At 44.2% G+C, this 144179-nt stretch overlaps 5 protein-coding genes across 7 annotated transcripts; 2 read left to right on the top strand and 3 right to left on the bottom strand.

Annotated features, from left to right (window-relative positions):
- The first annotated feature begins 8744 nt into the window (after nt 1-8744).
- On the top strand, nt 8745-16400 carry LOC129829194 (COP9 signalosome complex subunit 3-like). The gene is made up of 12 exons (XM_055890806.1): nt 8745-8920; nt 9930-10059; nt 10345-10457; nt 10678-10727; nt 13825-13917; nt 14042-14221; nt 14591-14731; nt 14861-15034; nt 15342-15428; nt 15583-15696; nt 15816-15896; nt 16074-16400. The coding sequence occupies exons 1-12, from the start codon at nt 8866-8868 to the stop codon at nt 16125-16127; spliced, it is 1272 nt and encodes a 423-aa protein (XP_055746781.1). The 5' UTR covers nt 8745-8865; the 3' UTR covers nt 16128-16400.
- Nucleotides 16401-41299: 24899 nt separating this feature from the next.
- LOC129829191 (ubiquitin carboxyl-terminal hydrolase 22-like) lies at nt 41300-83582 on the top strand. 2 transcript variants are annotated; one of them, XM_055890801.1, is made up of 13 exons: nt 41300-41806; nt 62539-62671; nt 65757-65870; nt 69529-69630; nt 72378-72544; nt 72982-73129; nt 76382-76484; nt 77647-77805; nt 78298-78424; nt 78569-78660; nt 79703-79762; nt 80447-80596; nt 82084-83582. In XM_055890801.1, exons 1-13 carry the CDS (start codon nt 41687-41689, stop codon nt 82124-82126), a joined length of 1518 nt encoding a protein of 505 aa, XP_055746776.1. In that variant the 5' UTR covers nt 41300-41686; the 3' UTR covers nt 82127-83582. The 2 variants fall into 2 exon arrangements, with proteins under 2 accessions (XP_055746776.1, XP_055746774.1); XM_055890799.1 differs by having other exon boundaries at nt 76379-76484.
- Nucleotides 83583-83934: 352 nt separating this feature from the next.
- On the bottom strand, nt 83935-103298 carry LOC129829193 (tumor necrosis factor receptor superfamily member 13B-like). The gene is made up of 4 exons (XM_055890804.1): nt 99215-103298; nt 98764-98880; nt 85577-85873; nt 83935-85347 (listed from the first exon to the last, which is right to left on the bottom strand). The coding sequence occupies exons 1-4, from the start codon at nt 99327-99329 to the stop codon at nt 85112-85114; spliced, it is 765 nt and encodes a 254-aa protein (XP_055746779.1). The 5' UTR covers nt 99330-103298; the 3' UTR covers nt 83935-85111.
- Nucleotides 103299-112534: 9236 nt separating this feature from the next.
- Nucleotides 112535-120293, bottom strand: LOC129829192 (somatostatin receptor type 2-like). 2 transcript variants are annotated; one of them, XM_055890802.1, is made up of 3 exons: nt 119780-120293; nt 117471-118266; nt 112535-117145 (listed from the first exon to the last, which is right to left on the bottom strand). In XM_055890802.1, exons 2-3 carry the CDS (start codon nt 118194-118196, stop codon nt 116729-116731), a joined length of 1143 nt encoding a protein of 380 aa, XP_055746777.1. In that variant the 5' UTR covers nt 118197-118266; nt 119780-120293; the 3' UTR covers nt 112535-116728. The 2 variants fall into 2 exon arrangements, with proteins under 2 accessions (XP_055746777.1, XP_055746778.1); XM_055890803.1 differs by having other exon boundaries at nt 120111-120293.
- A 7704-nt stretch (nt 120294-127997) lies between these two features.
- LOC129828488 (somatostatin receptor type 2-like) lies at nt 127998-130763 on the bottom strand. The gene has a single exon (XM_055889522.1). The coding sequence runs from the start codon at nt 130156-130158 to the stop codon at nt 129106-129108; it is 1053 nt and encodes a 350-aa protein (XP_055745497.1). The 5' UTR covers nt 130159-130763; the 3' UTR covers nt 127998-129105.
- Nucleotides 130764-144179: the final 13416 nt, after the last annotated feature.

The raw sequence follows: 144179 nt of genomic DNA, 5'->3' as shown, positions 1-144179 counted from the left end.
AAGACGCAGTGACATGTGAAGAGGCTTTGTGAGATGCAGGGGTTGACTGGACAGTGGACACACACATCGCTTAACCCTAACTCGCCCCATAGACAGTCACCATCAGGGCAATCATGTGTGAACAACAACACTTGTTGTCCAACAGTCTTGACAACATTATTTTCCTAATCTCCTTCCCTTCATGACAACTGTAAAGACACTTGGAAGGTTAAAAATCAATACAAGAAAAGCCTACCAGTGCTTTTACAATCTGATTAACATCAGAGATAGGAGGAGAGGGATGGAGGGGGCATTGGTACAAAGGCATTGTGTGAAACAAGATTCACATGAGTTAGCTACAACATCATGCTGATACAGTTAGACTGAAAACAGTTAGAACCAGAGCAAGAAGCTTGATAGGCCATTGACAATGTTGCCTGCGACCACATTTTAGGAAGCAGCTGACACCATTGCAACAAATAGCGCAAAATGGTTACCCGTTTAGTTGTTGCCTCGCAATCAGTGTTGTTCTTTGTTAATATAGGCAACTTGATCATAGGTTCTTCACTAGACCACTTTGTGAATATACTGCAAGGCCTGCAAAGAGATATACATGCTTTTTAATGGAAGAGCTTGACCATACTTGTTCACAGCAGAGGGTATAGGATATTTTGAGGTTACGTTTTTTGGGGTCTCAGTAACAATAAGACACGTTAAAGACTAATGCAACTAAGTTACGCTCAGATGAATGACAATGTAGAAATAAAACATTTGTGATGTTTAATGTATATTCAAAAAAATGTGGTATATTCACTTTCTTGAACTTTAATAATTGTTATATATTTAACATGCATTTTAAATCATGCCACCTAGTTATATCTGTCATTCCTTATACCTGCATGTGGATTGGTAAGGACGCATGTAATTACATAAGCTATGGGTGCAGCTTGAAAACATATTAATTTATGTAACCCTCTATATAATAGACCTAAACTAGGTTAAAAAATTATATATATGCTACCATTTGATCTACAGTATGTTGGCACAATGGTGGAAAATAACATTTACAATATGGAGTCATTCCCATACAGTACATGTAAAACAGAGCCCTTTGGTCCTCGGGCCAATGTCCTTGTCAACATACAAAATGTTTATGCGTGTGGTATATATTCCAGGTGATTGACAGTGGTGACTATTTAAACATGTTGCAATGATGTGTGCCTTTGGGTGGAGTGATAGTAAGTCTCTCTGTCAGTTGATAAGGAATGGTGCTTAATCGATGGTTAAAGTGCACACCACACTAAACCACTCTAGACCACTTTTAAAATGGATAATTTTATCCCTTTGAAATTATACATACATCAGACTTCTGTTATTTCATATTTTTGCTGTTATCTTTTTGGGGTGTTTATTTATTTCTGTTTACATTTGTTTTGGTTTTTACATGTAAAATGTTAAATATACCGTTTAAGTCTCCCAAATTGTCAAAACACAGGCTGAAAAACTTTCCAAAACCATACAGACAGACAACTGATAATAGATACCCAAACAACTATAACGAGTGTGTAAAAACTCTGAAAACAGTAAAAACAGTAAAATCATTTTCATTATTTTTTACTAGTGATGTGCCGAGTACTCGGACAAAACGAGTACCGTAATAGAGATACATTTTCCAAATACGATTATGAAAAAAATAAGTATTTTTTGTAATTATTTGTGATCAAAAACTCCCCTCCTCCAAACATTGCGTATGAATCAGAATCCATAGCTAGTTATGTCCTGTCGACTTTTCTGAGGCCATATGGTTGTTTAGTAGGCATACTTTGTCTGTCCGTATATTCCATCGCTGACGACGTCTGTCATTAAATCGTGATCCAAACCCACGCTTGCTTGCTATTATTATTTACTCTAGCCCAGACAAGTTTACCGAGCAACAGATCAGTCGAAAATAAAATGACAAATGTAGATTGTTTATTTCGATTGTACAAATGTTGTGGCATAAGTGTCGGGAGCTCCTCTCGAAAGTGAAACAATATATGGGGAAGCGAATTAGCCTAGCGTTACCTTCATCTAAACCTGTGTCTGGAATAAATGCAGGCAATAGTAGCCAGTCATGCATTAGGCTATTTATTAGCCTGTTTCGTTGATAATTGAATAGGACTAAGTAAGTAAATCATGTGCATTTGCATCTGTCTGGGTCATTTAACAATGTGTGCATGAATGAGTGAAGGGGCATAACGATGCACATTTGAGTGATAGCGCAGTAATGCGCCCTGAAGGTATAGGCTTTACCAGCATTTAAAGCGCACTTCTGTGTTTTCCGATCATGAGTAAATCCGATTACGAGTATGCTGTGTGATAAAACGGATACGATTACGAATACGAGTAGGATGAGATCGGCACACCACAAATTTCTACCTCATGCTTCAGTCTATGTGTGCCCCCTAGTGGTCAAACAGATTAATACTCACTTAACTTCAAGTTGGACAAGTTAGTGGAGGTATTCACACTAGCAGTTGAACCCCAATGTAGTGTAGGTCATCAGGGTGGAGAAGGGGAGGTTGGTGTGTGCTTAAGGGTTCAGTGCCTCTTGCTCTCCAGGATGGCCCTCCAGTCATCGGCCCAGGAGAGCAGGCGCTGGCTGGATCTGGGGGTTACGTTTTTGTTGTGGCAGGCAGTGAACAGGATGTGCTCCCAGGTTGGGCTCTACACCTGCAACAGAGGCACATCACAAAGGTCACGTAATGCTTGTCGATTAATCTAACGGTCTGGAATACTAACTACCAACAAACTAAACTGTAATATACCTAAATGTATGACAAAGTAGCATGCATATGGCACCGTCACATAAATGCAAAACACATACATTTAGACACACCCAGTTCTCCAGCTTTGCTACAAACACTCGACTCACCTAGGATGTCTGGCGTGTCATCTATGAGGATGTCCCCAGTCACCATGGTCTTGTCTCAGGTCAGGATGATCTGCTCCAAGAAGTCATAGCTCAGGTGTTTCTCTATCCAGGCACGCTGAACACGCATGCGCAAGGGAGAGCGCAAAGACCATTATTGTTAGAAAGAGGTAACACAATCACCACTCTGCCTCCAGCCCACAGGATTTCTGTCTTGACTCCGAGCTTACCTTCTCATCAGGCTAGTGTATATAATGTTTTATAGGGCTGGTGCAAATAAAAACACCTGTGCTGGAAAACAGAGAAGAAAACAACTGGGTTAGTTTGTTTTCAATGTAAATTTTCAACAACATTTCAGTTTTTGAAAGGTGAGCAAAGAAGATGTCCTAACATGAGAGTGTAGGCTAATGTTGGAACAGGGAGACCTGTGAATTTGTTAAATGAGGGCAATTACCCTTGAAGTTAACTGCTATATGGTTGTTCACATCAGCTTGGCCAAAGTGAAACACTAACGAAGGGTAAAGCAAAGGTTCCAGCTATAAAGATAGTGCCTACAGTATTTCTGGGAAAACTAAGCATGGTGACATTTTAGCTATGCAAACAACGCATAGCAAAGACATACAGCAGAGCACACTATGTCATGAGTGCTCCCGAGTGGCGCAGCGGTCTAAGGCACTGCATCTCAGTGCAAGAGGTGTCACTACAGTCCCTGGTTCGATTCCAGGCTGTACCACATCTGGCCGTGATTGGGAGTCCCATAGGTCAGCGCACAATTGGCCCAGCATCGTCCGGCTTTGGCCAGGCCGTCATTGTAAATAAGAATTTGTTCTGACTTGCCTAGTTAAATAAAGGTTCAATAAAAAAAGAAAATACAAATAATTTAAAAAAGATTCTGTGGTCTGATGAGACAAAAATGTAATGCAAAGTGCTATGTTTGGAGAAAACCAAGCACAACTCATCACCCGTCTAACACGCATGGTGAAGCATGGTGGTGGCAGCATCATTCTATGGGGATGCTTTTCAGGGACTGGGAGACTGGTAAGGATAGAGGGAACAATGAATGGAGCCAAAAATGGACAGTTCAGAATTACTTACACACAGATCACTCCTTAAGTTCCCATACTGAGATGACACCCAGAATCCTTGTCTGTCCTCCAGGGTGATGTACAGTTCGTTGGGGTACCTGGCCCAATGTTTTTTCAGGAATCCCCTTTCCAAGTCTGGAATGACCCCATCCATGTCCAAAAGAGGAAGAAGACATCTTCGCGGATATACACTTGAATTGGTCATGAAGAAAAGTTATCTCTCTGCCAAATAGGCGTAAAGTTATCTTAGGCAGTAATGACATTATTTACTTGCCTCCCTAATTTCTGTCCGTGATCGAACAATGGCTTCACGAAGCGTGAGACATGTTCGAAAGTCCAGAACGTCAATGTGTTATTCTTAATAGGGTGCCATTTAAATAAAAACTATTTTGGAATGTTGATTCGTTACTAATGCAACTAACTAATTGACACTGTCAAATATACTTTTTCTGGTTTTAACCTTTATTGCAATTGGTCAGACTTTGGCATTTGTGCTGCATAGCATCAGCCAGCAAGCTAGCTAAACTAAGCACTATGTTGATTATGCCTTTCAGCACTGTATTTGGACGTGTTTACGACTATCAGTATGGACTGGTGTCGCAACCCTCGGCTATTAGTGCCGCAACCCGTCAGCCACACAGCAGCTGTAAAATTCGGTGCAAATGCTCCCAGAAATGTTGCCTACTGTACAAAATCCCCCAAGATGTAAAGCCTGCCTACATCTTCCAGTCAAAGACAATGTCCTGAAACAAGATGACGCACATGTCCTCAGTATGTGCCTACAGTTGACCAACTACACTTCCTCCCCAGTTACGCTTACACACAGGTGTTCCGAGCACGCTAGATAGCTAATTAGCACAAGTGGCTGGCCACCTATGTCTTCAGTCTGTCTTCCAAGTGATGTAATATGGAGATATGGCTGTGTGGGAACACTTACGCTAACCCTATAAAGGTGTGTAGTAATTTAACCTTTTTTTAAATTATTATTTGTTGCTGATATGAAAGATATATTCCTTATGTTTCCAAAACCATGCCACAATAAACTGTGATAAACTGCAGGCAACACTACTTGCCTAGAGAGTTCTCAGCTATACTTTTCGTGGCTGTTTATTTACCAACACAGACAGATGCTGGCACTAAGACCGCACTCAGTCAGCTGTATAAGGAAATAAGCAAACAGGAAACACTTCACGCAGAGGCGGCGCTCCTAGTGGCCGAAGACTTTAATGCAGGGAAACTTAAATCAGTTCTACCAAATCTCTATCAACATGTTAAATGTGCAACCAGAGGGAAAAAAATTCTAGATCACCTGTACTCCACACACAGAGACACGTACAAAGCTCTTCCTCACCCTCCATTTGGTAAATCCGACCACAACTCTATCCTCCCGATTCTTGCTTACAAGAAAAAATTAAAGCAGGAAGCACCAGTGACTCGGTCTATAAAAAAATGGTCAGATGAAGCAGATGCTAAACTACAGGACTGCTTTGCAATCACAGACTGGAACATGTTCCGGGATTCTTCCGATGACATTGAGGAATACACCACATCAGTCACTGGCTTTATCAATAAGTTCATTGAGGACGTCGTCCCCACAGTGACTGTACGTACATACCCCAACCAGAAGCCATGGATTACAGGCAACATTCACACTGAGCTAAAGGGTAGAGCTGCCCCTTTCAAGGTGCGGGACTCTAACCCGGAAGCTTACAAGAAATCCCGCTATGCCCTGCGACGAACCATCAAACAGGCAAGCGTCAATACAGGGCTAAGATTGAATCATACTACACTGGCTCCGACGCTCGTCGGATGTGGCAGGGCTTGCAAACTATTACAGACTACAAAGGGAAGCACAGCCGCGAGCTGCCCAGTGACACGAGCCTACCAGACGAGCTAAATCACTTCTATGCTCGCTTCGAGGCAAGCAACATTGAGGCATGCATGAGAGCATCAGCTGTTCCGGACAACTGTGTGTTCACGCTCTCCGTAGCCAACGTGAGTAAGACCTTTAAACAGGTCAACATACACAAGGCTGCGGGGCCAGATGGATTACCAGGACGTGTGCTCCGGGCATGTGCTGACCAACTGGCAGGTGTCTTCACTGACATTTTCAACATGTCGCTGATTGAGTCTGTAATACCAACATGCTTCAAGCAGACCACCATAGTCCCTGTGCCCAAGAACACAAAGGCAACCTACCTAAATGACTACAGACCCGTAGCACTCAAGTCCGTAGCCATGAAGTGCTTTGAAAAGCTGGTAATGGCTCATATCAACACCATCATCCAAGTAAACCTAGACCCACTCCAATTTGCATACCGCCCAAACAGATCCACAGATGATGCAATCTCTATTGCACTCCACACTGCCCTTTCCCACCTGGACAAAAGGAACACCTATGTGAGAATGCTGTTCATTGACTACAGCTCAGCGTTCAACACCATAGTACCCTCAAAGCTCATCACCAAGCTAAGGATCCTGGGACTAAACATCTCCCTCTGCAACTGGATCCTAGACTTCCTGACAGGCCGCCCCCAGGTGGTGAGGGTAGGTAGCAACACATCTGCCATGCTAATCCTCAACACTGGAGCTCCCCAGGGGTGGGTGCTCAGTCCCCTCCTGTACTCCCTGTTCACCCACGACTGCATGGCCAGGCATGGACTACAGGAAAATGGAGCACCGAGCACGTCCCCATTCTCCTCGACGGGGCTGTAGTGGAGCAGGTTGAGAGCGTCAAATTCCTTGGTGTCCACATCAACAACGAACTATCATGGTACAAACACACCAAGACAGTCGTGAAGAGGGCACGACAAAGCCTATTCCCCCTCAGGAGACTGAAAAGATTTGGCATGGGTCCTGAGATCCTCAAAAGGTTCTACAGCTGCAACATCGAGAGCATCCTGACCGGGTGCATCACTGCCTGGTACGGCAATTGCTCAGCCTCCGACCGCAAGGCACTTCAGAGGGTAGTGCGTACGGCCCAGTACATCACTGGGGCAAAGCTGCCTGCCATCCAGGACGTCTACACCAGGCGGTGTCAGAGGAAGGCCCTAAAAATGGTCAAAGACCCAAGCCACCCCAGTCATCGACTGTTCTCTCTACTACCGCATGGCAAGCGGTACCGGAGTGCCAAGTCTAGCACAAAAAGGCTTCTCAACAGTTTTTACCTCCAAGCCATAAGACTCCTGAACAGGTAACCAAATGGTTACCCAGACTATTTGCATTGTGTACCCCCCCCACCCCTCTTTCACGCTGCTGCTACTCTCTGTTTATCTTATATGCATTAACTATACTACTATTAACTTTAACTATACATTCATGTACATACTACCTAAATGGCCCGACCAACAAGTGCTCCCGCACATTGGCTAACCGGGCTATCTGCATTGTGTCCCACCACCCGCCAACCCCTCTTTTTACGCTTCTGCTACTCTGTTCATCATATATGCATAGTCACTTTAACCATACCTACATGTACATACTACCTCAATAAGCCTGACTAACAGGTGTCTGTATATAGCCTTGCTACTCTTTTTTTTAAATGTATTTTTACTGTTGTTTTATTTCTTTACTTACCTACACACACACACATACCTTTTTTCCCGCACCATTGGTTAGAGCCTCTAAGTAAGCATTTCACTGTACTACACCTGTTGTATTCGGCGCACGTGACAAATAAACTTCGATTTGATTTGATTTGACAAGCGATGCATTTTAACGTTCAGAAAGAGTGTCGGGGATCTTAACAAAACGCCCCCAACCAGAAGATACTATCGTTAATAGGCGCTAAAGCAGTTAGCATCGATTAATGGCAAACAATGAGTCTATTAGTGCCAACCATGAGTCTGGCAAGCAAGACTAAGCAGCTGTAGTCAATCGCAAGACCGATCCAATGAGGCACCAGAACAATGAAGACGTCCTAAGAAGCAGTATCAAGCAGCTACAGGTAGGAGAGTGGAGTGTGCTGGCCTACTGTATGGTTTGATAACTGTCTGTGGTACTGGGTAGGAAGCAGGGGTGGCCTCTGGTTCATTGGTAAGCTTCAGGGAGGTGTTGAGTGTCCACTTGTAGGGGCCCCCAATAATCTTGTTTTGCCAAATCACACCTGGAAAAAGGATAAAGGTCTGTACATTATAATCCATTTATTATTTATTCTGACTTTTAACTTTCTCCTATTCTTATGTCGCATTGTTGAGCGTGGATCTTGCATGTACGCATTTCATTGTACTGTGTACCATGTGTATCCATATGACAAATAAACTTAATTTGACTTGACTCCTTGCACACACGCACATTTTAAAATGCAGGTGCAGAGCTATTCAATTCAGCTTGTGTTACAGGTGTCCCCATCCAGATCTGAATCAGTCCAATTAGAAGGAAACAATGACAAATAGTACTGCACTCTGGCCCTCCATGGCTGTAGTTGAGTGGGAAATCTCCAACTTTATAATACCTTTGCCTGCAACCAGGTAGCATCTGCACTGCCCTTCCTGTGTTTACTTGGCTGTGAGGGGAAAAAATGTGAGACACCTTTTTTAAGGAAGCCAAATTCCCAATTATAACAATTATTGATAGCAAAGAACAACAATCACATTATGTTTTCAGAGGATTTTATGTTTAGAGAAAAGTGGCAAATAAATGGTAGCAAACCGCAATAACAAGGTTTCTGAAATTAATATTTAGCTTTTAGCAAAACTCTGTGCCTGTCCCTTTAAGAGCCTAAAGTTCCAACCGTAAATCTCGTTGGATCCCGTCTGTTCTTACGAAGGTCTCGCGATACCTTTCTCTCAGTGGCGGCTGTGTGGCCCCCTGTATCAGTCCGGACGGAGTTGTTTCTGACATCTGAATGAAAAACAGTCTGAATTGCTACCACTTTGGACATATATCATAATGGCTTCAGCCTTGGAGCAGTTCGTGAACAATGTGCGGCAGCTCTCCGCTCAAGGTATGGACATTAAACATGTTTTAGTTCTCAGACGAGCTGGAACTATTAGCCAATGCTAAGCAATGCTTTGCTGTGCTGATAGCATAGCTAGCTAGCCAAAATGGATAGATCCTCCTCCTAGATCCTCCTTTTTGCTTTATCATGTAAACACAGCCCTAAATGTATTGTTTTTGGGAATGAGGCATTAAAAAAGTAGTTCAGAAAGATGTGTTTTTACCCCTGGACACTAAAGCGTACAAATAACAACACAGTAAACGAATACGTGTTTTAAAATCTAACTTTGTTTTTGTTCGAGAAAAATATTTCAGTGGAATGCTTACCGGTAGTTCCGCCCTATGTAGGCGCGATTGGTTTTAGAGCGCCATTGTCAAATGTTATTGGTCGACAGTCCCATCTGTAACGCAATATGTTACTCCATAGCTAATGTACCCAGTGCAGGCCTTGACAGGACACTTGACCGGCCGATATATTTTACAGTAACTGCAAAGAATGTGAACTATGCAGCTGGACCGCGTTTCATTATAAAAACATGCGCAATGTTATTCGTGGCACCCAATATTGGAAAAATATGTTTTATTACTTAATTATTATTTACATATGCAAGTGTATTCAGTTGACATTCTGGTTAGTTTGTTGGTACAGAGTTTTTATATCCTGCATTACAATATCGTTAGAAATAAGCATTAAATAAACATAATTAAATATTTAGTTATGACTGACATACACTTTCATCTCTGGGTTAGATGGTTGTGAACTGGGTCTACACTTTCATCTCTGGGTTAGATGGTTGTGAACTGGGTCTGGACATTAATGTTAGGGTTAGGGAGGTCTCATCTAAAAATGAGATAAACACTTGTGTAAATTAAACTATTTAGGTTATATACTCAACAACATAACACATTAACTGTTTCTTGATTTGGACCTGTACTTCTCTTCAACCAGCTCTAATAGCTTGACTATCAAGGGCTGCATTGTTTGTTTACCAATTATCTTTACGGTTGCATCTCAGGTCAGATGACACAGCTGTGTGAACTGATCAACAAGAGCGGGGAGCTGTTGGCCAAGAACCTGTCCCACCTGGACACCGTACTGGGAGCCTTGGACATCCAGGAGCACTCCCTGGGCGTCCTGGCTGTGCTGTGAGTAGCCTGCTCTCCTCTGCAGTCCTTTAATCAATGATTATAAGTAAATCACTGATCTAGGCTATGACTTCGAGTCATTTTCTGCTTAGTGTACCTGTGCATTCAGGGCTCATGACTCAGAAGTATATCACACAGATCAAGGTTTCTACCCCTGGTGTTCAAATTACATTTTGTGCCCGTTGAAACTGTGTAATACAGCCTACAATCTTTTTTGTTTTCATGTACCGTGTCAATTTCTTTCCTTGTGTACTCACTGCCAGTTTTCACTTTCCCTTCATACAGGTTTGTGAAGTTCTCCATGCCAAACATCCCTGACTTTGAGACGCTCTTTTCCCAAGTCCAGCTCTTCATCAGTACCTGCAATGGGGAGCACATCCGATATGCAACAGACACTTGTAAGTCTTAACTTAAATAACTTTTGGTTTTTAGAAGCCTTGGATTCAACTGAGTTTCAGAGGAATGGTTTACTCCATGAGGTGCTAACATCTTGTAATTGTTAGAGTCAAATCCTAAGGAATGTGGAGAATGTTCAAGGTCAAATGTTCAGGGCAAAATTAATTTCACTTGATTGGACCTGTTAAACCTACTTACTACTTTTATTATTTCTCTTCACAGTTGCCGGCCTCTGCCATCAGTTGACAAATGCCCTTGTAGAACGGAAACAGGTAAGACTTGCCAAACGGGGGCAAAACATTTAAACCAGAAGAGCTAATGCATGAACTTACTTGTCTATTAACACATGTACATGCTCTATTTAAAGAAATGACTCATGTTTTTACAAGATCAGACCCAGATTAGGGTATTACTATTCTACACCATTTCAAAAACAAAAAGCCAACCCATGAGAATGCATATTGATTAGCGCGGGGAATTTCCTCACGATACGATATTATCACAATACTTAGGTGACAGTGCAATATGTATTCTGATTTGATGTTCCAAACATATTGCTCACTTATATGTCTGCTGCAGAGAGGTATGAGAAAGTTAGTTTTGATCGGTCATGGAAATAACAGTGCTAAAAACATGTTGGTTCACTATTTAAAAAGATGGCGAACATGCCATAGGATGAAAAATACCGGAGTTTTGGCATAGGTACAGTTGACTAGTGCACGCTACCAAACCTGTTTTGTATTTTTTTTGTATTTTTTTTTTTACAAATCGATACTTGGAGTCAAAGTATCAATATACAGTGCCCTCTGCTAATTTTGTGGCACCCTTGGTAAATATGAGCAAAACGGGCTGTGGAAAACATTTGGTTGGTAATGTGGACACCTGGGAATTTGATACTCTAGACCTGCTCCACTACAGCCCCGTCAATGTTAATGGGGGCCTGTTCGGCCCGCCTTTTCCTGTAGTCCACTATCAGCTCCTTTGTCTTGCTCACATTGAGGGAGAGGTTGTTGTCCTGGCACCACACTGCCAGTTCTCTGACCACCTCCCTATAGGCCGTCTCATTGTTGTTGGTGATCAGGCCTACCTACGACTGTTGTGTCGTCAGCAAACTTAATGATGGTGTTGGAGTTGTTTGGCCACGCAGTCGTGGGTGAACAGGGAATACAGGAGGGGACTAAGTACACAACCCTGAGGGGCCCCAGTATTAAGGATCAGCGTGGCAGATGTATTGTTGCCTACTCTTACCACCTGGGGGCGGCCCGTCAGGAAGTCCAGGATCCAGTTTCAGAGGTAGGTGTTTAGTCCCAGAGTCCTTAGCTTAGTGATGAGCTTTGTGGGCACTATGGTGTTGAACGCTGAGCTGTAGTCGATTGAACAGCATTCTCACATAGGTGTTCCTTTTGTCCAGGTGGGAAAGGGCAGTGTGGAGTGCAATAGCGATTGCATCATCTGTGGATCTGTTGGGGCGGTATGTGAATTGGAGTGGGTCTAGGTTGTCCGAGAGGATGCTGTTGTGAGCCATGACCAGCCTTTCAAAGCACTTCATGGCTACAGACGTGAGTGCCACGAGGCGGTAATCATTTAGGCAGGTTACCTTCGCTTCCTTGGGCACAGGGACTATGGTGGTCTGCTTGAAACATGTACGTATTACAGACTCGGTCAGGGAGAGGTTGAAAATGTCAGTGAAGACACTTGATAGTTGGTCTGCGCATGCTTTGAGTACACGTCCTGATAATCAGTCTTGCCCAGCGGCTTTGTAAATGTTGACCTGTTTTAAAGGTTTTGTTCACATCAGCTACCGAGAGCGTTATCACACAGTCATCCAGAACAGCTGGTGCTCTCGTGCATGCTTCAGTGTTGCTTGCCTCGAAGCTAGCATAAAAGGCATTTAGCTCGTCTGGTAGGCTCGCGTCACTGGGCAGCTCGCATCTGGGTTTCCCTTTGTAGTCTGTAATTGTTTTCAAGCCCTGCCACATTGGTGGATCTTTGATGTTGTGGGGCTGTTTTTCTTCCAAATGCCCTGGACAACTTGTTCGGATACATGCTATCATGGACTCTATAGATATTATATCAATACCAGACTGCCTCTGCTAGGAAGCTTAAACTGGGCCATGGTTGGTTCTTCCAGCAGGACAATGATCCAAAGCACACCTCAAGATCAACACAAAAATGTTTCACTGACTACAGAATCAAGGTTTTGCCATCCCAGTCCCCTGACATAAACCCAATAGAAAACCTGTGGGATGATCTGAAGAGGACCTCGGAATCTGAAGAATCTGGAGAGATTCTGTATGGAGGAATGGTCTCAGGTCCCTTGCCATGTGTTCTCCAACCTCATTACGCATTATAGGAGAAGACTCAGAGTTGTTTTCTTGGCAAAGGGAGGTTGCACGAAGTATTGAATGAAGAGGTGCCAATAATTGTGGCACACATATTTGTGAAAAATATTTGTTTTATGATAAGAATGTATTTTTCTTGCAAATTATTTTACTTCAATTAAAGGGTAGATTTTTGTGAATATTTTTGAATGAAAGACCAAGAGGATAAACAAGACATTTTTTTCATGGCCCGTTTTGCTCATATTTACCAAATGGTGCCAATATTAGTGGAGGGCACTATAATATCGTCCAAAATATTATTGTGATATGTAACTATCGATCCCCCATCACTAATATCGGTTCATTCTACATGATGTAAGTGTAATGCAGGTGTTTTTCAAAGAAGGATATGTGAAACTAGGGCTGGGCGATATATCGTGAATCCACATACCAGTATGGGTTTTTACAATACTGTCAATAATGATATTTTGATTTAGTGCTAAATTAAATGAAAGGTTCTGCACATTGGACTACTTCACTGTCAGTTTTGTCTGAGTTTGGTTGAGTATAAAACCATCAGAATGGAGAATGGCCCAAAAAAAACAATTTAGAATTTAACTGTACCCTGCAAGTACATCTGCAACCCTGTGCATGTGACTAATAAAATCATATATCATTAAACATATTTAAAACTTGTGTTATTCAGAAGCATAAAATACCGCCATACTGTCAAATTTTTTACAATACAGTGATATATTTTGCCCATATCGCCCAGCCCAATGTGCTAGCTTAGCAGGATTAGCTTCCTTCCTCTCTGACTACAACTCAGGGCAAACTGACCGTACCACGCCTCAAACCTGGGGCCCTCTGCCTTGTCAATCAGGGCGATCACCTGATTTGGCAACGTTGTACTATCCAGTTGTGCCACTGAAAAGGAGCGCTTTCGATGGCATTATTGGCGACATTTCAAGCTAGCTGTGTGGAGTGGGCTTATGACACATCCTTATCTCTGTTACGTATGCTTTTAATGCATCTCTTTCTTTCACAGCCATTGAGGGGTGTCGGCATTCTAAAACAGGCAATAGACAAAATGCAAATCAACACAAACCAACTTACCTCAGTGCATGCAGACCTGTGTCAGGTGAGTAAACTGATTCGTATCAACAGGATCTTTGACTTTATATGATTATTGGAATGTATTGACGCTTGGCTGCGAGACTAAGAATGAATGACCTCCTCAACAATTTTTGTGTGTACATCCCCAGCTGTGCTTGTTAGCAAAGTGCTTCAAGCCTGTCCTCCCGTTTCTTGAGCTTGACATGATGGACATCTGTAAGGAGAATGGCGCCTACGACGCAAAGCACTTTCTATGTTACTACTATTACGGAGGCATGATCTACACGGGTCTGAAGAACTTTGAAAGAGCACTGTATTTTTATGAACAGGTACTGGCTTATTTGAGCACCTAAAATGTGTGTGCTAAAGCTGTTTTAGAAGTGACCTAGTGTTCCTGTTATCAAAGTGAATTGATTTAGCATACTACTAGTAAAACTTTTGCTCATTGTAATACCATTTGAAATGACCTTCAAATTACTATTTTGATGCACACAGTAGTCAAGTACACTACACACCGAGTCGACATTTAATCTGTAACGGCAATGTGAAATCAGAGTTTTTTTTGTCACATGAACAGGATACAACGGGTGTAATCAGTACAGTGAAATGTTTATTGCAAACTCTTTCCCAACAATGCAGTATTTTGTTTACATCTCTAGTTCCCTTCTGTGATATTCTGGTGATCTCTTCTCCCCCAGGCAATAACCACTCCAGCCATGGCTGTCAGTCACATCATGTTGGAGGCCTATAAGAAGTACATCCTGGTCTCTCTGATTCTCCACGGCAAAGTGCAGCAGCTCCCCAAGTACACGTCACAGATAGTTGGCAGGTTCATAAAGGTGAGAATGAAGATCCAAGAAGGGCCCTATTTCACATCCTGAAGGCTTAAACGTGCCATTATATATTGAACTGTCTGTTGTGCTACATTCTATACATATGACATGTTCTCCTGCTTTTTGTTTCTGCAGCCTCTCAGCAACGCGTACCATGAGCTTGCTCAGGTGTACGCCACCAATAACCCAGCAGAACTGCGCTCCCAGGTGAATAAACACAGTGAGACCTTCACACGCGACAACAACACAGGGCTGGTTAAGCAGTGCCTGTCCTCTCTCTACAAGAAAAACATCCAGAGGCTAACAAAGGTATAACTTCCTTCCCCTTCAGTTCGTGTCTTCTTCACCTCAAATACAACCCCTCACCTCACATATACCTCCTAATATGTCTATCAATAGTCCTCGCTCACCTCGTTGACCCCCCCAATACAGCATTCTCATTCTTAATATATCTCCATCTGCACTTACCTCAACTATATTCAAAATATACCTCCTGTCCTTCACCTCATCTTAACTTCTTCGTCCCTATCTTCACCCTGTTACCAGGGTGTAAACAAAGTATTTAAAGCAAATGGTCAGAAAAGCAATGTATCTGACCACCCTTCTTTCTTTGCAGACTTTCCTGACGCTGTCCTTGCAAGACATGGCGAGTCGAGTGCAGCTGTCAGGGCCCCAGGAGGCGGAGAAGTACGTCTTGCACATGGTAAGCCAACGTGAACGCAGGACGATAGACACACTTTATCTCAGTACTCTTAAGAACACTCAATTTTGAATGCATCAAAGAAAATGGCATTCACTTCAAAGAAGACAAGATCTAACATTGATTCGTCCATTAATGACCTTTCTGTTCCTTACAGATTGAAGATGGTGAGATATATGCCAGTATCAACCAAAAGGATGGCATGGTCTGTTTCCATGACAACCCGGAGAAATACAACAACCCCGCAATGCTTCACAAAATTGACCAAGAGGTATGGCAGTATTGATTATCTACCCTTATATGGAAATTACTATTGAGATGCAATAAAGTGACAACAATTATTTGGTACTGTTTTAGTGAAGTAAATGCCTTGCTTTGTGTCCTTCACAGATGCTGAAGTGTATAGAGCTGGATGAGAAACTAAAGTCCATGGATCAAGAAATCACAGTAAACCCGCAGTTTGTTCAGAAGGTAGGAAGCAACAATTAAATTCTTTAGGCTCCTCTAGTGGTTTTCCAAGAGGAGTATTTTCACAGTTTAGTTGGTTGAATATTTGTTGGTAGCTTTTTTCAATTGAACCGAAACCCCTGGTCTTTTAGTTAGTATTAAAGTGATTGCTAATGGTTTGTATCACACTGTATGTTTCAGAGTATGGGAACGCAGGAGGACGATGTCGGCAGCAAAACATCAAGTTACTCTTGAGGGGCATGGACAGGGGAGAACGCTGCCACCCTTCAGGTTCTTGTTGGATTACTTTTTTTAAAGAGGAAAAACATTCTATTGAGTATGGACATTGGTCAAGGAAAATATAAATGTGTGGAATGATAATTTGGTTATTTCTTTCACAGTGTCTTGAGGAAACCTTAACAAAAACATTTTTTGTCGGTGTTTTATTTATCAATGTTCAGATGGAAGAGCCACTGCTGCATTAACAACCATAATAATAAAAACTGGACTTATTTGTTCAAAAAATAATCTGTTGCATGTTCATTTCTTTGGTATTTCCTTCTAGGCAAACTTGAAATTTGAGGAATGCTTAAGTCTGCGGTTTCCAAGATCCGTAATTTCCCTCGACGAGCTAGCATATTTTTTGGGGGGTCAAATCAAATGTAGATTTGACAACAAAAGCAAGACTGTACTTCTGCCCTTGACCAAATGTACAGAGGAGAGTACAGCTTAAAAAAAATGCACAGTTTTTTTCCATCCCCTAGAGGTCTCTCGTGTACTTTTGTACTGTAGTTTGCATTTACTGCAGGTGGGGTGAGCACTGGGCTGAATAAATATTAATCTGTTATGTGGAAGGACTCAAGATTAGCGATTTTGAATGTTGGAATAAATTGATTCAGTAAATTGACACACTTTTGCATTAAATGGATCACGTCACATTACTATTTTGTCAGCATTGTTTACCCTAGTTTTCTGACATTGTGTGCTACTTATAGCTCAGGTATTTGTGCAGTGTGTTATGTAGTTAACACAGCCATCAAGTCATAATTATGGCTAAACCCTGCCTATTTCTAAAAATGTTCTTCTTAAAATCTGATTTAATACCTAACCTTAACAACACTGCTAACCTTATGCTTAACCTTAAATTAAGACCAAAAAGCGTTGTTTTTGTAGCCAATAGATGTGGTAAATGGGCACATTTAATGAATCTGATCTAACAAAGTGGATATTCTTCAAATCCGTAATAATGTATGTCTTGTAACAGGCTCACAATGTGGTTACTAAAGTTTGATTTGGATACAGACCTTTTCAACTGTCAAAACAACAACACGTTCTATATGCACGCACAACCAATAGGTTCCCCAGTAAAACAACACGTTCTATATGCACGCACAACCAATAGGTTCCCCAGTAAAACAACACGTTCTATATGCACGCACAACCAATAGGTTCCCCAGTAAAACAACACGTTCTATATGCACGCACAACCAATAGGTCCCCCAGTAAAACAACACGTTCTATATGCACGCACAACCAATAGGTTCCCCAGTAAAACAACACGTTCTATATGCACGCACAACCAATAGGTCCCCCAGTAAAACAACACGTTCTATATGCACGCACAACCAATAGGTTCCCCAGTAAAACAACACGTTCTATATGCACGCACAACCAATAGGTTCCCCAGTAAAACAACACGTTCTATATGCACGCACAACCAATAGGTTCCCCAGTAAAACAACACGTTCTATATGCACGCACAACCAATAGGTTCCCCAGTAAAACAACACGTTCTATATGCACGCACAACCAATAGGTTCCCCAGTAAAACAACACGTTCTATATGCACGCACAACCAATAGGTCCCCCAGTAAAACAACACGTTCTATATGCACGCACAACCAATAGGTTCCCCAGTAAAACAACACGTTCTATATGCACGCACAACCAATAGGTTCCCCAGTAAAACAACACGTTCTATATGCACGCACAACCAATAGGTTCCCCAGTAAAACAACACGTTCTATATGCACGCACAACCAATAGGTCCCCCAGTAAAACAACACGTTCTATATGCACGCACAACCAATAGTTCCCCCAGTAAAACAACACGTTCTATATGCACGCACAACCAATAGGTTCCCCAGTAAAACAACACGTTCTATATGCACGCACAACCAATAGGTTCCCCAGTAAAACAACACGTTCTATATGCACGCACAACCAATAGGTCCCCCAGTAAAACAACACGTTCTATATGCACGCACAACCAATAGGTTCCCCAGTAAAACAACACGTTCTATATGCACGCACAACCAATAGGTCCCCCAGTAAAACAACACGTTCTATATGCACGCACAACCAATAGGTTCCCCAGTAAAACAACACGTTCTATATGCACGCACAACCAATAGGTTCCCCAGTAAAACAACACGTTCTATATGCACGCACAACCAATAGGTTCCCCAGTAAAACAACATGTTCTATATGCACGCACGACCAATAGGTCCCCCAGTAAAACAACACGTTCTATATGCACGCACGACCAATAGGTTCCCCAGTAAAACAACACGTTCTATATGCACGCACAACCAATAGGTTCCCCAGTAAAACAACACGTTCTATATGCACGCACAACCAATAGGTCCCCCAGTAAAACAACACGTTCTATATGCACGCACAACCAATAGGTTCCCCAGTAAAACAACACGTTCTATATGCACGCACAACCAATAAGTCCCCCAGTAAAACAGCACGTTCTATATGCACGCACAACCAATAGGTTCCCCAGTAAAACACGTTCTATATGCACGCACAACCAATAGGTTCCCCAGTAACGCCTCAATCACACCTACAGCGTCATTGCGCAAAATGGTACGCAGCATCATCTGTATGTTTGCAAAAATTCAACATTCACCTTCTGCTACCATTTTCTATCAAGCCGTCTATGCATACGGTTTGACGCATACTTTCAATAAATCCAACGTATGCACCACACAGAACGTGTTGTAACTGCCTCGGCAACGCCGCAAGGCAAACGCAGCCTTCCATTGGAAATGAATGTACTGCGCTCTGTGTGGTGCATATGTAGGATTTATTGAACGTATGCGTCAAACTACATGCGTAGACTGCTTGACAGAAATGGTAGCAGAAGGTGAATGTTGAACTTTTGTTGCACACCTATCTAGATGATGCTGTGCAGTTGTGAGTTTGGCATGTAGATCTTGGTGGGGCAACCCCCCCCCCCCCCCCACACACAATTTTTTTATATGCATGCCAGCAAATCCACAACACTAAAAAATACATGAACTGCACTATAACGGTGACAAACAGTGCCCACAAACTGTTAGGGCCGACATAAAGCTGTCCCAACTGCAGTGTCCTAACAGCAGTCCCAACAACTTACTACTGCTAGCCCTGGCTATCAACGGAACCTTTTCTGGCAGTGAACCAGTTCATTCAGCCTCATTTACTGCCTTTAATTTTTTTTCTTTCTGCTATGGCTGACTTGTTTAAACAAATGTGGTTTCTACTGACAATTGAGATGTGCAAACTTTGGCATAAGTTAAGGGGACGAGAAGCAGATATTTATTTTATTTAACTAGGCAAGTCACTTAAGAACAAATTCTTATTTACAATGATGGCCTAGGAACAGTGGGTTAACTGCCTTGTTCAGGGGCAGAACAACAGATTTTTAAGACTCAATCTGTAATTTAGATTAGGACATTAGTGAGTGAGCTAGGACGGAAATAGTCAATATAACTATTTGTTCAGCACTTTTGAAATATAAAGCAACAGAATTCCGAACATGGGCCGTTCTTACAGTATTCTTGCTGTACACCAAGTCAGAACCTTTAGGATAATTAAAGGGGACATATAAGCAGACAATGAAAGCACTTACAATATTCTATGACATTTTATGAAAACAGGCTATATGCTACATGTGCACCACCAAGTCAGAACAGTAGGCTAAATTATGAGGGGAAAAGGGACCAAATTATTAGGATGAGGCACATGGGCTAATAACAGCTTGCTACACAACATCCACTTAGTATTACTTTCTTAGCTACAGTATACATATCTCCCTGGCATATTACATCATTTTTTGCAGCAGCATACAAGACATTATTGGACTCACCTTGTTGTGCTGTGCTCACTTGAACAGGAAGGTGGTGAGGCGGTCCTTCGTGGGTAAATGTTGTCAAAGTCTGTAATTATCTGGATTTATGGTGATTTCAAGACAACTGGGAACTCTGAAAAAAAGGTTGAATCACGACATCAGTGATCTTCAGGTCAGAGCTCTAGAAAGAGGCCCGAGTTCCTGACTTGGAATTCCGAGTTGGATGACCGTTCAAAATGTATTTTCCCAGTCGGAGTTCCCAGTTGTCTTGAACTCACTGAAGTCTGAGGTTTCCCAGTTCTGAATTTCCAGTTGTTTGAACACGGCAGAAGTCATGCTGGATTGACAGCATGGCCAATGTTGAATGTTTATTCTTTTAAGCTTGGAAAACAGACCCTTAAACCCAGACTTGGATCACATACCCACTCCACTGAATATCAGGCTAGTGATTGCTTTGCAATGCTTGCAGTTCCTTCCAAACCACTCATTGTTGAATTTGCAATTACCAACTTGTGTAATGTTTATGTCCAATGGCCAATGAGCACCGATACGATTTATCTAGAATTAGTCTTCATATGACAAGGATTGAAAAGGATTTGCCAGTCGACTGTTGACATGATTCATGATAATGACTGCTTGCTTGCTAAGATTTTCAAAGTATGATGTTGACATGATCAGTCCAATCAAACTATGGTTGATATAACGTGATTTGATGTAATTTTATCTGTGGCCAATGATCTTGAGCCTTCTTGGATGGGCGCTTCTAATGCAACTCTATGGCAGCCCCCAAGGGGCTTGAATTTTCGAGCTCTCCCTGTAGATTTTGCTGCGATGTAGTGTCCCCATGAGTGACAGATCAGTGAGCCAATCACGGCGCAATTAAGAGAACATTACCAACCCCTACGCTACATATGTTCCGCTGGCTTCCCCACCACCAGATAAAGCACTGAGTTGGCGGAAACACCTGCGTTTTGGAGCTGACTTACTCAAGGAAGCTAAAAAGAGACATGTTTGTATGCGACTTTATTAACTTAATTATTATATATATTTTTTTTTAAATATTGTTTGCAAACTGATATGTGACTCGTACTAATGCCAAAATAACATGCAAAACAGGCACACACAAAAAAAGCTCAACAGGCGGGGGCTCAAAACAGCCCTGAATGACGGGTTGCCACTGATGTTGTGTATCATTTTGCGCAATGACACAGTAGATGTGATCTAGGTGTAAACATCTGGCGCTGCAGCGCGCCATAATTAGCAAACTAGGAAATTACTAGTACTTGGCTAACGTTACTTAGCTAGCACAAAATGTTAAGTTCGTATTAATTGATCCAACCAACAAATTAATTATTTATACACATTGAATTGTTGCCACCAGATCCACAAAAAATCACTGGGCAATGTTTATTTCCCGTTAATTATCCATTTGTTCTGGTGGTGTTACATTTGGCTAGCAATAACCACAGAGCCAGCGTGATGTAAAGGTAGAGAAAGATCAGTTTACCTTGTTAGCAGCTAACGTGAACTCACCCCATTCCCTACAAATGTGCGCAACCGCGACATTCAAACGGGGCTACAAAGAAAACTAATGAGACTGTAGCGACTGTGTTGACTTCAAAATCGGGGGTGTGTACTAGGTTTCTATTCAAGCGTTGATCGACATGGTAATGGCTCTATAGTATTGGAGAAAAGTTGAAAACACTGACCCTCCGTTACATCGTGACGTGTCATGCCGTAACGTACAGCACGCATAAAGCAACTATTTCTGTCTTACAATCTCTCTCCACCAGGTGTACCACTTCTCTCATCCTTTAAAAACAAGAAATGGACAGTGACGGGGTTAAGGGGGGGATACCTAGTCATTTTTTGCATGCGATCATCATTCTCAAAGCCGCTGTTTACTTCTAAGATCACTTTAGCACCGCCCTAAAAACCCGAGTCAAATCCGACACAAACCTTCAAATAGGTATGTAATGACACATTATATAAACTCTTTATAGTGTTTTACTTAAATTTTTTAGAGGCGATAAGGTGATAAATTGGACAGATCGAGTGAAAAAAAGCAATTTTCCCACACAACATCTCTCCTTCTCACTATTACGCATTAGTTTTGCTTCCACACCCGCCATTTTTAAAATGACCCGACGGGGCTCATTGCCTTCTTGAATCATGCAGAAACGGGCAGCGTGGGGGTCATGTAATTGATTCTGTTGGAAAGGGGAGAAATTGTGCTTTACAATGGTATTGACATTACAGTTGACCTGGAAGTATTACGTTTTTGGGGCGCTAAAATAAGGTAAATTGTACGGACCAAGGCGATGTACAAAAGTGAGTGAGTTTACGTTAGATTAATTTATCTCATGACAGCCAACAATATAACTCAACTAAATGTGGCTAGCATACGAGTCCAACGTGCGATGGCCACATTGTTTACATCTAAGTTAGCTAGCAGCAGTAATTAACACTATCACCTCTCTCTCCCCCCTCACCAATCTGTCTCTCCTAGCTCTTCGTCTGGTTCCTCCAAAACGCAACTATATTTTACCCGGGTGTATTGCCCACTTAGTTTCAATTAAGAAACATACTGTAGTATTATTGACCTCACGTTACGAGACCAAGCCAGTGGTTTGTTTACATGTAGTAAAACAATTGCTAACGCTGACACCTTGTGGTTATAATGTTGAACTGCATATGAATTACACCAGGATGATACGTTACATGAAGTTCAAATTGCAACTTTATTTCAAGCAACATATATTTTGAAATTAAATCAAATTAACCTTGAAATATTCATTTCTGCACCCCCTTTTGAAAGTGATATTTGCTAATAATGTCTCTTCTGAGCATGTCATCCTTAATGCCTATCTTCGTTGCAATAATCAATATCATGGTGAAATGTACAGTAGGTGTAGAAGTCAAATCTGGTATCCTTCAACATGGTTAGCCTCAATGTCGAATGAAAAAGAGAAACCCACACACTGATCTTGCCAGTTTCAATCAAATTATTCCCACACACAAGTTCAAAGACGTGTGAGTGCTTAGCATGCCAACCACTGGAGAAGGAGGACAGTGAGTGTCGCAGAGTGAAGCTGTCACGTTCTGACCATAGTTCTTTTGTATTTTGTGTGTTTTAGTGTGGTCAGGGCGTGATTTGGGTGGGTTATCTATGTGTTGGGTTTCTATGTTGGGTTTGTTGTTTGGCCTGATATGGTTCTCAATCAGAGGCAGGTGTTTGTCATTGTCTCTGATTGGGAACCACATTTAGGTAGCCTGTTTTGTGGGTGGTTGTCTTCTGTCTTTGTGTCTATGCACCAGATAGGACTGTTTCGGTTTTGACACATTTGTTATTTTGTATTTTGTAGTGTTCACGGTTTTGTCGTTATTAAACATGATGAACACTAACTACGCTGCGTCTTGGTCCGATCCCTGCTACACCTCCTCTTCAGACGAAGAGGAGGAAATCTGCCGTTACAGAACCACCCACCAAAACCGGACCAAGCAGCGTGGTAAAGGACAGCAGCAGCAGCGGCCAAGTAGACAGGACTCCTGGACATGGGAGAAAATTCTGGACGGTAAGGGACCCTGGGTTCAAGCTGGAGAATATCGCCGTCCTCGTGAAGAGCTGGAGGCAGCTAAAGCCGAGAGGCGGTGGTATGAGGAGGCAGCACGGAAGCGTGGCTGGAGGCCAGAGAGGCAGCCCCAAAAATGTCTTGGGGGGGCACACGGGGAGTGTGGCGAAGTCAGGTCGGAGATCTGCGCCAACTTCCCGTGCTTACCGTGGAGAGCGAGAGTACGGGCAGACACCGTGTTATGCGGAAGAGCGCACGGTGTCTCCTGTACGTGTGCATAGCCCGGTGCGGTACATCCCAGCTCCTCGTATCGGCCGGGCTAGAGTAGGCATCGAGCCAGGTGCCATGAAGCCGGCTCAACGCATCTGGTCTCCAGTGCGTCTCCTTGGGCCGGTGTACATGGCACCAGCCTTACGCATGGTGTCCCCCATTCGCCAGCACAGCCCAGTGCAGGTTATTTCACCTCGCCGCACTGGCTGGGCTAAGGGGAGTATTCAACCAGGTAAGGTTGGGCAGGCTCGGTGCTCAAGAGCTCCAGTACGCCTTCACGGTCCGGTATATCGGGTGCCACCTCCTCGCACCAGCCCAGTACCACCAGTGCCAACACCACGCACCAGGCTTCCTGTGCGTCTCCAGAGCCCTGTTCCTCCTCCACGCACTCGCCCTGTGGTGCAAGTCTCCAGCCCGGTACCACCAGTTCCGGCACCACGCACCAAGCCTCCTGTGCGTCTCCAGATCCCTGTACGCCCTGTTGCTGCTCCCCACACTAGCCTTGAGGTGGGTGTCCTTAGCCCAGTACCACCAGTTCCGGCACCACGCACCAGGCCTACTGTGCGCCTCAGCAGGTCAGAGCCTGCCGTCTGCCCAGCCCCGCCTGCGCTGCCCGTCTGCCCAGCGCCGCCTGCGCTGCCCATCTGCCCAGCGCCATTTGAGCTTCCCGTCTGCCCAGCGCCATCTGAGCCGCCCGTCTGCCCAGCGCCATCTGAGCCGCCCGTCTGCCCAGCGCCATCTGAGCCGCCCGTCTGTCCAGCTCCATCTGAGCCGCCCGTCAGTCAGGAGCCGCCAAAGTCGTCCGCCAGTCAGGAGCCGTCCGCCAGTCAGGAGTCCCCCGCCAGTCAGGAGCCGCCAGAGCCGCCTGCCAGTCAGGAGCCGCCAGAGCCGCCTGCCAGTCAGGAGCCGCCAGAGCCGCCCGCCAGTCAGGAGCCGCCAGAGCCGCCCGCCAGTCAGGAGTTGCCAGAGCCGCCCGCCAGTCAGGATCCGCAAGAGCCGCCCGCCAGTCAGGAGCTGCCAGAGCCGCCCGCCAGTCAGGAGCTGCCAGAGCCGCCCGCCAGTCAGGAGCTGCCGTGCAGTCATGAGCTGTCCTCCAGTCATGAGCTGTCCTCCAGTCATGAGCTGCCCTCCAGTCATGAGCTGCCCTTCAGTCATGAGCTGCCCTTCAGTCATGAGCTGCCCTTCTGTCCGGAGCTGCCCTTCAGTCCGGAGCTGCCATTCAGTCCGGAGCTGCCATTCAGTCCGGAGCTACCTCTCAGTCCTGAGTTACCTCTCAGCCCTGAGCTACCTCTCGGTCATGAGCTACCTCTCAGTCATGAGCTACCTCTCAGTCATGAGCTGCCCCTCAGTCCGGAGCTGTCCCTCAGTCCGGAGGAGTTTCCTCAGTCCTGAGGCGCTCCTCAGTCCAGTGGGGCCCTTTGTTAGGGTTCCCAGGCCAAGGTCGGCGGCGAGGGTCGCCACTCAAGGGACGCTAAGGAGGTGGACAAAGACAATGGTGGAGTGGGGTCCACGTCCAGCGCCAGAGCCGCCACCGCGGACAGATGCCCACCCAGACCCTCCCCTATAGGTTCAGGTTTTGCGGCCGGAGTCCGCACCTTGGGGGGTGGGGGGGGGGGGGGGGGGTACTGTTACGGACTTGGGACGATGTATTGGACGGGAAAGGTTGCTACACATGGGAGGAGATCCTGGCTGGTAGGGATCGCCTCCCATGGGAACAGCTGGAGGCACTGAGGAGAGCAGAGGCAACCGGAGAAGGGAACCGGAGTTATGAGGGGACGCGTCTTGCACGGAAGCCCAAAAAGCCCGTGAGTAACACCCAAAAATTTCTTGGCGGGGGGCCAAGAGGTAGTGGGCCAAGGGCAGGTAGGAGACCTGCGCCCACTTCCCAGGCTTACCGTGGAGAGCGGGAGTACGGGCAGGCGCCGTGTTACGCAGTAGAGCGCACGGTGTCTCCTGTACGAGTGCATAGCCCAGTGCGGGTTATTCCTCCTCCCCGCACTGGTAGGGCTAGATTGGGCATTGAGCCAGGTGTCATGAGGCCGGCTCAACGCGTCTGGTCTCCAGTGCGTCTCCTCGGGCCGGCATACATGGCACCTGCCTTACGCATGGTTTCCCCGGTTCGCCTACATAGCCCGGTGCGGGTTATTCCACCTCCCCGCACTGGTCGGGCGACCGGGAGCATTCAACCAGGTGAGGTTGGGCAGGCTCAATGCTCAAGAGAGCCAGTACGCCTGCACGGTCCGGTATTTCCGGCGCTACCTTCCCGCCCCAGCCTAGTACCTACAGTGCCTACACTACGCACTAGGCTACCAGTGCGTTTCCAGAGCCCTGTTCCTCCTCCACGCACTCTCCCTGTAGTGCGTGTATCCAGTTCGGTGCCTCCAGTTCCGGCACCACGCACTAAGCCTCCTGTGCGTCTCCAGAGCCCTGTACACACTGTTTCTTCTCCCCCTACTAATCCTGATGTGCTTGCCCTCAGCCCGGTGTCACCAGTGCCGGTACCACGCACCAGGTATAGAGTGGGCTTTGAGAGTCCAGTGTGCCCTGTCCCTGCTCCCCGCACTAGTATGATGGTGCGTGTCCTTAGGCCGGTGCCTCCAGTTCCGGCACTACGCACCAGGTCTACAGTGCGCCTTATCCGGCCAGAGCCATCCGTCTCCCCAGCGCCATCTGAGCCATCCGTCTCCCCAGCGCCATCTGAGCCATCCGTCTCCCCAGCGCCATCTGAGCCATCCGTCTCCCCAGCGCCGTCTGAGCCATCCGTCTGCAATGAGCCTGCAAAGCCGGCCGTCTGCCATGAGCCTGCAAAGCCGCCCGTCTGCCATGAGCCTACAGAGCCGTCCGCCAGACAGGAGCCGCTAGAGCCGTCCGTCAGACAGGATCTGCCAGAGCCGCCAACCAGACAGGATCTGCCAGAGCCGCCAACCAGACAGGATCTGCCAGAGCCGCCAACCAGACAGGATCTGCCAGAGCCGCCAACCAGACAGGATCTGCCAGAGCCGCCAACCAGACATGAGCGGCCAGAGCCGTCAGAGAGCCATGAGCGTCCAGAGCCGTCAGCCTGCCATGAGCGTCGAGAGCCGTCAGCCAGCCATGAGCGTCGAGAGCCGTCAGCCAGCCATGAGCGTCGAGAGCCGTCAGCCAGCCATGAGCGTCGAGAGCCGTCAGCCAGCCATGAGCGTCGAGAGCCGTCAGCCAGCCATGAGCGTCGAGAGCCGTCAGCCAGCCATGAGCGTCGAGAGCCGTCAGCCAGCCATGAGCGTCGAGAGCCGTCAGCCAGCCATGAGCGTCGAGAGCCGTCAGCCAGCCATGAGCGTCGAGAGCCGTCAGCCTGCCATGAGCGTCCAGATTCGTCAGTCAGCCATGAGCTGCCCTTCAGCCAGAAACGGCTATATACCCAGAACTGCCCCTCAGTCCAGAGCTGTCTCTCTGTCCGGAGCTGCCTTTCAGTCCGGAGTTGCCCCTCTATCATGATCTCCCTCTCTATCTTGATCTACCTCTTTATTCTGATCTATCCCTCTGTCTTGTGCTATCCCTCTTTCTTGATCTATCTCTCTGTCCCGGTGCTGTCCCTGTCATTGATGTTACTAAGGGGATTTTGTGGGGGTAAAATGAGGGTGGACATTCTTAGGGGGAGATGGAGGCTAGGATGGATTATGGTGGGGTGGGGACCTCGCCCGGAGCCTGAGCCACCACCGTGGTCAGATGCTAACCCAGACCCTTCCCTAGACTTTGTGCTGGTGCGCCCGGAGTTCGCACCTTATGGGGGGGGTTATGTCACGTTCCTGACCTATTTCTGTTAGTTTGTTATGTGTGTTAGTTGGTCAGGACGTGAGGTTGGGTGGGCATTCTATGTTTTCTGTTTCTGTGTTGGTTTTGGGTTGCCTGGTATGGCTCTTAATTAGAGGCAGGTGTTTGGCGTTCCTCTAATTAAGAGTCATATTTAGGTAGGCGTTGTCACAGTGTTCGTTGTGGGTGATTGTCTTCCGTGTCTGTGTCTGTACACCACGCGGGACTGTTTACGGTTTGTTCGGTGTGTGTAGCCTATGTTCCTATTCGTGCGTTTTTTCTGGTTTTATGTAAGTACGTCGTCTAGGTCTGTCTACACCGTTTGTTGTTTTTGTTAGTTTAATCAAGTTCGTGTTTCGTTAATAAAATATGTCTTTTCACTACGCTGCGCCTTGGTTCCTTCAATACTCCTCCTCTTCAGATGAAGAGGAGGAGGACTGCCGTTACAATGTGTTATATTATGTGTTATATACTGTAGTTAAGACCTCAACAAAACCTGGTAATGACCACCTGACTACAGCTTATTACTGTAAAAAGTATTACAGAAGATAAAGTTGGATATTGAAAACATGGTTCATTACATTTCTATGTGTTTCCATAGTCACCAATAAAAGTTGAAATCTGCAGCACATTGTTACATTTAAAATAGACAGCAAGTGCAAAACAAATCAAAGAATTTTGCACATCTGCATACAGTAATTGTTTCATAATTCACCAACAGACATTACATACATATAAAGCCTGGGACACAGAGTATATATTTGCAGATTGTTTTATTTTATTAATGATTAATATGAGTAGTGTGATTGGACAGATCTGCAATGAAGAGAATCAACGCATTACAACTTGATCAATTTGAGATTTAAAAGAAAACTAGAAAAGGACATTCCTCAAGAAAATGTAGTTTATCTATTTCTATGATGGATCACACCAATATGTAGCTATACCCAGGGGTGTTATTTGGGTTCTTGCATTGTCATTATATTGAATCTCGCTGCGCTCTATCAGCACCATGGACAGTGCCCTACACACTAAAGCAAGATTCTTTATAAAAACCAACCAACTGGATTGTTTCAATCTTAACTTTTCAAAAGTTGCAGCTTCCTTGATGCTCTGTGGAACTTCCTGAGTAATCGATCATTCCATTCTCCCCGAAATCTTCTTTCAAGATTTCCCCCTCAAATACCGGTTTGATTAGTTGAATTTTCATTGGGTGTAGCATGCTTCTGTGCTGACTGAAAACGTTTGTCAAAGTGGAAAGTGGGTTTTCTCGTGTAGCTGTGGGCGCCCTAAAAGTCAGTCCATGTTTCAGTGCAGTAAGCACGGTCGGCATAGCGCAGAGAAGCCCAGATAATTGGAGCCAGAGCAGGCAATTTCTGTCTTGGCAAGAAACACTAAATTCAGCTTCCACCCAATCGGTTTTCTCAACGTCACAAGTCTCAACACCAGTCTCAACGTCATGTGGTATCCCAGGAGGTCTACCCCGGGGGATGGCAGTTGACTGCAGTTAAAACTTCATCAAAGGTGATGAAGTTTTGACTGCAGTCAACTGCAACTTTCTGCAGACTTGTTTACGTGCTGCTGTGCATTTTGTTGCCAACCTTACTTTGCTACCTGACAACTTTACGGTTTTTACTTTTTAATTACCGTTTATATTTTTAGTTTTTCCCTCACTCAACTTTTTTTCATTCAACTTTTTCCCTCCGGACGTTTTATCTGGACATGGTTCGTCAGGACTTAGCCGAAGCTAAGTAGTAACATTAACATGATGCCTTCTAATTGCAGTCGCTGTACTCATAATATACAGGAGAACGATCGCCTTACGGCGAGGATAGCTGTGCTGCAAGCCCAGCTTCAGACGCAATCGTTAGGCAAGGGTATTTTCAGTGTAGGAAAGGATGAAACAGCGTCTGTGCCACCAGTAAATACAGATAGTAACGTTAGTATAAATCCCCTCGCACGGTCCCCGCAGCCGGACAACTTTCTCATGGCTTCTGGAGGGAAATGCTGAAGGAATGCTCAACCGGTGTCGCTCATTCAGCCGACAGAAACTTTCAACCGGTTCTCCCCATTAAGCAGCGAGTCGGAGTCAGAGGCCGAGCCTTCTCTGGTCTCTACTCCTCCCGTTACAGGGTCTGAGAAGCCGAAGCTTCCCACCATTAGCTCTGACAAATTGAAAACCCTAGTCATTGGCGACTCCATTACCCGCAGTATTAGACTTAAAACTAATCATCCAGCGATCATACACTGTTTACCAGGGGGCAGGGCTACCGATGTAAAGGCTCACCTGAAGATGGTGCTGGCTAAGGCTAAAACTGGCGCGTATAGAGATATTGTTATCCACGTCGGCACCAACGATGTTAGGATGAAACAGTCAGAGGTCACCAAGCGCGACATAGCTTCAGCGTGTAAATCAGCTAGAAAGATGTCGACATCGAGTAATTGTCTCTGGCCCCCTCCCAGTTACGGGGAGTGATGAGCTCGACAGCAGAGTTTCACAACTCAATCGCTGGTTGAAAACTGTTTTCTGCCCCTCCCAAAAGATATAATTTGTAGATAATTGGCCCTCTTTCTGGGACTCACCCACAAACAGGACCAAGCCTGGCCTGTTGAGGAGTGACGGACTCCATCCTAGCTGGAGGGGTTGTCGTGGCAATTTCCTGTATTACCAAATGACGAGAGAGCAAACCACACACCAGTCAGAGTTATACTTAAACTTCACCTTTAATAATCATTAAGCTTTTGCAATAGCATTTGACTTTCAACATTTCAGTATCTCTAATGAAATAGTTGAGAGTCCCCAACATAATGGCAACTGAGATCTTTTATAGCAAAGATCCACCCCCTAGTCGACATGACAAACCACAGATAATAGGAACTGCTTCACAAAGAAAGACTTTTACTTGAGAGAGGAGTATCCCATAGCTAGACAGCATTCGCTATAAATTATCGTTCAGTTTGGTCTCCTAAACAAGGTTCTAATCTCATCCTTGGTACTTCACTGTCTACCAAAACATTACCTCATCCAATGGCATATATCAATTGTCAATCCTAGATACTCCCAAACCTGGACAAACTCAAAATCAGACAGTGAGCCTCTTAGGTCAAATACTAGGTCAAGATAAGGGCAACCTCAGAGGGGACATACAATGGTTCCATTCTGTCCTCCTCCCCTTCTGATATTCTACATAGCACCACATGGTTTAACAGATACATTGACATATGAAGACAAGCCTGACCTCTCCCCTCTCTGGGCCCCGAGTGACTAAGCCCTAGCTGAGAAGTGATAACTGCAACTGCCAACCCTATAGACAAAGGGAAAGATTTTAATGACAAGTATCTCACAAGCATATGATGAAAATAAATATGCTTATCTATGTTACCCAACTCATTCTGATTCATCCCCAACAGGGTGCTCTCATCTTATCTACCAACATAGACAGGGCTCTAACTCCCCTGGCTCCACAATGAAATAGGGTGCAGGCCAGGCAGCAGGCTGTTAGCCAGCCTGCCAGCTTAGTGGAGTCTGCCACTAGCATAGTCAGTGTAGTCAGCTCAGCTATCCCCATTGAGACCGTGTCTGTGCCTCAACCTAGGTTGGGCAAAACTAAACATGGCGGTGTTCGCCTTAGCAATCTCACTAGAACAAAGACCTCCTCCATTCCTGCCATTATTGAAAGAGATCGTGATACCTCACATCTCAAAATAGGGCTACTTAATGTTAGATCCCTCACTTCAAAGGCAGTTATAGTCAATGAACTAATCACTGATCATAATCTAAATGTGATTGGCCTGACTGAAACATGGCTTAAGCCTGATGAATTTACTGTGTTAAATGAGGCCTCACCTCCTGGTTACACTAGTGACCATATCCCCCATGCATCCCGCAAAGGTGAAGGTGTTGCTAACATTTACGATAGCAAATTTCAATTTACAAAAAAAACCTTACGTGTTCGTCTTTTAAGCTTCTAGTCATGAAATCTATGCAGCCTACTCAATCACTTTTTATAGCTACTGTTTACAGGCCTCCTGGGCCATATACAGTGTTCCTCACTGAGTTCCCTGAATTCCTATCAGACCTTGTAGTCATAGTAGATAATATTCAAATCTTTGGTGATTTTAATATTCACATGGAGAAGTCCACAGACCCACTCCAAAAGGCTTTCGGAGCCATCATCGACTCAGTGGGTTTTGTCCAACATGTCTCTGGACCTACTTACTGTCACAGTCATACTCTGGACCTAGTTTTGTCCTGTGGAATAAATGTTGTTTTTCCTCATAATCCTGGACTATCGGACCACCATTTTATTATGTTTGTAATCGCAACAAATAATCTGCTCAGACCCCAACCAAGGAGCATCAAAAGTCGTGCTATTAATTCTCAGACAACCCAATGATTCCTTGATGCCCTTCCAGACTCCCTCTACCTACCCAAGGACGTCAGAGGACAAAAATCAGTTAACCGCCTAACTGAGGAACTCAATTTAACCTTGCGCAATACCCTAGATGCAGTTGCACCCCTAAAAACATTTGTCATGAGAAACTAGCTCCCTGGTATACAGAAAATACCTGAGCTCTGAAGCAAACTTCCAGAAAATTGGAACGGAAATGGCGCCACACCAACCTGGAAGTCTTCCGACTAGCTTGGAAAGACAGTACCGTGCAGTATCGAAGAGCCCTCACTCCTGCTTGATCATCCTATTTTTCCAACTTAATTGAGGAAAATAAGAACAATCCGAAATAAATTTTTGATACTGTCGCAAAGCTAACTAAAAAGCAGCATTCTCCAAGAGAGGATGGCTTTCACTTCAGCAGTAATAAATTCATGAACTTCGTTGAGGAAAAGATCATGATCATTAGAAAGCAAATTACGGACTCCTCTTTAAATCGGCGTATTCCTCCAAAGCTCAGTTGTCCTGAGTCTGCACAACTCTGCCAGGACCTAGGATCAAGAGAGACACTCAAGTGTTTTAGTACTATATCTCTTGACACAATGATGAAAATAATCATGGCCTCTAAACCTTCAAGCTGCATACTGGATCCTATGCCAACTAAACTACTGAAAGAGCTGCTTCCTGTGCTTGGCCCTCCTATGTTGAACATAATAAACGGCTCTCTATCCACCGGATGTGTACCAAACTCACTAAAAGTGGCAGTAATAAAGCCTCTCTTGAAAAAGCCAAACCTTGACCCAGAAAATATAAAAAACTATCGGCCTATATCGAATCTTCCATTCCTCTCAAAAATTTAAAAAAAGCTGTTTGGCAGCAACTCACTGCCTTCCTGAAGACAAACAATTCCTCTTGGGGATGTCATTCGAAAACATAATGTTAACTTTCATTGCTATGCGGATGACACACAGCTGTACATTTCAATGAAACATGGTGAAGCCCCAAAATTGCCCTCGCTAGAAGCCTGTGTTTCAGACATAAGGAAGTGGATGGCTGCAAACTTTTTACTTTTAAACTCGGACAAAACAGAGATGCTTGTTCTAGGTCCCAAGAAACAAAGAGATCTTCTGTTGAATCTGACAATTAATCTTAATGGTTGCACAGTTGTCTCAAATAAAACTGTGAAGGACCTCGGCGTTACTCTGGACCCTGATCTCTCGTTTGACGAACATATCAAGACTGTTTCACAGACAGCTTTTTTCCATCTACGTAACATTGCAAAAATCAGAAACTTTCTGCCCAAAAATTATGCAGAAAAATGAATCCATGCTTTTGTTACTTCTAGGTTAGACTACTGCAATGCTCTACTTTCCGGCTACCCGGATAAAGCACTAAATAAACTTCAGTTAGTGCTAAATACGGCTGCTAGAATCCTGACTAGAACCAAAACAGTGTATCATATTACTCCAGTGCTAGCCTCCCTACACTGGCTTCCTGTTAAGGCAAGGGCTGATTTCAAGGTTTTAATGCTAACCTACAAAGCATTACATGGGCTTGCTCCTACCTATCTTTCCGATTTGGTCCTGCCGTACATACCCACACGTACGCTACGGTCACAAGACGCAGGCCTCCTAATTGTCCCTAGAATTTCTAAGCAAACAGCTGGAGGCAGGGCTTTCTCCTATAGAGCTCCATTTTTATGGAATTTGTCTGCCTACCCATGTGAGAGACGCATACTCGGTCTCAACCTTTAAGTCTTTACTGAAGACTCATCTCTTCAGTAGGTCATATGATTGAGTGTAGTCTGGTCCAGGAGTGTGAAGGTGAACGGAAATTCTCTGGATCACCGAACCGCCCTTGCTGTCTCTGCCTGGCTGGTTCCCCTCTCTCCACTGGGATTCTCTGCCTCTAACCATATTACAGGGGCTGAGTCACTGGCTTACTGGTGCTCTTCCATGCCGTCCCTAGGAGGGGTGCGTCACTTGAGTACGTTGAGTCCCTGACGTGGTCTTCGTGTCTGGGTTGTGCCGTGGCGGAGATCTTCGTGGGCTATACTCGGCCTTGTCTCAGGATGGTAAGTTGGTGGTTGAAGATATCCCTCTAGTGGTGTGGGGGCTGTGCTTTGGCAAAGTGGGTGGGGTTATATCCTGTCTGTTTGGCCCTGTCCGGGGGTATCATCGGATGGGGCCACAGTGTCTCCTGACCCCTCCTGTCTCAGCCTCCAGTATTTATGCTGCAGTAGTTTATGTGTCGGGGGGCTAGTGTCAGTCTGTCATATCTGGAGTACTTCTCCTGTCTTATCCGGTGTCCTGTGTGAATTAAAGTATGCTCTCTCTAATTCTCTCTTTCTTTCTTTCTCTCTCTCGGAGGACCTGAGCCCTAGGACCATGCCTCAGGACTACCTGGCATGATGACTCCTTGCTGTCCCCAGTCCACCTGGCCGTGCTGCTGCCCCAGTTTCAACTGTTCTGCCTGCGGCTATGGAACCCTGACCTGTTCACCGGACGTGCTACCTGTCCCAGACCTGCTGTTTTCAACTCTCTAGAAGAGACAGCAGGAGCGGTAGAGATACTCTCAATGATCGGCTATGAAAAGCCAACTGACATTTACTCCTGAGGTGCTGACTTGTTGCACCCTCGACAACTACTGTGATTATTATTATTTGACCATGCAGGTCATTTATGAACATTTGAACATCTTGGCCATGTTCTGTTATAATTTCCACCTGGCACAGCCAGAAGAGGAATGGCCAACCGTCATAGCCTGGTTCCTCTCTAGGTTTCTTCCTAGGTTTTGGCCTTTCTAGAGTTTTTCCCTATCACCGTGCTTCTACACCTGCATTGCTTGCTGTTTGGGGTTATAAGCTGGGTTTCTGTACAGCACTGATATATCAGCTGATGTAAGAAGGGCTATATAAATACATTTGATTTGATTTGATTTAGAAGGGAGGTACGTGATGCGACGTTGGCTCTCTCTGCTGGGAGTACATGAGCTGGGCACCCCAACACGGATAGCTCCAATTTGAGGTAATTAGGGGAAAGTGCCAGCCAGCTGTGGAGGTCAAATAAAAGGAGCACTGTGGCACACCGCCAGGCAGGACGGGGAGGGACCAACACAGAGCCAAAGCTGAGAAGAAGGACCGAGCCAAATCTACGTGATTTTCTTTGTTATGTTTATTTTATGCCCTAGTAAAGTTGTTTGCGGACTAAAACTTCCCTGTCTCTGTGTTAATCTCTGCACGCTCAACCCAACACCCCACGGTTTACTACAGTCAACAGTGAAGAGGCGACTCCGGGATGCTGGCCTTCTAGGCAGAGTTGCAAAGAAAAATACATATTTCAGACTGGCCAATAAAAATGGGCAAAAGAACACAGACACTGGACAAAGGAACTCTGCCTAAAAGGCCAGCATCCCGGAGTTGCCTCTTCACTGTTGACCTTGAGACTGATGTTTTGCAGGTACTATTTAATGAAGCTGCCAGTTGAGGACTTGTGAGGCATCTGTTTCTCAAACTAGACACTCTAATGTTCTTGTCCTCTTGCTCAGTTGTGCACCGGGGCCTCCCACTCCACTTTCTATTCTGGTTAGAGGCAGTTTGCGCTGTTCTGTGAAGGGAGTAGTACACAGCCTTGTACGAGATCTTCAGTTTCTTGGCAATTTCTCGCATGGAATAGCCTTAATTTCTCAGAACAAGAATAGACTGACAAGTTTCAGAAGAAAGTTATTTGTTTCTAGCCATTTTGAGCCTGTAATCGAACCCACAAATGCTGATGCTCCAGATAGTCAACTAGTCTAAAGAAGGACAGTTTTATTGCTTCTTTATTCAGGACGACAGTTTTCAGCTGTGCTAACATAATTGCAAAAGGGTTTTCTAATGATCAATTAGCCTTTTAAAATTATGAACTTGGATTAGCTTACACAATGTGCCATTGGAACACAAGAGTGATGGTTGCTGATAATGGTCCTCTACACCTATGTAGATATTCCATTAAAAATCAGCCATTTAGTAATAGTACAATAGTAATTTACAACATTAACAATATCTACACTGTATTTCTGATCAATTTTATGTTATTTTAAAGGACAAAAATATGGCTGTTCTTTCAAAAACAAGAACATTTCTAAGTGACTTTTGAACAGTAGTGTACATACATACAGTACATATACCAGTGCATTCGGAAAGTATACAGACCCCTTCCCCTTTTCCACATTTTGTTACGTTACAGCCTTATTCTGAAATTGATTAAATCTACAAACTATACCCCATAATGACAAAATGAAAACAGGTCTTTAGACATTTTAGCAAACTTATAAAATATAAAAAACTGATACCTTATTTACATACTGTAAGTATTCAGACCCTTTGCTATGAGACTCGAAATTGAGATCAGGTGCATCCTGTTTCCATTGATCATCCTTGAGATGTTTCTACAACTTGATTTACCACATGTGGTAAATTCAATTGACTGGACATGATTTGGAAATGTACACACCTGTCTATATAAGGTTCCACAGTTGACAGTGCATGTCAGAGTAAAAACCAAGCCATGAGGTCGAAGGAATTGTCCGTAGAGCACAGAGACAGGATTGTGTCGAGAAACAGATCTGGAGAAGGGTACCAAACAAATTCTGCAGCATTGAATGTCCCCAAGAACACCGTGGCCTCCATAATTCTTAACTGGAATAAGTTAGGAACCACCAAGACTCTTCCTAGAGCTGGCCGCCCGGCCAAACTGAGCAATTGGGGGAGAAGGGCCTTCGTAAGGGAGGTGACCAAGAACCCGATGGTCACTCTGACAGAGCTCCATAGTTCCTCTGTGGAGATGGGAGAACCTTTCAGAAGGACAACCATCTTTGCAGCACTGCACCAATCAGGCCTTTCTGGTAGAGTGGCCAGATGGCAGCCACTCCTCAGTAAAAGGCACATGACAGCCCACTTGAAGTTTGCCTAAAGGACTCTCAGACCATGAGAAACAACATTCTCTGGTCTGAGGAAACAAAGATTTAACTCTTTGGCCTGAATGCCAATCTGAATCTGGAGGAAACATGGCACCATCCCTACGGTGAAGCATGATGGTGGCAGCATCATCCTGTGGGGATGTTTTTCAGCGGCAGGAACTGGGAGACTAGTCAGGATCGAGGAAAAGGTCAACAACCCTAAGCACACAGCCAAGACAACGCAGGAGTGGCTTCGGGACAAGTCTCTGAATGTCCTTGAATGGCCCAGCCAGATCCCGGACATGAACCCCATCTAACATCTCTGGAGAGCCCTGAAAATAGCTGTGCAGCAACGCTCCCCATCCAACCTGACAGTGCTTGAGAGGATCTGCAGAGATACAGGTGTGCCAAGCTTGCAGCGCCATACCCAAGAAGACTCAAGGCTGTAATCGCTACCAAAGCTGCTTCAACAAAGTACTGAGTAACGGGTCTGAAAACTTACGGAAACTTGATATAATTTTTTTCTATTTTACAAATTTGCTAACATTTTCAAAAACAAGTTTTTGCTTTGTCATTATTGGGTTTTGTGTGCAGATTGATGAGAGGGAAAAAAACGATTTAATTAATTTTAGAATAAGGCTGTGAAGTAACAAAATGTGGTAAAAGTCGAGGGGTCTGAATACTTTCCGAATGCACTGTATTTATAGTTTACTATTTAATCTGAATTATTTTAATGTTCCGACATTTTAAATGTACTGTAACTTTGCCTGTTCCTGATAATTACAGGCATCCACTAGGTGCTTCTATCATGCATTCTTACATCTATTTAAAATACATTTTCTTCAACACCAAAATGTCTCTAACAGACCAAAAGGGAAGACAACTGTTTATCAAGTGCCACACTGTTTTTTACATTTTTGCCCTTGAAAACCAAACCCAGAATCAAACTGAAAAGACATTTGAAACCCTTAGACGTGCCTCCTCGTCCTTCCTTTCAGAATGTTAAGTATCAAAGAAAATGTCAACAAAGTGGAATTTCATAGTGTTTTATTTAACACCATTATTTGCTAAGTACAAGATGTGTTATGGTATGCTTAGATGAGTTCATTAAGTGCCATATGAAAATAAAGAGCTATACAAGGTACAATTCAAATAATAATAAATCACAAGGAGTTATCTTGAGCCATTAGATAAACATGTATGAAGAGAGCAGTACAAGACAAAAAAAAAAAAAAAACATAAATCAAGAGTTTTGCTTAGATAATAAGGTAGAGCTGACAGAGAGAGCTTTACAAGGCACAAAATATAAGACCTATTTAAAAACACAAAGTATTAGGCCCCGAGCCTAGATACCACATAGATTACCATATTTGGACCACATAGTTAGTCTGAATGACTGGAACTCATCTACTATCCTTGGCAGTGTGACTAGGGGGGTGTTCTAGTTTTCATATTTCTATGTTGGTGTGCCTGGTATGGTTCCCAATTAGAGGCAGCTGGTAATCGTTGTTTCTTTATTTGTTTTGTTCAAAGTTTCACTTAATAAAATATGTGGAACTCAGAGCACGCTGCGCCTTGGTCCGTCTCTCCACACGTCCGTGACAGAATATCCCACCAAACCAGGACCAAGCAGCGTGTTCAACAGGTGGAGTTGTGGACATGGGAAGAAGTCATGGGAGGATGCGAAACCCTTCCTTGGCGGCAGACGGAAATTACGGAAGGACAGCGACGACGCCGGGGTTCGCGGCCACAGAAAGCCCAAGGAGGGGAACCGGTCGAGCCGAGGAGAGTGCCAGAGCCCGAATGCCAAACTCTGGAGGAGCGTGTTGTCAGACCACGGCCACAGAAACCCCAAGATTTTTTTTTGGGGGGGGGGCAGATGAAGCTGGTGGCTGAGCCGCGGGAAGAGCCAGAGACTGTTAAGGAGGCTATGGAGAAGTTGGGAGAGAAAGAGATGAGAGAGATGTTGTGCAAGTGTGTTCTGCTCAACATCCGACCAGAGGATCCGGTTAGCAGGCTGGTGCAACCTGTACCGGCTCCACGCTTCTGGCCTCCAGTGTGCCTCCCCAGTTCGGTGCGTCCTGTGCCTTCTCCCCACAGTCGCCCTGAAGTGCGTGTCACCAGTCTGGTGCCACCTGTACCAGCCCCACGCATCTGGCCTCCAGTGCGCCTCCCCAGTCCGGTACGTCCTGTGCCTTCTCCCCGCACTCGCCCTGAAGTGCGTGTCACTAGTCTGGTGCCACCTGTACCGGCCCCACGCACTAGGCCTCCAGTGTGCCTTTACAGTCCAGAGCTTCCGGGGACGGTTCCCAGTCCGGAGCTTCCGGCGACGGTCCCCGGTCCGGAGCTTCCGGCGACGGTTCCCGGTCCGGAACCTCCTGAGACGGTCCACGGTCCGGAACCTCCTGAGACAGTCCACGGTCCGGAACATCCTGAGACATTAAACGGTCAGGAACTTCGAGCAACAGTCAACGGTCCAGAACCTCCAGCGACGGTCAACGGTCCGGAGCTTCCAGGCAAGGCGTCCAGTTCTGCTCCAGGGCAGGAGCCTTCCTCTGCACTGGTGGCCAGTCCAGGCACGGCGTCCAGTCCAGGCACGGCGTCCAGTCCTGCTCCATGGCCGGAGCCTTCTTCTGCGATGGTGCCCAGTCCAGGCACGGCGTCCAGTCCCGCTCCATGGCGGGAGACTTGGCTACGACCCACACCGGAGCCGCCACCGACACTAGTCACCCACCCTACCCTCCCCATCTGATTTCAGGTTTTGTGGCCGGAGTCCGCACCTTGGGGGGGGGGGGGGGGGGGGGGGGGGGGTACTGTCACACCCTGACCATAGAGAGCCCTTGGTTCTCTATGGTGTTGAGGTCAGAGTGTGACTAGGGGGGTGTTCTAGTTTTCATATTTCTATGTTGGTGTGCCTGGTATGGTTCCCAATTAGAGGCAGCTGGTAATCGTTGCCTCTAATTGGGGATCATATTTAGGTAGCCTTTTTCCCACCTGTGTTTTGTGGGATATTGTGTGTGTGTGTGCTAGTTGCACCACTTATGTTACGTTTCGTTGTTTCTTTATTTGTTTTGTTTAAAGTTTCACTTAATAAAATATGTGGAACTCAGAGCACGCTGCGCCTTGGTCCGTCTCTCCACACGTCCGTGACAGGCAGCATATGTGTGAAATAGAATGCCTTCAGTTTAGGAATAACATCAGCACAGGACTTCACATCAAATGGCACATCAATAACAACTTGTTTGGATGGAGCCCAGAAAAGTAGTTTGCATCGCTCCAGTCCTGTGTAGAACATGCCCATTTGCAACTGCAAGTAGTACCCATGGGCTCCAGTAGGTTGCAGCTGAGGAACCCCATCCACCAGTTTCACATCAGTGAGTTTGCCAGAGAACAGTTCAGTCAGAGACTCACACTTCTTACTCAGAACAGGACATTTGATTTCTAGAAGTGTGTAAGCCACCTGCTCGTTCTCCTTGCCAAATGTGGTTGCCGAGTTCCCATGGGACATGGAGAAGAGATGCTCCCACACAAAGATCTTACGACATTTTGAGCTAGCTAATGTTCGCAAAAACGGCAAGAATACCACAACGGGTGTCCTCCACAAAACAGACAGTTCAGACATTGTTTTGTTTTCCAGGTTCTTAAATAAGGTGAATAGATGAGGCCAACTTTACCATATTATCCTGGGGGCATACTTACACATCCTGTCTCATTACTTTGTGTGAATGATATCTCTGAACTTTAAACAAATTCTAATACAAAATCTTTGTTTAGCTTCTTTCTATTCTGTGGCTGCATGAAATAGCAAACATAATGTGAATTCAACAATGACATTACTTTATCATTGTTACTCCCTGGTAAAACAGTAACATCCATACTGTAGTTAGGCAGTGGGTTAAATAGATTACACGATCCGGATTAGATCCGGATTTAAGCAAGTGCTTGGTTCAGTTCTCGCCCTGTGTCCACCCATATGCGTGCAGAACTGTACGCCCACCTTGATGTATAGCGCCGCCCACTGTGCGAAATGTCGTGAAAAGAGTGTGTCCACCAAGGAAAGAGGACCACGGGAGAGGAAGCATGGTGGTCTTTCGCCCAAACGACAAAACCTCTGTATATGTTTCGAACAGTGTGACACAGATAGAAAAATGTGGTTAGTTATAACAATATTTGAGTCTAATGTACAGTACCAGCGCTTCATGTAGCCAATGGGATTCGTTTTACGAGCGGATAACGCTCGTAAAAAATAATTGAGCCAATCACAATATCAGGTTACAAATAGGGGCGGGACATAATACGGAAACGATACACGCCAATCAAAACCAGGCACTCCTTTCCATTGGCCGATCGAGAAATGAATGAGGTGGGGCTTGCAGCAACGCTCGCGGTGTTCTGTTGAAATTCCATTGCCGAACATTAGCTAGCTAAAATAACTGGAACTAAGGATATAGCTTCCGAAGTGTGGCCAACGACCAATACCACCCAAATGTGGATTTAATTGGTGAAAAATATGTCAAAATTCTGGAATGGGATTACTCAAGGATTGCTTTGATGTGTACTGCATTTACCTCCGATTTAGCTGTGGCTACCTCTCAAGCTAGCCGAATCGGAACAATCGGCGGATAACTGGCTAACTAACGTTAAACGTAACTAGCTAGCTAATTCTTTAACGTCAGTACTAGGACGGAGCACGTTTCATCGCTAAAAATACACAAAACGAATGTTGTTACTGTCATGAGTCCAGCCGGGTGCCCCCATGTGAACGGGTTCAAAGTGGATAACTGGAAACAGAATCTACGGGTCATTTACCAATGCTTTGTGTGGAGTGGGTCTGCCGAAACCAGGAAACGCAAGGTAAACATTTTCAACGTTAGTTAGCTAACGTTAGCTACTACTAACTAGCTCAGAACATGTATGCAGACCGCTTCTCGAGAGAACAGTGGCCACAACGTCTCTCTGGCTAGCTGTCGTACATCGTCATTGTTACCAAGCCACACACGAAGAGGCAACTCGTACAGAGTGTAAAAGACCCTGTTTTGTTTCTTCCGATTAACTGGTGATATATGCTACTGTTTCCCTTGCACGGATAGACCTTGTTCAACGTTAGCTAGGCACATTTTCATGCATGTCTTTTTCTCGGCTTGGGCACTTGTAAGTTTAAAACTGCAGCAGTCCGCGTAAGCAGACAGAATTGACACTGACTGAGGGGTGTGTGTGAGAGACTGTTAGTTAGCTCAGCTCACTACCTAAACCCCCTGCGTCTCTTGCATCACAACATCTGAGTGTCAACTCTGCCCATGTGTGCGCGATCCTGTTTAAGCAGTCCCAGTTCAAAACTTAAATGTAATGGCAAAATGTAGATTTCCGTCTAAATAGACATACCCAAAAGTAACTGATATTCATGTGTAACTACATGATTCTGACATGTAATAACTTGGTATATTTGGAAAGAGAACATCTGGGAGATAGGAGTTACATAGTTCAGAATACACAAAATCAAGCACATAATTTTTATTTTGAGTCATTGACAAGCTATACGTGAGTTATTGATGACTAGACCTGGAAATTCATCGGATGGCTTCCACAGCATGTGAACAATAGCAGAAAAAATGGGATTGATAGAGCAAACAACTAGAAATGTATTTTTTATTTTTAGCGTTTATTTAACTAGGCAAGTCAGTTAAGAACAAATTCTTATTTTCAATGACGGCCTAGGATCAGTGGGTTAACTGCCTTGTTCAGGGGCAGAATGACAGATTTTGTACCTTGTCCGCTCGGGGATTCGATATAGCAACCTTTCGTTTACTAGTCCAACGCTCTAACCACTAGGCTAAGCTGCCGCCCCAAATGGTGGTATCCAGGGTACATTCAAGTGTCCTTTTAAACGCCCCAAAGGGTCCAAATGTGCTAATTGCACAGGATGTGCCTAAAGGTTATTGTTCACTATAAAAACAACATTTCTACCACATCAACCTCTCACAAACACTGTGGTGGTGTCAGGGAACATACAGGGGATATTTATTTTTTCTTTTTTTTCTTTTTCTCCAACCTAGTCACTCATTGGACATTTTGATTATGCCATTAAGTCATACATCATGGAAATAGGCTAGATTTGTTCCTACCAACTTAAAGATTAACTTCATACCCACCACGTATCTATAGCTCAAACACAGACCAAATCTAAGTGTACCTTGTAAGATGTTTGATGAAAATGTTGTGTAAAATAAATATTTTAACTCTCCGGGCTGGTAAACAATAACGGTAGATCACAGGCAGACACATAAGATATTCTCATGGTCTGTGGAGTCCCTGCAATCATTGTGTATCAACGTATTGCGTGTTTATTTTGTTTATGCTTCGCAACGCTCACCGGAATGAAGGTAGCAGGTATAAATTTGTATGCCCATATATGGTAGTAAGTCACACCAAAGATTTGAAGGCACCGATCAATAGCCAAGATACTCAGCTTTCCGCAGACTCACCGCTTTTGCACGTAGGGGCTACCGTTCTAAAACCAGAATGAATTGAATTAAAAAATGGGGTTTACATTTTTAAGAGTAACGTCATTGCATTCCCAGCTAGCTACATTGCTTGTCTCTCTGGAAAGTATCTTGTGGTTACATTGAAAATAAGTAAATCACGCCATGCTTCCTGAAGAACATGAACACAGTACTTTGGTTGTCTCATCAAAATGTGCAATAACTCTATCTACTTTTGTGGTACGCCGTCAGCGCTCATCAAATAAAATTGTATTTGTCACATGTTTTGTAAACAGGTGTAAACTAACTATGAAATGCTTACTTACTGGCCTTTTTTGACAAATGCCGAGAAACATAGAAAAATTGTAACACGAGGAATAAATATATAATGAGTAATGATAACTTGGGTATATACACTGAGTGTACAAAATGCTAGGAACACCGTCCTAATATCGAGTTGCACTCCATTTTGCCCTTAGAACAGCCTCAATTCATTGGTGCATCAACTCTACAAGGTGTCGAAAGCGATCCCCATGGATGCTGGCCCATGTTGACTCCAATGCTTCCCACAGTTGTCAAGTTGCCTGGATGTCCTTTGGGTGTCGGACTATTCTTGATACACACAGGAAACTATTGAGCGTTAAAAACCCAGCTGCATTGCAGTTCCACGTTGCAGTGCACACTCAAACCAGCGTGCCTGGCAACTACTACCATACCCTGTTCAAAGGCACTTTTGTCTTCCCCATTCACCATCTGAATAGCACACATACACAATCCATGTCTCAAGGCTTAAACATCCTTCTTTAACCTCCTTCTTTAACCTGTCTCCTCTCCTTCATCTACACTGATTTTAAGTGGATTTAACAAGGGACATCCAATAAGGGATCATAGCTTTCACCTGGATTCGCCTAGTCGGTTTGTCATGGAAAGAGCAGGTGTAGGAAATGTTTTGTACACGGGGTACCAGTACCGAGTTAATGTGCAGGGGTACAAATTCATTTGGGTAGATATGAACATATAGGTAGGGGTGAAGTGACTAGGCAATAGCATAGATAATAAGCAGAAGCAGCAGCGTATGTGATGAGTCAAAAGAGTTGGTGCAAAAGGGGATCAATGTAGATAGTCCGGGTAGCTATTTGGTTAATTATTTAGCATTCTTATGGCTTGTGGGTAGGGTCCTTTTGGTGCATAAGTACCGCAATGGTACAGACAGACACCACATACGACTGATAATCTTATGTCCGTTTTGACACGAGTACAGTCTCGGGATATTACTAACTAGCTGTTGTTACATTACTAATGACGGTGGCACGTTGAACGTCACTGAGCTCTTAGTAAGACAATTCTACTGCCAATGTTTGTCTATGGAGATTACGTGGCTGTGTGCTCGATTTTTATACACCTGTCAGCAACGGGTGTGGCTAAATTACCCGAATCCACTAATTTGAATGGGAGTCCACATACTTTAAAAAATATATTGTGTAACTGCTGTAAATTTAGCTAGATTAGAGACTATGCCTGTTGGAGTTAGCGTGGGTGGGCAGTGAAATTTCCATTCGCATATATTTTCAAAGGTTAGGCCGACTTCAACCAACTTATCCCACCCTTGCGTTTTTTCTGAATTCATCTGTCAAGTTACACTGAGAGGCTGCAGTGAATGTTTCAATGTACAGTTTAGCGTCCTTCTTAATGGTTTCAACATTGAAGAAATGTAACAGTTTCTTCTCAGGGGGCTCAGCTTTCTTAACAGGAACACACGCACAGTGTATCCAGTAATGGTAAGGTAAAAGGTAACCACCTCACTATCTAAAAACATTATGAGCAGTACTGACTGAGTCCCCATAAGACTGCTGGTTTGTATCAGTAAGGCCACATCGAAATCTGCCATGGCTCTTGAAAAGGGGCCCATGGATCATAAAGTCATTGACGCTGCATGAAACAGACAGTTCATAAGACAATTCATAACCCCACCCCCACCCACCAGCTCTCCATTTCTGCTGGAGCCTCTATATTTGTTTGACTCCACGCCACCCAATCATATAAGACGTTGAAAGTACTGTCGTCGTGCGTTAGGCCCGGCAATCTTAGATGTATTGCATGGATTGGTAATGTAAACCTACCTATTCAACTGGCTAGTGGTGAGTTATGGGGAGGGACGGTGACACCAGTGTTCAGAGCTGTCACAGACCAGGCTTGTATTTAATCAGGGCTGGCGGACTGTCTGGGGGGGGGACTACACAAAGATTTATCAGCAGTTCAAACACTAGCGTCTTTTGCTCCTTTCTTCGCCCCCTCTTTCTGTCAATTTCTTTCTCGCCCTCTTTCTCTTTATGCCTTCCTTTCTTGCTCTGACTCTTTTCTCACCCCCCCCCCCCCCCCCCCCCCCCCACCCCCACCCCCACATGCAGTTGCCCCCGCTCCCTGGATACCTCAATTAGGATAAATGGAGTGAATGTTGCATGGATGGAGGAGGAGAACTAACAGGTCAATCATCTGGGGAGGACCTCCTAATGAGCAGTTGAATTGCTCATCGGTCTGCTTTATAAACACCTTGTTTCTGCCCTAAGATGAACAGACCCAGAGAGATGAGGTGACACACCGTTGGCAACCATCCAGGTTGTGCTGTACAGTACAGCACACTGGAGCAAAACGTTTTGAAACACAACATAAAAAGGAGAGTTTCTAATCATGAAAATGCAGGTATTACCTCCCCGTATCGTTCTATTTCAAACCTGTTCCATGTCTCAACCTAGTCTGTTTTCTCTTTTGATACTGTGCCTACCTCTTAAACTCCATTTGAAGAAGAAGCAGTTGTTTCGAGCACACCGTGTGAAGTGCCCTCACCACCTTGGACCAGCCACTCCTCTTTGCAGATGGGTCTTTGAGTTATCTGATTGTTGAGGAAATCGTAGCGCCTAACAAGCTGTATAGCAGCAGTACATCAATAATTCATGCACATTGTAACCAGCAGCCATTTTTCATGCTCATATATAGGCTACAGCGAGTGCGTTCAGAATACATATGATCTCCAGGCTGCTGGTTGAGATGAGGGGCTCAAGGTTATTTTCTAATTTATGTTACCTCTTGAGAGAGACTAGTTCTGGAGACTGCAGGTCATTGTCCACATGCCCAGTCCCTGCTGGGTTTTAGAGTGTGTGTGTCCTAGCGCAATGGTAGGAGGAGTGGCTTGCACACACAGCCTCACACACACACACTGTTGCATATTTATGCTTCTTCATAATTCATGGACACAATGAGGAAGTGGATAGATCTCGTTTCTCATGATTATCAGTAAAATTAACATTTATAAAATGGATTACTAGCTTTTTAAGACTATAAATGATCAACCACCCAGCTTTGAAGTAGTTAGGTCTATTTCCTTACTTTTGAAAGGCTGCTGGCTACTGTACTGGGAGACTTTCAGCAATTGTGCTAAGCTCACGATATGCTAACTTAAATAATCTCAAAATTGCACCCAGAGACATAAAAATTGTATCCATGAGTTTCTCTGACTCTGGGTAATTAAACTTTCTGAATCTCAAAATATCACAGTATCCCTTTTAAACATACTGCAGCGTTCTGACTGGAATAAAAATGTAATGTTTATATCAAAGGGCGTCTGTCATTTGATATACTAGCTCTGAAATATAGCCTAAGGATAACGTTTTTGTTAATGGCTCCATTTCCCAACCAGAAGCCATAGATTACAGGCAACAGCCACACTGAGTTAAAGGCTAGAGCTGCCGCTTTCAAGGAGCTGGACACACATCCGGACTCTAATAAGAAATCACGCTACGCCCTCAGACGAACCATCAAACAGGCAAAGCGTCAATACAGGACCAAGATCCAATCCTACTACACCAGCTCTGACTCTCGTCGCATGTGGGAGGGCTTGCATACTATCTCCGATTTATAAAGGGAAACCCAGCTGCGAGCTGTCCAGTGAAGCAAGCCTATCAGATGAGCTAAATACCTTCTATGCTCGCTTCGAGTCTATCAACACTGTACCATGCATGAGAGCATCAGCTGTTCTGGAAGACTGTGATCACACTCTTCGTAGCCGATGTTAGTAAAACCTTTTAAACAGATTAATATACACAGATTACCAGGACGGGTACACAGAAATGTGCTGACCAGCTGGAAAGTGTCTTCACTGACATATTCAACCCCTCCCTGACCGTCTGTAATACCTACATGTTTCAAGCAGACCACCATAGTCCCTGTGTTCAAGAACGCCCAGGTAACCAGACTATCGTCCCGTAGCACTCACACATGTAGCCATGAAATGCTTTGAAAGGCTGGTCATGGCTCATATCAACACCATCATCCCAGACACCCTAGAACCACTCCAATCCGCATACCACCTCAACAGATCTACAGATGACGCAATCTCTATTGCACTCCACACTGCCCTTTCCCATCTGCACAAAAGGAACATTGACTATAGCTGACGAGGAAGAGCAAGGCCCAACTTGGCGGAAAATCTGTCAACTTTGAGAAAAGAACTCTTTATATTGGAGTTGTCTCGATGGTTATGCATATTCGTGGCATGAGATTAGTAGCATAGCATCTCTTTCCATTGAATATTGACGGTTGACGTCAACAATCCTCATTGAATATTCAAAAAGGATTACAAAAAGGATTATAATAATGAGTTGTATACACCAATCCAAAGAAAGGATAGGCGAGAGCTAGTTGTGTCTTTTTGTGGACAATGACTCCCATTGTTAGGGCAGAGACACCTGTATCTTGTCAGTATATCCATAATATTTTCTACAGCTCAGCATTCAAAACCATAGTGCCCCCCAAGCTCATCACTAAGCTAAGGCCTCTGGAATTAAGCATTGCTCTCTGCAACTGGCTTCTGCACTTCCTGGCGGGCCACCCCCAGGTGGTGATGGTAGGCAACAACCCATCTGCCATGCTGACCCTCAACACAGGGCCCCTCTGGGGTGCATGCTTACTCCCCACCCTTACTTCCTGTTCACCCATGACTGCGTGGCCGTGCACGATTCCAATACCATCGTTAAGTTTGCCTATGGTGGTAGGCCTGATCACCAACGACGATGAGACCGCCTACAGGGAGGAGGTCAGAGACCTGGCAGTGTGGTGCCAGGACAACAACCTCTCTCAATGTAAGTAGGAGAAAATAGCTGATCGTGGACTACAGGAAACAGAGGGCCGAGAACACCCCATTCACATCGACGAGGCTGTAGTGGAGCAGGTCGAGAGCTTCAAGTTCCTCGGTGTCCACATCACTAAGGAATTATCATGGTCCACACACAAACACAGTCATGAAGAGGGCATGACAAAGCCTCTTCCCACTCAGGAGGCTGAAAAGATTGGGCCCTCAGATTCGCAAAAGGTTCCACAGCGTCACCATTGAGAGCATCTTGGCTGGCTGCATCACCTCTTGGTATGGTAACTGCTTGGCTTCCGACCAGCAAGACGCTACAGAGGGTAGTGCGTACGGCCCAGTACATAACTGGGGCTATGCTCGCTACCATGCAGCACCTCTATACCAGGTAGTGTCAGAGGAAGGCCCTAAAAATTGTAACGTACTCAAGCCACCAAGTCAGACTGTTCTCTCTGCTACCGCACGGCAAGCGGTACCGATGCAAGAAGTTTGGAACCAACAGGACACTGAACAGCTTTTGCACTAACTCTATTGACTCATCACATGCGCTCCTGTTACTGTTTATTATCTACCCTGTTGCCTAGTCACTTTATCCCTACTTATATTTACATATCTACCTAAATTACCTTGTACCCCTGCACATGACTAGGTAGGTACTGGTACCTTGTGTGTGTGTGTGTGTGTGTGTGTGTGTGTGTGTGTGTGTGTATATAGCCAAGTTTCTCATTGTGTATTTATTCTTTGTGTTGTTTTTCTATTATATATCCTTTTTTCTCTGCACTGTCGTGAAGGGCCTGTAAAGTAAGCATTTCACTCTTAGTCTACACATGTTTATGAAGCATAAGATCAAATGTCAATCTGGCACTTCTGAGCTCATTTGCTTTCTATCCCATCATGTCTTGCATTTCACAGTCACGCCCTCCATCTCTCTCTGTTTTTCAGTCCGAGCATTACAGTGAGTCTTGTTGGTCAGTTCACAGGGGATCTTTCCACCAGCCTGCTGGTCGCCACTCCTTTTGACGTTTGTCTGATTTAGTCGCCACTGTTGCACTTCTGCTGCCTTGCCCCCTTTCACCCTCACTGCACCATGCCCCCTCGCCAACAAAGAGCAGCCCTTCTCTCACTCTGGCCCAGCCAAGCACTGATGTCATCCCGGAAGAAGACCAATCAACATGCTTAGGCCTCGCTCACTCTTGTCCAATTCCACTTCCACATTGAACTCTAGTGTGTGAGCTAAAACGCATCAGCATGAATGGGTTTGTGCTTGTCATTTGTGCGTGTGTGTCAGGGTTTCCATTAAGAAAATGGAGCCAGACAACGTGACGGGAAGATTTTAATTTACCGGCCATTTGTGAAATTTACCGTACCCATATGCATTTGGTGCATAACCCATTAGGTTGTCCACCCACGGTGCTCACAATGACAGAGATCACATTTTAGATTAGGGTAATAAATCACATTTAGATTGTGGTAATGCGTCAAGTAAAAAAAAAAATACAGATTTAAGTTGTCCGAATAGATAAGTAAACAAAAATCACTTACAAAAATTAGGCTACTCCGATCAGAATTGATCAGTGTCCTCCGGATGCAATGTTTTGCACACTGTCCTGCCAGTCTCTGCAGAGCGCATCAGAGTGTAATCTAATCAAATCACATCATGTTTTATTGGTCACATACACATATATTTAGCAGATGTTATTGCGCGTGTAGCGAAATGCTTGTGTTCCTAGCTCCAACAGTGCAGTAGTGTCTACGAATTCACAACAATACACATCTAAAAGTAAAAGAATGAAATTAAGAAATATAAATATTAGGACGAGCAATGTCCGATTGGCATTGACTAAAATACAGTAGAATAGAATACAGTATATACATGAGATGAGTAAAGCAGTATGTAAACATTATTTAAAGTTGCTAGTGTTCCATTTATTAAAGTGACCAGTGAATCCATGCCTATGTATTAGAGGTTGACCGATTTTAATTATAGCCGATTTCAAGTTTTCATATCAATCGGTGGGCGCCGATTTACATTGCAATCCACAAGGAGACTGCGTGGCAGGCTGACCACCTGTTACGCGAGTGCAGCAATCTAAAGGACCTTGTGGCTGCAAGGAGCCACAGTAAGTTGCTAACTAGCATTAAACTTTGCTTATAAAAAACAATCAATCTTCACATAAGCACTAGTTAACTACACATGGTTCAAATCAAATGTATTTATATAGCCCTTCTTACATCAGCTGATATCTCAAAGTGCTGTACAGAAACCCAGCCTAAAACCCCAACCAGCAAGCAATGCAGGTGTAGAAGCACGGTTAGTAATGGCTGATGATATTACTAGGTTAACTAGCTTGTCCTGCGTTGCATATAATCAAAGCGGTGCCTGTTAATTTACCATCAAATCACAGCCTACTTCAACTTTGAAAAGCATATTCGTGAAAAAAGCACAATCGCTGCACAAATGTACCTAACCATGAACATCAATGCCTTTCTTAAAATCAATACAGAAGTATATATTTTTAAACCTGCACATTTAGTTCAAATAAATGCATGTTAGTAGGCAATATTAACTAGCGGAATTGTGTAACTTCTCTTGCGTTCAGTGCAAGCAGAGTCAGGGTATATGCAGCAGTTTGGGCCACCTGGCTCATTGCGAACTGTTGTGAAGACCATTTCTTCCTAACAAAGACCGTAATTAATTTTCTAGAATAACATTGAAGGTAGTGCAATGTAAGAGCAATATTTAGACTTAGGATTGCCACCTGTTTGATAAAATACGGAACGGTTTTTGTTTTCGAAATGATAGTTTCTGGATATGCCATATTAATGGGGCGGCAGATAGCCTTGTGGTTAGAGCGTTGGACTAGTAACCAAAAGGTTGCAAGATTGAATCGCCGAGCTGACAAGGTAAAAATCTGTCGTTTTGCCCCCGAACAGGGTAGTTATTAACCCACTGTTCCTAGGCTGTCATTGAAAACATGAATTTGATCTTAACTCACAGACTTCATTCAAACAGTTTTAGAAACTTCAGAGTGTTTTCTATCCAAATCTACTAATAATATGCATATCTTAGCTTCTGGGCCTAAGTAGCAGGCAGTTTACTCTGGGCACCTTATTCATCCAAGCTACTCAATACTGCCCTTCATCCATAAGAAGTTAAGTGAGAATACCCCCCCCCCCAAAAAATTGTGATGTCTCAATCTCCCATTCGATAATCACCAATCCTCAGTGTGAAAGCCCAATGGAAGTTATTGTCCTACTGCTACATTGGCCTATAGGCTATGAGTTCCACGCGCTAATTTCTTTAGCGTGTGGAATGCTGCCCTACCAAGCAAAAATTCAGTAACTGCTCATAGTGTGGAACTGAGAAATAGTTTTTATTTACCTTGGTTTCACAGTAAATTTATGCAGTTACTGCTAACATGACCCCCATTTTCTACAAAACACAATACAATAGAGGCAGGATACTTGTCAACATGATTATGCATGTATTTAATCTAGCAAAAATGGCTAACTAATTTTCAATCAAATTAGCAGTTACTGCCTTTTTGCCTGATCACATGGTGATCTTGCATTAGTTCACTTTAAACTTTTAGATTTTTTTCATTCAGATTTGTATGATTAACCACATGACACGAAAACAACATTATTGAAATGAAACGGGTTCCACAAAAATGCACATATGGAAATCATAACTCGCACGCAGAACAGTAGAAATGTTTCAAGCTTCCCTAAACTTGAAACTCACGCGCCGCCTATGAAACCTAAATAAAATAATTGTCTCCACGTTTCCATGGTCGGATTTTGCCTGTAGGCTACTTTGAAATAAGGTAAGACATGCCTCATAATATGAATTAAAACAATCAGGATTCAAAACAATTGGTAGGTTTTCAAAATACACACTGCCTCCAGCTCACGTTGTAAAGTGGTGGATGACGTGCTTATATAGCCTGTTGCCTGCACTTGAATGGTGAATGGGAGGCACACTTTAATTACCAGTTGAAAAATAAAAACATTTGGTAGCTGCTAGCTATACTTGTATAACTTTTTATAAGATTGATTTGCCTGTTTTTGCAATTCGTTTAGGTTAGTTTTAGCGTTAACATTTAGCTACGTGATTTCGCTATTCGTTTGTGCTAATTTTGTAGTCTGGTTAGAGGCCCAATGGGCTTTTCTTGCATTTTAGCGCCCGCTTGTGTGCTATGCCGTAAATCCCAGTATGAAAGTAGGATGGTATGACAATAATGCAAATCTGGATACCGCCCAAGCCTAGGTCCTACAAAGGTTGTAAAGATGAACTTAGCCTTAAGATGGGCCTTGATCTTTATCAGATGGTCTGGTCACGAGCGAGGCTGTGATTGATGCACCCCTTAATAGCACATCAACACCAACTGGAAAGACTGCTGACAACATTGCCTTGCCTGCCTGCTACAGAGGAGGGAAGGAGGGAAAGGATGGGGGACTGTGGAAAAAAGAGAATGGGAGAGAGGATAGAGAATGCATCCATCCTGGTTAAAATACAGATGGAGAAAGTGAAGAGAACGATGAGAGGAATAGATGGAAACGAAGAAAGTGGAGGAGAGATGTATGACGACGGGGGTGTGAGAGGGCAGGCTGTGAGTCTGGGACAGACCGAGGAGAGAGGGAGGCTGAGAGCAGCTGTACTGCAGTGCAGAATCCTGTTGTCACGATACCCACATTTTCTGCCGTATTTGCCAGTCACAGAATGGCACTTGATCCAGACAGCTCTATTGAGTTCAAGAGATAGCCATGCATTAATGAATCAATTATATAGTGATACAATCGATTTGACTTCGTTTTTACCAATCTAACTCCATAACAACATAATAGTAATAATTGATTTGAATGATGAATCTCTATTAATAAACTGGTTTAATCAAGATGTAGCCTAGGTCTATTCACAATACAGGTGAATCACAGGTGTCTGGTGGCACCTTAATTGGGGAGGATGGGTTTATACTTATGGCTGGAATGAAATCAAACACCACACACATGGTTTGCATGTGTTCGATACCATTCCATTCCAGCCATTGTTATGGAACCGTCCTCCCCTCACCAGCCTCCTGTGAGGTAAATTCATATTCAATAGGAGTGTGTGCTTGTTTTGTCTGATTTATTGGGGCTGCAGATGAAAAACAATGTTTTCTTTCCATTTGGGACATATTGTACTGATCAACAACATTTACATAGAAGAAGCGATATCTTTTATAAAGGTGGGCGCTGTCTCGACCTAATGACGTCATTCACACACAGTGAGAAAGACTAGAGAGATGTGACAGACTGAGGCGAGGGAGACAAGGTGAATGAGTAAAGTTTTTGTCAATGACTGATGTTTGGTGACAATCTGTTTTTTTCGTTACGGTTTGCATATTATCACAAACGAAGTGCTAGGGTAGAGAACTGATTGTTAGCTCTCGCTGTAAGCTAGCAAGGAAGGTTCGCCTATAAAGTGGGAAGCTACCGGCATCTTGCAGTGTAAAGTGTTCAAGAATGTAATGGACGTTGTTTTGGAAACAGCAATTAAAGGGATATTTCACAATTTTTTTTCAACTTCTAATTCAGTACCACCACCCCAACATGTGAAAATGGTGCATTTCACATGTTGATGTTGGGGTGGAGATGCTGAATATGAAGTTGTACATTTTTTCCCCCCTTTTAACAATTTGCAGCAGTTCTACATTCCGTGTTGCATTATTCAAGTGTGTTAACTTCTGTGCAGCATGAGTGGGGGAGCTAACATGATGCAGCCCAGACTCTCAGTGAGTGCAGTGGTTCAGGACAGGCTACAGCTGGCATTGAGTAAGTGGAGCAGGCACGGTGCGCTCGTGCTATAAGGGGACATTGGCTGTGCTGATTGGCCAATTTCATCCTCTTTCAATCAGTAGACTACTACGGGAGACACATTTGATAGAAGTAACACAAATTCTAGTATCGAAAAAGTACAGAAGTTTCGGCAACATGAGTGCAGAACATCCAGCAGTGTGTGTTAGGGATGTGACAAATGGAAATGTTTTCTTAGCGTTTAAACAGGATTTTTCTGAACATTAAGGGTCCCAACTTTGTTTTAAGGTTTAAACGTTCACACACCTAGAGTGTGTGTCAGACTCAGGGTGGCCATACTTGTGAACGTGAAGAGGTTTTTAAGCATCAGCCAATGAAAATCGTAGACGTTGTTGCACATGATCAAAGACTACATGTTGGCTGTTCCCATTATATAACATGGCACATTCAGCGCTATTCTAACCTCACCAGGTGGATGTAATTATGTCCTGTAACAAATTCTGCATCAGCCTATCAAAGATCTCAAACTTTTTCTCCACAAACCAATAGTATTTCTAAAAATAGGTCAACTTGGCCACGAGAGGGATATATTTTAAACCTCCAAATTCAAGGTTTACTTTTGTTCCCCTTCACTTGGTCTGTCAAGTGTAGAGTGCCAATATTGCATGATCATCGCATCCTTGACTACGCTAACATTACCTTAGACAAAGTTCATGAGGCTTATTTCGCATATGACTAAATCCCACGTTTTGGCTTATCCAGTTCACATACACCATGTGCTTTTACGGAGAAATGATGGAGGTCTATACAGGGGTTCTTCCTTTAAAAATTGCGTCGTACTGCAGAACAGCTTGCGGGCTCCCGCCAAATTCTATGGCACGTTATTTAAGTGTCAGCCATTGTTGCTATTACTGGTAGTTAGTGCTAGTTTTCCCACCAGAGGGCATTTTTGAGAAGCTACGCTTTTGAAATGACATGGAGCTGTAGGCCTAAGAGTCTAAGGGAGCCTTGAATAGAACAGACTATATGGGATTGATTTTTAGAAATGTAGCTTAATTAATTTGATGAATATTATGGTTTTTCTATTACAAGAAAAACGAAAATGCATTTCTTATTGTAGCCAATGTACTGTAGGCCTAAGGGTTTCCTTTGGGATAATATGGCACGGTACAACGTGTTTCTATTCCAAGAAAACAAATGAATTTGTTACTGTAGCTGTTTATGGCTAACTTACTTAGTGGCATAAATGCCTACTTAAATATACAGTACATCAATCAATCACTTATTCATTTGTACATGTCATCACACAGCATACAAGTCATCCATTTCTTTAAATACAGTCAATAATTTTAGTTATAAAACAATGATTCTTTTTTATTTTTTTACTATGCAAGTCAGTTAAGAACAAATTCTTATTTTCAATGACGGCCTAGGAACAGTGGGTTAACTGCCTTGTTCAGGGGCAGAACTGTCAGCTCGGGGATTCGATCTTGCAACCTTTTGGTTACTAGTCCAACGCTCATTAATTTTACAATCATGGTTAAAGCGATTTTAGTTAAGGGTTTCAGTTAGGAAAATATGGCGCTGTACAACATGACCAGTCGGGAGTAGGCCTAGTGATTGCGAGTGAAGAGAAAAATAATCCTTACATTTCCACATAAAAATCTGATTGATTTATAGAGACCAATCCCCATGCTCTATCGTTCTGTGATATTTATTCCCGTAGTAATTCGTTATGGATCCATCCAGATGTGGCTAGAAAACAGTGCATTTGGTGGGCTATGTAAAAGATGTATGGGAGAAGTGACATGTCTCGCAAACATCCATTAATACTGTATATTTAAAGTCCCTAAACTCGGGCAAGAGTCTATTGTACTGCTGATAGCCCACCGTGGATGGCTTCTAGCCCATCAAGGACACGTTGTTTGCAGAGTTCACAAACAGGAGGTGGCGTTCCAAAGCTCACAGGTGTGTCTGGCATGGATTGTGACTCCATCTCGACTCTCCGCCAATGCTGCGTGTCTCTCCTCCAATGCATCAGTTGACTTAACTCCAGGCCACCGACAGTTATTTTTGTTGTTGCCTGATGCAGGACTCTAGTTCCAGAGGAGACTCTCGGACTGAGCACACCTCCCTTAATTTACGAAAGATAGTCAATTTGTGCCACCGATAGATCAGCGTTCTAACTCCCCCTTGTGATAGTGTGGTGCAATGACAGAATGCAACAATCTACCACTAACAGTCGCGGCAAAGCTCAAAACTTTTAAAGGAAGAACCACTGTACATAAAGGAGGTCTATACAACATTAAAGTTTATTGTACTGTTTATTTTCTTTGTCGAAGAGCCGTATGGACTTGTCAAATAGCTGTCATGGACAGTAACCATCATTGCTTTCCTGGAGGCACACACTGCTAAAACGGTTGACTCGAAAACGACAATGCTTATTTATCTTCGGTTCAAGCCCCCTTCGCTTTTTATTTCTCAACTCATAATTAAAGTGCGCCTCCCATTCGCCATTCGAATGGCGTAGGCTATAGACAACGGTAGGCAGGCATCAGCGCGTCACCCACCACTTTACAATCTGAACTTGAGGCAGTATAATTCTTTGAAACCTGAACGTTTTATTTGACTTCAAATAATGAGGCACGTCTTACCTTGCTTCAAAGTAGCCTAGCCAAAACCCAACCATAGAAATGTGGAGCCAATTATTTTATAAAGCCTTTCCTCATGCCATTAACCAGCATTTCTTTCCTGTTCTATTGGTTTTCATATAAACTTTATTTCGTTGTCCAGAAGTCAAAGGCACAATCCTAGTCATATTAGCAACCCATCCTAGTTTTTGCTATTAGATTCCCCCTCTAAGTTTCTAACTAAGATTTTCATCTGTCACATATGGACCCAAATTGCATTTTGGCAAATGTTTGAAAATGACATTTTAAGCAGTTGGTATTTAGCTGTTGCAAAAGCAGCAGCTACTCTTCCTGGGGTCCACATGAAACATAATACAGAACATCATTGGACAAGAACAGCTCAAGGACAGAACTACATCAATTAAAAAAGGCACACGTAGCCAAACATATTGGCACCCTTGCAGTTTTTTCAAGTAACTCACAATTTTCCCCCAAATAAGTTGAAATTCAATATTTGGTCCCCACAATTTTTTATTTCACTTTTAATATTACAGAACCTTTGTTTTTGATTCAGAACTTAATATATCCATTTAAATCAGAAAATAAACAGAAATGGCATTGACAAAATTGACACCCTAGACTTAATATTTGGTAGCACAGCCTTCGGTCAAAATAACTGCAATTAAGCGCTTCTTATAACCATCAATAAGCTTCCTGCACCTCTGTACTGGCAGTTTTGTCCCACTCCTCTTGTGCAAACTGCTCTAGTTCTCCTAGATTTGAAGGGTGCCTTCTCCTCACTGTTGTTTTCAGATCTCTCCACAGGTTTTCAATGGGATTTAGATCTGGACTCCTTGCTGGCCACTTCAGAACAGTCCAGCGTTTTGTCTTGGACCATTCCTGGGTGCTTTTTGAAGTGTGCTTGGGGGTCATTGTCCTGCTGGAAGACCCATGACCTTCGACAGAGACCCAGCTTTCCGACACTGGGTCTGACATTGCACTCCAAAATACCTTGGTATTCACCGGATTTCATGATGCCATGCACACGTTCAAGGCACCCAGTGCCAGAGGCAGAAAAGCAGCTTGCTTTGTCTGTAGGGAAGGTGTTATTTTCTTTGAAAGCTTCATTTTGTTTTCTGCAAACATAGGGATGGTGTGCTTTACCAACAAACTGTCATTTGGTCTCATCTGAACACAGGAGATTCTCCCAGAATGATTTTGGCATGTTCAGGTGTGTTTTGGCATATTGCAGTCTGGGTTTCTCATGTCTTTCACTCAGCAGTGGGGTCCTTCCGGGTCTCCTACCATATAACCCCCTTTCTTTGAATTGGCGACAGATGGTGCAAGTTGAAACTGTCATACTTTGTGTCTGAAGGTCAGCTTGAATCTGTGTGGCAGTTGACGGAGGTGCTTTCTCCACCATTCTAACAATCCTCCATCAAGTTCTCTTGCTACCAATTCCAGTGAGGTTGGCTACAGTGGCATGGGCCTTACACTTCTTGGTAACATTACGTACAGTGGAAACAGGAACATCAATGTCTCTGGAGATAGACTTGTAGCCTTGATTGTCCATGCTTGGCTACAATCTTGTCTGACCTCCCTTGGATATTTCTCTGGTTTTCTTTTGTCCATGCTCATTCCGGAACACACAGTGACACAAAACAGGAGAATGAGTCCTTCTCTATTCAAATTGATTGAATACGGGATTGTTATACTGCAGGCACCTTCAACTCACAACAGGTGAGTTCAATTCCAAAGTAAATGAGAATCACCTGCTTGAAATCAAATTATTTCTAACTACTTCTAGAAAGTGCCAATAATATTGTCCGGGTCATTTTTAGGATTTCTTTGTGGAATTAGCTAAGATTTTAGTAAATAATTCCCTAAATGTTTTGGGGTTTTGTTTCGTTCAACTGCACACCGAAGACCATACATATGTGGATACCAAACTATTTTTTAATTTCAACAGTTTTCTGGAAGAAATGGTGCATTATTTGAAAAAAGCCAATATTTTTGTCCACAACTGTACATACACACAAACTAACTAGGTCAAATTGGGGAGAGGTGTTGTGCTGTGAGGTGTTGCTTTATCTGTTTTAAAAAAAAAACAGGATTGCTGTTCACTTGAGCAATATGAGATGGAACGGAGTTCCATGCAATAATGTCTCCATAATACTGTACGCTTGAATTTGTTCTGGATTTGGGTACTGTGAAAAGACCCCTGGTGGCATGTCTGGTGGGTTAAGTGTGTGTCAGCTGTGTAAGTTGACTGCAACCAATTTGGGATTTTCAACACATTGATGTCACTTATAAAAAGAATGTGATGCAGTCAGTCTCTCCTCAACTCTTAGCCAAGGGAGACTTTGCCATGCCTTAGTATTTATATCAACCCTCTGATTACAATGAAGAACAAGACGTGCCTCTCTGTTCTTGTTCAGCTGCAGCTTAACTAGGTATTTCCTTGCAGCACTCGACCACACGACTGGACAATAATCGAGATTAGACAACTAGAGCCTGCGGTTTTTCCAATGTGGTGTCAAAAAAGCAGAGCATCTCTTTATTACGGACAGACGTCAGCCCCATCTTTACACCCGTTGAATCTACAGCACCAGTCAAGTTTGGACACCTACTCCATTTTAAGGGTTTTTCTTTATTTTTACTATTTTCTACATTGTAAAATAATAGTGAAGACATCAACAGTATGAAATAACACATGCAATCATGTAGTAACCAAAAACGTGTTAAATTCCCAACCAGCTTAATCTGGAATGCTTCTCCAACAGTCTTGAAGGTGTTCCCACATATGCTGAGCACTTGTTGGCTGCTTTTCCTTCACTTTGCGGTCCTACTCATACCAAACCATCTCAATTTGGTTGAGGTTGGGTGATTCTGGAGGCCAGGTCATCTGATGCAGCACTCCCATCACTCTCCTTCTTGGTAAAATAGCCCTTAAACAGCTTGGAGGTGTGTTGAGTCATCGTCCTGTTGAAAAACAAATGATAGTCCCACTAAGTGCAAACCAGATGGGATGGCGTTTCGCTGCAGAATGTTGTGGTAGCCATGCTGGATAAGTGTGCCTTGAATTATAAATAAATCACCAACAGTGTCACCAGCAAAGCACAATGACAGAGATTATCCATTCACTTACTCTGCGTCTCACAAAGACATGGCGGATGGAACCAAAAATCTCACATTTGGACTCCTCTGACCAAAGAACAGATTTCCACTGGTCTAATGTCCATTGCTCGTGTTTCTTGGCCCAAGCAAGTCTGTTCTTCTTATTGGTGTCCTTCAGTTGTGATTTCTTTGCAGAAATTCAACCAAAAATGTCTGATTTTCATGCAGTCTCCTCTGAACAGTGGATGTTGAGATGTGTCTGTTACTTGAACTCTGTGAAGCATTTATTTGGGATGCAATCTGAGGCTGGTAACTCTAATGAACTTATCCTCTGCAGCAGAGGTAACTCTGGGTCTTCCTTTCCTGTGGCGGTCCTCGTGAGAGCTAGTTTCATCATAGCGCTTGATGGTTTTTGCGACTGCACTTCAAGAAACGTTCTTGAAATTTTCCAGATTGACTGACCTTCATGTCTTAAAGTAAAGGACTGTCGTTTCTCTTTGCTTATTTGAGCTGCACTTGTCATAATATGGACTTGGTGTTTTACCAAATAGAGCTATCTTCTGTATACCACCCTACCTTGTCACAACACGACTGATTGGCTTGAACGCAATTAGAAGGAAAGAAATTCCACAAATTAACTTTGAACAAGGCACACCTGTTCATTGAAATGCATTCCAGGTGACTACCTCATGAAGCTGGTTGAGAGAATGCTAAGAGTGTGCAAAGCTGTCATCAAGGCAAAGGGTGGCTACTTTGATGTTGCATGTTCGATAATGGGCTATACTTTTGACTGCAAGACGATAGGCTTGCTATTGTTCTTAACGAAAAATGTCCGTTCCTTGTATGCATTTTCTGTTAGTCACATTTTACTGTTTAGGGAAAAACTTACTGTTTGTTGACCAGTTAATCAGGGTCGGTTAGTTGGCAGCAAAAGGTACTGAAATTTGCATCCCAAGTACATGTAAGTGTAGGCCTGAACATCTATATGATATCGCTTATAGCAGCAGCAATTATTTATGTATCATTTCCAGTAGCATATGTGTCGGTCTGCAAGAGGGATTCCAAGAAGCTCTTCTTTAAATGTATTCAATCTTCATTTGAAAGGTTTTGGCTGGCCTTCTCTTCACAACATGCTAGCACAATAAATGTAATTCTACATTATAAAATAAATAAAAAAACTCAGCTGGGATTTGAACCTGCCCGCAAATTGATAAAATAACCAGGTGCCTGGCTCGCACTGCGAGCTAGCCTAATCGTCCAATTTTGAAAATTGGTGCGTATTTTCGCTAACTTTGATTAGCAGACCGTGCCGTTTGATTGCTGTTAAAGAGGCTCTCACGGAGAAGTGTTCTATCGCGTCCAACTACATCGACAGTTTTAATTGGCTGATACGGAATTAGAACCAGATGTAATCACGGCCACCTGGTGAGGATGGCATGGGGCTAAATGGGCCAGGTTATGTAATGGGAAAGGCTAACATGTAGCCTTTGATCACGTACTACTACGTCAATGATTTTAATTGGCTGATGCTTTTAACTTTTTCTCATATTCGCAAGTATGGCCCCAGGGTTTTATGGAGTTTTTGTCTTGTCTGTGTTTTCTTTCTCATGCGTGCACTCTCTCTCTCTCCTCTCCATTTCTGTCTCTGTGTGTGTGATTTGTGCTTCCACCTCACCATTGGATTTTGGCCGAGGCAAAAGTCATGGTGTGAACATGTGTCACTATGATCTCTCAGCTCACTCCGGTGGCATGTCACCAGGGACACTGTGGCAGGACAGCTTGCCACGCCGAAATGGGCTCGGTGCAAAATGTTTCAGCAAGGAAACTGTAACAGGAAGGCTACCCCAAAGGCAGCCTAAAGAAAAGGGAACCAAAAATCTAGGTCTATTTCAAGATCTGGTTGTATTATCGATATGATGCCAAATGGGTTCTCTTTATTGAGAATACATTGTGTGTAGTGGACTTGTGATCGCCAGGCTGATGACGTCAGGGGAGGGGTTTGGCAGGTGTGGAAGCTAGCGATCTTTTTCACCTTGCCAAAAGTGCAGAGATGAGGCAAGGACAGTGTAAGCAAACACCCACACGCCAGCTGTAAATGACCCACTGGCTTTCTCTCTCCATGACAAAGTGGATGTTGTGTTTTATCATGTGCCTTCCATCCCTTTGTTTCCCAGAGATGCCAGGTGTTCTCTTCAGCCTGTTTGTCTTTTGTGAAAGTAAAGTACAACCATGTAAATTTGCTCCTCTTTTCGTTGCAGACTTTCTCTCCATTAAGCTCGAACACGGCTGCCGACTTTCACTATAAACCGGATAAATCCGGTCTGATTGACCGACCTGAGTCTTTGTGAGTTTAGGATGGTGATGAGGACGCTGTTGGTTTCTATCGGTGATCCTCAACCTGTGGCCCTCTCTCGTCTCCCGCAGGCCAAGTCGTGTGTCTGTCACATGTGCGGCGCCCACCTGAACCGGCTCCACTCCTGCCTCTACTGCGTCTTCTTCGGCTGCTTCACCAAGAAACACATCCACGAGCACGCCAAAAACAAACGACACAACCTAGGTAAGACAGGCGCGCGCGCGCGCACACACACACACACACACAAGCGCAACAAACGCTTGAGAACATCACAGCAAACTGCTCACTGTCCTATCAGGTTGGGTGGTGCTGTAGTATAGCTCTCCTCCTCTCCTATGGACCACAGCTTGAGTCCACACCAGCTCTACACTGCCCTCAGAGAGGGGAAGCCATCGGGATAGTGTTGTGCCGACATGGCCGTACTGGTCATCCTATACTCAAATCGACAGTTGATAGTCGGATCGGATGATACTCGTGATTGGAGAAAAAACGGAAGTGTTTTTTTTAATATGACTAAGTAGATATTGGCAAGATACTTCACTGCACATTCTCACTGTAAAAAAGCTGCAGATTAGAAGCAGCGCACAGAGGGGTGTCTGAACTTGCAGCGGGAAGCCAAGTTTGCTGTCAACCAGTTAGAGTGCAGATCAGTGTGTTGTCTTTCTTCCCCCCCTTGCCCCGCTTGTTTGATATTATTCACATTGACAGCTTCATAGCAAACGTCCTCGCCGTGTAAATTATCATAGTAGCAGGCAACAGCGATCTAAACCGGAAAGCTTGCGAGGAAAAGTGATTGGGTGAAATTATGACTCGAGTGGACGGAGAAATACAGTTTCACTTTATCCAATCAGAGCTGCAGGATCAACGTACAGGCCACCCTTCTCTTTACAGACAGCCAGTTGAGTTATTTAGACCACGTAGAACCTCGCACATGACTGCTTGACATGAGAAAGAAGTGTGCTAGCACCCGATTAAAAAAATAAATATATATAAAAAATTATCACGGATAATTACAAAATATTCTCGGATCATAATTGTATCCACAAAATTGTTACGATACTCGTTTTGTCCGGCTACTCGGGACACACCTCAAACATAGAACATGTGCTCTGCTCCTCTGTCTTACTTCATTCGTATTTGACACGTCAGACCTGTACAGCACCACCACAACACTCCGCCACCCTGCCAGGTCCCTCACCCACACCCCTGAAACATTAAAGACACCTAATTACCCCCTTCCCTTAACTAGGCAGGCCTCGGCCGCCCCTCCTCCGCCCCCATTCAGCCACCAATCGCACACGGGGCCCAAACAAAGGCTGCTAAGTAGCTAATTATACTGTTGAGGAGGGTAATAAGCACCCAGTAAATAAAAATGTGTGTCCTTTTGTTCTGCTCTAGGGCTTTTATGATGTCGAGATGAACGCGTCAACAAACCTTGTTGGGTTATCGGCCGCTCTACCACATCAGAGATGGAGCTGACGGCGACGTAAATCACCAACTCGTTATGCAACCTCACGCAACATAATTGCAACACAATGCAACACGCCAGGTTTGATGCCCCAGGGGCTATTGTACATCGCCTGTGTAGTTGGCCACATAGGCACTAGGTACCAGTGGGACTGCTGATTTCTCTGTTGCACAAATGTGCCTGAGCAGCTCAGTGCATCGCAGCCCGGGTCTGTTAGCCTATAGGCCATAGATAGATTTACGCTACAGCGGGAGGAGAAGAAAGGAACGGCCGATCTCACTAGATGAGTGCTCAGAGTAATTAACATGTCTTAATAAAACCCAACACAATTCAATTAAACCACTTCCTTAATTTTGCAGTATATATTTTTTTGGTTTCTTTCTTCCTTTCAGATATTTGGTCTGTTCTTCCTCTATTTTGGCTCTTCATGTTACGTTTCTCCCTGTAACGGGTTATTTCTCGTTCGCTCCCTGCTTTTTCTCGGTTCCCATGGTTACATGAAGGTCTGTGGGTTTATTTTCATTTTGTCTTCTCTCAGCAAGTCTCACCTTGTTACGCAACTTTGTTCTCACTCTCTCTCTCTCTCCAGCTCTTATTGTGCCATTAACAGTGTGGCTGTTATTCAATCTGAGTCCTAAGGCTAGTGTTTTACTTTTTCAGTCTCTCTATCCTAATTTTTGTGCCCCGATTCTTCGGTAAATTGCCTCCCTCTTCGATGTGGCAATCTGCAAGGAAAGTTATATTTCCACTGCAATGACAGCATTATACACTTATGTCCAATATAATATAATATATTGTGTATAATATATATATAATATATATAATATACACATTACAGCTGTAAAACTGGTTGTATTTGGTTTGGCGTGTGAATTGAATCCACAGGCAGACAAAGTTGTTCCACTCTTTGCTCTTAGCTGCAGCTTGGTACTCCTCAACACCTGCAGGGCCCATTCTGACATTTCAATACGTTCAGTCACAGCTGGGACACCAGTCAACACCACATCTATCCACATTTTAATACCGTAATGAATCATTCGGGGCGATCATTTAGACACACACACAACCTGCATGTCCCGTGCTTTCTCCACGTACACCTAATGAGCGTTATGTCTGCCTCGAGCAGCCAATTGCATAGGCAGGTTGTCATGGGAACTGCAAACAGGTATTGGAGCTGCAGTTGCTGAGAAGGTGAGGAGGATATGGGAGAGGGAGGGAGAGAGAGAGAGGGATGGGGAGAGGTGAAGCTTTTACCTGGCTCTATCTTCTTTCTATCCCTCTGTCTGTGTGGGTACCTGCATGCACGGTAGCTGACTAGTTGACTGTGAAAAGTCGGATTTTCAGATGAAGTGGTGTTAAACATATCAACTATGGCTGACGAATGGTATTAGAAAACGGGCACTTTACACTGCATTCATAAATAGACATTTATCAAAACATTATCAAGTGCGGATGTGTTCACATTGACGATAATCCCTCCCGCTCACCCCGGATCTTTTCCTACGCCAAGGATGTTATCAGAAAGTCAAGTTGTCAGCGCGTAAGCTGGCCTTGCGGAGGTAGAGAGCTAGCTAGCTGCTTACTCCTTTCTCCAGGACTAATCTTGGGTATGTGACCCAAATGGCACCCTTTTAGTGCACTGGGCCCTGGTCAGAAGTAGTGCACTATATAGGGAGTGGAGTGCCATTTAGGATGCACCCTAGAGCTACAACTGAACGGAATGTTCCGACAGTAGCCTTGAGCTGTTTCATACCTCCTCCTCCTCCCCATTTATCATTTGTCACTTCATCATTCTCTTTCTGTCTCTTGTTTTTCTTCCAGCTATAGATCTATTGTACGGAGGTATATATTGCTTTGTGTGCCAAGACTACATATACGACAAAGATATGGAACAGATTGCCAAAGAGGAACAAAGGAAAGCGTGGAAATTGCAAGGTAAGTTCTTTCCCCGATTCAATCCCCCCCAGTATTGCCCTCTGACTTATACAGTGACACCTCGGTTATAATCACAGCTTTTTGTTTTTTCAACTTTTGATTTATTGCTCGAGTTTAGCGTTCTCTCTCGCTCTCTCTCTTGTTCCCAATCCCATTCACCAAGCCCTGCCCCATTACTCAAGCAGGCAGTTTCTCATGCTCAAGATTCACTCTGCAATGCATGCATTGACCAAACAACATCATGCAGTCAACAGGTTTTTCCTAAAAACAACGACACACCTTTTCATTTAGTTACTTAATATACACTGCTCAAAAAAATAAAGGGAACACTTAAACAACACAATGTAACTCCAAGTCAATCACACTTCTGTGAAATCAAACTGTCCACTTAGGAAGCAACACTGATTGACAATAAATTTCACATGCTGTTGTGCAAATGGAATAGACAAAAGTTGGAAATTATAGGCAATTAACAAGACACCCCCAAAAAAGGAGTGATTCTGCAGGTGGTGACCACAGACCACTTCTCATTCCTATGCTTCCTGGCTGATGTTTTGGTCACTTTTGAATGCTGGCGGTGCTCTCACTCTAGTGGTAGCATGAGACGGAATCTACAACCCACACAAGTGGCTCAGGTAGTGCAGTTCATCCAGGATGGCTCATCAATGCGAGCTGTGGCAAAAAGGTTTGCTGTGTCTGTCAGTGTAGTGTCCAGAGCATGGAGGCGCTACCAGGAGACAGGCCAGTCCATCAGGAGACGTGGAGGAGGCCGTAGGAGGGCAACAACCCAGCAGCAAGACCGCTACCTCCGCCTTTGTGCAAGGAGGTGCACTGCCAGCGCCCTGCAAAATGAGCTCCAGCAGGCCACAAATGTGCATGTGTCAGCATATGGTCTCACAAGGGGTCTGAGGATCTCATCTCGGTACCTATTGGCAGTCAGGCTACCTCTGGCGAGCACATGGAGGGCTGTGCGGCCCCACAAAGAAATGCCACCCCACACCATGACTGACCCATCGCCAAACCGGTCATGCTGGAGGATGTTGCAGGCAGCAGAACGTTCTCCACGGCGTCTCCAGACTCTGTCACGTCTGTCTCATGTGCTCAGTGTGAACCTGCTTTCATCTGTGAAGAGCACAGGGCGCCAGTGACGAATTTGCCAATCTTGGTGTTCTCTGGCAAATGCCAAACGTCCTGCACGGTGTTGGGCTGTAAGCACAACCCCCACCTGTGGACGTCGGGCCCTCATACCACCCTCATGGAGTCTGTTTCTGACCGTTTGAGCAGACACATGCACATTTGTGGCCTGCTGGAGGTCATTTTGCAGGGCGCTGGCAGTGCACCTCCTTGCACAAAGGCGGAGGTAGCGGTCCTGCTGCTGGGTTGTTGCCCTCCTACGGCCTCCTCCACGTCTCCTGATGTACTGGCCTGTCTCCTGGTAGCGCATGCATGCTCTGGACACTACGCTGACAGACACAGCAAACCTTTTTGCCACAGCTCGCATTGATGTGCCATCCTGGATAAACTGCACTACCTGAGCCACTTGTGTGGGTTGTAGACTCCGTCTCATGCTACCACTAGAGTGAGAGCACCGCCAGCATTCAAAAGTGACCAAAACATCAACCAGGAAGCATAGGAACTGAGAAGTAGTCTGTGGTCACCACCTGCAGAATCACTCCTTTTTTGGGGGTGTCTTGCTAATTGCCTATAATTTCCACCTTTTGTCTATTCCATTTGCACAACAGCATGTGAAATTTATTGTCAATCAGTGTTGCTTCCTAAGTGGACAGTTTGATTTCACATAAGTGTGATTGACTTGGAGTTACATTGTGTTGTTTAAGTGTTCCCTTTATTTTTTTGAGCAGTGTATATCCACATGCCTTCTGTAGTATACTAATCTTTTGTGTAATTTGCTAGTAAGTTGGTTTTTAGCAAGCTACAAAATTGCCCCTAATGCTAATCGCTTGCTAGCTAAATCTGGGAAACACTCTTTTCACACCTTCGATAGCAGGTTAGGAGATTGACGTTAAGGTTAGGAAAAGGGTTAGCGAAACTGCACTCCTAACCTGCTACGAAAATCCCTTTTTCTCTAAGTGGTGTGAAGTGTCTCAGCTTTTTTAAAAGGTGTATTTTTCCATATAGACACACCCTATATGCATCGAGCTTGTCTGATGCTTTAAGCGTACTGTTTGAAATAAGACACAAACAAGAGGAGCCAGATATCAAGATAACTAGATGAAGACAAATTGACCCGACCATCCCCATACCGCTTCTACTGGCTTTGGCAGATGCTGCTGTTACTCTCCTGAAGTTGCCGGTAATTGGCTACACGAGGAGTCGGCAACCTTTTCTGATGTGGAATTTCAATTTATCTGACCACTTCTACCTGATCTCCGTGGCAGTTATGGTTTTCATATGCACATTTTTGTGCAACAGTTTAATTTCATTTATAATAATGTCTTCGTATATCAAAATTATTGTCATGTGGTTAATCAGAATTCTATCTAAATGAAACTGATACAAACCTAAAAGGTAACTTCTATTGTCATTGCCAATTATGTCAATAAAGACAAATAAAAACATTGCAGCCTGCAGGTAGAAAATATCCATAAAAAATGTATATCCAAAAAAATCACATTGGCTATGCATGGCTGGGTCTGGCCTAAAGCTCATGCTAGCAAAATTGCAACATTGTATAAGATATTCTGGGCCTTCAGTTTCCTAAGCCAGTAAACTCAGGAAAGACACAGATTTATAGGCTAGTTTGGCAAGGAAAAATAAGGAATCAATAGGCCTATTTCATTAACTTTTTCTCTTTCATGCTGAGTGGTTATCGAAAGGGAGAGAGCTGGAACTATTTTTCAAATACATCGAGACGACAGGATTGTGTCATGGCACAGATCTGGCGAAAGGAACCCAAAAATGATTGCAGCATTGAAGGTCCCCAAGAACACAGTGGCCTCCATCATTATAAATGGAAGAAGTTTGGAACCACCAAGACTCTTCCTAGAGCTGTCCTACCGGCCAAACTAAGCAATCGGGGGAGAAGGGCCTTGGTCGCAAGCACCCGATGGCCACTCTGACAGAGCGCCAGAGTTCCTCTGTGGAGTTGGGAGAACCTTCCAGAAAGACCACCATTTCTGCAGCACTCCACCAATCAGGACTTTATGGTAGAGTGGCCAGGCGGAAGCCACTCCTCAGTAAAGGCACATAGCCCGCTACAGCGTACAATGACATTGTAGACAATTTATCTGCTTCCAACTTAGTGGCAACAGTTTGGGGAAGGCCCTTTCCTGTTTCAGCATGACAATGCCCCAGTGTATAAAGCGAGGTCCATACAGAAATGGTCGGTGTGGAAGAACTTGACTATCGCAAGTAAAATCACAATATTTGGGACCAAAAAAAAAATGTTGCCCTTATTGTGCAGCCCTAGTGCAGTATATTACTGCACCTCTGGTATATGTAAAATGCATTTTCTCTAGAGATTCCACTGCATTGGCCATGTAGGTTTCCCTATTTCCTAATCCCCTCCCTTCAGGTTTAAGGTAAAGCTACCCATCTAGTTAAATCTAAGTCCTCACATCCTCTCTCTAGCTCTCCGCCTTGCACTTGTTTTTTTTAACCGATTTTCTTTCCTGTTGTTTGTGTGTGTGTGTGTCAGGTGTAGGGGAGAAGTATTCGACGTGGGAGCCCACCAAACGAGAGCTGGAGCTGCTGCGGCACAATCCAAAGCGTCGGAAGATGACGACAAACTGCACCATCGGTAAGGGCTCCTCCTCCCAGTGCTGCACTGTCTGGCTACAGCAAGAGTTGTCTTGTGCCTGCTCTGAAAACAAACCATACTCCTTGGTCCCCTTATCCTAGCTTCTTACCCCTGCCTAGCCCACACCCTCTCCCCTTTCTGTGTTTCCCGAATCTGAAGAATCACAGTAATGGGATAAGCAATATGGCCGAAGGAAATTATAAGGTTTGGTGGAGCCATTGCCATATTGAACCCGTCATATTGGTCCATTCGGACCTGCCAACACAGGAGGGTTAGTGGAAGGGACTAGGGCAAACAGCTCTAGTCTGCTTCTGTCTATATGGGCGTAGTTCATTTCCTAATGAGGTTCAGTGTGATGACAGCATCTGCAGTACAGACTGTGATGTCTGTGGGCGGATAGAACCCCCAGTCTCTCCTTAATCTCATTGCAGAGACTTCTGTTTGGCTGTGTCTGAAAAATGTGTTTATCTGGGAAAGTGTGTGTGCGAGAGAGAGAGAGAGAGAGAGAAATACACACAGTGGCTATTGATCAGGGATTTAGGAAGTGCTGTCCGGTGGAGAAAGAAGACGTTCCTCTCCTTCTCTCTCTCATCCCTCTTTAATTCTCCCCCCTCCTCCACACAGCTATGGAGCAGCTCAAACAGAGTTGGAGATGAGTGGCGTTAAACAGCATGGCATAGTGCTACTGCTAGGTGCTAAACGTTCACGCTCGCTCGCGCTCTCCCTCTCGGCGCTTGCTAATCTCAAGTCTTTTTGTCAAGATGCCCTGTACTGTGTGTAATGGTGCCCTGTAGGGGGGGGGGGGGGGGACATGCTACTCACCCCAGGGGTCTAGGGTGAGCAGCTGGTCAGGGGCAACATGTTTTTTTAACACACAAACGTTTGGGGTCACTTAGAAATGTCCTTGTTTTTGAAATACATTTTTTTATTTTTTATGAAATGATCTACATAGGTGTTTTCTTTCAAAAACCGGGACATTTCTGACTGGCTCCAAACTTTTGAACGGTAGTGTATGTCATTATGTCTTTGTCGTAAATGTTTTCGTGGCATTTGTTTAAAAACTTTGGAAGGGCTAATTGAAAATAATGCCATTGTTGATTTAGATGCTTTTTTTCATTAATTAGACTATTTTTCTCTTGAACCATATGGTCTGTCGACTAGAAACTCATGGACAATATGGACAGAGATATAACACATCTATACTGTATATATGATTAATTTTATAAAAAGTGATTAAAATTAAAATTCTATTTGTCACATGCTTTGTAAACAACAGGTGTAGGCTATTAGTGAAATGCTTACTTACAGGTCCTTTCCAACAACGCAGAGTTAAAGATAAAACATTCAATGACGTAGAGACACGAGGAATAAACGCACAGTGAATAAAGAATAACAGTAATGAGTCTAAAAATAACATGGCTATATACAGGAAGTACCAGTACCAAGTCGATGTGCAGCGGTACCAGGTAATTGAGGTAGCTACAGTACCAGTCCAACGTTTGGAAACACCTACTCATTCCAGGGTTTTTCATTGTTTACTATTTTCTGCATAATCGTGAAGACATCAAAACTATGAAATAACACATATGGAATCATGTAGTAACCAAAAAAAGTATTAAACAAATCAAAATATACGCTGTATTTGAGCTTCTTCAAAGTAGCCACCCATTGCCTTGATGACAGCTTTGCACATTCTCGCCCCTCTGTTTCCTGTAGTTTCCTGTAGTCCACGATCAGCTCCTTTGTCTTGCTGATGTTGAGGGTGAGGTTGTCCTGGCACCACACTGCCAGGTCTCTGACAACATCCCTATAGACTGCATCATTGTCGTGTGTGTGATCAGTCCTACCACCGTCGTGTCGTCAGCAAACTTGACGGTGTTGGCGTCTTACATGCAGTTGCGTGTGAACAGGGTGTACAGGAGGGGACTGAGCACACACCCCTGAGGGGCTCCCGTGTTGATGGTCTGCGTGGCGGATGTGTTGTTGCCTACCCTCACCGCCTGGGGGCGGCCGGTCAGGTCGTCCAGAATCCAGCTGCAGAGGGAGGTGTTCAGTCACTGTCTTGAGCTTGGAGTGGACTATGGCGTTGAATGATAAGCTGTAGTCAATGAACAGCATTCTTACCTTGTGTATTGCTTTTGTCCAGGTGGGCAGTGTAGAGTGCAATGGAGATTGGTCATGGCTCACATCAAAACCATGATGCAGTCTTTCAAAGCTTTTCATGGCTATAGATGTGAGCGCTATGGGGCGATAGTTCTTTAGGCAAGTTACCTTGGCTTTCTTGGGCACTGGGGACTATTATTCAAGTATACATTACCAAAGTTACCATAGATTGCTGTAGATGACCTGTTATTTACCCAAATGACTGAAAATGCCAGTAACTTCGGTAAATTACCGGTAGCTTTGCATGCAACCCTTCCTATCAGGGTATCCCAGCTCAGTGGGTCTTACCCTGTTGTCCTCCTGCCAGTGTGAGGCTGCTGTGTTCGCTCCAGCCTCCGTCTAGGGACCACTGTGGCCATCTGTTACAGCCATGTCTCCACTGGTTCTCATTTACTGTAGTGGTTTTGGCACTGGAATTGATATTCCAAGATTGGTATTATGTCTGTTTCTGCATGTCTCTCTCTCAAGCGCCCCCCCCCCCCCCCCCATTTACCTGTCTGTTCCTTTCTCTCTCCATCTTCCTCTGCCTCCTGCTTCTCTCTCTCTCTCTTGCTCGACCTCTAACCCTCCCCTCTCTGCCTCAGGTCTTCGAGGTCTGATCAACCTGGGCAACACGTGTTTTATGAACTGTATCGTCCAGGCCCTCACCCATACACCCCTGCTGCGGGACTTCTTCCTGTCCGACAGACACAAGTGTGAAATGCAGTCCAACTCCTGTCTGGTGTGTGAGATGTCCCAGCTCTTTCAGGAGGTAAAGGGGTTTCAAAATATCTCTCTCTTTCAGGCTCGCACACCTCCTCCAGTCTCCTCCCTCTTTCTTTCCCAGCCCACCTCTACTGCTGTCTAACGCTCTTGTTCTAAATCTCTCTCAACCCAAAACTGTCTTCTCTTTTTAATTTTCTCTCCCCCCTCTAAAACCATTGTAGTGGAAGTACTTAGCTAGCGAAGTCGTTGTCACATTGAGTCAGTACGTGGTGGGATTTGCATGGTTTAAGTTCCCGTTTCATCCCGCCCCTTCTCCAACCCTTATTCTCTCTTATACCTCTTTTTATTTTCCCTCGCCTCACTTTCTCTTTCTCTCTCTCTCTCTCTCTCCATTCCCCCTCTCCTTCTCCCCTCACATTTAACGTTTCCGTTCTTTCTTCCTCCTCTTTTTCTCATCCCTCCCTCTCTCTCTCTCTCTGTCAGTTCTATTCGGGCCACCGTTCGCCCCACATTCCCTTCCGACTGCTGCACCTGGTGTGGACTCACGCGCGCCACCTAGCGGGCTACGAGCAGCAGGATGCCCACGAGTTCCTCATCGCTGCCCTGGACGTGTTGCACCGCCACTGCAAAGGTTTGCATCATAGTACAGGGGCGTACGCGTAGAATCGCGCAGGAACACACACACACATTACATTGTAAGACCTACCTTTTTATATATACAGTGGCAAACACGAATGCATTACACAGCCTTACACCCACATACAGTGCCTTCGGAAAGTATTCAGACCCCTTGACTTATTCCACATTGTTACGTTTCACCTTTCTGGCGCAGGCGTTCCACTAGCGACCCACCTCGACAACATCTGGTGAAATTGCAGAGCGCGAAATTCAAATGACAGAAATAGAAATATTTAACATTCATGACAATACAAGTGTGTGGCTCAGTTGGTAGAGCATGGCGCTTGCAACGCCAGGGTTGTGGGTTCGATTCCCATGGGGGGCCAGTACAAAAAAAGTATGAATGTATGTACTTGTAAGTCGCTCTGGATAAGAGCGTCTGCTAAATGACTTAAATGTAAATGTAAGTGTCATACATCAAAATAAAGCTTAACTTCTTGTTAATCCAGCCGCTGTGTCAGATTTCAAAAAGGCTTTAAGGCGAAGCACACCATGCGATTATCTGAGGACAGCGCCCCGCATACAAAAGCATGAAAAAAATAATAATTCAACCAGGCGGGTGCGCCACGAAAGTCAGAAATAGCGATATAATAAATGCCTTGCCTTTGAAGATCTTCTTCTGTTGGCACTCCAAAAGGTCCCAGCTACATCACAAATTGTCCTTTTGTTCGATAAAGTCCTTTTTAACCCCAAAAAAACTCAGTTTAGCTGGCACGCTTCATTCAATAATCCACCGGTTTCCCTCCTTCAAAATGCATACAAAATGAATCCCAAAAGTTACCAATAAACTTCTCCAAACAAGTCAAACAACGTTTATAATCAAACCTCAGGTACTCTAATACGTAAATAAACGCAAAAATTTAAGACGGAGAAACGTTATTGTCTTTACCGGAGATAAAGAACAAAGAACGCACTCTCATCCACGCGCATGAAAACACTAAAGCCAAAATAGGAGCCAAATTAGCTATTTTTTTCAAAAACAAGCCTGAAACTCTTTCTAAAGACTGTTGACATCTAGTGGAAGCCCTAGGAACTGCAATCTGGGAGGATTTCGCCTCATAATAAATGTCAGCCATTGGAAACAGTGGTAGGCTGAAAATGTTTATTTTTTGAATGGTTTGTCCTCAGGGTTTTGCCTGCCATATCAGTTCTGTTTTACTCACAGACATAATTTTAACAGTTTTAGAAACTTTAGAGTGTTTTCTATCCAATTATACCAATTATATGCATATCCTAGCTTCTGGGCCTTAGTAACAGGCAGTTTACTTTGGGCAAGCTTTTCATCTGGACGTGAAAATACTGCCCCCTAGCCCAAAGAGGTTATTAAGTCTTATTCTAAAATGTATTAAATCGTTTTTTTCCCCTCAATCTACACACAATACCCCATAATGACAAAGCAAAAACAGGATTTTAGGAATGTTGCTAATTTATAATAAAACAAAACACTGAAATATCATATTTACATAAGTATTCAGACCCGTTACTCGTTACTTTGTTTAATTACCATTGGTCGTGACTACAGCCTCATGTCTTCTTGGGTATGACGCTATAACCTTGGCACACCTCTATTTGGGGAGTTTCTCCCATTCTTTTCTGCAGATCCTCTCAAGCTCTGTCAAGTTGGATGGGGAGCGTTGCTGCATTTCTGGAGAGACCTGACTTATTGCCAGAAATGTTAGATCAGGTTCAAGTCCAGGTTCTGGCTGGGCCACACAAGGACATTCAGAGACGTGTCTTGAAGCCACTCCTGTGTTGTCTTGGTAGTGTGCTTAGGGTCGTTGTCTTGTTGGAAGGTGAACCTAAGCCCCAGTCTGAAGTCCTGAACACTCTGGGCCAGGTTTTCATCAAGGATCTCTGTTCTTTTCTCCGTTCATCTTTCGCTCAATCCTGACTAGTCTCGCAGTCCCTGCCGCTGAAAAACATCCCCACAGCATGATGCAGCCACCACCATGCTTCACCGTGGGGATGTTGTCAAGTTTCCTCCAGACGTGATGCTTGGCATTCAATCTTTGTTTCAAACTCGAAGTGGGCTGTCATGTGCCTTTTACTGAAGAGTGACTTCCGTCTGGCCACTCTACCATAAAGTCCTGATTTGGTGGAGTGCTTCAGAGATGGTTGTCCTTCTGGAAGGTTCTCCCATCTCCACAGAGGAACTCTGTCAGAGTGACCATCGGGTTCTTGGTTACCTCCCTGAGCAAGGCCTTTCTTCTCCCCGAGAGCTGGGTGGCCAGCTCTTTGTGGTTCCAAACTTCCATTTAAGAATATTGGAGGGCACTGTGTTCTTGGGGATCTTCAATGCTGCAGAGTTTTTTTTGGGTACCCTTCCCCAGATCTGTGCCTCGACACAATCCTGTCTCGGAGCTCTACGGACATTTCCTTCGACCTCATGGCTTGGATTTTGCTGCGACGTGCACTGTCAACTGTGTGACCTTATAGACAGTGTGCCTGTCCAGATCATGTCCACTCAATTTAATTTACCGAAGGGGGGCTCCAGGTTGTAGGAACTTCTCAAGGATGATCAATGGAAACAGGATGCACCAGGACTCCATTTCGAGTCTCATAGCAAAGGGTCTGAATACTTATGTAAATAAGGTATTTCTCGTTTTAATACATTTTGTAAAATTTCGAAAAACCTGTTTTCGCTTTGTCATTATGGGGTATTGTGTGTAGATTGCTGAGATTAAAAAAAAAAAAAATACATTTTAGAATTAGGCTCAATCGGGAAAAACTCAAAGGGTCTGAATACTTTCCGAAGGCACTGTACATGTACACATACAAACTTGTACAGACAATCAGATTGTAGAAAGCAGACTGCTCTACTCAAATGGCACCCACGCTCTCTACTTCTGCCACAGTCAAATGGTGGGAGGAAAAGCAGGAATACGGGAAAGGAAGGGAGCAGCGATTGGGGGAGAATGAACTAGAGAGGAGGAGAGTGAAGAAAATGGCTGGTCTGCTATCTGACTGCCTGGATGAGCTGAGCTGAGGGGCTGCTAATTGACACCGACTAAGAGCCTCTTTACATAAGTGCTGATTGTGTTTGCTTAGCTCTGTGTCCTCCTTCAACATCCCTCATTCTCTCACTCTTTCTCTCTCGATTTGTCTTTCTCTGATACTGAGGGGGGGGGCAGCAGCAGTCGACAAGCTTTAATTCTCAATCGTGTGTGTGTGTTTTGTCCCTGGCCTCTCGATGTTCACCAAGGAGATGATAACGGGAAGAAGGCCAACAACCCCAATAACTGCAACTGCATCATCGACCAAATCTTCACCGGGGGTCTGCAGTCTGACGTCACCTGTCAAGTCTGCCAGTATGCTCCTCCATCTTTCTCTGTGTGTGTGTGTCAGCAGTGTGAAAGTTATTTCCTCTGCGTCTTTGTGCTTCACCCTTACTGTTTGTTTGTGTGGGCGTGTGTACTATTGATGCATTATGTTGACCAGGTTTCAAACTAGCACTCAGTCACTCTCAGCCCTGGTCAGACCCCCTCTCTGCAGTGAGTCAAGGAGAGTGGGACAGATTTTTTTTTTTAACACACGCCTCACCCGTTGCTCCACTCCCACTGTTTTAGCAGCCAGGCACCCTACTGGGCAGTGTAGACTGACATAGTGTTCTACCTACATCTGGTGGACACAGAGTATTGCACAATATTTAGTTATTCACAAAGAATCAGTGATTTCGTGTTGAGTTTGCAAGACTGATTGAGAAGCATTTGTGCAACATTTTGTAAATGTGAATGGACGTGTTGGTTGTTTAGCAACAAAACCGACGTGGGCGCAACTATGGGGCAAAACAGACGGGGTTGGCTTAGATTTTTGACAACATGTAATAAAAACATTTTTTGTCTCCAATGTTTAATGAAAACATAAGTTAGTTTGCACAATGAGCACTTGTTGTCTCTCAAATTCATCGTTACAGATGTTTGTTGGTTGGTTAGCTAGCTAGCGAACTTGAGCCATATTAGGATTGACATGAAATCAGTCGAAATACCTCAAAACAAGACCTCATATCAAGAACAAGATGAAACCAGCTGAAACGAGCCACTTACGATTCCCCACGTCACAGTTTCTTGTCATTGTTGGTAGCCATTCCGAATCACAACTACTCTGACTTCTACCCCATTGAAGCGTGCGTGTCGTTTTCGTGACTTTGTCAGCTAACTCGTCTATATATACACTTGCATGCAAACTAACATTGTTTAAGTGTTGTAACTGGCTACTTAGGTATTCTAGCGGTTAAAAGCGTGGGGCCAGTAACTGAAAGGTTGCTGGTTCGAATCCCTGAACCAACTAGGTGAAAACTCTCATGTGCCCTTGGCCAAGGCACTTAACCCTAATTGCTACTGTAAGTCGCTCTGGATAAGAGCATCTGCTAAATGACTCAAATGTAGGGGTCATAAGATGGATTCATAGGCTTTGGGTCAGTCAAAGCCCAAAAGCCATTCCCTAACAGACCCCTCCCCTCTCGTCCTGTAGTGGTGTTTCCACGACGATAGACCCGTTCTGGGACATCAGTCTGGACCTGCCGGGGTCGTCCACGCCCTTCTGGCCCCTCAGCCCCGGGGGAGACGGCAGCACACTCAACGGAGAGAGCCACCTCTCAGGGGCCACCACACTCACAGACTGTCTACGCAGGTATCTCGTCACTCTCCCCCTCTCTCAGGGGCCACCACACTCACTGACTGTCTACGCAGGTATCTCGTCACTCTCCCCCTCTCTCAGGGGCCACCACACTCACTGACTGTCTACACAGGTATCTCGTCACTCTCCCCCTCTCTCAGGGGCCACCACACTCACAGACTGTCTACGCAGGTATCTCATCACTCTCCCCCTCTCTCAGGGGCCACCACACCCACTGATTGTCTAGGCAGGTTCTACTCATCCCTTTATCACCATCCCCTTTCTCTATCGCTCGCTTTCTCTCGTTCTCTCTTCTTCTATCAGGGGCCACCACTCCCACTTTCTGTCTACGCAGGTAATCATCCCTCTGGCTAATTCCTTCCACATCATCGCTTTAACCTTCTCTGTATCTCTCTGTTCTGCTGTCCATCTTTCTATCTTGCGCACGCACACATACTCGCAGACACACACACGGTGTGGGTTCTGACCCTGGTCCGTCTTCTGCAGGTTTACCCGACCAGAGCACTTAGGGAGCGGCGCCAAGATTAAGTGTAGCGGTTGCCACAGTTACCAGGAGTCCACCAAACAGCTGACTATGAAGAAGCTCCCCATTGTGGCGTGTTTCCACCTCAAAGTGAGCTCGCGCATTTTTTTGTTTTTGTCTTTATTTGCGTAAAAGAAATGAAAGTGTGAGAGCTCAACTTTAGTTCGTCCTTCTCACTGTAATATCTCTAACCTCTCTCTTTGTCTTGATCTCTCTCTCGCTCTCTCCCCCCAGAGGTTTGAACACTCTGCGAAGCTGCGGAGGAAGATCATTACGTACGTCTCGTTCCCCTTAGAGCTGGACATGACTCCCTTCATGGCCTCCAGGTCAGTCTGAACAATGAGCCAGTCGCACAGTGGCGGAGACCAGGGCTGCATCTCAATACTCTGAACACTCTTCCTTTATTCATATTCCTCTTCCTCTGCGCTGATCACAGAGATGTGAAAGTCAGTCCACTGATGGTCTCGTTGCTATGTAGCCGTCACCTGCTGATTCTTAAACCAGTGCTAGTGAAGTGAAGGAGCCCGGGAAAGGAAGCCCCTTGAGTCAATTGAGAGGCATAGACTTCTACAGGTGTGCGCGTATTCGTGTGTGTATGGTGCTGTCCGACCAGCCACGTTCATTTGCCGTGTGTGTAATTGGTGTTTTTAACTTAATTAGCCAAACACAGGTGTGCGCTCACACACACACACACACATACACCCGGGACTCCCCATGCGTATCCCCTGATGTGCAGCATGTCAACACAGCACCTGCTGCTGAAGGGGACTCAAATGGACTCAGATCTCTCTCCTCCAGAGAGAAAGAGGGGGATGACTGGAACTGCATGAGTTGAATGAACGAGTGTACGTATGAAAGGGATGCGCCGTATTGGTGCGGAGGTGGGAATTGTGATCTAGGATTAGTGTCAGACGAAGCAGTCAGTCAGGGGCCTCATGAGAAACAGTGCCAGACAGGGCCAGACAGGGCCAGACAGGGTCAGACAGGGTCAGACAGGGTGAGGTGTTAAGGAGTTATTTTTTATTTAACCTTCATTTAACCTTTTATTTAACTAGGCAAGTCAGTTAAGAGCAAATTCTTATTTACAATGACCAAACCCTCCCCTAACCTGGCCGCCGCTGGGCCAATTGTGCGTCGCCTTATGGGTCCCCCGATCACGGCCGGTTGTGATACGGCCCGGGATCAAACCAGGGTCTGTGGGGACTCCTCTAGCACTGAGATGCAGGGCCTCAGACCGCTGCGCCACTCAGGAGGCCTGCTCTGAGGAATGATTGTAATGTATACGTGTGGTATCACGCTAGAGGATGGCTTAGTGTGATGGTCTTTGTTCATCGTTGCTGACATATTGTCTGATCGTGTGTCTTTCAGTAAAGAGAACAGGATGAACGGACAGTACCAGCAGTCCGTAGACGTTTTCAACGACAATAAGTAAGTGGACTGTCCCTCTAACACTGGTACTACACTGAGTATACAAAACGTTACGAAAACATGCTCTTTCCATGACATAGACTAACCAGGTGATTCCAGGTTAAAGCTATGAACCCTTATTGATGTCACTTGTTAAATCCACTTCAATCAGTCTTGAGACAATTGAGACATGGATTGTGTATGTGTGCCATTAAGTGGGTGAATGGGCAAGACAACATTTTTAAGTGCCCTTTAAAACGAGCTATGTTAGTAGGTGCCAGGCGTACTGGTTTCCGTCAAAACCCAGCAGCGTTGCAGTTCTTTTCACGCTCAACAGTTTCCCGTGTGTATCAAGAATGGTCCACCACTCAAATGACATCTGGGAAGCATTGGAGTCAACATGGGCCAGCGTCCTTGTGGAGTCCTTGCCTTGACGAATTGAGGCTGTTTTGAGGGCGAACGGAAGGGTTGCAACTACATTTGAGGAAGTGTTCCTAATGTTTGGTGTACTCAGTGTATGCTGCATGTAAAGAACAATATATAATGACAGTGAATTTTCTCTGTTCTCTTCTGCTTTGATTTGAACCAATTCTCACCCATTTTCTGCCTCCCTTCCTCGCTCTCTCTCTCTTCCCCCCCCTCCCCTTCTCTCTTTCCCTCCCTCCACTCTCTCTCCATGCCTTCCCCTCTCGTCCCTCCCTCCAGGTATTCTCTGTTCGCGGTGGTCAACCACCAGGGCACTCTGGAGAGCGGCCACTACACCACGTTCATCCGACAGCACATGGACCAGTGGTTCAAGTGTGACGACGCCGTCATCACCAAGGCCAGCAACAAGGACGTGTTGGACAGTGAAGGGTGAGCTCCGGCCGCTGCAACCTCCACCTTTCTACTGTGCTAACCCCCTGCGGAGAATTCAATGAGCGTTGGATGCGTCTCAATCCACCGTATCCGCCGATGTCGCACTTCCGCGTCTGCGGGGATTGTTTAGACCACGAGACGTGGTGAAAATTGGGTCTTCTCACAAAATCGTCTGTAGCGTCCGAATGGGTTGCAAAGTAGTTTGACCCCTCTATGGAAAGATGAGAGTCTTAACGAACACGGTGGTGTTCTCTGCTTTGCTCTTTGAACCCCACAAGCGTCTTGGGACTGGTCTGAAGTCGGTACAGCTGATCTGCCAACTTCTGTCAGTAGCGTCCAAACAGTTCTGGCTACACACTAATATGACCCCTCTGTAGAAAGGCGAGACACTCATGAACACGTAATGTTGTACTGCTCTAGGATGCCCACAGGCCTCGCAAGACTCGTCTGAAGGTTCCCTGGTACCAGGAGAAAACATGATTGCAAGTAGATATGGGCACTGTTTAGTGCCAAAAATAAGGGGTTAGATACAGAAAAAAGAATACAAATGTGTCCTGATCTTTCTTATCTCTCATATGTCAGCCACTTCAGAACAAACTTCCTTTTGATTGTTTTAGGGGGACGATCTGTTGGTCCATGTAGTGAATCTGTTAGTCAATGCGTTTTGTATGGGCTAATAATTTTTTTCATCAAATTATATTTTTTTGGGGTGTACTTCAAGGGGTCCTAACATTCAAAATCAAATAGCTAAATTATCCTCGGTATGACTTTCTTAAAACAATTCCATTTAGCTTAGTAGAACTGGGCTGCAGGTAGCCTAGCGGTTAAGAGCGCTGGGCCAGTAACCGAAAGGTTGCTGGTTTGAATCCCTGAGCCGACTAGTTGAAAAGGCTAGTCTGTGCCCATGAGCAAGGCACTTAACCCTAATTGCTCCGCTCTGGATCACAGCATCTGCTAAATGACTCAAATGTAGAACCCCCCCCCCCCGGCTTAGAGAGGGCTTAGACTCTTATGGGTTAAAAGCTCATACAATCCTTACCTTTACGGGGTTAAACATATAGCAGGTCTGGTGTCAGGGGTTAGGGGCAACTTCTACCTCCTCTGTCTTTTGGGGGAGGTTTCCCAGATGTCGATTTTAGCCTAGTCCAGGACTAAAAAGCACTTGGAGATTCTCCATTGAACTTGCTTTTGTAGTCCAGTTTATATTTTATGGTCAATCAGTAGACTTCAAAGCTACATTATTTTTCATTTTTAACGAACTTCGCAGCCACATTATGAACCCCTGCTCTTAGGAAGGTGTGTTAATGTTTTGTACATTCGGTGTATATGATTTCATCCAGAACTCCATCTCCCCTATTCTTTCGATTTTATCATTATGCAGTAGCCTCTCCCTCGTGTTTTTCATAAGTAATTCCTCATGATAATGAGAAAAATATCTTTTGAGTGTGAAATCTTATCAGTGATTCTTTTTTTTCTGTTGTCAGGTACCTTTTGTTCTACCATAAACAGTTTCTGGAGTATGAATAGTCAGCTTCCTTCAGCACTGATGTCAACAGACGCCAAGAGTTGCGCCACAACAAAATGGCAACGTAACACAAGCCTACCTGAAACTACATCAGTGAAGATTGAAGCTGTGGGAATGGAGGCAAAGGACAACGAATCCCGCATCGTTTCTAACTAAAGGATACTCCAAAACCAATCTGCATGGAAGCTACTACGTAGGATCTACTTGATAGGACGGAAAGTAGGAAGAGGAGGGGGAAGATTGCAGAATGGAGAGAGAAACGAGAAGCCTTTGTTGGAAGATGATGTGCTTCACTCTCTCGCTCTCCTCTCCTATCGTTTCGGGCAGATGAAGGAACAGTCCGACTGTGGCCACATCTCATAAAAAACAGTCAACTTCACGTTGTATTATTTTTCTGAAATCCATAATTCCACTCCCCCCAAACACACACACACACACACACACACACACACACACACACACACACACACACACACACACACACACACATCTCCCAAGTGACCAAACATTTCTGAGGGAAGACATTTGGTTGTTTAAGTTCATTATATGCATTGTTATTGCTCTGAAGGCAAAACAAGCTGACAAATTATATTTAAGAACATTGCAAACACCAGAAGAGATGACTAATCGTTGGTTGAACTTTTTAATTTTGAAAATACTGTATGATGAATCTAGCGCACATTTCTTTCTTCTTCTTTTTTTACTGAAAAAAAGATGGAGGTAGAGAAAGGGAGGTTGTTGTTCTGTGAAAATCCCCCCCCCTCTTTTTTCCCTTTTTTTCTTTTCTTTGAGGGCAGGGAAAATATAGAAGTATATTTTTATAAGTCATTTGAGTCCTTGTTCACGGTGTCCAATGTTTCCCCCCCCCCTCCCCCGAACCCCTGTGCTTGTTATGTTGTGCAGTCAATCGTGTATTTTTGAAAAATGTATGCTTCTTCTCATGAGACTGCTGTTGTGGAGCCCTTTTTCACGTTTGTTGGTTGGTTTGTCTGGTTCTTGTGATGGGATAATTATTGTGTTGCTGACATGGTTGTGAAGATGTTTCAGGTGATGCGTTGTTGTGAATAAGAAACAGACGAGCATTATTCTGACACGGGTGTGTGTCCTGCCGCGGCTCGATCCAACAGTGTTAAACTTTGGCCACATGTTGCTCTAATTGTGTGTGTGTGTGTGTGTGTGTGTGTGTGTGTGTGTGTGTGTGTGTGCGTGTGTGCGCGTGTTGTGCGCATGTTTGTGTACTGAATCAGTACTTCTTTTTCACATGATAATTATGTATGTTAAAGTATGTATGTATGTTTAAAAAAGAAAACAACCAAGGTAGAAACTGAGTTCCTTTATCCATGTTGCTGGAAAAGGTCAAGGGTTATTATGCTAGTCAAAATACATCCCCCACACTTTATCTGCTGCAAGAACTGGACACCGATGGTGAGACACACACAATAAAAATCTATATCTATACTCTCGTGTGCTTCAGGGTTTTATTAACTTGTACAAGATTTACTGGAGGTCTTTGCTGAATCGTGGCACAGGGAGTGTCACCCACATGTGAATGTCTCCTGAGAGATGCAGCGGGTGTCATTTTGTCTGGGGTGAGTACATACAGGCAAAAATCATGTTCTCTGTTATGTGTCACTCCCTCAATACCGTTTCTTGTGTATCCTTTTTCCTTCACCACCTATTCATTTCTGCTCTCCAGACTTCTCACGTCACAGTGAGGGTTGTTTCTGGTCTGCGTGGTGTAGGCCAGGTGAAGTTACCCATAGATGTGGCTGATCTTGGGACAGTTTAGAGTTCTCCCCACCCCCCCCTCCCCTCGTAATGGTTCAGGTTAGGATTGTGGAGGGCAAGCTGATCCTAGATCTGTACCTAGGGGAAACTACCCTGGAGTGGATGGTGTCAAATCTGTCTAGGGTTGTTCATTGCGATAATTAGGAATTATAATACTAGAATGGCCATGAACCTCATGATGGTCAGGGAGTTGGTCATCCTTGGTTTGCCAGTGCTGTGTTAAGATAGTGTAAAACAATGAATGTGAAGGATCGATCTGCTCTGTGTGTATCAAGGCACAAGGTGAGACCCAAATGCAGACACAGGAGGCAGATGGTTGGAGTCTAACAAAGTTAATTAATCCAAAGGGACAGGCAAAAAGGTCAAAGTCCAGGAGGTACAGAGTGGCAGACAGGCTCGTGGTCAGACAGGCGGGTACAAAGAGTAGAAACAGGCAAGGGTCAAAACCGTGAGGACTAGAAAAAGGGGAATGCAGGAGAACGGGGAAACCGCTGGTTGACTTGGAAACATACAAGGCGAACTGGCACAGAGAGACAGGAAACACAGGGATAAATACACTGGGGAAAATAAGCGACACCTGGAGGGGGTGGAAACAATCACAGGAACAGGTGAAACAGATCAGGGCATGACAGTATGGGTGTTTGCTAGCTAGCTGGCCAACCAGTTTTTGAGGAATGACACCATGAATGTTTCTAATTAACTGCCAACAAGCAAACATTCCGTTCAAACAAGGCAGTCAATACACAGCCATACACTGGCGCAAATCAGTTGATGATATGACTTCGAGACCTAAATGCAACAAGTAATGATATTGTATCATAGAGTAGCACACCGTTTTCCAAGAAAACGAAGTCAGACATATTCTGTTTACATGTATTTGTACAGAAAATTGGTGTAAAACCAGTATCAAAAGTTTTTATAATTACAATACTATTTTAGGTTGACTATAATTACATTACACATTTAATACATCACCTGCCTTACTTTTATTTTCCTGCATAGGTAAAAGCAGGAAATGTGTCACCTATGCCTCTGCCATTCATTCCAATTACACTGGTTTTTGGATTTCTCCCTGACCAAGATTGCTGCCATTTTCACCCCATTATGGAACTTTGAGGGTTTGTGACATAGCCCCTCCAGTAATTCAATAGGATCTCTATGATTGTTGTAGTGTCCAGTCGGTTTCAGTTCTGCTCCTGTCAGAAGCTAGGCTGAGAGGGGGAGCAGATGATTTTCTGTGATGATCCACAAGTGTGAACGTCCTGGGGGACAGCCTGCTGGTAGAGGGTCAGAGGGGGTCTCTGCTGCTTCTCTCCTCTGCCAGGCACTCTGAGGTCAGGGAAGCAGTGGACACACACACAGGTCTCTATGGGGCTGGACGAACGGCCCGCTGTCACACTGTTCAGCTTGGGCAGGGATGGATCCATCAGGTTGTCTAAAGATGGTACGAATGCATACACACACAGAGAGAGATTAACAAGCTAAAAGAAGCCATGCTGAGTTAATTGATTGTGTTCTAGGATCATTTTTGCCTTTTTAGATCTTAATGAATAGGAATAAATGGACGGGGGGGACCTGATCCCCGATCAGCACTCCTACTCTGAGTGGCTTTATGAAGACATGCCCTGAGCTATGTTTTAGACTAGATTTGTGCCCAAACTGACCTTTGGAGGACTTGCTGTGCTGGTTAGGCTCTTGGGCCTCCTGGCTTCCACGGCCCTGGGTGGGACTGCTCTGTGTGGCCCCTGGTCGGGGACCTCTGGCGCTGGCCCTCCTCAGCAGCACAAGCAGGGCCAAAGACACGGTCAACAGCAGCAGAGCCAGACACAAGCCCAGCAGAGAGTACACCAGGATGACTGAGTTAGGCAGACCACTGAGTAGGGAGCCCCCCTTGGTGGTAGGGTTCTGGAAGACTGTCCCGTCCACAGGCCTTAAGGTTGCGTTCAAGTCAGGCTGTTGGGCTTAAGGTGAATTAAATTACTTAATTTAAATCCTTATTTACCTTGCAATAACATCCATGTAATGCAAAGCGAGTCTAAAACATAATTATGCACCATTTCCAAATGTCAAAGCTCTACTTCTAGGAGGTTCTCATTTCAAAAGATCAAAACCAAATGCATTTAATCCCGAGGTTATCCTATTTAAATGTGACTGGATTAGAGAAGACGTGAAATGGCACCCTATTCCCTAAATAGTGCACTACTTTTGGCCAGTGCCTTTTGACAGGGCGCCGTTTGGGACGTAGACAATACGTTTCAGCTGAACGGCGCTGGGATGTATGGCAGCAGTTTTACGGGCTCCTCACCAATTATGCTATTTTGTGTTTTTTTTTGTTTTGTTGCCCTGATCTTTTTGTACATAATGTTTGCACCATTGTCTCTTATGACCCGAAAAGAGCTTCTGGACATCAGAACAGTGATCACTAACCTCGATTTGGATGAAGAACCCTACTTCCCTGACTCCGGCAGGACATAATGCTTACATGCGACCAGGCCCTAATCCCCAACAGACTGCGATATAGAGTCCGACGTGGGGGCACCCTAATGCATAGGCGGAAATCCCAGGGGGGACGGGGGGGACACGACCCCCCCATCCTGGGGAAAATATGATTTGTCCCCCCCAATATATCACTGTAAACATAACTATGTAATTTCAATAATATTAATAATACGCAATGAAAGCACTTGTACTGATTATAGACACTTAATAGCGCGTTTTTAAATTTCACAAGATTGCGACCCCCCCCGCCCTTTTCCTCACAATGGTTTGATCCACTGCCAGTTCTTTAGCTGGCAAGGTAATAGAGGGCTCGTATCTACTGTCCGAAAGGCACTCAATGTACGTAACTGACGTGAGGTAATCCAGTCAATCGCGCCTTAGCAATGTATATATTTTTTTCATGTTGCAGGGTTCACACACTAGCTGAATTTGCAGAGCTAGCGCGCAAACTAAAGCAAACATTAACTATCAAGCTAGCTAGTACCTATTCCATTTATGTGGCGTCGTCAAAGATGGAATATTTGCTATCGTCAGTTTATTCCAAGATTAGCATGCAGCTGTAGTGCTTCAAAGTCCCTGTGATAAGGTTAGCGATAAACTGAAGTCCAAACTGAACAAAACTACACTCTCTTATACCATTGTCTTAAATATATTTAATGGTCTCGTTGCAAAAGCTAAATTGTCGCTTGTGAATTTATTTTTTTCACCTTTAACCAGGTAGCAAAGATTATAGCAAACACCACAGAAACGGAATTGGTGCTCGCTAGCTTTGCAAATTCAGCTATTGTTGGAAGCCTGCCAATATGAAACAAACTATGTTAAAATTTCAAAACGTTGCAGCATGTGTTGTGTAAATGTGTGTGTGCAGCTAGACCGGTCAGCCAGCCAGCCAGGTAGAAAAATGTCAGAAAAAAGTAAAAAGACGGACATCAGAGTATTTTTCAGTGCACCAAAACGCAAAGTAAGAACTCTAGTAGCCTAATATCTCAAAGACCAGTTGATAAAATGTTCATAAGAAAGAAGTGAAATGCTAATGGAAATATTTCACAATGATGTCATTAGGCAGAGCAGGCAACAGATGGCACACAGACAGCAGAGCTGGGGACAGATATGCAGGGACAGACTGGCAGAGACAGGGAGTCTCAGGTAAGTTTGCTGAGTCTTTGTTTGGCAACATTATGAAAGGTTCTCAATTTTTTTGATTTGTAAAATAGGGACATAATTGGAAAATGCCATGAATACCCCCACTCTCAATTTAAACTGGTGACTGAACCAAGATTTGTTTAAGGCAATGGTATTGCTGTTGTGATTAATTGTGTAGTTTTGGGTACCGGTAGTTAGGAGTACAGCAAACACCTTATTTCTTTTCTAGGAGACAGACTGTGAGTCAGTGAGGGTGGTGAAAGGGAAAGAGCCAAGGAGAGAGACTTGAGGACAGTGTCACAGCCACGGCAGGACCAGGTGTCACCCTTGTTGCCAGCAGCACCAGTATAGGGGACAGTGGCACAGCATCGTCCAGTTACCTCAGTGATGACACAAAACCATATCAGCCACACCCACAATTTATAGAACCGCAAACTCTTGCAAACGTTTCAAGAGAGAGGAACACTGCACTGATAAGGAACATTGCTATAACTATTATTATTAGTAGTATTATAATGATTTAAACAAGTTGGGACAACCCTTCAGTTAACTACTGTACCTAACAATTATCCAGTAGTAGTGATTATGGTCCCTCAATATACATTTAACATATTACAACATAGTCTATGTGTTACAGCACTACTTTTGGTGTCCCCCTCAGGAATTGCTCCTGAGAAAATTTCATGTAATTGTCCCCTCCAAGGTTGATATCAGATTTTCGCCCCTGCCCTAATGAAACTACGTCAGTGAGTAAATAAACCGCCTATACCCTCTGTTCTATTGGCGAATGTACAATCACTGATTTCAATGCAGGAAAACTGAAATCCGTTTTGACCTCATTTCCACTAGCAATTCACCTCTGCAGCTAAAGGGAACAAATACTCTAGATTACCTTACCTCCAGAAGCAGAGCTGCATAGAAAGCTGTCCCTCGCCCTCAATTCTGCAAATCTGACCATAACTCTATCCTCCTGATTCCTGCTTACAAGCAAAAACTCAAACAGGAAGTACCAGTGACAAGCTCAATCGAAAACTAAGCTACAGGACTGTTTCGCTAGCACAGACTGGAATATGTTCCCGGGATTCATCAGATGCCATTGAGGAGTTTACCACATCAGTCACCAGCTTCATGAAAAAGTGCATAGATGACGTTGTCCCCAAAGTGACAGTGCATACATATCCCAACCCAACCCAAAGCCATGGATTACAGGCAACATCCACACTGAGTTAAAGGCTAGAGCTCCCGCTTTCATGGAGCGGGACACAAACCCGGACTCTTGTAAATAATCAGATGAACCATCAAACAGTCAAAGCCTCAATACAGGACAGATCAAATTCTACTACACCGGCTCTACACGGATTACAAAGGGAAACCCAGCCATGTGCTGCCCAGTGACACAAGCCTACCAGATTAGCTAAATGCCTTCTATGCGCTAACAAGTTGGTAAGTGTTTTCACTTACATTTTCAACCTCTCCCTGACCGAGTCTGTAATACATACATGTTTCAAGCAGACCACCATAGTCTCTGTGTCCAAGAACGCCAAGGTAAACTGACTATCGCCCCGTAGCACTCACACCTGTAGCCATGAAATGCTTTGAAAGGCTGGTCATGGCTCAAAGCAACACCATCATCCCAGACACTCTGGACCCACTCCAATTTGCATGCATCTCCAACAGATCCACAGATGACGCAATCTCTATTGCACTCCACACCCCCCTTTCCCACTTGTACAAAAGGAACACCTACGTGAGAATGCTGTTCATTGACTACAGCTCAGCGTTCAACACCATAATGCCCTCGAAGCTCATCCCAAGCTAAGGTTCCTGGGACTGAACACCTTCTACAACTGACTTCCTGACTTCCCCAGGTGGTGAGGGCAGGCAAGAAAACATCCCCCACGCTGACCCTCAACACGGGGGCCCCTCAGAGGAGCGTGCTTAGTCCCCTCTAGGGATTAACATGGGTAACCGGGAACCTGGGACTGTCCTGGGACCACTCTTCACATTTCCCCCAAAAAAGGTTATGACAAGACCCAGGAAATGTCAATATTTTCTACCAATGTCGCAATTCGACAAAATACACAGCAACAGATAAGCAAAAAATGAAATATCACATTATCCTAACAGGTTGTTACGTGGAAGCCTTTAGCCTAGTGTATTTATTTCACAAAAAGTTGCCATAATTTCAAAGCACAGGCATAATTGACACTCGTGTATTCAGAAAAAAACATATACAATTATTTTGATGTTGTCTCTATGATTCATTATTTTCCTTCAATTCGCAAGAGGCTGGATGTATCCGACCGGAGAAATCATCCGAGCAAGTGAAACAGCGTTCCTTTGTCTCTGTATGTGTAGGCCATCTATCTGATGCTGTGTGGTTAAAAAGAGTTTGACATTGTTGCCACCCGTAGCATTGAATGTAAGGGAAGCCAGCGAGCATTTGGCCTCCCTTGAATTAATAAAATTACAGCCGACTGGCATTAAACTACACAGAGTGAGCTCAACTGTGAATGGTCCTGGCACACCCAAAAAGATATTTGGATTTGCCTTCACTCCAATCACATCGAGAGCAATATGTCATTGACAGAAACAACTTGAAATGTTGCATCTTGTTGTGTTGTTGTCCCTCGGTGGCCAGCTAGCAAAAATTGTCCCTTTCCTAAATTAGCCATGGATGGAGATAGGGATTTGGACTCATGGTTTTACTTAATTATCCATACTCGCCAGTGATTATAAATGCATACATTGTGCCCCTGGCCTGAGTGGATGGAAGTTCAATATGTAGCTACAGTAGATGTACAAGGCTAATGTTAACTAACTAACGTTGCCCATGAAAGGAAGTTAGGCTGGAGAGGTAGCCTAGGACAACAAAAAATAAAAGTGTGTACTGTATGACAGAGTCACAGACCGTTTAGTCTACATGAAAGAGAGGAGGATGGCATTGACACTTCTCTACAAGTAGGTTGAAACGCTGGCGCTGCCGACGTCTATATCATTCCGCTAATACAGGACTATTAAAGCTCCAGCTTAATACTTTGTGAAAAAAGCCTACATCAAGTGTATTATTTATCATTAGAATGACCAACGTAGAAGCCTTATATAGACTTAAATAGATTCCATGATATTTTCCTATCGTCCCAATCCCACTGAAACCCAGAATTCAGACTCTTGTCTCACATGGAAATTCCTAACTTTATTCTGTAATCCATAGGTGGCATTATCAAAGCACGTCTCGCCTATGCATGTCAAAATATTGCTATAACATTGTTAGAACATTTCCCCTGCTTCTCTGCACTGTCTCGTATTGCTGTCCATATGAGAGCGTTGGTAGAGAATATGGGATCGTTCAATTGTTTGAGAGTAGATATGGATTTTTTTAACAGAGTTGGTCCCCGTTATACCTTGATATTTAAGCGTTTTCCTCTCTTCATCTCCCAATTATTCAAGCTGATCTGCTACCTGTATAATCATCAATTCGATTTGACCAAATAGGACATATGTCATTCGTTGGAGGTTATCTAGCAAGCTTAGCAACTTTGGGCATTTAACTTTTGATTTGACTGCCTTTACAACATATGTATGATTTGACAACGCTATGGCCAACTCTGGGACCGGTCTGTGTTGAGGTATCCTACAGCTGATATGCGTAGAATTAATTGTGGAACATGATAAACCTCAAAACCGGTCTGTTTAGCAATTCACAACAATGCCATTGTCGATCAAAGTTACTCTATTGTAACGATTGTCGTACTCTTCCTCCTCCTCGGAGAGGAGAGGAGAGAGGGATCGGAAGACCAATGCACAGCAAGGTATGTAGACATTATTTATTTATTTACAGACGAACACGAAAAACACTTGGAAAATTACGAAACAACAAAACGACGTAGACTGACCTAAAACATGAGAACTTACAAATACACGAAGAACGCACGAAACAGGTACAGACTACAAACCAACGCTACAGTCCCGTGTGGTACTAACATACATACAGACACGGAAGACAATCACCCACAAACAAACAGTGAGAACAACCTACCTTAATATGACTCTCAATCAGAGGAAATGCCAAACACCTGCCTCTAATTGAGAGCCATACCAGGCAACCCTTTAACCCAACATAGAAACACAACACATAGAAATGCCCACCCAGCTCACGTCCTGACCAACAAAACAAAAGATTAACACAATAACTAGGGTCAGAACGTGACATCTATAGTTTCTTTATATCAGTTTCACTTGCTGTAAAATTTTTACAAAGTGTCACAGCAACAATCTTATTTTGGAAGATACCCGAGTAAAGATATCTTGGTTTTAAAAGCTTTAAATTCGCACTTCTGATTTTTGAGGTATTTCCCGAGACAAATATGAATTATTGAAACTTGGTAGATTTTCGAGAAACTTTAAGGGGCAATTTGAGATTGAAGTTTTAAGAAATTATAAAATATTAACATTTATTCAAAACAAAGGTGTCTGAAGTTGAACACTGTTGTTTCTTTTTGTATAGAAATAACCATTTTAGTAAATTATCCCAAGTATATTGAGGTAACTATTTGCATCAGCTTTTTAAGTATAGTTGTGAGTAAATATTTGAGTAGCAGGAACCCAATTTAAATACATTTTACTAACCTGAGTACCATAAGTAACTGAGCAAAAAACATTTGTAGATAAAACATACAATATCAATTACGATACTGAGTAGATTCAGCAAATTAAACTTACAATATTAGTTCTGTAGCTGATTTCATGTATATCAAATGTACATGTATATCAAACTTGTAACATTAGTTCTGGGATTTTAAGGACTTAAGCAGGTCAACAACAAAAAAAAACTGTTCTGAACCTGATAAAATGAAGTTGAATGAAATTCATTTTTGATATCCAATTAGTTGTTTGCACTTAATATATTTGTTATACACTAAAAGCAATGTATGTTACACTTTAAAGATCCCTTGTTGGATTTACTTAAAAAGCTGATGCAAATACACTGCTCAAAAAAATAAAGGGAACACTTAAACAACACAATGTAACTCCAAGTCAATCACACTTCTGTGAAATCAAACTGTCCACTTAGGAAGCAACACTGATTGACAATAAATTTCACATGCTGTTGTGCAAATGGAATAGACAAAAGCTGGAAATTATAGGCAATTAGCAAGACACCCCCCAAAACAGGAGTGATTCTGCAGGTGGTGACCACAGACCACTGCTCAGTTCCTATGCTTCCTGGCTGATGTTTTGGTCACTTTTGAATGCTGGCGGTGCTCTCACTCTAGTGGTAGCATGAGACGGAGTCTACAACCCACACAAGTGGCTCAGGTAGTGCAGTTCATCCAGGATGGCACATCAATGCGAGCTGTGGCAAGAAGGTTTGCTGTGTCTGTCAGCGTAGTGTCCAGAGCATGCAGGTGCTACCAGGAGACAGGCCAGTACATCAGGAGACGTGGAGGAGGCCGTAGGAGGGCAACAACCCAGCAGCAGGACCGCTACCTCCGCCTTTGTGCAAGGAGGTGCACTGCCAGCGCCCTGCAAAATGACCTCCAGCAGGCCACATGGTAATCCAAGATGGCGTAGCAGTGTAGACGTCTTTGTCCTGTCGTGTCCCGTGTCCCTTGTATATATCTTTTTACATCTTTTTCTTCGCATATCTTTTAAAAATACTTTCTTATAAACCTCAACTTCTAAATACTCTCCTGCAACCCGCCTCACCCAATGTGGCGTGGATCTGCTTTTTTCTAAAGTATTTCTATTTACTTCTGATCTGGAATCCATCTACTGAAGATAGCCAGCTAACTGCCTACCAGCTATCAGTTAGCAAACCATTGCTAGCGGTCATCAGCTAACCTTTAGCTCGGAAAGCTCTCGCTAGTTCGAACAACGTGACTAAAACCAGAGCATAACGGACCTATTTCTCTCCATATCCCTGGATTCCTATCGCAAACTCTGAACATTTTCATCTGGATCTTCGCAACTAGCTAACCACAATCCCGGGTGACCACTCCTGGCTAGCGTTTACATCCCGGAGCAAGCACCAATTAGCCTGAAGCTAGCCCGGCTAGGGCTCCTGTGCTACCACTGAAGCCCACTCCTGGGCTACAATATCCGGACCCCTTTACTGCCGGTACGGAGCACGGAACCCCGCCGATCCTCTACGACTGGAATACCGACATAATCTGCCCGAGGACTCCAACAGGCCCCTCAGGCGTGACGCCCGCTGAAGGCCCATCCTGCTAACCTACTAGGCCTGTTAGCTACCTAGAGCTACCTGGAACCCTGCTAATTCCACGACTGGTCTATCGACGTCACCGCACGAAGAGGCAAAAACAGACCCCCCCCCCCCATCGCGACATCCCCCAAAGGCTAACTTGCCTGCCCCGGTCTGCTAACTGCTAGCTTATCTTGCAGCTAGCGCAGCCAGGAAGCTAGCACCAGTTAGCAAACACAATTCTACAATTCACAACCTCTCTTTCGCCATCGCTTTCCGGCTTGGATTCTCTGTCGACACGACCACGTCTGGTCTGCAGACGTGCCCTCAACCGGTGCCCTCAACCGGCCTCCGTCTGAGCAGACCCCCTCCGTCTGAGCAGACCACCCGCCGGGCTACTAACTTTAAACGCGTGCTAGCTTAGTGGAGGCCTCACTGCTCCATCTACGGCTGCCCCCTGGACACTATGATCACTTGGCTACATAGCTGATGCCTGCTTGACTGTCCATTAATTCATGGTACTCCATTCTGTTTATTTGTGTTTTATCTGTCGGCTCTGTGCCTTAACTCAGGATCTGTGTGTAGTTAATCCGACCCTCTCTGCCCAGTCGTCGCCATTTTTACCTTCTGTTGCTGTGTTAGCTGACTAGCTGCTGCTATCTCACCTGTTGTTTTAGCTAGCTCTCCCAATCATGACCTGCAATCACTTTATGCCTTATTGTATGTCTCTCTCAAATATCAATATGCCTTGCATACTGTTGTTCAGGCTAGTTATCATTGTTTTGGTTTGCAATGGACCCCGTAGTTCCACTCTCCGTACCTCTGATACCTCCTTTGTCCCACCCCCCACACATGCGGTGACCTCACCCATTGAGACAGCATGTCCAGAGATACAACCTCTCTTATCATCACCCAGTGCCTGGGCTTGCCTCCGCTGTACCCGTGCCCCACCATACCCTGGTCTGCACATTATGCCCAGAATCTATTCTACCACGCCCATAAATCTGCTCCTTTTATTCCTTGTCCCCAACGCTCTAGGCGACCAGTTTTGATAGCCTTTAGCCGCACCCTCATCCTACTACTCCTCTGTTCCTCGGGTGATGTGGAGGTAAACCCAGGCCCTGCATGTCCCCAGTCACCCTCATTTGTTGACTTCTGTGATCGAAAAAGCCTTGGCCTCATGCATGTCAACATCAGAAGCCTCCTCCCTAAGTTTGCCTTACTCACCGCTTTAGCACACTCTGCCAACCCTGATGTCCTTGCCGTGTCTGAATCCTGGCTTAGGAAGGCCACCAAAAACTCTGAGATTTCCATACCCAACTATAACACTTTCCGTCAAGATAGAACTGCCAAAGGGGGAGGAGTTGCAATCTACTGCAGAGATAGCCTGCAAAGTTCTGTCATACTTTCCAAGTCTATGCCCAAACAGTTCGAACTTCTAATTTAAAAAATGAATCTCTCCAGAAATAAGTCTCTCACTGTTGTCGCCTGTCTCACCCCCCTCAGCTCCCAACTGTGCCCTGGACACCATCTGTGAATTGATCGCTCCCCATCTAGCTTCAGAGTTTGTTCTGTTAGGTGACCTAAACTGGGATATGCTTAACATCCCGGCAGTCCTACAATCTAAGCTTGATGCCCTCAATCTCACACAAATCATCAAGGAACCCACCAGGTACAACCCTAAATCCGTAAACATGGGCACCCTAATAGACATTATCCTGACCAACTTGCCCTCCAAATACACCTCTGCTGTCTTCAATCAAGATCTCAGCGATCACTGCCTCATTGCCTGTATCCGCCACGGGTCCACGGTCAAACGACCACCCCTCATCACTGTCAAACGCTCCCTAAAACACTTCTGCGAGCAGGCCTTTCTAATCGACCTGGCCCGGGTACCCTGGAAGGATATTGACCTCATCCCGTCAGTTGAGGATGCCTGGTCATTCTTTAAAAGTTACTTCCTCACCATATTAGACAAGCATGCTCCGTTCAAAAAATGCAGAACCAAGAACAGATATAGCCCTTGGTTCACTCCAGACCTGACTGCCCTCGACCAGCACAAAAACATCCTGTGGCGAACTGCAATAGCATCGAAGAGCCCCCGCGATATGCAACTGTTCAGGGAAGTCAGGAGCCAATACACGCAGTCAGTCAGGAAAGCAAAGGCCAGCTTTTTCAAGCAGAAATTTGCATCCTGTAGCTCTAACTCCAAAAAGTTCTGGGATACTGTAAAGTCCATGGAAAACAAGAGCACCTCCTCCCAGCTGCCCACTGCACTGAGGCTAGATAACACGGTCACCACTGATAAGTCCGTGATAATCGAAAACTTCAACAAACATTTCTCAATGGCTGGCCATGCCTTCCACCTGGCGACTCCAACCTTGGCCAACAGCCCCGCCCCCCCCGCTGCTACTCGCCCAAGCCTCCCCAGCTTCTCCTTTACCCATATCCAGATAGCAGATGTTCTGAAAGAGCTGGAAAAACTGGACCCATACAAATCAGCTGGGCTTGACAATCTGGACCCCCTATTTCTGAAACTGTCCGCCGCCATTGTCGCACCCCCTATTACCAGCCTGTTCAACCTCTCCTTCGTATCATCTGAGATCCCCAAGGATTGGAAAGCTGCCGCTGTCATCCCCTCTTCAAAGGGGGAGACACCCTGGACCCAAACTGTTACAGACCTATATCCATCCTGCCCTGCCTAGCTAAGGTCTTCGAAAGCCAAGTCAACAAACAGATCACTGACCATCTCGAATCCCACCGTACCTTCTCCGCTGTGCAATCCGGTTTCCGAGCCGGTCACGGGTGCACCTCAGCCACGCTCAAGGTACTAAACGATATCATAACCGCCATCGATAAAAGACATTACTGTGCAGCCGTCTTCATCGACCTGGCCAAGGCTTTCGACTCTGTCAATCACCATATTCTTATCGGCAGACTCAATAGCCTCGGTTTTTCTAATGACTGCCTTGCCTGGTTCACCAACTACTTTGCAGACAGAGTTCAGTGTGTCAAATCGGAGGGCATGTTGTCCGGTCCTCTGGCAGTCTCTATGGGGGTACCACAGGGTTCAATTCTCGGGCCGACTCTTTTCTCTGTATACATCAATGATGTTGCTCTTGCTGTGGGCGATTCCCTGATCCACCTCTACGCAGACGACACCATTCTGTATACTTCCGGCCCTTCCTTCAATGCCATACAACACTCCTTCCGTGGCCTCCAACTGCTCTTAAACGCTAGTAAAACCAAATGCATGCTTTTCAACCGTTCGCTGCCTGCACCCGCACGCCCGACTAGCATCACCACCCTGGACGGTTCCGACCTAGAATATGTGGACATCTATAAGTACCTAGGTGTCTGGCTAGACTGCAAACTCTCCTTCCAGACTCATATCAAACATCTCCAATCCAAAATCAAATCTAGAGTCGGCTTTCTATTCCGGAACAAAGCCTCCTTCACTCACGCCGCCAAACTTACCCTAGTAAAACTGACTATCCTACCGAACCTCGACTTCGGCGATGTCATCTACAAAATAGCTTCCAAAACTCTACTCAGCAAACTGGATGCAGTTTATCACAGTGCCATCCGTTTTGTTACTAAAGCACCTTATACGACCCACCACTGCGACCTGTATGCCCTAGTCGGCTGGCCCTCGCTACATGTTCGTCGTCAGACCCACTGGCTCCAGGCCATCTACAAGGCTATGCTAGGTAAAGTGCCGCCTTATCTCAGTTCACTGGTCACGATGGCTACACCCACCCGTAGCACGCGCTCCAGCAGGTGTATCTCACTGATCATCCCTAAAGCCAAAACCTCATTTGGACGCATTTTCCACATTGTAGAATAATAGTGATGACATCAAAACGATGAAATAACACGTACGGAATCATGTAGTAACCAAAGAAGTGTTAAACAAATAAAAATATATTTTATATTTGAGATTCTTCAAATAGCCAGCCTTTGCCTTGATGACAGCTTTGCATACTGTATCGAGAGGGATTTGTATTTAGCTGAGCCTGCTAGCTAGTTACATTTCGGTTAGCGAGAAATTGCTGTGAAGTCATTGAAATAACTTAAATTAACGATTAAGGTTATTTTAATCTAACTAACTAATTCATCTAACTCAACACTTAACTACTACAAACTAATTTAAATTACAATAAATAAAGGTTCACTTTGTTGTTTTTCACTGTCCGGTGATACCACAAGTGGGGCATTTGATTTGCGAACTCATCACATGATCAGCGTGTGTAACGGTGTTCCTCCTCCTCTTCATCCGAAGAAGAGGAGCATGGATTGAACCAAGGCGCAGCGTTTTGAAATGACATAATTTTAATTAAACAAGACGGGAAAAACACGGAACCACTTGAAATAATTAACAAAATAACAAAACGAATGTAGACAAACCTGAACATACAAACTTACATAAAACACGAAGAACGCACAACAGGAAAAATGACTACATAAAACGAAGAACGCACGAAACAGTCCCGTATGGTGCAACAAACACTAACACAGGAGACAACCACCCACAACGAACACTGTGAAACAACCTACCTAAATATGACTCTCAATTAGAGGAAACGCCAAACACCTGCCTCTAATTGAGAGCCATACCAGTCAACCCTAAACCAACATAGAAACAGAAAACATAGAATGCCCACCCAAACTCACGTCCTGACCAACTAACACATACAACAAACTAACAGAAATAGGTCAGGAACGTGACAGCGTGTCATCAGCAACACTAAGAAAGTACTTCTGGGTCAAGGATTTTTGGACCAATTTTCAAAAAAAAAAAAGTCTAAATATTGGATCATCAGCCAGAAACTATTTTAGGGATGGCTGTAGGCTCAATTCATTATTTAGTAGTGTACAACTCTTATGACTGTTTGTGAGAGCTGTGTGTGTGTACCTGCCTGTGTGTGTGTGAGTGTTTTACAGAGAAAGAGAGAGAGAGAGAGAGAACATATGTGATACAAAAATAATACTGTTCACACTCACTCTGACATTGGTGGGAACACTCTGAGGGATGGTTGCCACACACCACAGCACAAGTCAGACACTTCTTCAACAGCCTGTCGTAGTACTGCCCTGGGACTGCCTTACACCCTAGAGACACTTGCATAAACATACACACAATGGCACAGGGATGGTATACGTATTACAACATGCCTGTGTTTTGACACAAAATGGCTACTATGTATCAATCACAATTGCACTAGACTATACTTGTTACTTAACCGCACAAAAAGGATCTTGAGATTCATTGATCTTTCTATGAGCCTTTTTCCACTGATATAACACCATAGAAGGAAATATAACATGTATGTATCTCTGTGTATAACTTTGAGGACTGAGTCATATGGACAATCGTGTGGTGCAATGGCCTCTCATTGACTTCTTAAGTGTATGTGTTATTTCCTCCGGTGAGCGTTTGTGTGTGTGAACTTACCACAGAACTCGATGCATCTGAGGTGGTGGTGAGGCTGCTGGCAGACCATCTGACAGGTCATACACTTCCTGACCAGGCCATCCCAGAAGTGACCCTCAGGACAGCCTAACCCCATGGCTCAGCTCGGGTGTCAACTCACACTCTGACTCACTGAATGACAGGCAGAGGGAAATCAGTGTCAGTTCATGGAATCCTTGCGTAATCAGCTTTGTATCACTTGGTTGGGATTGTTTCAAACCTGACACTAATCAAGTTGATTTTGGGGGGTGTTAGGCTTCCAGATTTGACATTACTTTATGATGGACTTCCTTAGATTTTGTGTTCTATTTTTCTTCTTTACTTTTAGATGGTGTGGGTTCGTCTACAGGCAGACAAGCAGGCTCAAACAAACTGGATACAAAAAATGATGATTTACTCATGTCCAATATATTATTCTGTCCAAGAAACTCTAGAAGGTATCAGAAGAGAGGACAAGCCTCTATACAAAACTTCAACGATTTAAATGCACGTTTCTTGACAGAGGCATACTGCGCTGTGCTCTACTGGGCACAAAATCACTGAGCTGGAGAAATGACACGCTCGACAAATAAAGCTACGCCTCGCCTTGGTCTTCAACTTCATAAAATTGACTTATACATTTGTTCTTATCTGTGAATTTGCCTAAATCATTCTCCAACAATACCATTTAACGCCTTTACTGATTATTCATTCCTTTTACCACACATGGTGGTGTCTTTGTTGGTGTAACACTCTATAGCATAAGCAATGGCTCATTGCTTAAGTCATGTATTCAAGGCATGATGTTGATCTTTAATTCTGGATATCCGATAAGTAAACATTATTTATGTTTTCCCTCAATACCATTCCCAGGTGGTCTATGAATAATCAAAGACAACATCCATCCATCTTTGAAAAAGTTATAAACCATCAAGTGCTTACTCATTAATAACCAGCTCACTTGTAACTAAAAATACATCTCGTAATGGAATAGAATAACAATGCCCAATGTAATAAAACACAATATCGTATGACTTACCTACAGAGAGAAGAAAGACATCTAAGGATCTCAGCTTGAAATGTGCCCCTCTTGCAGTGACCTTGGGCTACATGTATTTGAGTTAGGGGCTGATTTGGGTGCAACCACAATGCATTGTCTGGGACTTCCCCCTTGCACTGAAGGTAAGCTCTTCTCCAGTTATGATGAGTCAGGCTTGATAGGTGTGAATTGTGACTAAAATGTGGAGTTTTGTCATATCTATGTATATACTATTACTAAGAAACATGAATTTGCCTACCTTCCCCAAATGTTGAATGAGACCGTAAGTCATTTTCAGTGGTGTGTCATTTACACATGGTACAATTGGTACAATGTCAGTTTCATGTCAAGTTCATGGAGAATGCAGACTTGGAGAGCAATATACCGGAGAGGTTCTTATATTGCAATTGACTTCCATGACCATCTTACCATGCTGTTTGAATGAGCATGCACTCATCTGATGAGCATAACCATATTCAGTTCATTTGCGCAGGTGTTTTGCAGAATAACAATTGTCTGTTTTTAATAACACTGACAGAGAGGTTACATACGGTATGCATGCATATCTGTTTCATAAGCTACTGCTCATAAATATTGCTCGACTTACACACAGCAGATTCACTTCAAATCAATGTTTATGTTTTCACATGCATGCAAGTAGTTTGTAGATTAACCTGTAATAACAGCATCAACTCAGTGGCCTTGTGGTTAGAGTGTCCGCCCTGAGATCGGAAGGTTGAGAGTTTGATCCCAGGCAGACTCATACCAAAGACTGTGAAAATGGGACCTGATGTGTCTCTGAAAGGCAGGTAGCATTAAGGAGATATGATTGGGGGGTAAGGCTCTGCTATAGACTAGCCACATACTTTCCAGGGGCTGTACTTGTACATCAAGCTGCCTCACGCTACAGACACAGGAGATAGGCTCCTGCTCCTATGAGCTGTTCCGGCTCGCTCATGCAAGGCTACTTAGGGGAGACCACGGTTGATTGTATCATGGGGTTGGTTGTCCCGGTGCTTATTACTACCAATCCAGAGGGCACTGTGTAATAATTCTAAACTTAAAATGTGTGAATTTTTGGAAAGAACTCATCCACCTGGTCAATTAATATCGGCATGGCAAAACATTTAGGTGACGGGAATGTACTGTATGTGTTTTTATATGTGTTGCTATTTTCTTGAACTATGGAAGTATCAAATTATATTCATCACTTGGGCCGAATACAACAGGTGTGGTCTTGCAAGCCCTTTCCCAACAATGCAGAGTTAAATAGTAAGAACATTTGCAAAAATAAATAGGAAATGGTAACACAATAAAATAACAACAATGAGGTCATATACAAGGACTACCAGTACCGAGTCAATGTGCTGGGGTACGAAGTAGTTGAGGTGATTGAGGTCATATGTAATGTAGAGGTAGGTAGGGGTAAAAGTGACTAGGCAATCAGGATAGATAAACGGATAACAAACAGAGTAGCAGCAGCGGATGTTTAGAGTGTGAAAGTGTGTCTATGTGTGAGTGTGTGTGTGCGTCGTTAATATGCATGTGTGTGTATGTTTTGTGTGTGTGAGCATGTATTTTTTTTTAAGGGGTGGATCAGCTTAATATTGCGGAAAGATTGTTGCTTCCATCAATGTAATTGTCTGCATCAGTTCCTATCCCCCATATCTTTTTTTGGTAATAAAATACTGTATATCCATATACATACACGTATGCATACATATGCAAATATACAGTGGGGAGAACAAGTATTTGAGACACTGCTGATTTTGCAGGTTTTCCTACTTACAAAGCATGTAGAGGTCTGTCATTTGTATCATAGGTACACTTCAACTGTGAGAGACGGAATCTAAAACAAAAAATCCAGAAAATCACATTGTATGATTTTTAAGTAATTCATTTGCATTTTATTGCAATGAGAAATGGAGTGGGTCCAGGGTGTCTGGGATGATGGTGTTAATGTGAGCCAGGACCAACCTTTCAAAGCATTTCATGGCTACAGATGTGAGCAATGTGGTAACTAGCATTATAGTTAGCATTTTTGCTAGGTTTGGGGATTGTTGTCACATGGAATCGGGGATTGTTACTATCAACTCCGTTATGAAAAAAAAATGGGGATTGGTTGTCGCAATCTAACTCATTTTAACCATATTGTTCTGGGTACACTGCCCCTGCCAGCATACAGTAAATCCCAAGCTCTTTTGTGCTTGTGCTATAAAGAGCTCCCTTTGTTGCTTCTCTCTCACACACATATTTCTTTCTGTCACATACCCACGCACATGCATGTGCATACACACACACACACAAATATGCTGTTCTCAAGGCATAAAACACTGCATTTTCTCAGGAATATCGTTTCATCAATGAAAAGCTATTTTTAAGACTGTGTGCCATATTGCTTTATTTCCTGTTACAAAAGGAATAAGCTCCTAGCAAACATTGTGACAAGTTGACTGGCTAATAACTACATGTTGGAGGTCGCAGTTGCAAATGAGAACTTGTTCTCAACTAGCCTACCTGGTTAAATAAAGGTGAAAAAAAATAAAAAAAATAATATGAGGATTAAAAAGGATCCCCATTTTACCCCAAGACTTTGGTCTTTCTATACATTTTTAAATGAGTCATACAAACTGGTGGTTTGGAATTCCCATTGTCAGAGCCTAGCCCATGATGCATAGATGACTTACACTGAGCATACCAACAGTAGGAACACCATCCTAATATTGAGTCGCACCCCCCCATCCCCCTTTTTTGCCCATAGACTCTACAAGATGTCGAAAGCGTTCGACAGGGATGCTGGGCAATGTTGACTCCAATGCTACCCACAGTTGTGTCAAGTTGGCTGGATGACCTGTGGGTGGTGGACCGTTCTTGATACACACAGGAAACTGTTGAGCGTGAAAAACCCAGCAGCGCTGCAGTTCTTGACCCACTTAAACTGTTGCACCTGGCAGTGGCTCCCGAGTGGCGCAGCGGTCTAAGGCACTGCATCTCAGTGCAAGTGCCGCCGCCTTATGGGACTCCCAATCACAGCCGGATGTGATGCAGCCTGGATTTGAACCAGGGGCAGTGCAGTCCCTGGTTCAAATCCAGGCTGCATCACATCCGGCTGTGATTGGGAGTCCCATAAGGCGGCGCACAATTGGCCCAGCGTCGTCCAGGTTTAGGCCGTCATTGTAAATAAGAATTTCTTCTTAACTGACTTGCCTAGTTAAATAAAGGGTAAATAAAACCTACTACCATACCCTGTTCAAAGGCACTTAAATATTTTGTCTTGCCCATTCACCCTTTGAATGGCTGTCACAGATCCCTCTGGAACTGTGTCATTACGCACACCTGGACCCTATTCCCACTGATTATAATTGTTTAAACGTGCACTTTGGTTTCCATTGTGGTTTCGATTATTGTTCCAATGTCCGTTGGTCGTGTGAGTACCTGTGCTGTGTGTTTTGGCTTTCGTGCCGCTTGTATTGCGCAGATGATTACGGGTCTCGTCCCGTGTGGTGTCATTGTGCGCTTGTGTATTTATTTGAGGTATTCCTCGCTCTTTTGTTTGGGTCTCAACCCTGTGTTTTGTATACGTGTTTGTTTGGTCTTCGTCCCCGTGACTTTACATGGCACACTGAAATTTGTGTAAATAAAAAACCCTATTACGCATTCCTGCGCCTGTCTCACTGTCACGTTTGTCATGAGGAATGGACCAAGGCGCAGCGTGCGTAGAGTTCCAGATATTTTAATAAATAGCAACTCACCAAACAAAACAAACAAACCAGAACAAAACGTGACGTTCTGGACTACTCACAGGCAGCTACACAAACACAAGATCCCACAAATCACAAAGGGGAAATGGCTGCCTAAATATGATCCCCAATCAGAGACAACGATAAACAGCTGCCTCTGATTAGGAACCATAACAGGCCACCATCGACATATAAACACCTAGATGACCCACCCTAAATCACACCCCGACCTAATCAACATAGAGAATAAAAGCTCTCTATGGTCAGGGCGTGACACTCCGATCCCTTTATACAAACGTGACACACATACACATTCCGTGTCTCAATTGTCCAAAAATCTTTCTTTAACCTGTCTCCTCATCCTTCATTTACACTGAAGTGGGTTTAACAAGTGACATCAACAAGGGATCATAGCTGTCATCTGGATTCCACTGGTCAGTCTGTCATGGAAAGAGCAGGTGTCCTTAATATTTTGTATACTCAGTGTATGTACAGTATGCTTTTGCTGGGAACCAACCCTGGTCTCCCCTACTTACTTTAAAAACAACACAACTGCAAAGGAAGGGAATTTGCAATGACTTCACAGCTATACAGATCTGTGTGTTGAGTCACTGTGAAACTATAACCGGCGACACATAGTTGTACCCTCCTCTGCACCTGGTGTACTAGTTCTCTGTGAACTAGTAGACATCGTGTAGAAACAGGCAACCTGTTTTTGAACAGTTCACCTACAGAAACCTACTAACCCTCAGAATAGACCTACAAACAGATGTTCAGTCAAATAGGAGGAAGAACAAATTTGTCAACCCAAACGAGTGAAGCCAGCCATTTTTAAATGGAACTGTTTTAATTGCAAGTAGTAGTAGTAATAGTAATAGTAGTAGTAATAGTAGTAGTAGTAGTTGTAGTAGTAGTAACAATAACAGTAGCAACAATATGACATATTTACAAAAAACAGACATTTGATATGAAACCAACATAAATGTTACGGTGGACTTTGAACACAATGAGAAATCGAACAAATGATCTCCACCCAGGTATTCTCAGATAAAACATTTTGGATCTCACAATGTCTGTTTGTTTGGCTGTATGGACAGAGAGCCTTCTTCAAGCCTAACAGAGTAAGTACAGTCAGGTCCATAATTATGGGCACCTGATAAAGATGAGCCCAAAAATACTGTGTAAAATCAATTATACAAATACTGAGCTATATTTGTATGCTCCAAAAAAATGGGAAACAACATAATGTTATGCTATTACAGTTGTTCAGATAAAGAGATGTTGTTGAACAAGTAATACAACAACAAATCAACTAAAAACATAGGGGTCAAAAATGATTGGCACCCCTGTATTCAATGGTCTGGCACTCTACCCTTGCGGGGATAACGTCACTGAGCCACCACTGGTGTGCGTGTCCACGGAGCTCTGTTTTGATGTCATCTGAACATAGCACTGGTTCCAATCCAAGTGCCAGTGCCATTTATCAAACTTTAGCCAGTGCTATGGGCAGATAACATGAAATATGCAGTGCCTTCGGAAAGTATTCAGACCCCTCGACTTTTCCACATTTTGTTACGTCACAGATTTATTCTAATCGTTTCCCCCCCCACATCAATCTACACACAATATCCCATAATGACAAAGCGAAAACGTTAAAAAAAAAGTTTTTTGCTAATTTATTACAAATAAAAATGAGATTTACAAAAGTATTCAGACCCTTTAATCAGCATTACTTTGTGAAGCACCATTGGCAGCGATCACAGCCTCGAGTCTTCTTGGGTATGACGCTAAAGGCTTGCCATAACCGCATTTGGGGAGTTTCTCCCATTCCTTCTCTGCAGATCCTCTCAAGCTCTGTCAGGTTGGATGGGGAGGGTTGCTGCACAGCTATTTTCAGGTTTCTCCAGAGATGTTCGATCAGGTTTGCCTGGTTAAATAAAGGTTAAATAAAAAATAAAAAATAATAATAATAATTCCGGACTCTGACTGGGCCACTCAAGGACATGTCCTGGCTGTGTGCTCAGGGTTGTTGTCCTGTTGGAAGGTGAACCTTCGCCCCAGTCTGAGGTCCTGAGAGCTCTGGAGCAGGTTTTCATCAAGGATCTCTCTGTATTTTGCTCCATTCATCTTTGCCTCGATCCTGACTAGTCTCCCAGTCCCTGCCGCTGAACCCCCCCCCCCCCCCCCCCACACACAGCATGACTTTGCCACCACCATTCTTCACCGTAGGGATGGTACCAAGTTTCCTCCAGACGTGACGCTTGGCATTCAGGCCAAAGAGTTCAATCTTGGTTTCATCAGACGAGAATCTTGGCTCTCATGGTTCTGAGAGTCTTTAGGTGCCTTTTGGCAAACTCCAAGCAGGTTGTGATGTACCTTTTATTGAGGAGTGGCTCAGAAGTTTGTCCTTCTGGAAGGTTCTCCCATCTCCACAGATGAAATCTAGAGCTCTGTCAGAGTGACCATCGGGTTCTTGGTCACCTCCCTGACCAAGGCCCTTCTCCCCCGATTGCTCAGTTTGGCCAGGCGGCCAGCTCTAGGAAGACTCTTGGTGGTCTCGGCACTCTATGGACAATTCCTTTGACCTGAGGGTCATGGTGCCTTTCCAAATCATGTCCAATCAATTGAATTTACCACAGGTGGACTCCAATCAAGTTGTAGAAACATCTCAAGGATGATCAATGGAAACAGGATGAGGCTGAGCTCAGTTTCGAGTGCCATAGCATAGGGTCTGAATAAATGTTCATAAATTAGCAAAAATAAATAAAACCTGTTTTCACTGTCATTATGGGGTATTGTGTGTAGATTTTAAAATCCATTTTAGAGTAAGGCTGTGACAAATCAAAATATGGAAAAAGTCAAGGGGTCTGAATACTTTCCGAAGGCACTGTAGCTCTTTGGCCTCACTCACCAGTAGTGGGTTTGGCATTGAATAACAGAAGCATATGCAGAAAAGTAACTCATACTTACGGTAAAATATGGTGTTATGACGCTAGTCCTGGGGTCAACAGCATCATTAACTTTACCAAGTACCAAGACATTTTTGCCAAAAACCTGGTTGCCTCTGCCAGGATTCTGACGTTTAGCCTCAAGTGGATCTTCCAGCAACACAATAACCCCAAGCACTAATCAAAATCCACAAAGGAATGTTTCATTTACCACAAAATCAACATTTTGCTCAGTCTCCGGACTTGAACCCAATTGAAAACCTGTGGTTTGAATTGAAGAGAGCAGGCGAGGGATATCATGGATCTGGAAAGATTCTGTAAGATCCTTCCTAACATGTTCTCCAATCTATTTTTCATATAAAAAAATATAAAAAAAGGCTCAGCCTTGTTATCCTCACAAGGGGAGGGTGCAAGAGTATTATAAAAAAAACATGGGTGCTAAAAATGTAGAACCGTATATTTTTTAAATAATTTTTTATTACTAAACAAAATCCACTTTCTCTGAGGAATTGTATTATCAAGGGTTCCCATAATTATGGACCTGACTGTATATCCAGTGTATCCACAGTGGTTTGTCTGACCATCGCAAAATAGTTTGTATATCTATATTTACCCTTGGGGCAATCACATTACATCATTTCAAAAACTAACCATGTGAGGGAGACATTTAGTAACATTTTTGGTGATATCTCAACCAGATTTGACGTGTTACATTAACCACCCACTGGGCAATACTGGTTAAATCAACATTGTTTCCACATCATTTCAACCCCCAAAAATCTATGTTGAATCGACAGGGAAATCTGATTGGATTTGCAAAAAGTTTTTTTTTCCCACCAAACTTTTCATCTAAATCCAATGAAATGGAGACATTTTTTGTTCATTTCATGTTGAATTCACATTAGATGACAACTCAACCAAATGTAAATCAAAACTAGGTGTTGAACTGATGTCTGTGCCCAGTGGGCAGGTTTCCGTCCAAACTTTTTATGCAAGTAAAGTACATGTCGGATAAAACTTTTCATGAGGGACCTGATGGAAAATGCTAATTTGTCGGTAAACTTTCCAAATAATAACTAAACAAAATACGCTAGACAAGATGGAATCTTTGATGTCGGTAAAATGTATTGTGTGAGAAATGGTGGTGGAAATGCTTATATGAGCAAATATTGATATAATAACAAATATTTCAAAGTAAATTGAAGACACGCAATGATATTGTGTGGTCCTCCCACTACGACTCGGGAAGGTATGCAGTTTATTAGGCTATAAATTCAATCAATTATTATGAACTTCACAGAGTGGTGAAAGTGCACGGTGATGAGTTTAATGCTCATTTCCAATAAATATTGAGGGTTTTATTCTGGTGAGATGATGAACAATGCTTGGTTGCTGTTTAACAAATAAAAATAATCTTGTTATTTTGTTTCATAATAATCACATTATGTATAGTAGGTAGCCTACCCGTACTGTATCTACGAGTGCGAGGGGTTGGCTAGAGCTCATGTGCCAAGGCCAGAGTGGACTCATTTGTTATATAACGCAACAACAAAAACATCAGTAAATACCATGGAAACCCATTTAACTTGTATTTTTTATTCGGTACATGGGAATTTAACCGCAAAAGTTATTTTTATGTGCATTACGTCATCATGCAGCCTTTTACGCACAAGTCAATTTGATGGAAACATATCTGTTGGAATTTTTTTATGGAGATTTTTGAATATTCACATGAAAATCTGTCGCTAATTGGATGAAAAGCTAGTTAGTATTAGCCATTCAACATGACCTCAACACATTCAGATACATATTCCTCCATTTCTATGGCCATTGTCAGTAAAACAGAACCTCTAAACATCTTTCTAATAATAGGCTAACTGTGTGCCACTGCTGCTAACTCAACCTCTCAAATAAAACTAACCAACCATTTCACAGGTACAGGGTTTCAAAGACAACAACCTGTAAAAGTGACAGAGGAGATGCAGGTAACTGCCAAAATAACGGAAACACCAAGATAAGATGTATAAATAGGGCATTGGGCCACCACGAGCCAATGGGGCGGCGCACAATTGGCCCAGCGTCATCCGGGTTAGGGGAGGGTTTGGCCGGCAGGGATCTCCTTGTCTCATCGCGCTCTACCGACTCCTGTGGCGGGCCGGGCGCATGCAAGCTGACACAGTCACCAGGTGTACGGTGTTTTCTCCGACACATTGGTGTGGCTGGAATGCTGTTCATTGACTACAGCTCAGCGATCAACACTATAGTGCCCACAAAGCTCATCACTAAGCTAAGGACCCTGGCACTAAACACCTCCCTCTGCAACTGGATCCTGGACTTCCTGACGGGCCGCCCCCAGGTGGTAAGGGTAGGCAACAACACATAAGCCACGCGGATTCTCATCACGGGGTCCCTCAGGGGTGGGTGCTTAGTCCCCTCCTGTACTCACTGTTCACCCACGACTGCGTGGCTAAGCACGACTCCAACACCATCATTAAGTTTGCTGTAGACACAACAGATCACCGACAACAATGAGACAGCCTATAAGGAGGAGGTCAGAGACCTGGCAGTGTGGTGCCAGGACAACAACCTCTTCCTCAACATGAGCAAGACAAAGGAGCTGATCGTGGACTACAGGAAAAGATGGGCCGAACATGCCCCCATTCACATCGACGGGGCTGTAGTGGAGCGGGTCGAGAGTTTCAAGTTCCTTGGTGTCCACATCACCAACAAACAATCATGGTCCAAACACACCAAGACAGTCGTGAAGGGGGCATAACAACACATTTTCCCTCTCAGAAGACTGCAAAGATTTGGCATGGGTCACCAGATCCTCAAAAAGTTCTACATCTGCTACATCGAGAGCATCCTGACGGGCTGCATCACCCAAGTGGTATGGCAACTGCTCGGCAGCCAACCGTAAGGCGCTACAGAGGGTAGTGCGTACGGCCCAGTACATCACTGGGGCCAAGCTCCCTGCCATCCAGGACCTATATACTAGGCTGTGTCAGAGGAAGGCCCAAAAAATTGTCAAAGACTCCAGTCACCCAAGTCATGAACTGTTCTCTCTGCTACCGCACGGCAAGTGGTACCGGAGCACCAAGTCTCCGTCCAAAAGGTTCCTTAACAGCTTCAACCCCCAAGCCACTGCTGAACAATTAATCAAATGGCCACCCGGACTAATTACACTGCTGCTACTCACTGTTTATTATCTTTGCATAGCCACTTTACACCTACCTACAGGTAAAAATTACCTCGACTAACTTGTACCCTCGCACATTGACTCGGTACCGGTACCCCCTTATATAGTCTTGTTATTGTTATTTTATTGTGTTCATTTTTACTACATTTTTTACTTTAGTTTATTTAGTAAATATTTTCTTGATTAAGGGCTTGTAAGTAAGCGTTTCACGGTAAGATCTACACCTGTTGTGTTCGGCACATGTGACAAATAAAATGTGATTTGATTTGATTTGCTCCTTTGAGACCCCTCTTTCAAAGTCACTGAGATTTCTAGACCACTGAGATCTCTAAAATGCAACTGGGCATTTTTATACATGACACTAAGCATTGATTTGAATGGCTTAATGAACTCAGGAACCACACCTGTGTGGAAGCACTTGCTTTCAATATCATTTGTATCCCTCATTTAGTCAAGTGTTTCCTTTATTTTGGCAGTTACCTGTACATTGTAGTGTTCTGTACATTGTACCTGATAACTGTCTTTGGTCAGTAAATTACGATCCCAGTAAATTACGACCCCATACCCCAACTATTTCCAGCCCCAGTAGACTACCTCATATAACATTTTAGCACTTTGAGGGTGTTTTTCAATAAGCGCATTATAAATTAAATGTATTATTATTATTTATTATAACTACATAAAAAAAGACTTTATCACAACAATCACAATGCCTATATATAATCATTTCACTTGCTGAGCAGGGATATGCTCTGTATTCAACTGCATATGTTAGCCTGAGTGCCAGTCTGTTTATGCTATCATGCCAACTCCTTGTCACTCGTTGCCAGGCCAGACGTGTCTTGTTTGACAATGACAGCGGTGGTTGGCAAGAGCACAAACAGATCTTGGACCGGGCTACTGCATTGCACCTCGGAGCGCAAGAAGAGCAGCTGATATGGAGAAAAACATTGTGAGAAAAATACTGTCGGTCTGATGATGAGTACTGTGCTCCTTCATTTCACGGACATTCAATAGTATATTACCCCTGTATCGTTTCGAGTTCAACCACTTGTGACACTTGAACCTGAGAGACAGACACTTGACATGATGGAGGGGATGGCATGGTTTGACCTCTGCATTTTGTGGTTTCTTTTAAACATTAACATCCTGTTTACTTAATGGAAAGACTGTGTTTGAGTACAGTGTATGACCGTGTTCGACCCCTTCCTCGCTGTGGCTAGTTTGTTCAGTTAGCGATCATTACATATACAAATGTACTGTATACATGTCATCTCTCCAGATGACCATCTATAATGTAAGGATTGTTTAAGGTTCAAGAGCGTTCACTGGGCGCTTCGTTCACTAATTAAGTGGATTTTAATGGAACACTAGCACAACTGATACGTAGTAATGAATAGACTAGATAGATAAATATGTGCACATTGACACAGTGTTTTGTACATACCATAATCATGAGTTATGGCAACAGAAAGGATGAGTGACATCAAGCGGCAGTCCCACACACACACACACACACACACACACACACATAAACACACACACACATAAACACACACACACACACAAACACACACACACACACACACACACACATAAACACACACACACACACACACACACACACACACACACACACACACACACACACACACACACACACACACACACACACACACACACACACACACACACACACACGCAAATTGCTCTGTACTACGAAAGTGCAGTATAATTACTGTCCAATAAACCATTATCCATCTGAGAACTCACACGTGACAATAAACACATTATGACACATCATTAACAACATTTTACACGGCGCTTACTGTTTGCAAGCTGAAGGAAAGCAAGCGACCAAGAGAGAAAGATTGCTCCCACATAGAGGACAATAGTGCTTACTGTAGACGAATATATGACCTCATATCTTATATCTGCTCTCCTTGTTCTCATTTAAGACCCCCTGCTCCTCTGTAACAGGAGCAAGCATTGGTGACGGAGAATCCTAATGGTTGTGTACTTATCACTTGTTCTCCTCAATGTGTCTGGAACTCTGTCTGTGTGTCTGTGTGTGTGTGTGTGTGTGTGTGTGTGTGTGTGTGTGTGTGTGTGTGTGTGTGTGTGTGTGTGTGTGTGTGTGTGTGTGTGTGTGTGTGTGTGTACAGGGACAAGGTAGGGATTCAGCGATATATAGACAGTTCATTTTGAACGGTGCACCCAAAGGTTAGCACGTTCTAGCCCTTCACAAATGAACAACACATAGAGAGAAGGCTTAGGTTCCATCCTCCCGTGCGCTATACTAAACCCACCTCCTCTTGGGTTAAATCTATCTACAGGCCTACATAACCTACGAGAGCGTTCTCGCGCCTCTGGCATAATGATGCTAATTACAACGCCTGATTTCACCACTTTAATGGGGCTGTGAAATTTGTGGCTCACACACATGCTAACACGTTAAGGCCTTCCAGAGAAAATTACATGAGATACACACTTAAACACACACACACACACTTAAACACACACACAGGAAGGCAGGCAAGTACACGGGCACACACAAACACATAACCATGGATTCCCCATCCGTACACATTGGAGAGATAACAACGTTGCCCTTGGACTGTGGTATTGAAGCCCACCCATCTCTCTACCAACCAAAACACGGCAGCTATAGCTCCCCTGCTCCTTTGGCTAGGTATCATCACTCCATGATGCAACGCTGTCCATTCAGAAAACATCAGCGTCACTCTGAAAGCATTGAATTGACGCTGACACACAACTCATTCTGCTGAGTATCAACAAGATTGGCCCCATGACAGTTTGGTTATGCTAGGAGCATATATCGCCTTTAAGCCACCTTGTGCTGACAGCAGAAGGGAAAATGTTATACCAGATTATGAACTGTATACAGTAGCTATATGAACCGCCCATGTCGGAGACAGTGCGTGTGTGTGTGTGTGTGTGTGTGTGTGTGTGTGTGTGTGTGTGTGTGTGTGTGTGTGTGTGTGTGTGTGTGTGTGTGTGTGTGTGTGTGTGTGTGTGTGTGTGTGTGTGTGTGTGTGTGTGTGTGTGAGGTGAAAGGATCACTAACAGAAGGGATCAGTCCCGTCTGCCTTATTCCAACACTATCATATTGACATTGATAGGTTGTGATGCAATCTGACACTGTTTGGGGATAAGTAAAATCCACAAATGAGAGAGATATATCTAGAGAGACCTAAACCTGCAGGCGGGCTGGGCCTTTCCAATTTTTTACACTACCACTGGTCAGCAAATATATCCAAATGTGTTTATTTGGTTTCGACATTTGAAAACAAGGATGGTCCAATTTGGGCTTTCATGGAGATACAGTCAAGACTTCCAACTTCTCCTGTCTCGTTCCCGTGCTCCCCACTGCCCATGAACCTTGGCACCCATGTTTTGAATCCCATTGTCAAGAACTTAAAAAATCTGGTCCCAATTCCCGAAAATTGCCTTAAACAACCAAAGTGCTTCTTTCTCCCCTTTAACATCTAATCATGTCTTCCCGGCATCGCAGATTGACACATCGGCTCATTCAAAACTCTGAGGGTTAACCAATAATGTTCCCAACACCCACTTTTTTAGGTACCTGCAAACTCACAGTTTGCTAAAAAACATGTCCCTTCATTTCCAGTCGACCACGCTAAGTGTCCAGTCGAGAAGTGCTTAGATCTTAACCCCTATCTGAAGGGCACAATCTCCAGATTGTCCTCTTTCACTGGAAGTCTGCAAAGCCGCCTTCCTTACGCAGTGGGTTAAGGAGTTAATGTCATCTCTGCCTCTGGAAAAGGTTAGGTACACTGTGCATGGGTCCCAACAAAAGTTAGACTTAACCTGGTCCCCATTCATACAATACGTGGAGAGCCTGTCTTTCACACAGTGTAACTTGTATATTTTAGTAAGCAGTCATGTCTGTTCTAGTGGCCATATATTGTGCTGATAAGATTCAACTATAAATTATGAATTTTATGTAACTTTTTCCATTGTTTTTGTTTCTATTACTGTTAACGTTTTGGTCCTGTTTAATTGACTTTTCTGTGATAACCTTGTATGATACCTTGGTGGGTGGGATGGATAGGAGGTAGGGATGGGTGGGTGGGTGTATGGGTGGATAGGGGTTGGGGATGTTGTACTGTTTTTCTGTTCTCTTATTCTGAAATTCTATAAATAAAGGAAGAAGCAAAGGGACAAAAAGAGCAATAAACTGATAATAAGCAATTATTTCCATTGCTGCTACCACTCCTCTCTCTCATTCGCATGCATCCTCTCTTATTCTGCCCGTTATTGGCTGTGCTAGCATCTAAGGTCTGAGCCAAATATAAATCAGAGAGTAATGACTTCCCACAGATGAATGGTTACTACCATTCAACAAGGGGCAGTAAACATAGTGTGTGATCAAAACTAAACTGGGTTTTACAAGGAGAACAAACACACATCACAGAAAACCATGTCTACAGTGCCTTCAGAAAGTATTCATACCCTTTGACTTATTCCACATTTTGTTGTGTTACAACCTGTGCTACAATTCAAGATGTATTAAATATATGTTTTTCTCACCCATCTACACACAAAACGGAGTAATAACAAAGTTATATTTTTTGTTGTTGAAATGTTTGCAAATGGATTGAAAGTTAAATACAGAAATATCCAATTTACATAAGTATTCACACCCCTGAGTCAATACGTGTTAGAATCACCTTTGGCAGGGATTACAGCTCTGAGTCTTTTTGAGTAAGTCTCTAAGAGCTTTGCACACCTGGATTGTAAAATATTCTTTTAAAAATTATTCAAGCTCTGTCAAGTTGGTTCTTGATCATTGCTAGACAGCCATTTTCAAGTCTTGCCATAGATTTTCAAGCCAATTTAAGTCAAAACCGTAATCAGGAACATACAATGTCATCTTGGTAAGCAACTCCAGTGTGTATTTGGTCTTGTATTTTAGGTTATTGTCCTTCTGAAAGGTGAATTTGTCTCCCAGTGTCGGTTGGAAAGCAGACTGAACCAAGTGTTCCTCTAGGATTTTCCACGTGCTTAGCTCTAGCTTGTTTCTTTTTATCCTAAAAAACTCCCTAGTCCTTGCTGATGACAAGCATACCCATAACATGATGCAGCCACCACCATGCATGAAAATATGAAGAGTGGTACTCAGTGATGTGTAGTATTGGATTTGCCCCAAACATAACGCTTTGTATTCAAGACATTAAGTTAATTCTTTGCCACATTTTTTTGCAGTTTTACATTAGTGCCTTTTTGCAAACAGGATGCATGTTTTGGAATATTTTTATTCTGTACAAGCTTCCTTCTTTTCAGTCTGTCAATTAGTTTAGTATTGTGGAGTAACTACAGTACAATGTTGTTGATCCTCAGTTTTCTCCTATCACATGCATTAAACTCCGTAACTGTTTTAATGTTACCATTGGCCTTATGGTGAAATCTCTGAGGGGTTTCCTTCCTCTCTGGCAACTGAGTTAGGCAGGGCGCCTGTATCTTTGTAGTGACTTGGTTTATTGATACACCGTCCAAAGTGTAATTAATAACTTCAACATGCTCAAAGGGATATTAAATGTCTGCTTTGCTTTTATTTTAACCATTCAATAGGTGCCCTTCTTTGGGAGGCATTGGAAAACCTCACTGGTCAATGTGGTTGAATCTGTGTTTGGAATTCACTGCTCGACTGAGGGACCTTACTGATAATTGTATGCGTGGGGTACAGAGATGAGGTAGTCGTTCAAAAATAACGTTAAACACTATTATTGCACACAGAGTGAGTCCACGCAACGTATTACTGTATGTGACTTGTTAAGCACATTTTTATGCTTGCCATAACAAAGGGGTTGAATACTTGTTTAACTTTGACATGATGGGGTGTTATGTGTAGGCCGGTGACACACACTCAATTGAACCCATTTTAAATTCAGGCGGGAACACAACAAAATGTGGATAAGTAAAGGGGTGTGAATACTTTCTGAAGGCACTGTACATACATCAAGACGAGATTGTCTTGTCTGAAGCCAGAGAAGCTTCACGGAGGCAGTCAGATAGGATTTCCAACCTTCCTGGATGCAAAATTCTAGTCTCCAGCTTCAGTCAAAGGGGATCTGACTTGGTGAGTAACATCTTCCTTATCAATAAATAAGATGCTTTATCAAAGGTGTTCTTTCTCTTATATCCTGCCCTCAAGACAGTAGGAATCAATCCATGTCAATGAAACATGATAGATCTTTTTCGTCTTCTTCAAATCAATCTTTTTCTCTGTTTTCCAAGACGGATCTTGACAGTTATGTTGTAAAAGACAGTATGGACCCACTTGGTGCCTGGGCCACTGCCCAGCTGTTTATAGAAGAGTGATGTTAATATGACTAGTCCATCTAACTCGTCCACATACACTCTGGTAGTGGGCAGAGGACCATCCATCTGTTCAGGGTGACGATACTTACAAACAGCCTCATGGCCACCTCAGATGAACCGAGTACTATGCGGATTTCATACCTGCACACACGCACGTACACATGCAAGCAAGCACGCACAAAAACACTGTCTCACACACTCCCTTTACACACTCTGGCAAACAGGTCATATACTGGTCTGCAGCTCGCCGTTGAGCAGCGCTGCGTTGTGCGTTTCTGCGGTGGCGTCTTTGACCATGCGCGTCCGCTCCATTCGGCTGTCGCTGCGCTCCGCCTCATCCAGGCCCGCCACCTTCTTCAAGCACAGAACGTTCTGAAAGCTCTTCTTGAAGTTGTCCGACAGGAAGGCGTACAGGATGGGGTTGGCACAGCTGTTGGCGTAGCCCAGCACCACCACAAACTCAAAGGTGCTCTTGAGGACGGGCGTGGTGTTGATGGTGCCCGTCACCGAGGTGACGTTGAACACGTAGAAGGGCAGCCAGCAGAGCACGAACATGGCAACTACGATTGACACCATTCTGGTCACCTTCCTCTCCGAGCGCTTACGCTTAGTTGAGCCCACGCGCACGCCTGACGACTTCACCTAGTGGCCCGGGGAGAGAAGGGGACATATCCTTTGTTATTGGTACTACCTTCATCGATGCCGCAACTGTACCTGCAGTGCCTTCAGAGAGTATTCACACCCCTTGACTTTTTGCACATTTTGTTGCGTTACAGACGGAATTCAAAATGTGAATAAGTCATAAGTCAAGGGTGGTGTGAATACGTTCTGAAGACACCGTATCTCTATAATGCTAGATTACAGGGCAATAAATACTATATCAGAATAGGTGGGAGAACTTCACCATGGAAGTAAAAGACGAATGAACTTGAGAATAAAACACCATTAATAGGGAGGAGGAGCTCACCTTGACGATGATGAGCAGGTAACAGAGGCAGATGACGGTGAGCGGCAGGAAGAAGCCCAGGAAGAAGGTGTAGAACATGAAGGCCGTCTGATAGTTCTCCTGAGGCTCTGGCCACACAATGGTACACACCCACGCCTGGTTCTTATTGGGCATCAGACCGCTGAAGATCATGATTGGCAGGTTGACCAGCAGGGACACTCCCCACACGGTCAGGTTGATGATCTTAGCCACGCGTGGCTTCCGCCACTTGGTGGACTTTATGGGGTGGACCACGGCCAGGTAGCGGTCGATGCTCATGACCGTGAGGCAGAAGATGCTGGTGAACTGGTTGAGGCAGTCCACGGTCATCACCAGGCGGCAGAGCACGGCGCCAAAGGGCCAGTGGACCAGGGCTAGCTGCATGGCGATAAAGGGTAGACTCAGCATACAGAGGACGTCAGCCACGGCCAGGTTCAGGATGTAAATGTTAGTGACTGTTTTCATCTTGGCGTAGCGCAGGATGACATAGATCACCAAGGTGTTGCCCGTCAGGCCCACGGCGCAGACCATGAAGTAGATGAAGGTAATGACCACGGAGCTGGTCTTGTCGAAGACCTGTTGGGTCTCGTCAGGAGTGTCATTCCGGGACCCCAGGTCGGACTCGTTCCCTGGGAAGTAGCTGTCGTAGTACAGGGGCTCGGGGAGGGAGAGATTGGGGGATGATGGGAGGAGAGGCCAGAGATCCATACTGACAGGGAAGAGGCTGGGTTGAGTCTGTCTCAGGGTTGAGATAGGGGACACTAGTGTCACATCCCACCTGAGTGCACAGTACATAGAGAGATAGAGAATGGAGAGAGAGAGAGAGAGAGAGAATGGAGAGAGAGAGATGACAACAGAGCGGGTGACAACCGAGCAACACCATGATGAAGGAGCATACATTCCTTCCAAGCACCATGGCAACTGTTAGCCTATACACAGTTTAGTGCAAAACAAATGGATAATTTGCAACAGAGAGTAGTTTCGTTACAACACCCAGAGGAATCCCGTCCTCTGGGAGTAGCATTGGAAAATGCACCATAGCCTAAAACTATAGCATAGCGCTGATCCTATCCATCATTTAATTCTGCTAAGGAATCAATGGCTGTTTTTCCAAAGGGTCTAACATCAACTTGACGTTGTTTGTCCAATCCAGATCAATGAAATCAACATTTGTCATCAGTATGTACAGCACACATAGCTGCTGCTAGACACAGTGGAAGAGACACAGGGGTGTGAAGTCCCAACCGTTCAACACATTAACGTTTTAAAAAACTAGCCTATAAGTGATGGGCAGGCTTTATTAAGTAACTTCATGTTGCTTGAAAGACAGTCATAAACCCTTATATAGTTTATTTATTGATAGGGACCAGACAATGGCAAACTAATGTTGAACTTTTTCATCGCCCATGTGTTTGTGGTTGCTGAGAGATGATTCACTTAGAAAAACAAAACCGTTGGAAATGTTTCATTTTGGGATACAATATATTTGCAGGGCACGGGTCAGGATGTTGTTATTGTTTGGCATCTGTGGATCCGGGTTTATTGCGCAAGTGCAGGCCCTCTATTGGATTGTTCTGGAGGTGAGGAGCCGGGTGCACTACATCGGAAACCTTTGCGGTCTAATCACAGACAGTCGTAGTCATTTTCTTAAGAGTTCAGGTTTTGTTTTTATATTTATAGATCGTTTTAAAACGTAACCACTAGGCAATTGTGAGAACAATTATTAGATTATTTGTTTGTTGCAGAAATTAGATTACACTTGTTCAGTATTGATTCTATTTATTTTATGCCGAAATATTGGTCTCATAAATGCAAGGTGGTTATGATTAGTCTGTCTTCTATCATTCTAAAATGTTTCTCACGCCAAAACAGACTTCACATTGTAATGTTTTTTGTTCAATATTGCTGGAGAGTTTATTTTATATTACTTTATTGTTTGATCTGTTTGGCTACCAAAGGTGGACACTAACATTCAATTAATTGTATATGTCAAGTAAAAATGATGGTATATTGCAGGCATTAAAATTCAACAGCACGCACAATGGCACACAAACACGAACGAGAAATAACCTTGAGTAGACTTTAAAATTACAGATGCGCTTGTAGAACATTGAACAGAAGGTGTCAATTAAACTAAAGAAGTTTCCGATAAAAAAATATATACACATTAGTTATTCATATGGTAGACTATTACTATTATTGAGCATGCATTTTGCCAAAACCAAGATCACAGTTAATTGGCTTATTATTTGTTAATAGCACATGTACAATTGTGCAGGTTAAAAACTTACCTTTATTTGTAAACTTTAACGTCACATTAGATCCATTTTGGAATGGTTTAATTTCAGCCAAGAGTATTCTGACCATCACTGAAAATCCAACGGAAGGCAGCATTCTGCCCTGTGGCTTCCACTTAATAATACACCTGTTCTCCCATTGCGCACAGTGGTATCTTGTGCGCCAAAGTGGTGACGGCTATTGCCACATAACAGGTATGTCTAATATGTCAAATAGGCAATATAGTATATATTACATTTTTCTTTTAAATACCTCAGCAATACAAAATTGTGTAAATCATTTGTAGATAGTTTTGAGTAACTGATGTATCCAAAAGTAGCTTACTGGCGCTGAATCCGTGGCCAAAGCTAATGCGAAATCTGTTCTAGTAGGAGGACTGATGCACAAAGAAGAGCGCAGGCGGTTCAGCGGCCAGATGAGCGGTGCATTCACTTCTGCGATCAGTGGAATTGGATGATGGATGAGTGCGCGTTTTCTTCAGGTTTCTCTCTGCATGCAGATGGAGCTGCGGATCCACTATACTCTCCCCCCCCCCCCCCCCCCCCCCCCCCCTCCTCACCAAACTCCCCCAACAGGGTTAGGGCTGTGCGTCAGTGTCTGGACATCGACCTGCGTGAAGGAAACTGCCATAGAGTTTCTCGCTCTGATATTTTGTAGGGGGATATGTGCTCATACTAATGACCTTAATTGTAACGGTTGCCTCAGTCACCCAGACCGGAGCATATTCTGTGTTTATACGAGAGCTACAATACGACAGATTGTGTGCAACCAGACGTTATTTTGAACCACAAAAGGAGAAATTATTCTGAAAATATTTGGTAGCCACAAGCGTTCTGGACCTAAACACTGTTAAAAGCTTTGAACAAAGTAACAAACTCTCCAGTAAGCTTTCACTCACCAAGACAACCGTTTTTGAGTTAACGTAGAGCTGATATCAAAGTAAGTGTTAAATGTTAGCAATGGAGAAAGCCACACAGACCTTGGTATCTACATGTATATATTTTTTAAAGTCATGCAATCCTACTAATTTTGCCATGGAGAGAAAAAATCTGCACTTCTACACATTTTGCCATTGGATGGAGAGAATTTTTTTGCAGTTTTAAAGCTAATTTCCTGCAATTCTACACATTTTGCCCATACTTATACCATGTTACTGATATCTGAGTGAGAGTGACTAACAAAATCAATGGGGGCCCCCTGGAGGTCAGGGCCCCTGGGTTCTTGCCCTGCGTGCCGTGTCGGTATTTGGCCATGTTTAGATAACTGGCTAGACTAACTTACCAATCTAAACATTGTTAGCTGACATGGCTAATTGAGTGACTGTCAATGACTGACATAACAAGAGAAAAACTGCTGAAGCACAGTCAAATGTTGAAATTGCACCTTGTGTATTCTACTATTCTAACTCTCAACAGTAGATTGAGAGCCCTAGTGGCCGGGGGCCCTTCGGCTTCATCAAAAGGCAAAGTTTGTCTGGTTCTTATTCCAGAGAGAAATGCACTTTGAGATGAACATTGAGGGATTACATCTTATAAGAATGTTGAAATAAAATACTATAAGAATCTACTCATGTCAATTCTATTCTTAAGCCTATACAATATAAATATAATACAGGACATTCAGGTAACTGGCACCTTCCCTCCTGCCACAGCAGACACCGCCAGTTTTAAATTCCAGTAGTGACTATTGGTCTCTACTCTGGAACCAACCTGAACTCAGGGGTAGACATACTAAACTAAAATCTGGGACACTCAAATTAGTATGATATGTTATGTTTGGCATGTATTAATTTGTGGTTGTTCATCATCTATTTTGTATGATATGTTACGAATGACAATTCGTACAATATGTTACGAATTTGCAATACATATGATATGTTACGGATTCCAAGTTGTTGTGGCTAACGTTAGCTAAGTGGCTAGTTGGCTAATGCTAACGTTAGCTAGGTGGCTAATGCTAACGTTAGCTAGGTGGCTAATGTTAGCTAGGCTAAGAGTTACGTTTAAGGTTAGGAGTTTGGTTAAATGGTTAAGGTTAGGCTTAGGGGAAGAGTTAGCTAACACGATAAGCTGTTGCAAAGTAGTTGCATAGTTGCATAGTTGCTAATTAGCTTAAATACAAAAGTTGTCCATGATGAGATTCAAATCTTTCGGTTGTTAGAAGTTTGGTTGCTAGAAGTTTGCGTTATACATCCACCTTCCTTCCCTCTCTCCCTCCTTTCATTTTTGCCTTAAGTAATCACCAGTCTTATGTAACCATATCATACTAATTTGAGTGTCCTGGATTTTCATCATTATGTTACGCCTGCTGTAATGCCCAAAACCTCCATATCAAGTAACAAATTCAAACATACACTCTGACCAATCCAATGAGCCGAACTGCTTAAAGATCCCTCAGTTACCCAAGCACCCTCACACTCTACCCCCCCCCCCCCCCCCCCCCCCAAACAGCCTGCCCACCCATTCCAAGTTGTCCACCAGGTCTTAAAGCACATGCCCTTTTTTTTTTTTACAGTCTTCAATTTCACAATTCTTTGACCATCAAAAGGTTGGCGGCTAGACCAAAAACATTCAGGGCTACAGCCCCGGAAGCCAACCCCCAACAATGGCTATGCTGCTGGACCAACAGTTGACCACCATTTCAAATCTCTGATGCATAAATCATGGCTATTCCACAAAATGTGGGTATTTAAAAACCCATGCTCTTTAACAACATCAAGGTTTTGCGATGAATCATTTTGCACCCTGAAGCTTCCCATCCTTCATTGGTGGCCTTTTTGAAACTGAAATGATCTATCTCATATCCACTGACAGTTGTCTGTAAGGATACTTGAGTGGATGTGTGGGGGCTTGCGCCAGGATCGAGGGCCAGAGGCCGTGGGGAACTACTTTGCATCTGAAGGACACCCCGCTCTGGGATGAGTTGGAGGCATGTCGTCTTCACATCTCGGGTCATCTGCTTTTTTATTTCCCACACGTCCATAACGTTGAATCTCTCTTTGCTCTCTATGTCTTCCCTCGCAAAACGTTGCAGAGAGTGGTGAGAGTGTGGCGCGTTAAGGGGACATGTTGTGATTCTTTGACACCACAGAACCGGGACACACAAGGATTCCGATATCGTCATGACCATGGTATGCACTGACTCTCCAAATAGTACAGACCCTTTGCAGAGTCAGGGCAATTCTATGATCAATATTTTCCAGGAATGTGCTAAACAATTCTCTTAGTTCAGAAAGCAGCAATTGCAATGCCATATCTTCATATTCAATTAGAGTTGTATTCTTGGGTTAAACCCAAATGGTAGCATAGAGCAGGGTTTCCCAAACTCTGCCCTGGGGTCCCCCCTTGGTGCACATTTTGTTATTTGCCCCAGCACTACACAGCTGATTCAAATAACCATTCATCGTCAAGTTTTGATTATTGAATCAGCTGTGTAGTGCTTTGGCAAAAAAACAAATGTGCACCAAGGGGGGACCCCAGGGCAGAGTTTGGGAAACCCTGGCATAGAAGAGGGACTCTAAGTATGGCAGAAAACATTTACAAAAAAAGTTTTTTGCATTGTAATTACAGAACATGTCCATAATATATCTGCCACTAATAGTGGAATGATAGTGTTTCACAGTATTACTTACCCATCAGTGCTGTGATTGGCTGTAATATTTGGCTATTCATTTATCCCGCCGGTGCGGCATCTGTTGTCAAACCGTTCTGACTTTGTGGCTGTGATATCTAGTGGAATTTAGCCTGTTCTCTAAATTTCAGTTTACAGTGCATTCGGAAAGTATTCAGAAACCTTTCCTTTTTCCATACTATGTTACGTTACAGCCTTATTCTAAAATCATTAAATGAAAACATTTCCTCAATCTACACACAATACCCCATAAAGACAAAGCGAAAACAGTTTTTTTTCGAAATGTTTGCAAATTTATAAAAAACAAAAACAAAAAATACCTTATTTACATAAGTATTCAGACCCTTTGCTATAAGTCTCGAAATTGAGCTCAGGTGCATCTATAACGACACAAGGCGAGACCCAGATGCAGACGCAGGAGGCAGATGGTTCGAGTCTCTGATATTTATTGAACAATGAGGGGAAGGCAAGAGGCAGGTCGAGGACAGGCAAGAGTTCATAACTAGGTCAGAGTCAAAACGGTACCAGGCGGCAGGCAGGCTCGAGGTCAGGGTCAGGAAGAATGGTCAGGCAGGCGGGCTCAGTGTCAGGGCAGGCAAAAGGTCAGGACTAGAGAAAAGAGACTAGGAAGAACAGGAGCTTGGAAAAACGCTGGTTGACTTGGCAAGACAAGACAGACTGGCAACAGACAAACAGAGAACACAGGTATAAATACACTGAGGGTAATAGGGAAGATGGGTGACACCTGGAGGGGGGTGGAGACAATCACAAGGACAGGTGAAACAGATCAGGGTGTGACAGCATCCTGTTTCCATTGGTCATGCTTGAGATGTTGCTACAACTTGATTGGCGTACACCTGTGTTAAATTGGTTGGACATGATTTGGAAAGGCACACATCTGTCTATATAAGGTCCCAAAGTTGACAGTGCATGTCAGAGCAAAAACCAAGCCATGAGGTCGAAGGAATTGTCCGACAGAGCTCCGAGACAGGATTGTGTCAAGGCACAGATTTGGGGAAGGGTATCAACAATTTTTTGCAGCATTGAAGGTCCCCAAGAACACAGTGGCCTCCTTCAATTGTAAATGAAAGAAGTTTGGAACCTCCAAGACCCTTCCTAAAGCTGGCCGCCCGGCCAAACTGAGTAATCGGGGGAAAAGGGTCTTGGTCAGGGAGGTGACCAAGAACCCGATGGTCACTCTGACAGAGCTCCAGAGTTCCTCTGTGGAGTTTGGAGAACTTTCCAGAAGGACAACCATCTCTGCAGCATTCTACCAATCAGGCCTTTATGGTAGAGTGGCCAGACGTAAGTCACTCATCAGTAAAAGTCACATGACAGCTGCTTGGACTTTGCTTAAAGGCACCTAAAGAACTCTCAGACCATGAGAAACAAGACTATCTTGTCTGATGAAACCAAGATGGAAACCAAGCGTCACGTCTGGAGGAAACCTGGCACAATCTCTACGGTGAAGAATTGTGCTGGCAGCATCATGCTGTGTGGGATGTTTTTCAGTGGCAGGGACTGGGAGACTAGTCAGGATCGAGGGAAAGATGAATGGAGCAAAGTATAGAGAGATCCTTGATGAAACCCTGCTCCAGAGCACTCAGGACCTCAGACTGGACTTGTAGCGTCATACCCAAGAAGACTCGAGGCTGTAGTCGCTGCCAAAAGTGCATCAAAAAAATACTGAGTAAAGGGTCTGAATACTTATGTAAATGTATTATTTCAGTTTAAAAAATATATATATTTCATATTTTTTGCCAAAATATCAACAATCCAAAAAAATCTTAGTCATTATGGTGTATTGTTTGTAGATTGATAAAGGATAAAAACAATTGAATCCATTTTAGAATAAGGCTTTAACATAACAAAATGTGGAAAAAGTCAGCGGCTCTGAATAATTTCAGAATGCAATGTATATCTGTCTGAGGATGAAAAAGGAGGTGCTGTGTGTATGCGTGTGGGTGTGCGTGTGCGTGCGAGAGAGAGTCATTGATGACAGCTGACAGCTATTAGACATAGATTGTGTGATTGAACTTTATTGATTCATTTCCCACCCACACTCCCATGATGGCCATTGTTATTCTTTACCGCTGTCTCTCACCGGCAGTTAGCAGCTGCTTCTAATTACTGAAGAAGGGGGAAGGTTGGATCGCACCTAGCAACAATAACAAGGGAAACTAATCGTCTGCAACATCAAGCAAAGTCTTTCATTAAAACCTTATTGGAGGATGACCGTTCCGATGTTTTATTTGCGCTGACCCTCATGGACCCATTTCCAGAATCCCATAATCCCTACAGATTGGCACATCGTAGAGCTGCACATGTACAACCTTAGTCACAGTCTCTCTTCCTTTTATGTTGTTCAAACCCAGAATGAGCAAACATGCCCCTATTGACCCGTGACATTGATCAAGCGTGCTTCAGAAAAACTAAAACTTCAGAATCTTTTGGAATGTCTTCCCTTTGCAATATGAACTCGTAAAAAAGAACAAAAAATAAGCGACAATGTACCAGAAGCACACTCGTTTGAAATCGGTCAGTGAACCCTTAAAGAGGGGCACATTTTAACCAGTGGAACGCCAACTCCTCTTAAAACGTACTTTAAAACGCTGCACATTTGATATTTTATTGCTTCTTAAACATAGTCCACATGCCAGACACAAGTCAGTCCAAGTCCCTAGTTAGCAGAGTGGGATACTACGAAGCAAGCTAGATCTATTTAGGCTTTTATATAGCTAGCCAGCTTCAGTTAGCTTCACATTCCAGGTCAGGCTTCATCCAACGAGGGTGGATATAGCTTGTCCACTTGCCGCTAACTCTAGCAGGCTTGTATTGCCGCGTGCATGTCGCACATGGCTAGTCGAACGGCGAACTCTTCATTGAGACAATTCTGAAACATCAATCCACGGGCAAGTCAGCGCCACATTTTCAGTTGTGCTGAAATCAAAAGGAATGAAAAGTTATCTTGCACATTCAGCAGGCTATGGTGTGAAATAGGCTTTTAGAAGTGCCATCTTTAATTTATGACTTATTTTTAATGCCGTCTTTGGTGTGATTTGGTGTGCTTCTCAATGCACAAGTACCCTTTTCCCACTCCTGTCGCTCCTTCTTCCATCTGTGGAGTCTGTAGCATCTGTGGAGTTGTGGCCATAGACATATAATTACTAGAAGGATTCTGGAACCTCTAAACCTGGGAATTTGACTGTTAAACCCATGGGTACGCTAACGATGGGTGACAGTCTTGACTTGAACGGGAGATATTCCATAAAATCACGCCACTTCAGTACAGATGTATCGAAGTGCTGTGTTTTTAGGGAGTCCCTTGAATGGGAACTGCCATCTAATGGATTATATTTCTATGGTTGGTTGCGGCTGTCAGTTTGCCTTTCGCACATTTCTAAATACAAACGTGCAAAAAAAGTACACTTGGAAGCAAATGATGTCATCACTAAATGTGTAATGTGACATGTATTCTAACGTTACACACGACACATTTGATGAATAAAATATTTAATCAGTCGTCTTCATCAAATGAAGGTGATGACGACAATCTTTGTGAGAGGGAGGGTATTTGATTTTATTGGTCCTCAACTCGTGGCTCAGCACCTCCAATCTTCCCACGGCCATGGAAGGATTCGTTGACATAGAAATTCACCTGGCTAAAAGGTAAGCCACTTTCATGGTCTCGGTTATCCCGAGTTGAACTCAGAGCTGACCAAAGTTACTAAACGAACTCTTCAAACCTGATTCGTAGTACAGGGCTCAGGTGGTAAATATTTATACTCAGAGCAGCTCTAGACTAGGCTTCACAAAGAACCACAAATTGTAACAGAAAGTTGGTCAGAACATCTCATAGGGCAAACTCACCACACAATCCACCACAAGTAAACTGTTTATACACTGAATGTACAAAACAATAGAAAAATATTGTTGCACTTCCTAATTTTGAGTTGCACCCCCTTTTGCCCTCAAAACAGCCTCAATTTGTCGGGACATTGACTCTACAAGGTGTCGAAAGCGTTCCACAGGGATGCTGGCCCATGTTGATTCCAATGCTTCCCACAATTGTGTCAAATTGGCTGGATGTCCTTTGGGTGGTGGACCATTCTTGGAAACTTTTGAGTGTAAAAAAAAACAGCAGCGTTGCAGTTCTTGAGACACTGCACCTACTGCCATACCCTGTTCAAAGGCACTTCAATATTTTGTCTTGCCCACTCACCCTCTGAATGGTACACATACACAATCCATATCTCAATTGTCTCAAGGCTTGAAAACCATTCTTTAACCTGTCTCCTCCTCTTCATCTACACTGATTGAAGTGGATATAACAAGTGACATCATTAAGGGATCATCGCTTTTACCTGGATTCACCTGGTTGGTCTATGTCATGGAAAGAGCAGGTGTTCCTAATGTTTGGTACGCTCAGTGTAAACCAGGTAGGCTATAGTCACACACACATACTGTATAACTAAGTAGTTCACTAACTTGAGCCTCACATATGATTTATTTTTGTAATGAAGTAGAATAAGTAGAAGTAGAAAAAAACAACATTGTGATTTGTATGTTTTAATGCAAAATTCCTTTGGTTAGCTTTCTCTCATGTGGGATTTTATATCTAAAACAGGAAGGTGATGATACAGTGGTGAGTAAGTGAGCGAGTGAGATTCAAGCAGCAATGTGTAATACGTATCCATAAACAATATTTGTAAACTGTGAAACTAATTTGACATAACAATTGGTTGAGCTTAATTGCAACATGAAAGACACGACAAAAAAATGTGTCGATGACGATGGCGGTGGTGGTTATGATCTGAATTGTGATGATGGTTATACCATCAATCTCCCGCTTGTATTTTCTTGGTCCATTGTCTTGATAAAGATTCAGTTGCTTGATCATAAAGTTTGCAAAAAGTAATACATTTTTCATTCATCTGCCTCCATCAGGAAAACACACTTATTTCATTTAGGCAAAAGCGACTAAATTATAACTAATACAAAATGTACCCTGTTAAGACTGAATATTTTCAAAATATTAAGCCACATTCAACACGCATATTCATAAGTATAAAACATCCATAGTTACAGTGTGAACATTCTTACTCTATGAACATCCAATAGGACTAATCTTGGGATGAACCAAACACCTTTTTGTTTTGTCCTTCGTATCTCACCCCAAACAGTTCTGTAGTAAGAATTTCCCCGAAAGAAATCAACTCTGAGCTGACTTCCATGACATCACCCAAAAGTCATTGAGTCAACATCCGTGGGTCTTCTGGGAGCTCATTGTCTTGGCCAGCAACACATAGCTGCTATCTTGTTTACATGCCACCGTTCACCGCCTCTCTGTTGTCACATCGTTTTTTGCTTCATTTCATGAGTTATGGAAAATCAAATGACAGAGGTGTGATAGAGCAACGGGACCAACGCACCACAGTTGTATTAGAAGTCAAATTTGAGAAAAAGTCAGAGCAGAGAAGAAATATAAAGTCTATTATCCAGTAGAAAAACAACAGCTGTACAGAAACACTTGTATGGAAAAACACTTGGCAATATAATCTTTACCGACCTCCTTATATACACAAGAATTAAGGTAATAATTGATAGGGGAAGTTTTGCATACGTACAAAAAAAAATCACATTTCCACATTGCACCTTGGGGCTGATGTGAAATGTTTTCCTGGCTTCTCTACGCCACCACACTGATGTCCCTCCCGCTCGTGTCATTGAGGTCATAGCGCTCCGTGTCAGGGTTGCAGTGCACGCTGGGAGACCTTTTGGTGGGGCAGAGGAGGGTGAGGAAGTGGCGTCCAAAGGATTCGGAGAGGCAGGCGTACAGTATGGGGTTGGCACAGCTCCAGGAGTAAGACAGCAGCACCACGAACTCAAAGCCCCTGGCGAAGGTCAGCACCAGGTCCATACGGTAGAGCGAGCAGAAGTTGAAGGTGTAGAAAGGCAGCCAGCACACGCCGAACACCAGCACCACCGCCACCACCATCTTGGTGACCTGGGTCTCTAGGCAATGGCTCTCCTGGCCTGGGGAGCGGGCCTGGCAACGGTGAGTCCTCAGGGTGACCACCAGGGCAGTGTAGGAGACAGTCATGACCAGGGAGGGCAGAGCGAAGCCCAGGACAAAGGTGTAGCTGAGGAAGGCCAGCCACCAGGAGTCAGAGGCCACGTGGGGGTCCACCGTACACAGGCCGTCCCTGGCCGAGAAGTAAATGGCCATGGGGAGGACAGGCAGCAGAGAGAACAGCCACAGGAAGCCGCTGACAATCTTGGCCTGCTTGGGCGTGCGCCAGCGGGCGAACCGCAATGGGTCGACCAGCGCCATGTAGCGGTCAATACTCATCACAGTCAGGCAGAAGACGCTGGTGAACTGGTTGATGCCGTCCAGGACCATGACCAGCTTGCAGGCCAGGTCCCCGAAGGCCCAGTGGTTCTGAAAGTTCTGGATGGCGATAAAGGGGAGGCCCACCATGAAGAGGGCGTCGGCCAAGGCCAGGTTAAAGATGTAGACCGTGGTGGCGGAAGCCATCTTGTCCAGCTTTAAGATGGCCACAATGACCAGGGTGTTCCCAGCCAGCCCTACGATGCACACAACCAGGTAGAGAACCGCCATGGTCACACTGAACACATCCAGATCCTCCTGAATATAGATGTCCTCATCCAGGTGACTGGCGGTGGGGGCTGCGATCGACCCCGCGTTGTAAAACATCTCCGCGGTGAATGAGGAGTCCATCTTCGCTCAATACCTCAGTTTTTCAATACTTGGTTTGGATAAGTTGTGGAGAATGTGAAAAAAAAATGAAAGACGATAAAAAGTGGTAAAATAGTCACAATAACAGTGGGTTAGAATTCAAAAACTTTTCTGTATTTCTATCTTTTCCTCTGCAAACAGCTTGACAGTGCCCGTCCACCATTAATATCCACATCACAAAAGTACCCCCAAAACCTGGCTGCTACTTAGCCCAAAAAACATCCAATCTTTAAAGAGAGGGAATTTTTGTGGTCATATGCTATCTAAATCAACTGTCTCTTTTTCCTTTAAAACCTTTCAAGTTGAGTCCCGTGGTGTTTTGGAGGACGCATTTTCTGTGATGAGAAACTCACACCCAAGTCAAATGGAGCCCTTCAGTGAAGTGTGGAGTGTGCCAGACGGCTGGACGCTGTGTGTGAGAGTGCTTTTATATCTCCCCCCGCAGTGCAAAAGTGTGTGTCTGCCGCCGCGAGCCCCGTCAGTCAGCGTCCCTCTGGCTCTCCTGTGAGGCTGATAAGCTCCCTTGGCTCTCCCGGCCCCGCTTTTATGCTGTTTCCAAGGTGCAGCTGCCCCCATCTGTTACAATACTTTTGTTTTCATAACTGAACCTTCTCCAGAAAGTGCTCTCCAGCTTTTTTTTCTTCCTCTCCTCTCTTCACCCCCCCACACACACCCAATCCTTCTCTCTCACCCACACCACCCCTCTGCTCTCCTATACTTCCCTTACAGTTCAGTGTGGGGTCACTCTGAGCTGAACTACCCCCGCACTTCCACACACATACCCCACCACTTCCCAGCTAGGGCCACCCACCTTCAAGATTGGCTCTAATGGATGAACTGTTGACAGGAATGAAGTCCCTCTCGGTTTTTCAGGGTTGTTGTTTTTTGGTTTTGGTCTTGGTCTTGTACTTTTCTCTCTGATTGGCTTTGTTCCATGGCAGTTCATTCATCACGGAGACAGCGAGAGAGCGAGAGAGAGAGAGGAGAGAGAGTGTGTGAGAGAGTGACAGAGACAGAAAGAGAGAGGATGTAGCCCATTGTGGGTGGGGGGATGGCAGGCGGGTAGATAGAAGGCAGGATGAATGATTACCTCTGTCCTGTTTCCCCTCAGACACGCATAGCTGGAATACCCCGTCAGCCCACCGACCCAGGAGCCGCATAGCACAGAACAAGCACATCAACACGTCCCGCACATCATCAACACATCCAGGTGTCAAAGTGGTTCAGGCGAGTGGAACATTCAGTACCATCATAGTTACCGGTCTGATCCACTATCCCCTGTATATGAGAATAATACAAATTCTCGACTTTTCCTAAATGCTCACTTTCCATTCCCCACAACCATTAACTCCTAGTGCCTGGCATTTTACAGGCCCCTGTAAAGTGAGAAATGCCTTTGTAGTCTTGGTACAAGATACCTAATCAGGTACCTCCCCAGAGGAGGAGTAGCCTACTTCAAAGAAGTAACCACTCTAGAGACACTCGGTTTCATGAAGCTAAATGTTCTGAATTTCTCAGAGGCATTGGATTTCACAGATAACTTTGTCATTCTATTATGATGGACAAGCCACATAGTGTATGTGAGATGTCCTTACTAAAGTGCAGAGGTGTTTGTTTGTGATCAAATACAGTCAAGTTCACGAACACAGAACCCAGAGGCCACCTTGATTCTTCCAGATGACAATAAGTGGCCTTTAAGATAAAACACCAGGGACATCACCTGTGCCTTGTTACATGGGTCGTTACATCTGTTACATGGGTCGTTCTACGAAAATTGTGTTTTTTGACCAGACAATTAAAAAATATATATTGAACAAAAATGTAAAATGTTGGTTCCATGTTTCTTGAGCTGAAATAAAAGATCCCAGAAATGTTCCATACACACCAAAAACATATTTCTCTCAGATTTTGTGCACATCTCTGTTAGTGAGCATTACTCCTTTGCCAAGATAATCCATCCACCTGACAGGTTTGGCATATCAAGCAGCTGATTAAACAGCATGATCATCACACAGGTGCACCTTGTGATGGGGACAATAAAAGGCCACTCTAACATGTGCAGTTTTGTCACACAACACAATGTCACAGTTTTGAGGGAGCGTGCAATTGTCATGCTGACTGCAGGAATGTTAATTTCTCTACCATAAGCCGCCTCCAACGTCATTTTTGAGAATTTTGCAGTATGTCCAACCGGCCTCACAACCGTAGACCACGTGTAACCACGCCAACCCAGGACCTCCACATCCGGCTTCTTCACCTGCGGGATCGTCTGAGACCAGCCACCTGGACAGCTGATGAGTGGGGTTTGCACAACCAAATAATTTCTGCACAAACTGTAAGAAACCATTCTCAGGGAAGCTCATCTGCATGCTCGTCGTCCTCAACAGGGTCTTGGCCTGACTGTAATTCGGTGTCATAACCGACTTCAGTGGGCAAATGCTCACCTTCCACGGCCACTGGCACTCTGGAGAAGTGAGCTCTTCACAGATGTTGTGAACAGAGTGCCCCATGGTGGCGGTGGGGTTATGGTAGGGGCAGGCATAAGCTATGGACAACAAACACAATTGCATTTTATCGATGGCAATTTGAATGCACAGAGATACCGTAATGAGATCCTAAGATCCCATTGTCGTGTGATTCTCCCTCCATCACCTCATGTTTAAGCATGATAGTGCACGGCTATATGTCGCAAGGATCTGTACACAATTCCTGGAAGTTGAAAATGTCCCAGTTCTTCCATGGCCTGCATACTCACCAGACATGCCACCCATTGAGCATGTTTGGGATGCTCTGGATTGACGTGTACAACAGTGTGTTCCAGTTCCCGCCAATATCCAGCAACTTCGCAGAGCCATTGAAAAGGAGTGGGACATTCCACAGGCCACAATCAACAGCCTGATCAACTCTATGCGGAGGATATGTGTCACACTGCATGAGGCAAATGGTGGTCACACCTAATACTGACTGGTTTTCTGATCCACACCCCTAACTTTAAAAAAAAAGAGTCTGTGACCAACACATGCATATCTGTATTCCCAGTCATGTGAAATCCATAGATTAGGGCCTAATGAATTTATTTTAGTTGACTGATTCCCTTATATGAACTGTAACTCAGTAAAATCTTTGAAATTGTTGCATGTGGCCTTTATATTGTCATTTAATATACACTGATCAAAAAAATAAAGGGAACACTAAAATAACACATCCTAGATCTGAATGAATGAAATATTCTTATTAAATACTTTTTTCTTTACATAGTTGAAAGTGCTGACAACAAAATCACACAAAAATTATCAATGGAAATCAAATTTATCAACCCATGGAGGTCTGGATTTGGAGTCACACTCAAAATTAAAGTGGAAAACCACACTACAGGCTGATCCAACTTTGATGTAATGTCCTTAAAACAAGTCAAAATGAGGCTCAGTAATGTGTGTGGCCTCCACTTGCATGTATGACCTCCCTACAACGCCTGGGCATGCTCCTGATGAGGTGGCGGATGGTCTCCTGAGGGATCTCCTCCCAGACCTGGACTAAAGCATCCGCCAACTCCTGGACAGTCTGTGGTGCAACGTGGCGTTGGTGGATGGAGTGAGACATGATGTCCCAGATGTGCTCAATTGGATTCAGGTCTGGGGAACGGGCGGGCCAGTCCATAGCATCAATGCCTTCCTCTTGCAGGATCTGCTGACACACTCCAGCCACATGAGGTCTAGCATTGTCTTGCATGAGGAGAAACCCAGGGCCAACCGCACCAGCATATGGTCTCTCAAGGGGTCTGAGGATCTCATCTCGGTACCTAATGGCAGTCAGGCTACCTCTGGCGAGCACATGGAGGGCTGTGCGGCCCCCCAAAGAAATGCCACCCCACACCATGACTGACCCACCGCCAAACCGGTCATGCTGGAGGATGTTGCAGGCAGAACGTTCTCCACGGCGTCTCCAGACTCTGTCACGTCTGTCACATGTGCTCAGTGTGAACCTGCTTTCATCTGTGAAGAGCACAGGGCGCCAGTGGCGAATTTGCCAATCTTGGTGTTCTCTGGCAAATGCCAAACGTCCTGCACGGTGTTGGGCTGTAAGCACAACCCCCACCTGTGGACGTCGGGCCCTCATATCACCCTCATGGAGTCTCTTTCTGACCGTTTGAGCAGACACATGCACATTTGTGGCCTGCTGGAGGTCATTTTGCAGGGCTCTGGCAGTGCTCCTCCTGCTCAAAGGCGGGGGTAGCGGTCCTGCTGCTGGGTTGTTGCCCTCCTACGGCCTCCTCCACGTCTCCTGATGTACTGGCCTGTCTCCTGGTAGTGCCTCCATGCTCTGGACACTACGCTGACAGACACAGCAAACCTTCTTGCCACAGCTCGCATTGATGTGCCATCCTGGATGAGCTGCACTACCTGAGCTACTTGTGTGGGTTGTAGACTCCGTCTCATGCTACCACTAGAGTGAAAGCACCGCCAGCATTCAAAAGTGACCAAAACATCAGCCAGGAAGCATAGGAACTGAGAAGTGGTCTGTGGTCACCACCTGCAGAACCACTCCTTTATTGGGGGTGTCTTGCTAATTGCCTATAATTTCCACATGTTGTCTATTCCATTTGCACAACAGCATGTGAAATTTATTGTCAATCAGTGTTGCTTCCTAAGTGGACAGTTTGATTTGGAGTTACATTGTGTTGTTTAAGTGTTCCCTTTATTTTTTTGAGCAGTGTATATTAGTCAGATAATCATTAACCTCTTAACAATATAAATCACCATAAATGACAGCTTAATGTATTTGAATATTTTTACTATATTAAATAACCAAAAAATACTTGTGTTGCTTTTGTCACTGTTACCTACAGTTGAAGTTGAAAGTTTACATATACCTTTGCAAAATACATTTAAACTCAGTTTTCACAATTCCTGACATTTAATCCAAGTAAAAATTCCCTGTTTTAGGTCAATTAGGATTGACACTTTATTTTAAGAATGTGAAATGTCAGACTACTAGTAGAGAGAATGATTTATTTCAGCCTTTATTTCTTTCATCACATTCCCAGTGGATCCGAAGGTTTCATACACTCAATTAGTATTCGGAAGCATTGCCTTTAACTTGTTTAACTTGGGTCAAACGTTTCGGGTAGCCTTCCACAAGTTTCACACAATAAGTTGGGTGAATTTTGGCCCATTCCGCCTGACAGAGCTGGTGTAACTGAGTCAGGTTTGTAGGTGTCCTTGCTCCCACACGCTTTTTCAGTCAACCCACACATTTTCTATAGGACTGACATCAGGGCTTTGTAACCACTCCAATACCTTGACTTTGTTGTCCTTAAGCAATTTTGCCACAACTTTGGAAGTATGCTTGGGTTCATTGACCATTTGGAAGACACATTTGCGATCAAGCTTTAACATCCTGCCTGATGTCTTGAGATGTTGCTTCAATATAGCCACATAATTTTCCATTCTCATGATGCAATCTATTTTGTGAAGTGCACCAGTCAATCCTGCAACAAATCACCCCCACAACATGATGCTGCCACCCCCGTGCTTCACGGTTAGGATGGTGTTCTTCGGCTTGCAAGCCTCCCCCTTTTTCCTCCAAACATTTTTTTCAAATTTTTTATTTCACCTTTATTTAACCAGGTAGGCTAGTTGAGAACATATTCTCATTTACAACTGCGACCTGGCCAAGATAAAGCAAAGCAGTGTGACACAGACAACAACACAGAGTTACACATAAAATTAACAATAAACAAGCCAATAACACAATAAACAAGTCAATGATACAGTATAAAAAAAGAAGGTCTATATACAGTGTGTGCAAAAGGCATGAGGAGGTAGGCAATAAATAGGCCATGGGAGCGAATAATTACAATTTAGCAGATTAACACTGTAGTGATAAATCATCAGATGATCATGTGCAAGTAGAGATACTGGTGTGCAAAAGAGCAGAAAAGTAAATAAAAACAATATGGGGATGAGGTAGGTAGATTGGGTGAGCTATTTACAGATGAACTATGTACAGCTGCAGCGATCAGTTAGCTGATGTTTAAAGTTGGTGAGGGAAATAAGTCTCCAACTTCAGTGATTTTTGCAATTCGTTCCAGTCACTGGCAGCAGAGAACTGGAAGGAAAGGCGGCCGCATGAGGTGTTGGCTTTGGGGATGATCAATGAGATATACCTGCTGGAACGTGTGCTATGGGTGGGTGTTGTTTTCGTGAACAGTGAACTGAGATAAGGCAGAGCTTTACCTAGCATAGACTTATAGATGACCTGGAGCCAGTGGGTCTGGCGACGAATATGTAGTGAGGGCCAGCCGACTAGAGCATACAGGTCACAGTGGTGGGTGGTATAAGGTGATTTGGTAACAAAACAGATGGCACTGTGATAGACTGCATTCAGTTTGCTGAATAGAGTATTGGAAGCTATTTTGTAGATGACATTGCCGAAGTCGAGAATCGGTAGCATAGTCAGTTTTACTAGGGTAAGTTTGGCGGCGTGAGTGAAGGAGGCTTTGTTGCGAAATAGAAGGCCGATTCTATATTTGATTTTGGATTGGATTTGATTCGACATAATGATGGTCATTATCATTCATCAGACCAGAGGACATTTCTCCAAAAAGTACGATCTTTGTCCCCATGTGCAGTTGCAAACTGTAGTCTGGCTTTTTTTATGGCGGGTTTGGAGCAGTGGCTTCTTCCTTGCAGAGCGGCCTTTCAGGTTATGTCGATATAGGACATGTTTTACTGTGGATATAGATACTTTTGTACCTGTTGCCTCCAGCATCTTCACAAGGTCCTTTGCTGTTGTTCTGGGATTGATTTGCACTTTTCGCACCAAAGTACGTTAATCTCTAGGAGACAGAACGCGTCTCCTTCCTGAGCGGTATGATGGCTGTGTGGTCCCATGATGTTTATACTTGCGTCCTATTGTTTGTGGTATCTTCAGGCGTTTGGAAATTGCTCCCAAGGATGAACCAGACTTGTGGAGGTTCAGACTTGTGGAGGTTCAGGCTGATTTCTTTTGATTTTCCCATGATGTCAAGCAAAGAGGCACTGAGGTTGAAGGTAGGCCTTGAAATACATCCACAGGTACACCTCCAATTGACTCAAATGATGTCAATTAGCCTATTGGAAGCTTCTAAAGCCCTTACATAATTTTCTGTCTTTTTCCAAGCTGTTAAAAGTTACAGTCAACTTAGTGTATGTGAACTTCTGACCCACTGGAATTGTGATACAGTGAATTATAAGTGAAATAATCTGTCTGTAAACAATTGTTGGAAAACTTACTTGTGGCATGTACAAAGTAGATGTCCTAACCGACTTGCCAAAACTATAGTTTGTTAACAAGACATTTGTGGAGTGGTTGAAAAACACATTTTAATGATTCCAACCTAAGTGTATATAAACTTCCGACTTCAACTGTACAGTATATTTGATTTGACAATTCTATCACGGCACAAGGCGAGACACAGGAAGCAGATGGTTGGAGTCTTGCAATGTTAATTAATCCAAAAGGAGTAGGCAAGAGAAAGGTTGTGAACAGGCAAAACATCAAAACCAGATCAGAGTCCAAGAGGTACAGAGTGGCAGACAGGCTCATGGTCAAGGCAGGCAGGCGGGTACAGAGTCCAGAAACAGGCAAGGGTCAAAACCAGGAAGACTAGAAAAAGGAGATTAGCAAAAAGCAGGAGAACGGGAAACCCGCTGGTTGACTTGGAACATACAAGACGAACTGGCACAGAGAGACAGAGAGACACCCCCTCCAGCCACACCTGGAGGGGGTGGAGACAATCACAGGGACAGGTGAAACAGATCAGGGCGTGACAAATTCAGGCTTTCCATAATGTAACTTGACTATTTAATTCACATATATAAAAAAAGACAGAAAAGCTTCATGATAAAATTAGTTAATTTTTGATTAGTAATAATTTCCTTTCACCATAACACATTTTTCTATAATAACACCAGTGACAGTAACACCAGTGACAAGTAACACCAGTGACAAATCTTCCGACTACTTCATTAAAACCAGCAGGAACCATTACACCAGTGACGATAACACCTGTGTCAAATCTGCAGAAAATATAGAATACCTAAGATGGCGGCCACAGTAGCTCAAACCAAACTTCTTAAATTGTAAATAAATCACCTAATCATGTGATTTGGGCAATTATTTTAATCAAATGTCATTTCCCCTTACTATAACCTTAAGGCTTTGCATGAAATTACCAAATTAAATCATCAAATTGCTAACATACAGTACCTTCGGAAAGTATTCACATCTCTTGACTTATTCCACATTTTGTTGTGTTACATTCTGAATTTAAAATGTATTAAATTGATTATTTGTATCACCCATCTACAAACAATATCCCATACTGACAAAGTGAAAACGTGTTTTTAGAAATATTTGCAAAGGGATTGAAAATTAAATACAGAAATATCTAACTAACATAAGTATTCACACCTCGGAGTCCATACTTTGTAGAAGCACATATGGCAGCAATTACAGCTGTGAGTCTTTCTAGGTAAATCTCTCAGAGCTTTCCACACCTAGATTGTGCAACATTTGCCCATTGTTCTTTTCAAAATTCTTCAAGCTCTGTCAAGTTGGTTGTTGATCATGGCTAACCAACCATTTTCAGGTCTTGCCAAAGATTTTCAAGCAGATTTAACTAAAAACTGTAACTTCGCCACTCAGGAACATTCACTGTCTTCTTGGTAAGCAACTCCAGTGTAGATTTGGCCTTGTGTTTTAGGTTATTGTCCTGCTGTAAAATAAATTAATCTCCAAGTGTCTGGTGGAAAGCAGACTGAACCAGGTTTACCTCTAGGATTTTGCCTGTGCTTAGCTCCATTCCGTTTCTTTTTTATCCTGAAAATCTCCCAAGTCCTTAAAATGTTTTAATATCAACTAAATAATGTAAAAAATTGTGAGTATCAATCTCCATTTTTTCAAGCATAGACATATCTGATATGGGCAGGAAGCTTAAATTCTTGTTAATCTAACTGCACTGTCCAATTTCCAGTAGCTATTACAGTGAAATAATGCCATGCTATTGTTTGAGGAGAGTACACAATTATGAACTTCAAAATGTATTTATAAACCAATTAGGCACATTTGAGCCGTCTTGATACAACATTTTGAACAGATATGCAATGGTTCATTGGATCAGTCTAAAACTTTGCACACCGATAAGGATACGTCTACCCCCTCTCCTATGCGGAGACTGAGGTCATGGAGACCTACGTACAAGAGAGCCTTCAGCAGGGTTTTATCTGCCCCTCTGCGTCACCAGCCTCCTCTAGCTTATTTTTTGTTAAGAAGAAAGATGGGGGACTGCACCCCTGCATTGATTATCGAACACTGGATAAAGCCACTGTTAAGTTCAGCTATCCTTTACCCCTCATCCCAACCATCTTTAAACAAATGTATGGGGCGCAGCACTTCACAAACTGGACTTGAGGAGCGCCTACAAACTGGTGCGCATTCGTGCAGGCGACAGCCTTTTCCATGACCACGGGGCATTATGAGTATCTCCAAATGCCCTTTGGCCTATCTAATACTCCGTCAGTCTACCAGGCATTTATTAACGAAGTGTTTTGGGAAATGCTTGGACGGGGCGTTGTGGTTTATATAGACAACATTTTGGTCTATTCTGCTGACCTCACCCAACATGTCTTGTTGGTCAGGTCTGTGCTGGGAAGACTGTTGGAGCATCATCTATATGTTAAACAAGAAAATAAAATGTTTTTCCAGCGGTCCCTGTCCTTTTTGAGCTACCTCATATCCACGGACGGAGTGGAGATGGAGGAGCAACGTGTCAGCACAGTCAGGTCAAGGCCCATCCCCAACTCCAGGAAAGCAGTCAAGCGATTCCTGGGGTTTGCCAACTATTTCCGGAGATTCATCTGGGTCTTCGGCACGGTGGTCGAGCCTCTTACCTCCCTGCCGAGAGGAGGTCCCCAGCGGCTTCGTTGGACGGCGGAGGCGGAGAGGGCGTTCGAGACACTGATGGCACGCTTCACTACTGCTCCCGTGCTGGCACATTCTGCCCCCTCACTCCCCTTCATCGTCAAGGTGGATGCCTCTGAAGTAGGAATCGGGGCAGTGCTGTGTTAGTGCACCGGAAACCTTCCAAAGCTGTGGCACTGCGCCTTCTACTCCAAGCAGCTGAGCTCCGCCCAGAGGAACTACGATGTAGGGAACCCGGGAACTTTTGGCAGTCAAGAAGGTTATGAAGGCATGGAGGCACTGATTGGAGGGGTCCAAACACCCTTTCCTGGTGTGGACGGACCACCACAACCTGGAGTACAGTCTCGAGCCTCAACCCGAGACAGGCCAGGTGGGCTCTATTCTGCACCAGGTTCCAATTCACACTTTCCTATAGGACAGGCTCGAAGAACGTGAGGGCGGATGCCCTGTCTCACCTCTATGACGCAGAGGAGAGGCAGGGAGAGGAGACCCCCATCATCCCTCCGTTCTGTATCATCGTGCCAATGGTGTGGGACGTCGAGGCTGACATACAGCAGGCCCTGCATACAGAACCCGCACATGCACATTGCCCTACATGCCCATGAGTGTGCGGGACCGCCTCCTTACCTGGGCGCACACGGCGCCTGTGTCGGGTCATTCTGGATAAGGCCGTACCATCGCTTGCCTGACTGAAAGGTACTGGTAGCCTACCTTGGCTAGGGACGTCTCTTCCTGCTCCATCTGTTCCCAGTCTAAGACACCCAGACACCTCCCTTATGGAAAGCTCCTTCCCTTGCCGGTTCTACAACAACCCTGGTCTCACCTCTCAGTGGACTTTTCACTGACCCCCCCCCCCCCCCCCCCCCCCCCCCCCCCCCCCCCTCCCCATCCCAGGGGAACACCACCGTTCTCGTCATTGTGGACCGGTTTTCCAAAGCTTGTCGCCTTCTTCCTCTGCCTGGGCTCCTATCGGCCATGCAAACCGCGGAGGCTCTTTTTACACACGTCTTCTGGCACTACGGGATCCCGAAGGACATTGTGTCAGACCGTGGCCCTCAGTTCACCTCACGCGTATGGAAAGCGTTCATGGAATGCCTGGGGGACACGGTCAGTCTCACCTCCGGGTACCGTCCTCAAGAAAATGGGCAGGTGGAGAGGGTAAATCAGGAAGTGGGCAGGTTACAGAGTTGTTACTGTCAGGACCGGCCGGGGGAGTGGGTGGATTTTCTACCTTGGGCTGAGTACGCGCAGAATTTTTTTCACCACTCCTCCTTTAACCTCACTACTTTCCAGTGTGTGTTGGGGTATCAGCCGGCCCTGGCACCTTGGCATCCAAGCCAGACCGAGGCCCCTGCGGTGGATGAGTGATTTCGGCACGCCGAGGAGATCTGGAACCCTGTACACACTCGTCTCCAGCGGGCCGTGCGTCGGCACACGGAACAGGCCGACCGCCACCACAGTGAGGCGTCTGTTTTCTCTCCAGGCGACCGTGTCTGGCTTTCCACCCAAAACCTGTCCCTCCGCCTGACCTGCTGGAAGCTGGGCCCGCGATTTGTGGGGCCGTTTAAAGTCCTGAGGAGGGTTAAGGAGGTAACGTACCATTTTCAACTCCCTGCTGATTACCGCATTAACCCAACTTTTCATGTGTGTCCCCTTGATGAGGCTGGACCCAGTGATGCCCCGCCTCTTCCTTTGGACATTGAGGGAGGTCTGGAGTACTTGGTCCGTGAAGTCCTGGATTCGATGTGGCGGGCGGTGCATCTCCAGTACCTCATCGACTGGGAGTGGTACGGCCCAGAGGAGTGGTGCTGGGTTCCTGCGGTGGATATCCTGGATGCTTCGCTGACATGGGATTTTCACCTTCGGCGCCCTGACCGCCCCGCACCGCATCCCTGTGGTTGTTCTCGAGGCCGGTGTCGTCCCGCCGTCAACACCGGCCCCTGTGACGGATTCACCCGGTCCTGCTGCTCATTCCGTTCACCAGCACCGGAGGTCTACATCACCGGCCTTCTAGGCGTCACTGAACTGGATCATCACCACCAACCCTGGACTGTCTTGTCTCATTACGCACACCTGGTTCATATTCCCCCTGATTAGTATGTGTATAATTGTGCCCTCTGTTCCCATTGTCCTTATCGATTATTGTTCCATGTCCGTTGGTCTTGTGAGTACCTGTGCTCTGTGGTATCGGCTTTTGGGCGACGTTTACTGTACATTGTTATTACGGTTTACGTACCGTGTTAGTGTGCACTTGTTATTACGGGTCTCGTCCCATGTATTTATGAGAGGTTTACACCTCGCTCTTTGGTTTGGGTTACAGCCCTGTGTGATATATATACGTGTTTGTTTTGGGCTTCGTCCCAGTCATGTTCATGATGTGCACTATTTTTGGGTAGCGAAATAAAAAAATCTATTTCATATTCCTCTGCCTGTCTCCAATCAGTATACAACGTGACAGTAGTCACCTGGAATGCATTTTGATTAACAGGTGTGCCTTGTTAAAAGTACATTTGTGGAATTTCTTTCCTTCTTAATGTGTTTGAGACAAGAAGATAGTCCTATCTGGTAAAAGACCAAGTCCATATTATGGCAAGAACAGCTCAAATAAGCAAAGAGAAATGACAGTCCATCATTACTTTAAGACATGAAGGTCAGTCAATTCGGAACATTTCAAGAACTTTGAAGGTTTCTTCAGGTGCAGTCGCAAAAATCATCAAGAACTTTAATGAAACTGGCTCTCATGAGGACCGCCACAGGAGAGGAAGAACCAGAGTTAACTCTGCTGCAGATGATAAATTCATTAGAATAACTGCACCTCAGATTGCAGCCCAAATAAAGGCTTCACAGAGGTAAAGTAACAGACACATCTCAACATCAACTGTGCAGAGGAGACTGCGTTAATCAGGCCTTCATGTTATAACTGCTGCAAAGAAACCACAACTAAAGGACACCATTAAGAAGAAGAGACTTGCTTGTGCCAAGAAACACGTGCGATGGACATTAGACCGGTGGAAATCTGTCCTTTGGTCTGATAAGTCCAAATGTTCGATTTTTGGTTCCAACCGTCGTGTTCTAGATGCAGAGTAGGTGAACGGAAGATCTCTGCATGCGTGGTTCCCACCGTGAAGCATGGAGGAGGAGGTGTGATGGTGTGGGGGTGCTTTGCTGGTGACACTGTCTGTGATTTCTTTAGACTTCAAGGCACACTTAACCAGCATGGCTACGACAGCATTCTGCAGCAATACGCCATCCTATCTGTCATTTGTTTTTCAACAGGACAATGACCCAAAACACACTTCCAGGCTGTGTAAGGGCTATTTGACCAGGGAGAGTGATGGAGTGCTGCATCAGAAGACCTGGCCTCCCCAAACACCCGACCTCAACCCAATTGAGATGGTTTGGGATGAGTTGGACCACAGAGTGAAGGAAAATCAGCCAACAGGTCCTCAGCATATGTGGGAACTCCTTAAAGACTGTTGGAAAAGCATTCCAGGTGAAGCTGGTTGAGAAAAGGCCAAGAGTGTGCAAAGCTGTTATCAAGGCAAAGGGTGGCTACTTCGAAAAGTATAACATATAAAATATGTTTTGATTTGTTTAACACTTTTTTGGTTACTACATGATCCCATATGTGTTAGTTCATAGTTTTGATATTTTCACTATTATTCTACAATGTAGAAAATAATACAAATAAAGAAAAACCCTTGAATGAGTAGGTGTCCAAACTTTTGATAGGTACTGTATACTGTATAAAAATGGTTTGCAATATAAGTGCCTTACATATGTTTTATTGACAATAGAATATTTCAATGTACAAACAAACACTTCAATTTCCATATATTTTGTGTCATTATCTGAACACTTTCTTGGTGATTAAGGCGGGGGACTGGAAACCACCATTTTCGTAGACTGACCCACATGATCAAGCATAGTTTTGACCTTTTTCTAGTTTCTTTAATCCCCAGAGCAGTAATTGTCTTCCTGTATTATAATGAAGGAAATTGATGTACCATTTGTAAATAAATAACCAAAAAGTATGTCTT

The sequence above is a fragment of the Salvelinus fontinalis genome, chromosome 30, assembly GCF_029448725.1.
Source record: "Salvelinus fontinalis isolate EN_2023a chromosome 30, ASM2944872v1, whole genome shotgun sequence".
NCBI lineage: Eukaryota > Metazoa > Chordata > Actinopteri > Salmoniformes > Salmonidae > Salvelinus > Salvelinus fontinalis.
The sequence above is the reverse complement of the archived record's forward strand: the minus strand, read 5'-3'. Positions and strand labels throughout refer to the sequence as shown.

Excerpts from the sequence above, each read along its gene's own strand:
- LOC129829194 (XM_055890806.1), top strand. The coding sequence starts at position 8,866 with ATGGCTTCAGCCTTGGAGCAGTTCGTGAACAATGTGCGGCAGCTCTCC. Across the intron at positions 14,222-14,590 it reads CACTGTATTTTTATGAACAG|GCAATAACCACTCCAGCCAT; the intron begins GTACTGGCTTAT and ends CTTCTCCCCCAG. Across the intron at positions 15,697-15,815 it reads TTCACAAAATTGACCAAGAG|ATGCTGAAGTGTATAGAGCT; the intron begins GTATGGCAGTAT and ends TGTCCTTCACAG.
- LOC129829191 (XM_055890799.1), top strand. The coding sequence starts at position 41,687 with ATGAGTCCAGCCGGGTGCCCCCATGTGAACGGGTTCAAAGTGGATAAC. Across the intron at positions 41,807-62,538 it reads CCGAAACCAGGAAACGCAAG|GCCAAGTCGTGTGTCTGTCA; the intron begins GTAAACATTTTC and ends CGTCTCCCGCAG. Across the intron at positions 73,130-76,378 it reads GTTGCACCGCCACTGCAAAG|GAGATGATAACGGGAAGAAG; the intron begins GTTTGCATCATA and ends ATGTTCACCAAG.
- LOC129829193 (XM_055890804.1), bottom strand. The coding sequence starts at position 99,329 with ATGGGGTTAGGCTGTCCTGAGGGTCACTTCTGGGATGGCCTGGTCAGG. Across the intron at positions 85,874-98,763 it reads GTGTTCCCACCAATGTCAGA|CCCAACAGCCTGACTTGAAC; the intron begins GTGAGTGTGAAC and ends ATTCACCTTAAG. Across the intron at positions 85,348-85,576 it reads GCACAGCAAGTCCTCCAAAG|ACAACCTGATGGATCCATCC; the intron begins GTCAGTTTGGGC and ends TACCATCTTTAG.
- LOC129829192 (XM_055890802.1), bottom strand. The coding sequence starts at position 118,196 with ATGGATCTCTGGCCTCTCCTCCCATCATCCCCCAATCTCTCCCTCCCC. Across the intron at positions 117,146-117,470 it reads ACCTGCTCATCATCGTCAAG|GTGAAGTCGTCAGGCGTGCG; the intron begins GTGAGCTCCTCC and ends CCGGGCCACTAG.
- LOC129828488 (XM_055889522.1), bottom strand. The coding sequence starts at position 130,158 with ATGGACTCCTCATTCACCGCGGAGATGTTTTACAACGCGGGGTCGATC.